Genomic DNA, 144179 nt, shown 5'->3' with positions numbered 1-144179 from the left:
TTAATATAACAAATATTCATTTAGAAGGACAATTAAAACAATGGATATAGGATATACGTAAATATATTGACCAGGGGAAAATTTTTCGTCAACATAGCTTGATAATATGGACCTCGGTTATTGGCCAGTTCGTTTATACAATAGGTGTGGAGGAGATGGGGTAAAGAGGGTGGATTGGAGTTATCGTTATTTTAGCCAACTTCAAGTTACACTTTATTAGAGTACAAGATAATATGGTGCAACATCCAAGTAATAATAAATCCATTAACGCACATATTCATTAAGAAGAACATTTTTAACAGGGAAGGCGATATGACATTTGAAGAATTCTTCTTCTTCTTTTACATCAAAAGATCTCCCAAACTGCTGAACCAAATCGGTCCTACTCTTAAGGAAGTATAAGTATAGGTTTTATTTTGCCGAGATAGGGGTAACTCTTCTGAAAAAAATACAAGTGGTGTAGGGGGGGGGGGGGGGACTTCTAGGTGCTAGAGTCGAAGGCACTAGTTAATATTCATATAGTAATTAAGTATCATTTAGTTTAAATATTATTATTATTATTATTATTTGATTCTTTATTTGTCTTTATCATTTACTTACAAAGATTACATTAAAAGTATAACAATATTAATTTACAATATTCAAGTTGGATAAAAATTGTTTATGTACACATATATAAAAGAATATCATTTCAAAATTACATTGGTTAAATAAAAAAGATTTTTACAATCTGTGACATTCCCTTCGTTCAGTCATATTTTAATTCCTCAGATTATAATGGATCACATTTAAGGCGTGATTGGCAGACTGAATAAAGAAAGGAGGGGCAGGGACAGTTTTATTAAGAGCAGAATGCTCTAACACTGTTAAGTACAAGGGTCGCCAGAGGATGAATTAAGGATAATTTTCGACTGGTCCCTTACCTTATTATTGCCCCTATAACTCAAGTCACAGATCCTGGGCAGGGACAGTTTTATTAAGAGCAGAATGCTCTAACATTGTTAGGTACAAGGGTCGCCAGAGGATGAATTAAGGATAATTTTCGACTGGTCCCTTACCTTGGTATTGCCCCTATAACTCAAGTCACAGATCCTGTGGTATTATTATTAAATATTATTGATTCTATTGTGTCATAACCTATGGTAGCTAGGGGTGAAGGAACTAGTTAATATTCATATAGTAATTAAGTATCATTTAGTTTAAATATTATTGATTCTATTGTGTCATAACCTATGGTAGCTAGGGGTGAAGGCACTAGTTAATATACATATAGTAATTAAGTATCATTTAGTTTAAATATTATTGATTCTATTGTGTCATAACCACAAGGACTGATTTAGAAGTCATTATTTTAAGACAAGGGGGCTGGGGACAAATTTTCAAAAAAATATTTTTATTTTACAGACCTTTACAGAACCTTACCAAAAATATATAAATATAGATTTAAGAAAAGAATATAATACTTTCTCTCAGAGTGCCTAACTTTCTAAATTTTCATTTTTTCCTGAAAATCATGTAGTTTAAGATGGAAAAAATATAAGAAATACCCCCCCCCCAAAAAAAACCAAAATATATATATATTTACTTCACCTAAGCTTGAAGGTCCTTGTTTTAAAGGGGATATTTTAAAAAACAATATAAAATCTTTGTAGGTTAAGTAGACCTTTTGAAAGAAAAAAACATACTTATGAATAACAGAATAAAAAAAGTAAAGCAATTAGTGAGATCTTAGGGGACAAGCATAATTGTAAACACCCAGCTATTTTAGGAAATCAGATTTAAAATAATGGTAAACCATGCTTGACTATCATCATTAACCTTTTAATTGCTTTTAAATCACATACACGAGTTAAAAATAACAATAATATTCAGCATATGCTTTAACTCTAAATGCGCGGGCTAATTTCTTTAGGATGTGGGGGTTGGTTCATTAAGCCCTTTCCCTCAAGCATGAGTATCTATCTCTATCTCAGTCAAGGCAATTTTGTTCTTTCTTCGACCATTAATATTGAAACCTTTGTCTGAAGGTACCTTTTCTACATATGAACTTTAAACGGCTTAGGACTAGTTGATTTAGTTTTAGTTTGACCGAGATCTCCACCCCCCCCCCCCTCACGTGCTTTAAGGGTTATTAAATACAAAAGGATTGATTCTCTTTGAAAATAGTCATTGAGTATGAACAGGCGGGAATAAGGTATAACCAACGACAAAGCCTAAATTGTGTCAAAATATTGTCATAAATGATCCACATGACGTCAAAAAAAAATGAGGGAGATGAGAGGAGAAGTGGGAAAGAAAACTCCTAAAAATAGATAAATAATTCCTCATTTTTATGACGTCACATGGATAATTTTTGACACAATTTTGACACAATTTGGGCTTTGTCATAACCAACAAGCGAAATAATTCTAAAATTAAAATTGTGTTGACCCCTAACTTGACCTATCGACCTATCGGCTACTGATAATCACGTATAGGTTTCGGTGACTTATTTTCCGAATTAATTTTGTTGTTGATGAACAGGCAATCCATGAAGATATATATTAGTTAAACAGAAAGGTTTTTACGTCAAAGACCCTAACCATTGAAAAGCTTTACTTTTAATTTTCAATGATGTTTTTGTTACTAAATAACACAAGTTTTTAAAGTAATAATTATTTGATGTAATTTTTTTCTCTACATTTTCTAAGTTTCTTTTCCCATACTTATATCGCAATTAAAATCTAGACTTTTCAGCAACAATGATAATTCGAATTGTCTGTCCATCTGTAGAAAACGTAATGGGGGACATGACAATTTCATAGCTGCAATTCAAGATAAATAGCTGAAAATTATTAAGATTAAAGTTATTCAGTATATAATTTACTTAGTCCACCTGTCTGTCGGTTAAACGTTATTTATAATCACACAGGAAGTTTTCGCGATTTTCTGTCAATAATCTTTCTTGCATCTTCTCCATCAATTTGATGATCACTGAACATCTGAGGTGGATTCTTAAAAAAAAATTTGCCCCACTAATCGCAAAATCCTCCAAAATCACATAAAAAATCTACAAAAATTAAATAAAATCCTGTGTTCATAACCCTTCTATGATTTTGTTTAATTTTTGTAGATTTTTTATGTGATTTTGGTGGATTTTTCACGAAAACAATCTTGCCCCACTAAGCGATTAGCGGGGCATATTTTTTTTTAAGAATCCACCTCTGCTCTTTATCTTTTTGTTTTCTCATGTATGATTTAAAATTTTTTTTATGCTTTGCTTCTCATGGATGTTGTCATCCATGTTTTCTGTCTCATTTGAAAAAAAACTATATTGAGTAATCCAATATTTTAGTTTTTCTGTCCTTTTGTCTGTCAGTCTGTAATGCAGATTCTCTCAATTTCTGTCTTTTGCTCTATCTCTCGTGCTCTCTCTTTTTCTTTCTCTGTCTGTTTCTAATTGCGGAAAATCTGAATAATAATAAGTTAAAGACGATAAATGGAAGGTATGTGTTTGTAGATTTAGATTATTTGAAGAATAGTTTGGATACTGCTAGTTTTAAGCCAACTAATGAGAGAACATAATTTTAAAAACAAAGTCTAGGGGCCAAGCCAATACTATTATATAATATAGCCAAAGAAATACTCTTCAATTAAAAGTTGAGTAAAAAAGTTTTATTAAAATATTTTTCTTATAAACTATAGTTTTTGTGCAAGTATTTTTATATTCGTTTTTCTAAGAAAATGTGTTTATCCTGTAAAACTTGGAAGAATTATATTAACATCATATACACTAGATCTTTTCATGAAAATACACTTTTTCGAATTTTAGTCTTCTGCTAACCTAAAAAGTTACTTTAGGAGCCTAGAAATACATGTACAAAATTTCAGCTCTCTATCTCTACTGGCGACCTAGCGCCAGGCATGTAAAATATCAACAGATAACGGTAGCACGGCGGTTTTAACAATATCTCAGCAATGTGCAGGTTTTAAGCTCTTCTGCATATTTCAATTTAAACACATAAGGACAAAGGTATATTATCCAAATAATCTTTTGTCAAAGTCTACTCTACACCTAGCGCCAGTCAGTTTTATAAAATCATGCATTTTATACCTGTGAAAATAGAAATCGCCAGCGCTAGGTGTAGAGTAGACTTTGACAAAAGATTTTTGGGATAATATATCTTTGGCCTTATGTGTTTAAATTGAAATATGCAGAACCCCTAAATTCATCTTCCAAGCCATTCTCTGAGCATTTTAATTTTTTTTATGAAATAACGGTATTTCAAAACTGCCCTTTGAAAAGGCCTAAAAAATATCTTTTTTTGTCACTTTTTTCACTGCTTATAGTTACAACTTATTAAGATATTATGTTCAGTTAAAAAAAATCGGCGCCTCCAGCACCAAAACCTGCAAAACCTGGCAGTTAAACTTCTGTGCCCCTACTTGCCCCCCTCTTCGGCCAACAGTAATTGTCTCAAGAAGTAAAAGAGATATCAACACACAGAAAGAAAACTTTTTAAATAAAACTGAACTAAGTAACTATTACAGATTTCATTTTGGGACTTTCCTTCTAGGGGCTTGTGGAGCAAAAGACCCCCCAAAAAACTAAGAATATGAGTTCTGAGCTTATTTTTAAAGATATCAACCTGATTTTTTTAAAGAAAACTTTGTAAATAAAACTGAACTCAGTAATCATTACACATTTCATTTTAGACTTTCCTTTGAGGGGCTTGTGGAGCAAAAGCCCCCCTAAAACTAAAAATATGAGTTCTGGACCTTTTTTTAAAGATATCAACCTAATTTTTTTTGAGAAAACTTTTTTCACATAACCAAACTCAACAACCTATACAGATTTCATTTTAGGACTTACCTTCCAGGAGCTAGTGGAGCAAAAGACCCCCCAAAACACAAAAAATATCAGTTCTGAGCTTATTTTTAAAGATATCAACTTGATTTTTTTAAAGAAAACTTTTAAAATAAAACTGAACTCATTAATGTTTACACATTTCATTTTGGGACTTTGCTTTGAGGGGCTAGTGGAGCAAAAGACCCCCAAAACTAAAAATATGAGTTCTGAGCTTAATTTTAAAAATATTAACCTGATTTTTTTGTTGAAAACTTTGTTAACATAACCAACCTCAGTAACATTTGCAAATTTCATTTTGGGACTTTCCTTCCAGGGGCTAGTGGGTCAAAAAAAAAAACACAATAAAAATATGAGTTCTGAGCATATTTTTAGAGATATTGAGCTGATTTTTTAATGAAAACGTTTTGAACATAACTGAACTCAGTAACCATTACAGATTTAATTTTGGGACTTTCCTTCTAGGAGCAGGTGGGACAAAAGACCCCCAAAACAATAAAAATATGAGTTCTGAGCTTATTTTAAGAGATTTTTTAAAGATATCAACCTGATTTTTTTGTTGAAAACTTTGTTAACATAACCAACCTCAGTAACATTTATAGATTTCATTTTGGGACTTTCCTTCTAGGGGCTAGTGGGTCAAAAAAAACCATCACAATAAAAATTTTGATGGTTTGAATTTTGAATGAAAACTGAAAAAATCAGGTTGATATTTTTAAATATAAGCTCAGAACTCATATTTTTGTGTCTTGGAGGGTCTTTTGCTCCACAAGCCCCTCAAAGGAAAGTCCAAAATGAAATGTGTAATGATTACTTAGTTCAGTTTTATTTACAAAGTTTTCTTTAAAAATATCATGTTGATATCTTTCAAAAAAAAGCTCAGAACTCATATTTTTGTGTTTTGGGGGGTCTTTAGCTACACTAGCCCCTAGAAGGAAAGTCCCAAAATGAAATCTGTAAAGGTTACTGAGTTTGGTTGTGTGAAAAAAGCTTTCTTAAAAAAAATTAGGTTGGTATTTTTAAAGATAAGTCCAGAACTCATATTTTTAGTTTTTGGGGGTCTTATGCCGAACTAGGCACTAGAAGGAAAGTCCTAAAATGAAATCTGTAAACATTACTGATTTTGGTTATGTTAAAAAAGTTTTCTTTAACAAAATCAGGTTGATATCTTTAAAAATAAGCTCAGAACTCATATTTTTTGTGTTTTGGGGGTCTTTTGCTCCAAAAGCCCCTCAAAGGAAAGTCCCAAAATGAAATGTATAAACATTACTGAGTTCAGTTTTATTTAAAAAGTTTTCTTTAAAAAAATCAGGTTGATATCTTTAAAAATAAGCTCAGAACTCATATTTTTTGTGTTTTTGGGGGTCTTTTGCTCCACTAGCACCTGGAAGGAAAGTCCCTAAATAAAATCTGTATAGGTTGCTGAGTTTGGTTATGTAAAAAAAGTTTTCTCAAAAAAAATTAGGTTGATATCTTTAAAAATAAGTCCAGAACTCATATTTTTAGTTTTTGGGGGTCTTTTGCCAAACAAGCCCCTAGAAGGAAAGTCCCAAAATGAAATCTGTAAATGTTACTGAGTTCCATTATGTTAACAAAGTTTTCAAAAATAATCAGGTTGATATCTTTAAAAATAAGCTCAGAACTCATATTTTTAGTGTTTTGGGGGGTCTTTTGCTCCACAAGCCCCTAGAAGGAAAGTCCCAAAATGAAATCTGTAATGGTTACTTAGTTCAGTTATAATTATAAAGTTTTCTTTCTGTGTGATATCTCTTTTACTTCTTGAGATAACTACTGTTGGCCGAAGAGGGGGGCAAGTAGGGGCACAGAAGTTTAACTGCCAGTTTTTGCAGGTTTTGGTGCTGGAGGCGCCGATTTTTTTTAACTGAACATAATATCTTAATAAGTTGTAACTATAAGCAGTGAAAAAAGTGACAAAAAAAGATATTTTTTAGGCCTTTTCAAAGGGCAGTTTTGAAATACCGTTATTTCATAAAAAAAATTAAAATGCTCAGAGAATGGCTTGAAAGATGAATTTAGGTGTTCTGCATATTTCAATTTAAACACATAAGGCCAAAGATATAATATCCCAAAAATCTTTTGTCAAAGTCTACTCTACACCTAGCGCTGGCGATTTCTATTTTCACAGGTATAAAATACATGATTTTATAAAACTGACTGGCGCTAGGTGTAGAGTAGACTTTGACAAAAGATTTTTTGGATAATATACCTTTTTCCTTATGTGTTTAGATTGAAATATGCAGAAGAGCTTAAAACCTGCACATTGCTGAGATATTGTTAAAACCGCCGTGCTACCGTTATCTGTTGATATTTTACATGCCTGGCGCTAGGTCGCCAGTAGAGATAAAGAGCTGAAATTTTGTACATGTATTTCTAGGCTCCTAAAGTAACTTTTTAGGTTAGCAGAAGACTAAAATTCGAAAAAGTGTATTTTCATGAAAAGATCTAATATACACTGCATTAATTCGATTATATTATTATGAAAATCTTATTTTGATTCAGTTTACCGAACAGTTGTGTCAAAATTATGCCTAACGATAAGCTATATTATTATGATTTTTAACATATCTTATTTTGTAAAGTGGTAAGGTTTAATGTTTGTAGCTTAAGATTTCGAAAACCACTGAACCCCTTGAGTTCTATATTTTAGGAAATATCTCACATAGGTGCCAAGGTGATTTTAAGCTATTTTTCTATATTTAAGTCTTGGATTGGTTTTATGCTATTTTTCACTTATTATCGTTACATTCGGAAATGCAGAGCCTTTAGATTAGACTCTGGTATACATATATTATTAAAACGCAATTCTGATAATGATATTGTTGATACTATAACATGTCACAGGATATTTTTTACAGAGTTCTTACTTAATTGAACTTAAATTGAATGTATAATGCACTTTCTACAAATTGGATGTAAAATATACGGGGATATTATGACAGGGGAAAAATTGTCGCCAATTTAGATTGCTAACATGAAAATCATTTATTGGTCAGTTAGTTCTTCCAGTAGGAGGGACTGGTTTGTGGTAAAAGGGATGGATGGGGGGATCGTTAATTTAGCTAGCTACAAGTTCTACTTTATTGGAGTATATGATAATCTAGTGTAAGATCCAAGAAAAATTAAATCCATTTAGAAAGCTTATGTAAAAATTTGGAAATGTTAGTCTTTGTTTGATAAATGGATGTAGAATATACGTGAATATTATGACAGGGGAAAAATTATCCTCAATTTAGGTTGTTAACATGGAAATTATTTATAAGTCAGTTAGTTCTTCCAGTAGAAGGGAAGGGTTTGTGGTAAAGGGGATGTATGGGGGGATCATTATTTTAGCCAGCTACAAGTTTCACTTCATCACAGTTCATGATATTCTAGTGTAAGCTCCAAGTAATAATAAATCCATTTAGAAAGCTTATGTAAAAATTAAGAAAATGTTTTACTTTGTTAGATTAAAACTTTATGATGTTTTTTTTTCCAGGTTCCTACTCCTATACCTGACCGTGACTCAGGACCAGCATCCCTGGGAAGCCAAGCTTCATATTGGTCCACCAGCAGCAGACCTCAAACCAGTTTAGGCAGGAATCTGGGGATAAGACAATGAGTTTAATGTATCACTTTTGTTGTCTTGGCTATTTTAGAGTAAATATACAGCAACTTTTACTATTTTCAACTTTTAGCGATGTACAAGTGCCCTTATCTGCTAATTACACCAGAAGACCAAACTCTCTAAAGCAATCAACAATCATTTTTCCAATAAAATTTCCCATTGTGTTATCTTTGTCTATATGTGAGTTTAGGATATAACCAGGTACCAGACATGTCACCCTCCGGACCGCGTAGCCTTTCCAACTATCACCAGCCGCTAGCTCCTCTTAGCATTGGCACAGGTAAAATTATTTTAAAACTTCCTTTTCTGTAAGTCCATGGGTCATGTTATAAAAGACATAGAATAATTTTAATAAAGTTTTTGTGATAAAAAAAACATTGATTCACTTTTTCCGTTTGTCAATCCTTATTTTTTTGGACTTTACTACTTAATACTTATGGATGTTGTCATCCTTATTTAGTTATTTATTTCCTAATTTAAAAAAATCAAATTGTTACAATTTTAGGAAGATCAAATTTTTCAATACGACCATCAAGATTTTCGCCTGGACGCAGTGGTCACAACCACATGCCCTCTCTGTCCCCACCAGGATGTATCAGCTTGTCTCCTTCCAGATCTTCCAACTGCACGAGCCTGTCTCCAGGGCGAGGGGCTTGTGTTACTCCTAGTACCCATCACCACGTGTTTCCCTTCACCTCACTTAGCAGCTTGCCTCCAATTATTCCTCATTCATCAAATAGTATTCATCATCCAAGATTTTCTGTTCATCAGTCAAAGTCAGCTGTTCACCAGTCAAAGTCAGCTGTTCATCAACAAAAATCAGCTGTTTTTAACAAGAAATCAGTGGGCCAAGACAAAATTAGTTCAGGAATGGTTACTTACTGGTAAAACTTATGTAAGGGAAGATGGGTGTAGATCCACAACTATATATTTTTGTAAATTTTTTTTCATAGGGGTGGGGGATGGAGGCAATTTAAAAAAAATTTCTGAAGTGATTTCTTTCTGGATGGTGCAGGTTCCTTCTCCCAAATATATAGATAGATAATAAACTATAAACAATACAGCAACCATAACTTTATCAGGTCCTCAGAGCTTGATATCCATTGGAGATGGGAAGGGGGGAAGTGCCGGGCCATTCAGCTTGATGTCTATAGGGGAAGGGAGGAGTGGAGGGGCTGGCCCGTACAGCCTGATGTCTATTGGAGAGGGGGGTAGAGGAGGAGATGGTGCATATAGTCTGATGAGTGTGGGGCCGTGCAGTTTGACCGCTGCTACAGCCACCAGGAGAGCTTACAATGCTTATGATAAGGTAAATCCAAAAAAATATTTATTTTGATAAAGGTCCATTCATTTTTATAATATAATTTAAATGTGAATAAAGCATAAATTGCAACCTTTGGGGCTTTTACATTTCACGGTCAGCCATTGCCTTAAAAATAGGCTGGCAGTAAACAAGCACTTTAGGGTTACTAAACAAAATACCTTCATTTTAATTTCCCACTTAAATAATAAAGTTGTATGTTTAAGACCACCATATAGGTAATTTAGAGAGAAGGGGAGATTAAGTGAATGCTTAAGACATGCAGTAAAATAAAAACACAATAGATAATGAACATCTAGATGGTCAATCCTTCACCATAATCCGCCAAGCTTAGAAAGGGATTCCTTGCAGACGAACCCCTTGTTTATTTATAGTTATATATATTCTAATATATTTACAAGTGAAGATATATTTCCCTAAAAGCTAGCTTTATCTTTAAAAAAATCAACTATGCAATTTTTATATATATGGAGTATGGACGGAATATTCCTTTCCTGTTTTCCCATTGTCTGATTCAAAGAAATTGTATTTAGATATTTTATATTTATATACATTCTACATTCATGATACATGTGTAGAAATGCATCTATAAAAGCAAAAATCTATCAAATTATCAAAATAAAATATTTTTTCAATCAAAATTACCGAAGGTTAAATAGTTGCTAATGAAAAATGATTTATTAACCAAACAAATTAGATAAAAAAATTCACTGATACACTATAATGATGACAAATTGCCAAAAATTTTTCGCAACAGAGACAAATCTAAAAGGACATTACAAATTTAATTGATTAAATGATTATCAATGCTTTGTTTTTAAAAATTATTTATACTTCTCACATGAACTTTTTGAATGCACCCCATGTTTTGTTTATTTAACGTTAAAGGTTTGAAACTTCACCGGTGTCCTGGATAGGAAACAGGTTTTTTTTGACATACGTCTCACAAGACCTATGTAGTCATGACCGGGAGACAATGATGGTTCAGTACATGACTTTCGTTAAATCACAGCTGATCATTTTTGTGGCTTTTTTTGAAAATTACTTTTATACCCAAATTTTCATAGTTTTTCGTTCAAAAATCACAATTTTCTCACATTTGCAGATTAGTTAACTTAAATAAACACAAACAAGTTCTTTGTCCTAAGCAGATCAATACTACCCTTCCTAAAAGCTACCAGTAGTAAAGGGACCTAGGAAGGTGTTGAACAGGAAGACCAAAATGTAGGATTAGCAAAGCAAAAATAAAGGGCAGTTTGTCTATCAAGTGGTGTTAAATTTGGAATCACAGACCCACCTGACTTTCAATCAGCAGAGTAGGCGAAAACCATGGTGAATTTCTGAGTAATAGAGAATGAGAGGATATGAGCTCTTAGCTGAAATAACTAAGGCAAGGGAGTCTTAAAGACCATGTAGCTAGATGCATGGCAGTCTTGGCTTTCATTCATGGAAAGATCTCTCATGACAGTAGTTGGTTCATAGGAAACCAAAGGAAGTAAAAAGTAAGAATACTTGAAAGTTTATTCTGAATCTTGAAGTTATCCCTTAATATGGCAAAAGTCAAGCCACAAGTTCAATAGCAAACAAGTGCCATAAAGAAAGAGTCAAAAGTGTGTGAAATTGTTGATTAACAAAAAAGGTCAGAATTCTAAACTGACTTCCATCAAGATTTATAGGCTGGGTGAAACATGTCAGCCGGCTAGGATAGAGGTCTGGCTATACCAGGGTGGAGAGAGGTACCCTGTTTAGTGGAAAGTATTATGATACATACTTGTTAAAGTTGAAGGACAGGGACGGTAACTATAACATCTTTAAACAAGAAGTTTAACATGTGGATTTATAGGAGATAATGTTTTAGTGAAAGAAATTTGAGGGCAATAACTTTATGTTGTGTAGTCAAAGGCAAAGTCAGATAGATTGAATCATGTTAAAGCCAGGTGAAAGCCTATGGAGGCTAGAAGCAGTTCTGATGTGCAAATTTATTGTTGAACATTAATTCAAAATAATTAACTCTTACTCAATTTCTAGACTACAAATCTTCAGTACAGCTGTTACTTATTATACTTTTCATGCATAAATTTACGCTAACTAAGCAGCAAATGTGAGAAAATTGAGATTTTTTGGGGAAAAACTATGAAATTTTGGATAAAAAAGTAATTTTCAAAAAAATCCACAAAAATGATCAGCTGTGATTTAACGAAAGTCATGTACTAAACCGTCATTGTCTCCCGGTCATGACTACATAGGTCTTGTGAGACGTATGTCAAAAAAAACCTGTTTTCTATCCAGGACACCGGTGACTTAGCAAATATCTTCAATAAAAAAACACTTTTCAAAATTTACCTTATGCGTTGCATACAAAACTTTGGAGATTTGAAAAAAAATTTTTTTTGACTGATACAAGCTTGCAGTATCTAATCTTTTCTAACAATATGTTAAAAGTAAAGGAGGAGTATTTTTGAGGGGTTATACAATAAATATTACTTATTTTAAATTCTAAACTTATTAGAACAAAAATAAAAAATTAACACAAAACATTTTTTAAAATTACAACAGAAAGTTATTACTCTTTTGTTCTGGTCTGTAGGGATATTATCTCTGCAAAAAAAACTATTTTGTATCTAACTCTATCCCAAGTAAAAAAAAACCTAATTAATTTTCAGAACAAAAATCCTTAGACTTTGACTGGTGTAACTTATGAAACTAATGCTTGGGAAATTTAAAATACTTCACGAGTGTTCGTATAAACCTAGAAAATAATAAAAGAGTAAAAAATTTATGTAATAATTACATAAAATTTTACACTTTTTGGGAGCATCAATTATCCACCCAAAAATTTGTTGTCGTTTTAACCATTTTTAAATCATCATTCAGTTTACAGCCATATGACTAATTACTGATTTATTTATTTTTGTTATTTTGATTAGACACTCGAAGGATGATATACCAAGGAGACACTAAATCAAAATTTAGATTAAATATTATTACATCTCATAATTTAGATTAACCCTTCTTATCTAAATTTTATTTATTGTTTTTAGTATTTTAAATTTATTATCAGGTCATTTATTTTTTTTATAAGCTTTTTAAAATTAAGACATATAGTTTTTTACTTTTCCCCTAATGTTAGAACTCTAATATGCTGGTCCACAAATAATTTTAAGTCAAAGTCCACTCCCTCCCTAATAAGCCCTACATCAAACTTTCTGTCAGCTACATTTAGGGGTAAACATGATTTTCTAGGTTGTTATTTAAGATAGAAGTCTGAAATTTTCTTTTGTAGATTTTCTGACCAATATGTACATCTACTTTTTAAATCAAGTTGTCCGTAAGTCTATCAGTACTGCTGATATAAAAAATAGACTGCTATAAATTTGTGTGAAAATTCATATGACCACAGTCATAGACGTCCAAGGGGGGGTAATTGGGTGATTACCCCCCCCCCCCATTTAAAATTTACCCCCTCCAAAAATAAAAAATCTCTAACAAAAAAAATTTTGGCGTTCTTCGTGCGCATTTTTAATACTAAATATCTAATACAATTTAAATTACCCCCCCAAAAAAAAATTTTACCCCAGGGGTAAATTTTGGGGTAAATTTTCTGCCAACAGATTTCATGGGGGGTAATTACCCCCCAAGCAAATTTTACCCCCTGGGTAAAAATTTTTGGGAGGGGGGTAAAAAAAAATAACTTCAATTCTCTTACCAATGTGTAGACTTTCCAACCAATAATGTAATCGATTTGTTTCTACGCTGTGTTAACGTTGGTCCAATTAAGAAATTGGTCATCTAGGCTTGCTACATTTATTGTTTTTGGCAATGCTCATAAGCAGATAACACATTTCCTAGTATATTTATTAAGAATTTTGTGTCATTAATTTGCAACCTAACTAATACTCTATATTAATTTATGGTAAAATGAAACTCCATGTGATGATATATTTTGCAACAAATTAATATGTTTTACATTGCAAATTTGTTAGGTGTCTTTTCACTTTCGCACATCATTATATAACACAAAGACATAATAGCAAATAAATTAGAGGTAGTGATATATGATAAACTTACGGCTATGCACCTAGTATCTGGTGGCTCTGTATTCAAAGAGGCAAAAACATTGCTTAACACCAAAGTATATATTAAAAATATAAAATCCCAAAACCATCACAGGACCTATGTAAAACTTACCTAAAAATATAACTCAATCTGATCACTAGTTATTGAGGTCCTAGGCTAAAGACAAAAAAAAACCTTACTACTTTATAGGATACTAGCGGCTACGCCCCTAGAAGCCTCTAGGGGCACTTAAGGTAGGGGGGGGAAAAGTCGACCCCATTTTAAACTTGTGTTCAAAAGAGTAAAAAAATATTTTTGGGGGAGGAGGGGGGGGGGGGTGAATACACCCTCCCCAAAAATAATTTAAAACCTTCCCAGGACCTATAAGAAGCTTCACTGTAAAGGAGAACAATATCGAATCAGCGCGGCGGTTAGCGAGATCCTTCGGGACAGACAAAAAACACTTACTACTTTATAGGATATGATGATAAGGGGAAAGAGCAATTTTTGCTATTGGAACAATATGCGGTTCTGATGATTTTTGTAATGTGATACATCTGTGGAATTTAATGTACACCTATTAATTCATTTTACATTGCATATTTTCAATAGGGTTAAGCTAAAGTAAATTAGTGAAAAAAGAACTCAGGTTAAGTCAAAATTATAGTAAAAAGCTTCAGTAGATGATCAATTCCTTATCAATGAATCAAAAGGAACATACTGAAGGATCAATTCGATTACATTATTGGTTAGAACGATTACAAAAAAATTTGTATGAAAGGACAATACTAAATTCATTTCATCAAAAATAGTTTATCGCTTACAAAATGGGATTGAATTATATGAGACTAAATATAAAAAAATATTCATATATTTGGAATTTCTTGTCAGGTTATAAAGATTATTGTGTCTGATTCACCATCTAGTGTTATAAATCTATTCAATTATGTTTATTCATAAAGCGAGATTAAATTAAAGTTACGGCAACGACCATTTTACAATATTCTAGTAAAATCACATTCTAAAAAATATACAAAAAAAACTTACTTTGATATATCAGGAACTGTCAAAGGTTGTGCAGTCAATGGGTTGGTTTACTGTGAAATTATTTACCTATCCTTTTATTTCACAATTTTTACTTAATATTCCAAGGAGATTGTTAATGTTTATAGTTCATTAAATAACAGAGTTTAACATTTTGTAATCACAACATTTTTGTGGCGAACCTACTCTATAAGTTCTTTGTAATATTTTTTCTGTGTGTTGGTTTGTTGGATAAATACTAATAGTTTATTAAATTAGAGTGTTCAACAGTTTAAAGTAATTTTAGAAGTTTACTCTGCAACTTCTGTAGGATTGTTCAATGATGAACCTAAGTTGGCCCTCAAGGCCCTCAAGGTTCCAGCGAGAACCACCCCCTCCCCTTTTAAATCTGTTATCTGTAGCAGAACTCCTGTGGGGAAGGTAGCCCCAACCCCACATGGCCTATACCTGCTGTGCCCTTATCCTTCGGGACTACCCTGTACCTAACATAAACTCACCTAGCCTAAGGCAACAAATAACACCAGAAAAAAAAACTATTTCCTCCTACTTTTTTTTTATTTAGAAACAATTGATCCGCATGTAATAATTTCAGCATGAGAAAGAGAAGGAGAAGGGAAGACGGATGAAATCAGCGGAATCTCCGCCAAACAACAACCACCGCCAACTGCATAACAACCGCCAGCCGTCCACCAACACCAGATCAAGTTCCGCAAACAACAACAGCGATTTTAACAGCGGCGGAAGTGGGACTAATTCAGCGACGGGAACAGGGAACAGTGGCAGCAGCGGCGGTAATAGTAGCGGCGGAAAACGGGATCGGCGGATAATGTATGATTCTACCGGACCAAATGATTCCAGATATTATGTTGGTAAGTATACTTTTTACCTCAATTTAAAACTGGTTTATTTCTCTACTCTATATTTACCTAACAATTACTTAAGCTAACCTGAAATTTTTTTTGACAAAATGTAATGCTTTTCCTTACTAGTGTATTTGAATACATATAGTTTTTGGTATATAAAAAGTTGCTATTTCGATTGTTTTTTTTCTACAGAAAAATATATTTATGAATGTTTAATTTAGACACAAATGACTTCAAAAGCTTGGACGAGAACCTATTAACCAAAATTCCAGAACAACAATCAATCAATCATCACCACCATCACCAACAATCAATCAATCACTATGGTCAGCTGTTCTCCACAGACAAAGACAAGTTTAGCGGATTTATTGAAGATTCCATAGACAAAGAAAAATATGGAGGAGGGATGAATGATAAAAAGGAGGTAAAATAAATTTCTGATTTAAACATCAAACAAGGATAACTACATCCATGAAATTAAATTTCAACGCGTACGAAAAAATGGCTAAACTGATAATCTATTTCACGTAAATCTGTCAAAAAATAATACTAGAAATCACGATATCATTATCTTTAATGATAATTTTTTTTATCTATTTATATTTTGCCTCTTAAAATATTGTTTGGAGCGCAGCAACTATACAATACTTATTTTAGTGTGAGGACAGTGAAAGTTCAGGATTTGGGACGCGTAGCTCCCCCTCATCTGCCAGAGGGTCTAAATGTTCTGAAGATTCAGCTGAACAAGAATTTCATGTAAGATTTTTTATGATATTTTCCTCCCGCTTTAAGTCTATCTATCTATCTATGCTAGAAACGCTCGTTTCTTTAAAAAAATTGTTGTGTTTAATATTTATAACTAAACCTACTTAAAACACTTCAAAGATTACAATTTGTAATATCTCTTTACCTCTATTTGTCTGTATTTGATAATTTTAAGCCAAGAGGTTTGTTGTTGAAGTTTCAAAATCTAGCAAAGATAAAATAACCAAAACCTTATTGAGTTGTTTTTGAAACTCTTAATGTCAATATTTTTAAATATTTATCCAATATACTGAAGTAACTGGACGTCTCCTTATATGAATGTATGTCTAAAATCTTACATAACTATGTAGATTGATTATTTTAGATGCTGTGAGTATTGGTTTAAAAAATATGACGTAACAAAAAAAATTAGCCAATGAGAGTCCACTACGCATGCCGCCATTGGTCAATAACGGCCTCTCATTGGCTAATTTTTTTTGTTACGTCATATTTTTTAAACCAATACTCACAGCATCATTATTTTATAATTTTTAATTTTAGGGAAGCTTTCTATATATTGATAATTTAATTTTGTTCAGATAATTCCAACTCTAACAACATGTATAAAATGCGGGACGCTGCAACAAGTTCACAAAATGCCGCAAGACAATACGACGCAATCAATCAATAACAATAACAACAAGGCCAAGACCAAGCTAAAACGGAGTTCAAAATTACGCCGCGAGATGTCACCAGTATATAGATCTATGCACAATATCAATTACCAGTCGGAAATAAGAATTGATAGGTAACATAACACTTTTTAATAATGAATTTGTCCTTATTTTTGAATTAATAAAATCAAGAACAATTATTTCCTATTAAGGGCAGCTATAAAAAGCTAAAACTATTTACACAAATGAAGAAAAGTAATTTCTGTCACAGTAGTAAATACCTTGGGAGATAATCTGTGTGGATAACATAGATACATTTAAAGTACTCAGTAAGAAGAATTTAGCCCATATATCTTTAATAACGACCAAGAAAACCATGTGTCCCCTGTTGGACAAAGTGAGCTATTCTATAGAGTAGCTTCCTCACTGATAACATATAACATAGCTTGTTAATCTTTGATTAATGTTGTCACTAATAACAAAAACCAGACTTTAATTAAATTTGATTATTTTTGTTATTATTATGTTCATAAGTGGTATAGTGGTTAAAATCATACTTATAAAATTAAATTTAGTTTGTACACTGTGTGTTGTTCTTTTAAAAACAGACAGCCGCAATTTTTTGATTATTCTCCATGTCTTTCCTTCTTTGGGGAGGGGGGGGGGAGTCATTTTCTTGGCTGCTTTGTAAGATAGATATCTGATTTTTCGTGTCATGAGATATCTTTTCAAAAAGCACCCAGTGTACAAGTTATATTGTCTGTCGGTCAATCGGTCATGCAACAAAAGACTTGGGAATAATTGTTTAATGAAGGTTTCGTGATTTTATATCATTCACCTATCTTCTATTTCTTCGCCTTCTCACTCTTTCTTATTTCTTCGCTGCTTATTGGTGTTGTCACCCTTGTTTTTGTTCAGATCTGATGGAAGCTCCTGTTCTCCAGATATTCCAGATCCAGATTATGATACAGAGGTAAGAATTTTATGTTCGCTTCACTCCAGTAGCCTTTCTTAAAGGATAAGACAATGAACGATAAAGTGAAAAAAATATGATAATCAAAATTACCCTGTCTGTTTATTGAAATAGCGGCTACGACTCTAGAGGCCTTTGGTTGCTCTTGAAGGGTGGAGAAAGTCAACCTCTATTGTCAATTTTAGTTCACAAGAGAAAAAGTATAAAAATGGTTATAAACCTTCTAAAGGAGAAGTTTCACTATGAAGGAGAACCATAAAAGATCAGCCGTTAACGTGATCATTTAGTACACACAGACATATAGACATCCTGTTACTTTTATAAAAGGATTATCGGGTTAAAGGTTTTGCCACTGATAACTTGTAACCAACCAATAAATGTTTATAAATTTATCGTCAATTGTCTTAACCCTTAAAATCCCTGTTGTCTGGACTGGACACAACAATAATGATTTCCTGTCATTTATCTTCATTTTAATTTCTTCTTCAAAACTTAAACTTTTCGGGTGTGCATTCATGTCCGCAAAATTATTGAATCTGTTTTCCGCACACTCGTAAAATTACATAATACCATTGGATAGAGGATATACGTTCATATATTGACAGGGGAAAATTTGTCGTCAATTTAGCTTGCTATTTTATGGACCTCATTTATTGGTCTGTTCGTTCATCCTGTATGATGGGAGAGGATGAGGTAAAGGGGTTGGATGAGGGGCATCGATATATTAGCCAGCTGCGAACATCTGTTTATTGAGTACATGAAAATCTGGTGCAACATCCAAGTAATGATTAGAATAGCAAATAATGGGAAGACTTGTAATGGGATTGGTTAGAGTGAAATCAAAGGGAGATAGTTCATATTGTGCAGTTTTAATAATATGCAGATCTGAAGATTTTCTATTTTTGCAAAAGTGTATGCACATACAAATCTGAAAAGTTTTCAGGCGTCATCATAAAACGACGAAATTAAGTACAAAATAATATTCAATGTCTCGACATAATATTTCTATGTCAATTATTTATGTCAGTATTTATTAGGTGACCATATATGACATATTATTGACATGACATTACATATTATGACATTTTGGTTTCGACTTTACGGCATTGAATACGAGTGGCCTTAGCTGACATTTTATTGACATACCGTTTTATAATGCCAATGATGGTGTCGACTATTAGTGTTAAATAAAAGTAGTCATAACTTTTCCAATGGCAATATTAGTGTCGACTATATGTCATTGAATACGAGTGGTTAAGGCGGACAAATTTTCGACATAGCCCTTTTTTAATGACGTCATGATTACAGTCTTATGTTGCTATAATCTATTTTTTTAGCATTTGCAATATTGAATGCACATTATAATGTGTTCATTTTAAACTTCACAAAAGACAAAAATGTTATCATAAAAATGTAGAAAATTCTTAGACTATTTAGCTAATATTCTTATCTATGTATACATTTCTAATGATTAGAGACATAAGAAAAGAAGTGTCCAAATAAAATAAAAAGTTTAGATCATTTAAACGCCATTGTTATGATTTCTTTTAATTATCCAATGGGGGGGAGGGGTGATTTTACCCCCTAAATTTTTTTAAAAGCTTGGACGTCCTTGCCTATATAATATAAAGATTACCCCCCCCCAAAAAAAAAAAAAAAAAAAATTTAATTTAAATCCCACCCCCCCACCCCCCCAACTGAAATGTTTGGACGCCCTTGGTTCAGTCGCAGCCTTTTTTAATTTTTAGCCGCCGCCGTTAATTATTCATATATTTGCTGCCGACGCAAGCTATTCTTAGAATATTATGCAATTTTTAAGATAATACTAAACACAAAAAGTTATTTTTTGCCTAGGCACGGTTGATTTTTTATTAAATGAATAAGTTAGGGTACAATGTTTGGCACTTTCAATATAAGTAAATGATAATAACAAAGCCACAGAATACGATAATACCTTCAGAAAAATCGATGAAAATAGTTTTCATACTAAATTTTGTTTTTTTTATATTTTTTTCTAAAATGTCATGACAGAAGATGTAAAATGTCGTCTTAGTTTTTTGAAAGGATTAATCTTCTCTGAAATCTAAATTATCAAAATATTTTTTTTGGTAAATGATTATACGATATATGTCAAACATTTTATCAAAAAGAAATATTTAAAATTGTGAGGTAGAAACCTGAATAATTTTTCTTGTGGAAATAGCTTTCTGCAAATGTTGATAAACATATGTCTGCTAGCATTAAGATGTTTGTACTGCCAATACACGTTGGGTTTTATTTAAATAATTTTTTTAAAATGTTCTTTTTTTTACCTCGTATACTAATAACGAAAATCTGATTCACTTATAGTCGGAAATTCATTATGAAACAGGGGACACAAAATTTTTGAGCCCTGATCGAATAAGAGCTGAGATAATAGGGGGGCAGGCGCCCGACTGATAAGTGTTAAATAGAAGTTGATTGAATATTGGTTGGAAAAGGTGATCATTAACCACCCCCACCCCCCCCCCCCCCACCCCCCCAATCGACTAAGACTCGCCTACGGCCCGATCTTTTAGGATTGCTTTGTAATTCACATTTTTGAAAGTCTTTCAACAGTATACACAGCAAATTCTCTCTTTTTTAACTAACTTTCCGAACAATATACCTAAAGCATTTGAATTAACAAAGGATATGCTAATATTTTTACCATTCAAGTTTATTTAATATTCTAATAAATAGCGCAACCCTCCAAGTTATGGCTACTTTTCATGAACATATGATCTAAAGAATAAGCTCTGACGCAATGTCATGTAAGGATATTATAATATTCATTAAAAAAATTGTTATTTTTGCATATATGTTACATTTTACAGTGTTTTGTGGCTCAAAAGAAAGACAATTAAAATTTATTTCATATTATATAGTTTAAATTGCATAAGATAACCTAGAAATAGTAAAAAAGTCCCTTTCTTTTTTTGTCGTAAAACAGAAATTAACAAAGATTTTTATTAAAAAACACCTTAGTGTAAAAATTAAAAATTCTAAATATGGTCACAAAAAGATTCAATTAGTTTATTAAATGTTTCATTTTCAGCAAATGACGATTAATCTCTATTACAAAGAATAAAGTGTAAAAAGATATTCTCGTTTTAATTTTAAGCAACTTAAAATGCATTTTAATACCTTTTAATGATTTATTTTTTAAAACATCATTTTATAAAATGTTATTGATTTTTAAAGTTTTATATTAGAATGTTTTTAAATTTTGTTAACATTTTGTTTTAAATGTAGAAAATTGGTAATTCTAAACATTCAAAAAATGATTTTATTAAATTTTCATCACTTAAATTGCATGTTTGATGAAATTTTCAACTGATAATACAAGAAAAATCGTTTAAGTTTTATTATATTTTACTTTGAAATGTTAAAAAATATAATTATTGTCAAAAATGTGGAAGTTATACTTTCCTCAAAAAAAGACCTAAAACATGCAAATTAACACGTGTAATGAGATTTTTTTTCTTTCAGGTTTAATTTTAAGTAATTATTGATATTTTTTGTAAAAAGGATTTTATATAAAAAGTTTTAAAACTCGAGTTATGTAGTGGTTCTAAAAAAGGTTGCGAATTTATGCAATTTTCTTGCAAAAAAAATTTTCTAGGATTTTAAAAATAGCATAGGGTGTTATTAGACGTACTTACAGATACAATTGCTAAGTCATTTTGGCCAAACACTAAAATAAAGTTTTGACATCTGAGGGACCATACGTGTAGGGGAAGAGATATATAATATTGACATAGGTTTATATTTTCATTTTGAATATTTATACAGTTTGTATTTAATTTACTTTGTACATGTTATTTTGGCTGATAAAATGAACAAATAATAACGAAAAAAGAAAAATAATACCTCGTATTATGCTATTCAAGAGGGAGTTGACATTGGACTGTAAATTGTACTGGTTCCCATTTATTTATTAGTTAGAAATCTTTCTCGAACCAATTTATAAGGAAAAAGTCTATTTTATCATTTCGAAATATATTTCAAGTATAAAATACTTATTATCAATCGCATTTCTTAGTCAAGTGAATCAAGCAAATTTAACTTGGTCAGTTTAGACAATTATTTACCAACACGTTCTCTTATTCATTAAATTCAATAACGATTTTATTAAATCTGAATTAACTAGCAGCATATCAACTAATAGTTTTAATCTATAGAAATTATTAGTTTATTTTCATTGTCTTATTCCTTAAAATCCATTATGATATAGGATATTTTCATCCTTGTTTATCCCACATGTTGAACAAATGTTGAAAATAAATCTTGCCATCCGTTTTATTGATAGCAAGTGAAAATAAAATTTAGAACACTTTCATTTCCCTTTCTTTGTCAAAAATAAATATTGGCACTTTCCCTCAAAGTGATTTGCGACAACAGAACCCCTCCCCTTCCTTATTTACATTTATAAGGAAAAAATATGTACAAAAGTAATTGAATGTGTGTCTATATATATTCGCTAGTTAAAATTGCAAATAAAATCACTCTCAGTAGAAGTTTTTATTTTAAAAAAAGGAATACACTTCTCTCCTAAATAAAATTAAATTTTAAGCCCCTCTACCTAACTCTGAAAGACTTAAAAAGTAATGAACATAAATGCCTTTATGGTTCTCATAATTCCATCAAAATTTCCTTCTTGTGTTGATAAAATAAAAGCGTAGTCTGTAACATCATTTTTACACATATTCATTTGTAACATTTTTGGCTAAATGTATATTCGTATGAAGCATTAGTTGTATTAGAGTAATTTTTGGACAGATATGAACGAAATTTTAGTCTAGCCTACGGCTACTAGATATTATTGCATATACGTCATTATTCGTTTTTCTATTTGATTTATTGAACTTTGCTTTTATGGATGTTAACATCCTTGTTAAATTGAAATTCAATGCAAAATTTCTATTATTTTTTTTTACTATTATGATTGTATTTAAGTTTGTGAAATTTTCTTGATGTCGTAACTTTATGGTATAATATCATTTTATTGTTCACAGACATGGTAGACTTAATGACGGCTCAGAACAGTTTTTTTGCCTATGTAACTAAAAGTAACAAGATGTCTATCTGTCTGTCTGTCTGTAGCGAGGAATCTCGCTAACCGCTGAACTGATATTGTTCTCCTTTGCAGTAAAGATTCAGGGAAGGTTTAAAACTATTTTAGGGTATTGCCATCCTCCAAAGAGAAATCACTCCAAGATATAATTAGTAATTACCCCTCCTCCTCAAATGCCACTAAAGTACCATAGGGTGGGGGTTAAGGGGTGTTTATCACGTCAAACTTTGAAACCACTCTTCCACCCAACTGACAAAAAGCTTGGAAGTTCCTGAAGGGAAGCAAGTTGCTCTGTTTTTTTTCTTGGAAATGCTTTTTTATTAGAATTGTATCTTGTTCCTGAGAGTGACCGGAAATGGAGGCGCCGAAACTAAATATTAAAAAAACAAAGACATTAAAAATCTGCAATTTTCCATTAACTTAGCTTCTCTAGAATTATGGTTGATCGTTTTATTAAAATGGTGCTGTATTTTATGCATTAAATAGAAAAAAATGTAAGAGAATTTTAATTTTAAGTACAAAAAAACAGACAAAAAGTAATAAATACGCCAGACATGGTTTGTAATGATAATTTTTCTTTATTATTATTGTGATTTTTATTGTTCTTGTTAAAGTTCTAATTTCCTTTAGACTTTTTTTTCGTGAAAATGTCATAAGAATTATTAGGTTAGCTATTTAGATTATTTTAAAAGCAATACACATTATTATCAGCAAAGCATTTTTAAATGAATGTCTACATGGATATTATGAGAAATATTGTCGTCAATTCAGGTTGCTAACATTGATCTCGCTTATTGGTCAGTTCGTTCATCCAGTAGGAGGGGAAGGGATGGTATAAAGGGGGTGGAGGGGTTTATCGTTAATTTAGCCTGCTACAAGTTTCACTTTATTAAAGAACATAAAAATCTGGCGTCAGATTCAAGTAATGAATATCGATTCATTTATATAATCAATTAAAAAATTTATGTCAGATTTATAAAGATTTTTCATAATAGTTTCAATTTGAAAAGCGCTGATTCTCGTCAATATTCGTTTGTCTAACTGTCTGATTTGTTGAGCTTCGCATTATAGATGTTGTCATCCTTGTTTTTAAAGGGATTATAAATGTATATACCTGGTGGTTATTTCAGCAATGTTAGAATCTATCTATGGATTTTAAGTCCTTCCATGAAGATTCCTATAACAATGAAGTGATAATTTAAAACTTGATATTTGAAATGGTGATTCATAGAAAAAAATATGCATAATGTTATAACAATGCATTTCAAGTCTTAAATGTTACCGTTTTCGATATACATATTTCTAATTTTCTATGTAAAATTATGTCTGATTTATTAAGCTTTACTTTAATAAATGTTTTCATCCTTGTTTACAGACGTATTTTGCATTCATACTTAAAGAATTCAATTGATTAAAAAAAGATTAACATTTAAAGTTAAATAAACACATGAATTAAAATCAAAAGATTAATTTTTTATTAAATTTATTCATAACGATAAAATGAATATATGTACGTAGTTTTCCAAGGTTGACAACATCCATAATTGCGAAGCTTAATATATATAAAACAACTGGACAAATGATCATCTAAAATTCAAAGTAGTTTGATGTCAGTCCGTCTGTCTGTCCGTCCCTTAAGATTTCGGTAACCACTGAACCGATCGGATTCTACTCTTCAGGGAATATACCTACTGGTCCTGTGGTTGTATTAGACTATTTTCTTCTATTCACCCCAACCCCCCCAAAAACAAAAAAATTAAAAAAAAGAATTTTAACGAATTTTATAAATTGTGCGAATTCGCAATTTATTCGCGAAATATTGGACTGCAAAATACACTGTTACCAACAGTTTTACAACCAAGTTATCTCATTCGTTGGCCCAAAAACTTTGGGCATTTTTATTGAATCTTGATTGATTGGTCCCAGATTTTTAGTGTCCAAACTTTTCAACAAAAATGCTCAATGTTGTAAATTATCATTGGTTACGTATATCTTTTATCGTCCATTGTCTTATCCCTTAAGATCCCTGGATAAAGTAATAGAGTTACTACGCCAATTAGTAAAATTCAAGGTTTGAAATCGATATGACGATTCTACGATCCAAGAAAGCTGTCCATTACAGAATGACAGATGAACACAACCTCATTGAATAAAAACTTCGCTTTTCATAAAAAGATATTTTTGCTTATGAAACAGTTTAGTAGAAATCAAATAAATCAAATAAAATCAATAAAAAATAATTTTAAATTTAAGAGATTTTTAAAAAAATTTTTCATAAAAAATTGTATAGCTCTTAATATAACTTTGAGAGATCAGAAGTAATATAATTATGTTATCATACGTTTAAAGTAACCGCTATTATGAAATGCAAAAATGTGATTTTTAATGTTATTTGCAACCAGAAAAAAGTAGCAGAATTTTTGCATGTATTAGACAGTAACTTGACTGTGCTGCCAAGGATTATTAGATGCATAGCTAAACTATCACTAGGGTTTAAAGAAGCTCTGATACGTCTGTCTAACATCTAAGTAATTAAGGACTATATTTACATACTATCGGCTTCGCACCTACCCTCTAATTGGAGCTGCAACCACTAATTTGAAACTTATTTAAAAAAAAAAATTGAGGGGCATTTTTTTGGGTTGGGGGTGTACCATCCCTCAAGAAAATAGCCAAAAACCACCACTGGACTAGTAGGTATATTCCCTGAAGAGTAAAATCCAATCGGTTCTGTGTTTACCGAGATCTTAAGGGACAAACGGACGGACGGATAGATGGACATACATCATTCTACTTTGTATTATAGATTTACTATGTAATCCTTATGATGTGTATGTGTGTACCGAAGGATCTTTCTAACCGCTGCTGAACCGATATGGTTCCACTTTACAGTGCTGTATAGCTTCATGAAAGTTCTGGAATAGTTATTTCTCGTATCGTATTATAAACGGCTTTCCGCGGATATAGAATGTACAATTATAAGATTAAAACTAGTTTTTTTAGCCCCGAGGTGCCGGAGGCACCGGCTAAAAAACTGGTTTTAATCTTATGATTGTACATTTCTATATTCGTAGAAAACTGGATATAATACGATGCTAGACATAGTTTTTTCGTATTTATGAGAACCGGTTCCTGTCCACCGGATTCGAATGAATACGAGAAAGGTTTTTAACTATTTTGAAGAAGGGTATCTTATTCTTAGACAGTTAATATGTACCTGTGTTTTGGTTAGATGCTTTTGCTACGAAACTTATTATTCTTGTTGTCTTTAGTCCCCCAGTGTAAATGAATTGCATAATGCTTATTGCTTATATGTATCTAAAATACAACATAGGCCATATGTTGTGGCCTAAGTGTGCATTCACTTCACTATGTAGACCCTCCACTTAAAAAAGTGCGAACATTTTTTTGGATGAAGAAATTCTTTTTTAGGAGTGATTTTTTCTCTTGGGAGGTTGGATATACATTCCCTTAAAATAGTCTAAAACTTATCTCTACTTGGCAACAGATAGACACAGACAAAGACACACACAAACATGTCCAGACAATGCAACATCCCATTACTTTTATAACAGGATTAAAAAGTTGCGAAAATAAATGTACAACTTGTCTATAAGAAACATGCACATTGGAATAATTATTTTTCGCTCCGTGTTATAGACAGCTTTCCGCGGAAAATAAAACGATAAAATATATGATTAATTCCGGTTTTGTTAGCCCCGAATGGCCAAAGTCCAGAGCCAACAAAACTGATGTTAATATTATGAGTTTTTTCATTTTACTATTCGTAGAAAATTGTCCATAATACGCAACGATAACAAGTTAGAGACGTAATAATTTTTTTCTGCCTGTTCCCTATCTATACCTTTTATGAAGCTAGCACAGAACCAAAAAGCACAGAAACAAATTTATAAATAAAACAAAGATAACAGCAATCATAACATATTAAGATGTCAGACAAACGAACAGTCACAAACTATAGAGTAACAAGGCATTTGATATTCAACAAATTTGTTTAAAAATAAAACGCGGCAATATATAAGAAAATAGTTATAACTATAGATTTATTATGAATTATCTAACCTTATGTTAACTTAATTTTGCCATGGTTCACATATTTTATGGAAGTTTCCTTGTTAAGTTGACTTAACCACTCTCCATAATGCATTGGTGTCATAACAAATTTTCAACATAGAACTATTTTTCACTGTGGGGTAAAATAATTTGAAAATAGGATTGAGACTAGGAACGAAAATATTTGTAAAATATTATACAGTGCCTGTCATAAAAATATTGATTTCCATGGTTAAAAAGACAAATGCGTCCTTTTAAGAAACAGTTTTACCCCAACTTTGAGGCAATTTTTGCGACATAAATGTAACTGTTTCTTTTAAAAAAATTGATTTTTTTCCTTATCGGCAAATGATTACAACATGTTATCTATAATACAATGTTGAATGATGTGTCTGTCCGTCTGTCCCTTAAGATATCGGTAACCACTGAACCGATTGGATTCTAATCTTCAGGGAATATATATACTGGTCCTGTGTTGGTTAAAAGATATTTTCTTCACCTTCCCCTTCTATTAAATAAAAAAATCAATTTGAAATTAGTGGTGGCAGCACCAGAGGTACTTTTTTTTTAAAACCTACCTCCTTGGGCTAAGCCCCTTTAGGCTAGGGGCGAAAATAAACACACAATTAATTATAACATAATAATATTGAATTTTCGTCCAATTTCGGGTTTTCTTAAAGATAAACCATCACTTTTTGAAGTGAGATGGGGGCGAGGGGGGGGGGAAGGGTGGTGGTAATAATGAAGCGCATGGGGTATTGAAATCTTCTTTCATTAATTGTAAACTTTTAAATCGATTTTTTGCAATGCAAACAATAATACAGGGTGATACAAAATTAACAAGAAAATAGGATAATATTTTTTGTATAAAAAGCCATATAGTATTTACTTCTTCCACCCATTAATACTTTTCTGTCATTTGGCCCTTGGGGCTTAGAAACAATGGCCTCCAAAAAGTTTGTCTGTGGGTCAGACTTTGGGGTTTTCCAGGAATGTCTCCTTAAGTCCTTTAACTCGTGATTTATTAGTAATACAGATACTGCGCCCCTAGCATCTAGAGGCTCTATATTGGGAGGGCACAAAAATAGCCTAAAATCATACCCAGACTTATTTAAAAAAAATAAATAGCCTATAACCCTCTCAGAGCCTATAAGAGGCTTCATTGTAAAGAAAAACCATATCTGTTCAGCGGTTAGCGAGATCCTTCGCTACAGACAAAAAAAGCTTATTACTTTATATTATAGGGTGGTCAGTCCGTCCGTCCATGCGTTCATCTGTCCGTATGTACGTCTATTTGAGTAGATTAATCCATAACCCATGTTTTTTCTCCAAAAATTTAAAAAAGGGGGTAGGTAGGTTTACCAAATCCATTTTTGCAAGAATTATTTTGTGTTATGCTAAAAAAGTAACGTTCTTTTAAAATAAACTCAAATCTTGATAATTATCATCAACTTGTTATTTTTAAACCACCCTTTGAAAATCATCTGCTATGGAAAATATATTTTGCAATTACTTAATGTGTTCTTAAGAAAAATATGAAAAATTAAAAAACTTTTCAATAAAGAAAAATTTGGCAAATTTTAAGAAATAATTTAACATCAGAAAACTAACACTAAACTAAAACATTGTAGTATATTAAAAACTGTGCATGGTTATTTGTCGTAATTGATAAATTTGCGACCGGTGCTCAACACTTAGCACTTCTGCTCGTCGTCAGATAGGTGATAAGTTCGAATCACGGCGTCATAACTAAAGACGTTATAAATGCTGCTATGTCAGGCACGTGATATAAATAGTTAGTTAGGGGGAATGCTTTGGCCCAAATTGGCACAACTCATTACCATGCACAGTTAAAACTTCTAAGACAAATGTCATGCAATCGTTTATTTATAATACAAAGTAGAACGATGTCTGTCCGTCTGTCTGTCCGTCTGTCCGTCTGTCCGTCTGTCTGTCCGCCTGAAGCTTAAGATCTCGGTAACCGCTGAACCGAATGGGCTCTACTCTTCAGGGAATATACATACTGGTCCTGTGGTGGTTTTAAGATATTTTCTTGGGGGGTGGGACACCCCCAACCCCCCCCAAAACAAAAAAATCCCCCCCCAATTTTTTTTTTTTTTTTTTTTTTTTTTAGGAGATTTCCTTGGTTTTTTTTTTTTACGAATTTCACCTTAATTTTTTTTGATAACCTCTTGGGGCAAAGCCCCTAGAGGCTAGGGGCGAAGCCGCTAGTTGTCTATAAGGCAAATGGACGCTTTACACCGCAATTTAGATGGAGTATGTTCAAGTTGCGTGGAAAGGTCAAGAACTTAAATCGACACCAAGCTCACTAGAGGTCATTGTGATTAATACCTCAGAGGACGTTTGAAAATATCCCTCCTATTGCAAACATCCAATTCTTTGAATGCACCTCTTTTGTCTATAAGTTCTAGCTTTGTATTGTAATGAATTGTGCCTGTTTTCTACCATGGCATTCTTCCTAATTTTGCTATTTTTTGTTAAGAAAATAAATGAAATCTTTTATAAAATATATTTTTGAATATGACATTATTTATGCCCTCAAATCACTTTGAAACCAGTTGATAACTAATTTTTTTTTATTTCAGTCACTGAAGCTTGACACTGGATCCCAAGAAAAACTATTTCAAATATCTGCATATTCTCAACAGGAATAGTAACAATATGATTCATAATCTGATTAGGAATAATTATCATAAAAAACGAAAATGATACTCCTTATTTGTTGTTTTATTTATTTTTATCCTTGGACAACTGTTTCTATAACCGTTCAATGAACTTAAATGGCACCTACGTGAGACCTAACCCTGCGGGGGACTATCCTGTACCCAATATAACTTAACCCAACCTGTCCTAAAAAAACCTTTGCTCGAGTAGGTACTTTGAGGGAAACCGCCAAAGCGTCACTGTTAAACAATACCTAACAAAGTAACACATAAAACACGTAATTTATACTTTTTAATTTTTGTATCTTTTGATATGCAAAGTTACTAAAGTTTTTTTCTGCATAAAGATAACTCAATTAAGATTAATTCATGTTTAATTTTGTTTTAACTTTCAAAGTACATCAATTTTGTAATAATTTTGGCTGTTTCACTCCAAGTGCCTAGTCGAGTTACCCCCCCCCCCCCCTCCTACTTAATCAAAATGTTACTTACTGCTGCTTGGTCAGAATATCCACTATTCCTCCCCCTGGGACTCCATCACCCCCAGCCAAAACTCTCCACAAGAATCTGTTGATCATTTCCAACATAGTTCTAACAGAAACAGGTACATTTTTTCTCTTCAAATTTTTAGTAACATAGATACCAAGGACGTCGGGGCTTTTTGGATGAGAAGTATTAAACTTTCTCCATTTGTAAAAACCAGGGCTTTGAACATTTTTTTGGTGCATATGGAAAACTTGTTATTTGGTTTAGGGGGGGGGGGAGGGTGATTCTAATATATTTTTTTTCTAATTTTGAGGGTACCAACGGCACCCCAGTGTTCGTTTGGGGGTTAATTATCTCTCTCCCTCCATTGGATACCATAAACAACTACTCTATAGCTTGGATATGTCCTTACATCCGTCCGTCCGAGTAACTTCCCGTTTATATACATGTGTTAGCTGTGTTTGAATGTTATGTATATTTATTGCTGTACTCTAAAAAATAATACAAATTATATTTAATTTCTATGTTATATTTTTTCAGAGGAAGAGTGAAGGGAATGACCAAGAGTATTTGGCAAAATACAGAAAACAGCCCTGGCAATAATGGCAACAACAAGGGTGGCAAGACCAAGTTCGAGCCCTGCCCAATAGATGATGACTTGATACCGACCAAATCACTGAAAGAAGCTATCAAGACAAGGCCCTCGGTTTCAGAGTTTGTTAAAGTAAGTTTTAGTAGAGTAGCTATTCTATTTTTAGTTGCTGTTTGTAATCTTCACATCCTGTTACATAAAGCAATAAGTAATAAGATAAAGTTGTCAGATAATGCTAGTCCAAATTACTTTTCAGGGAAGCCTATTAAATGTCCTGGGGTTACTTTGGATATTATCATATTTTCCTAATCTTCCATATTTTAACCAAGAGGCTAGAGGAGAAGCAACTACTACACACAGCTATCCTCAACAGTTTAGCGGATTTATAAACAACACGCTCCAAGCGGTCAATGGATCCTAAAAATAGACATACTTGCTGAATCATACCTGGTTTTACCTAAATTATACCTGCTCCTTCTTCGGGTCTATAGGCTTTTAAAGATTTTCACTTAAAATACCATATTATTTGACTTAAAAATAGCGTTCGACAAGACATCCTGTAGCTGTTTATAAGTTTTATTACAAAAAAGGAGTCATTTGTATTTAATATATTGATAAAATTGTTAACAGCTTTTTCTTCTACCATTATTTACAGTGTTTGTTTTTATACAAAATTACCATTCAAATATCAGAATGTTAATTCATACATTCACAAAACTTACTACTTAACATTATAAGATTAATAATTGGTCAACCTGATCCTCTAGGGAAGGCGGGGGAGGAGGAAAATAGCCTAACATAACTAAAAAAAATTTATTGTGCTTTCTTGAAAAGTACAACCTAACAACTTTTCAGATCTTAAGCTTTATAAAAAAAACTGGCTAATGTGAAGGAAACAAAGTTGCGGTTTTCGTTATATTTTCACATTAGCTTTTATCCTATTTCTAGCTCCTGCTAGTGCTCTAACCCCGCGGGGCCAATTGCCTAACCTTGCGGGGCAATCGCCTAACCTAACCTAATATAACCTTTCAAAAGCTACTGTTAAAATACGACGAAACCTGCAACTTCGTTTCCTTCGCATGACCCAAAACAACTTACTACTTTATAAAGTAGGATTGGTGACATTATGACTACAGTTTTAAGCTGAAATAGATATCAAAACAAAATATGAAATGTAATTAGTAAATCACAGGGCAGTAAGAAAAAATATTTTTAGAAAATGATCTAGTGTGCGTTTAAATCTCCAGCTAGTCAAGAATAGCGGTTCCTAAAAAATAATTATATTGCCTAAGATTACAGTATGATATACTAACATGAATTCAGGATCAAATTTTTTTATTGGCACAGATGTAAAATGTATTTTATACTTATTATATTTTTTAAAGTTTTAAGTTTTTTTTTGTTTGTAGCTAGCTTAAGATTTCAATAACTAATGAATTGATTGAATTCTCGAAATAATGGAAAATTTAAATCGGTCTCAGAATGGTTTTAGGCTATTTTTCTGCCTTTTCCTTCCATTTTGAATACAAATCCCTTGGATGTTAAAGGGCAACCATATGTTTATTTATAGTAATAAAAGACATGTAACAATTTATGGAAAACAAAAGTAGCAGCATGTTTATCACACGGTGATTTTTATTTTTTGAGGAATAAAAGTAGTGCTTAGTTTAACCCACTATCCTCTGTTCGCGCGTTTTTTGTGCTGTGAACTGCCATCTAATACATATTTAATATTATTTCATAAATCTAAAGACTGTTGACCTGCTGTTTATATACTTACTGATAACTGCATCAAATATTTTTGGTATATAACGCCCAACACCAATGATAAAAATAGAACATTAAATTATGCATTACTTTTTATCATATCAAAAGATAAAAATGATAATTGTGAAACTTGACAAGAAATTTATCTTTAGCATACCGATTTTCAATAGTATGCTATAATTAATAGCAAAGAAATTTACAATCATCTAAAAGATTAACTGTATTTTTATTTTGAGGAAAAGTTATAGGCTAGAGTACTAACCTATATAATTGAAGTTTTACTCCAGGCATAATATAAGAAAATGGATGGTAGAAATATGATCAGCTTATTTGACTTCAAATTAAGTTAGCAGAGTATACTTAACATAAATACATCTATGTGTTTTAAGTTTTTAATAGCGAAAATATTACCTAATTGGGGTGGGTTTATCCTTTGATTTCAAAATCCGCGCGCTTGTCATGGGAGCTCTACCGCCCACTGTTGGATATTCATTTAAGTAACATTCAATAGACAACCAACACTTTGTCTGAGAAGGGAAAGGGGACATTGGGCTGTGGCAAAAGTTTTATAATAGTGTTTTCTTATTTGTTGGCTTACAACTTTGGAGACTTTTATTAAGTTTTGATTGATTGGTATTTAAGTTGAGTTTCCAAGCTTTTCAACCACTAAGTGCAAGCTAAATAAGGGGTAAATTTGTGTATCATCATTGGGGATTTACATCACATTATAAGTCATTGTCTTATCTCTTTAGATCCCTGTCTCCCTACTCTAACTATTAATGCCGCACACCTAATATAGTAACAGTAGGAACTATTTTTAACTTCTTTATTTGTACCGCGAACCTATCACATCCCCAACGAAGAGCGGCTGCGCTACATGACGAGCCATAGTTGCGGATTAGTAGCAGAACTACTTTATAATTCATCTTGTCTGTCAGTCCATAACAATATGGTAAAATTTAATTTTAACCAATACTATTTCAGATAGATAAGTCATTTTTTGTGAAGATATCCCTTAACAAAAAGTAACAGCATACAACTTACTTTGTCTGTCAGTCTGTTGGTCATGCTACATTTTTTATATTGATATTTAAGGGTTTCTCAGTTTTCTTATATATTATCCTATCATTCTTTTCTTTATTTCTATTCCTCTATTTCCTATTTATTATGACAACTTAACTGATCATTTACTTTATAATTTACTTTGTCCCACCATTATATTTACGTTTTTCTTGAGGTTAACCTTGTTAAACCTTATATTAGATAAAATTACTTTAGTCTTAATACTATACCTCTATCATTAACTTAGTTTTTACTTATCCTCTCAACACTTTTCTTATTTTCTCGTCAACTCTTTCTCATGGTTTTAATTTCATGAAATATGGATAGTAACGGCAGAGGGATCCATTAACAATTATATCGGTTAGATTTAAATCTAATAAAAGACATCTTGATGGCCTTAAAAGAAAATAATAACATCTTTTTTGTATTAAAACTAATAAACAGCGACAGGATGTCTTGTCGAACGCTATTTTTAAGTCAAATAATAGGGCAATTTAAGTGAAAATCTTTAAAACCCCATAGTCCCGAAGAAGGAGCAGGTATAATTTAAGTAAAACCAGATATGATTCAGCAAGTATGTCTATTTTTAAGATCCATTGACCGCTTGGAGCGTGTTGTTTATAAATCCGCTAAACTGTTGAGGATAGCTGTGTACATAACACAGCTTTAATTTTATTATTTGTTAAAATGAAAAAAAATTGAAATAAAATGAAAATGTGAAATTCATGTCTATTTTAAATATTGTGCTATACATTACTTACATCATCTTATGCTTAGTTATTTGCTTTTAAGCAAATATATATATTTTAACAAATATCTCGTCAGCCGTTTTGAGAGATCTTGATTACAAAAAGTAATTATGAATCTTTTCATTTTCAATATGTTCAGGAGATTACCCGAGCTAGCGAACAAGACAGAGAAAGAGAAAAGGAAAGAAATAAAAGCTGGTAAGTCAACAGATTTATTATTACTTGGATCTTACACCAGATTATCATGTACTCTAATGAAGAGAAACGTGTAGCTGGCTAAAATAACGATCCTCCATTCTCTCCCTTTACCCCATCCCCTTCTCTCCTACTGAATGAACGAACTGACCAATTAGTAATGTCCATGTTAGCAACCTGAATTAACGACATTTTTCCCCTGTCCACGTATATTCTATCTCCATTGGTAATATATTTTGGGGATAATAAGGGATAAGACAATCGACAATGAAGGATAAAAAACAAATTTACCAATTCTTAAGATTAATATATTGGTCAAAAAGTATAGACACTTGTAGTTTATACTAACTAATCAAGAATTATTAAAAGTACCAAAAGGGTTTAAGTATATGTTTGAAAGAACCTGTATTTAAACTCTTAAAGGCCTCTAGGTGTGTAGCTGCTAGTTATTTTCTAATGGGATAGATGTGCGGATTTTGAGACACACCTAGTTTAATAACCAATCAATTTGTTTAAATGATATTTGTTTATATTGGTTCACCATATTGGTATACATTTAGTAACGATGCTTCTCTTTTAAAAGTGCTAAAAGTCTGTTTTTCTGTAATTCTTATTTTCTTTTGTTAAAAAGTCCGTCTTTTTAACCCCTTAACTTTCTATTTTTATATTTTCTGAGTATCTAATATACAACTTACTTGGATCTACGTTTGTCCATCCGGCTTCTTTGTGCTTCTACTTTAGATGTTGTCATCCTTGTCACTTTTTCGTAAGGTTAGAATAGTTTTTCTCGTATTCATTCGAATCCGGTGGATAGGAACCGGTTCTCATCCATACGAAAAAACTATATCTAGCATCGTATTATATCCAGCTTTCTACGAATATAAAAATGTACAATCAAAAGATTAAAACCAGTTTTTTTAGTCGGTGCCTTTGGCACCTCGGGGCTAAAAAAAATAGTTTTAATCTTTTAATTGTACATTCTATATCCGCGGAAAGCCGTTTATAATACGATGCGAGAAATAACTATTATAGCATCGTATTATAGACAACCTACCGCTAATAGTAGAATGAAAATCATAAGATTAAAACTAATGTTCCCCGAAAAGTCGAATGTCTGGTTAACAAACCTGGTATTAATTTTATGATTTTTATTTTAATATTAGTGAAAAATTGTCTGTAATTCGATGGCATACATGATTTTTTAGTAAGGCTGAGAACCAGTTTTATTAACTAAAACTATTAACTTCTTGTATTTATTTTTAGGGAAAGAGAAGAAGAACCTATGAATGAAACAGATAAAGATAGACAATTCTACAAAGAAATATTAGAGGCAAGTTAGATTAATAGACATATGAATATAGATAAATTATTAGATGAACGGAAAGTGGGATAGAAAAATGTGCATTTGAAAATAGATAGATTTATAGATTAGTGGATAGAGGGGTGATAGATTAATAGTTAGGTGGATAAAGGGATTGATAAATGAAATTATGAAATTTAGAGTTCAATCAAATAAATTTGATACACTAACAAATGAATAGATAAAGAGATGGATAAGAAAGTCAGACAAAAAAATTACACCTAAAATAAATATTGATAGACATTGACATAGTGATGGATTAATTAGAACACAAATGAATTAAGATACATGTTAATAGAAAACCAATTTCTAAGCGGACAGACAGACTAGGGTAATATTTTATAAGCTGCGCTTTTGGATAAAAAATCATTCTTTTTAAATTCAGGCCGTCTCCCTGAATTGTCCGTCCTCCCTGCCGACTGCCAAGGGCCGGATGGTCGGTTACAACGATGAAAACGCGAATGAGGCCATCAAAAACGGCACGCCAACCCACCAGGCCTTTGATAGGGAACAGAAGCCGTTCCATTTCAGCAGGTAAATCCTCTTTAGGGTGATCTCACCGCAGGTGAAAATACTCTATAATTTCTTTTACTACAATGTTCGTCCGTCTTTCTGTCAGTACATTAGTAACGCTATTGGGGAAAATGTGATTTTCTCGGCTGCATATATTAATAGACTGTACATTTTTATGTGTGAAGATGACCTGACCAAAGATCATCCAGATATTATTATTTTATTTTTAATAAATCAGGGCTTGGCAGACGCTTGCCATTCGCGCATAAGCTTCAAATTTTATTAAAGTTGCTAAAAAATAGTATATGATTCGAATTATGAAAGACGCTGAGACATACGACTGTTTTTTTAAAAGTTATAAAAGCGATTTACTTCACTAGATCCGACTTGTAAAACTTCTTACAAATATTATTTAGAGCAAAGCTTTTCTATAGTTATGGTCAGTCAGTCAGTCAGTTTGAACCAAACAGCTCAAATTGTTACACATGCATATTAATATCGTAATTTTATTATCGTCTGATTATTTCTTTGACGATTTGAAACAATTTAATAAGCAAATTATCTGTATGAACAAGAATTAAATAAAGTGATTTTATTTTACCCTCCTCTATTTAATCAATTTGATAGCAGATTTACATATAATATTGTCAGACCTTAAAATCACTATGCATATGTAAGCATTTGTGGATGTTGTCATCCTTGTTTTCAAATCGCAAAGAAACTTGCAAAAGTTGATTATTTTTTTTGCTAATGATAATTTTATAACTTTGTTAAATAAAACAAGGACGATCAAGTTCTTCTGGTCTTAAACTATAAACTGATTGTCAGCTTGTTATTGCTGCGCTACTAATAAATAAGATTGTAATTGATTTGTAAATAAGTAGAGACACATAAAAGCATTGATGGACAAACGGATAAAGTGAGCATTAGAATTAGATGTTCTGTGATCATAAATGGGATAGAGAGAACCCAGTAAAAGTGTCGTACTTATTATGACGTAAAAAAAATAATTAGTCAATGAGAGGCCACTAAAAATTTTACCATTGGTCAATAATGGCCTTTCATTGGCTAATATTTTTTACGTCATAATCAGTCCGACATTATTACTGGGTTTGACAGAGAAAATGAAATAGAAAGAATCTAGTGTAAAAAAAACCTTAATAAAAATATATTATATCTATTGTATCATGACCGATAGACCTAAGGACAAAGTGAGTTGTATACTTGATAAATGAGAAGTTAACAAAAAAATCAATAGTCCATCTTTTGTAGCAGCCGATAATATTTCATTGGAGAGGAGGAGGGGGGGGGGGGACGATTTCTCTGGGAAGGTTTGTGGTACCCTTACCTAAAATATTTAGATATACATTTTTCCAGGACCTATGACGGTTCATCAGTTAACGATATCAACCGGTACAAACAGACATTCTGTTACTTTTATGTAAGGATAGACGAACCGTCTTCCAAGACTTGATAGCCAGCTTTGCTGATTAAAGATTGTACACAGACGAGAAATATTTTCAAGGGCTTTCCTTTGTTTTAAGAATTAAACAATTATGAAAAAATATTTTAGGAGGAAATTAATTCTAAGAGCAACTTGAAAATTTGTATGTCATGTAACCATATTTTGATAATGACATAAGGACTTATAGATACTTGAGGGGGAAGGGAGTGGCGCATTTTTGATAACCGTCAAGAAAAAAAAAGCCATAAACCTTAGTGTGCTTAGTATCCTTAAAGACATAAACCTAATGTACAAAAGACCTATCATTTTTGTGTCGGTGATCTACCTCAGGTTAGGTTGGGTACAGGGTAGCCACCCAGTTTTAAGGCACCGCATTTATATGCCTTAAAGGGTTAGTTCAGTACCCCCACGGGTGTTAGGCATATCTTAGGTCTTTTTCCCCATTAGGTCTTTTGTCAATTAGGTCATTTGTCCATTATGTCTTTGTCATTTATGTCTTTTGTCCTAACACCCCAACCATAGATTATCAACTTGCTCGTATATTTGAGGAATGGAAATATAATATGTGGATATATTGACAGGGAAATTTTTTTTGTATATTTAGGTTGATCATATGGACCTAAGTTTATTGGTCAGATCGTTCATCCAGTAGGAGGGGAGGGGGTTGGGTAAAGAGGGTGAATGGGAAGCATCGTTTTTAAGCCAGCTGCGAGTATCACTTTAATACAGTACAGAAAAATATGGTGCAACATCCACGTAATAAAGTATCGATTATTTTAGGTTAAAAATAAGTGAAGAGAATGAGTCTATAACAACAAGTCTAGACAACTATACTTTTTCTCCAACTTCCCCTTGGTCCCAGGCTGTACCATCCAGGTAAGATCTATCTATCTATCTATCTATCTATCTATCTATCTATCTATCTATCTATCTATCTATCTATCTATCTATCTATCTATCTATCTATCTATCTATCTATCTATCTATCTATCTATCTATCTATCTATCTATCTATCTATCTATCTATCTATCTATCTATCTATCTATCTATCTATCTATCTATCTATCTATCTATCTATCTATCTATCTATCTATCTATCTATCTATCTATCTATCTATCTATCTATCTATCTATCTATCTATCTATCTATCTATCTATCTATCTATCTATCTATCTATCTATCTATCTATCTATCTATATATCTATCTATCTATCTATCTATCTATCTATCTATATATCTATCTATCTATCTACATATCTATCTATCTTTCTATCTATCTATCTATCTATCCAGGTATAACAGATATGGATACCCTGTGTTTCCAGAAAGAGAGTTTGGAATTCCATCTTTATCAGGTACTATATATGTACATATTTTTAGTAGCACGGCAATTCTATAACTAATGTATGTCCGCCTGTCCGTTTTTCATAAGCAATTACTAATGTATTTTCTTTACTAAAATATTTTTATTGGTCGTTCTTAAGCATAGTTTTAGTATTATAGCATTAGAAAAAGAACTATTTTGCCTTATATTAAACAAATAATCTAAAATTGCAACAAATTGTATTGTTCTTCTTATTATATTGTTATGTTTTTAGGCCCTGTTTCATTTTCTGGTTTTTCAGCCGGAACTCAAGGAATGTTTAGTTTTTAACATTTAATTTGGTAATTGCTGCGCTCCTAGCTTTTACATAAAAAATTTTATTATGATTTAGAATTTGGTTTTCTATGTATGTATAATAGATGAACTCTAAACATAAAATAGAGTGAGACAAACGAGCAGATAAATAGATAGACAGACAGAGAAATATACATACAGTTACATAAACAGACAGATAGATATACAATTAAATAGGTAGACAGTCCCATATATAGATGTACTTAATTATTGATTATATAATAGGTTAACTCACAGGTTATGAATTTTACATATTTATTGGACATTACAAATTGTTTCGTGCATGTTTGCACTCTTCAGATGTCAATGTAAAACTAAAGTTTAAAATAAATTTAAATTTAAAGGATTTCTACAAATATTTTAGAAGATTTTTTGAACATAATATTTTTTAAATTGATTATAGATAGACATACTAATGGATAGGTAGACAGACAGACAGATACTCAGACATATAGACAGACAGACAGATACTCAGACAGATAGACAGATATACAGACAGATAGTCAGACAGATAGACAGATAATACTCAGACAGATATACAGACAGATAGTCAGAAAGATAGATAGATATACAGACAGATAGTCAGAAAGATAGATAGATATACAGACAGATACTAAGACAAATGGTTATATGCATAGATAAATAAGGACAGACAGATAGATATATAGACAAATAGATTGACATATAGATCGATTGTTAGACAAATACGACAAATAGATGGACAGACAGACAATAAGAAAAATAGCTGGACAGAGAGATAAAAAGTTAAGATATTGTTAAAAAACAATAAATTAATTAAGATAATTACAGTATAAAATAGCCATAAATTTTATTTAAGATTCAATGAAAAATAAAGAAACCCTCTTTAGAACAAAAACATTTTATTGTTTATAATTGTTTTAAAGAAGTGTGCTTTAACTTCCGCACATGTATTTCATAATTAAATATTTATAATCGCATATTATTGCATTATCATTTGCTTTATTTTGATTGTTATTGTATTGATTTAGTTTCTACTACGCCCCTTGAGGCCTCTTGGGGCAACCATGGAGTGTGAGGAGGGGGGTTACATTACAGCCGACTTTTGAAATTAGTTTTTAAATGAAAAAGTTAAACAACGTTAGTAGTTTAATTTTCATCTAGGGTAGATTTCTCCTGGGAGGGGGGTTGTACCTTCTCCCAATAGAGTTATAGACCTTCACAGGACATATGAGTAGCTACCTTGTAAAGAAAACCAGTATCTGTTCAGCTGTTACCGAGATCCATCGGTTAAAAAAGTCAGACAGACTCATAGACGTCCTGTTAATTTATATAAAGATTGTGTCTTTTTGCGCATATTATCCGATGAGGATCAAATGAAGGAAATGAAGTCATTCGTAAAAAGGACAAAAATTCCCTTCCTTGGGTGAAAAAGGAGAGTGATTTTTGTCCATATTTTTCTTATCTGAGAAAAAGGAAGATGATTTATGTCCTTTTTGGAAGGGAATTTCTGTCCTTTTTAGGAATGACTTCATTTCCTTCAAATGATCCGATGATTCTGGTATGATAATATACAGAAGTTAATGCACATCATTTTAAAAGTAAATTTAAATAAATAGCTGGCTAGTCATCAAATAATTAAAGGATACTCTTAATCTTACATTAATTTAAAAAAATGCCTATAATACAAAGTAGGAGGACTATATCTCATTGTCCGTTTGTCTTGGTAACTGCTGAACCGTTAGGACTCTACTCTTCAGTGAATATAGTTACTGGTACTGTGATGGTTTAAAGATATTTATTTGGGGTTTGGGGGGAAGGGCCAATGAGGATTAAAAATATATCAATTTTTGTCTCTTTCTTCCTCTCTTTTAACCTCGTTCACTCTCTCTTTCTCTCTCTCTCTAAATCCTGTATTTTACTTGAGTTAATAAAAACCCCATCTATTATTGGATGTAATCGTCTTTATTTGTTTCATCAAATATAAATGTATGAGTTTCTATTTGACTTGTAATGCTAATTATAAAATCCACACAATAAGGTTTAGTTCTTTGGTTAATTTTATATTTTAGTATCGTAGCTACTCTGCAGGTTTAGTTCTTTAGTTAATTTTATATTTTAGTATCATAGCTACTTTGCAGGTTTAGTTCTTCAGTTAATTTTATATTTTAGTATCATAGCTACTCTGCAGGTTTAGATCTTTGGTTAATTTTATATTTTAGTATCATAGCTACTTTGCAGGTTTAGTTCTTCAGTTAATTTTATATTTTAGTATCATAGCTACTTTGCAGGTTTAGTTCTTTAGTTAATTTTATATTTTAGTATCATAGCTACTCTGCAGGTTTAGATCTTTGGTTAATTTTATATTTTAGTATCATAGCTACTTTGCAGGTTTAGTTCTTCAGTTAATTTTATATTTTAGTATCATAGCTACTTTGCAGGTTTAGATCTTTGGTTAATTTTATATTTTAGTATCATAGCTACTTTGCAGGTTTAGTTCTTCAGTTAATTTTATATTTTAGTATCATAGCTACTCTGCAGGTTTAGATCTTTGGTTAATTTATGATTTTCTAACAAAGCTACTCTAGGGATCTTAAGGGATAAGACAATGGACAATAAATTGATATAACTACCCAAATTCACAGCGCAGTGTCATTTCTTATTTAATAGGTTTTCATATAAAATAAAAAAAAAGAGTATCTCTTCGACTACATTTTTTTAATTTTTAATATTTTTTTGGGTATTTTTTTCATCTTTCATTGTACGGGCATTAAAGACTTACTTACAATCCTAATGAAGTAGCTTCGCCTCTTAAAATAACAATTATTATGGAACTCGCCAACTAAGATAAATTACTTTATTACATTTAATCCTTGATAAGTGTTTTATTGTTTGCTGGCGGCTTTGCCCCTCTAACATCTAGGGGATCTGTATTTAAAGTGATGAGAAAAGACAAAACCTTTACATAAGACTAGAGTCAAAGTGTCATTATCAGATAAAGGCAGCATGTACGTCGCGGGAAAAAAGGGCGTTTTAATTCATGTGGAAAGTACGTCAGAATAACGAATTTTATAACACTTAGTCGATTTCCTCTTTTGGGCAAGTCTGTTATCCAAGACACTGTAACACCAGGTCCAACAACCAATGGTAACTAATGGGAGCAACCAAATGTCCTAACAACCGGGTCAACTTTGATTGCACGTTTTTTGTCTTAAGGTCCTAACTGTACATAAGTAGTTAAAGAGTTGTACCTATAATTTAATGTTTATTCTTGTCATATTAATTATTTTTATTAAGAGTGAATACTAATTTTGGACCAATTTACTAACGTCAATACAAGTTCACTTTAATTATTTAAAAATTCATTAAAGAAAAGAAAATTATTTTTAGATAAATATCTTTAATTAGTTCTTGTCCACACTTGCTAAATTCATATACTGCGTTCGATGTTTTGAAAGCAAAACTTTTCTTCATATTGATAAATTTGTCTGTATGTTGCAAAGATCTCAAGGGACGGTTTCTCTGAAAGTGTCTAGTTGAACACAGAACCCCCTTTTTAAATAAATGAAAATTAAGAAAGGGGGGGTGTTATTCTTTTATTTTATTTATTAATTACTTTAGGTCGGGTTAAATTTGGTACCAAGTAGGGTTGGGCCGGATCCCGGATATCCGGTATCTCCGGCCGGTTATTAAAAATTGCCGGATATCCAACAAATTACCAGATAAGCGGATATCCGTTATCCGGATAGTTTCAATATATGGTATCCAATCAGATATTGAAAATTGCTGGCGGCTTAACCCTAGTACCAAGTAGCCACTCATGGTTGAGGTCTCCAGCAGGGGTAAGACATATGAAATGCCTTTCCCCTCCAACCATTTTCAATATATTTTAATATATGTGGGGGGGGGGGGGTTGTTCAGCGCAGCGCAGGCACCGATTTGTGAATGTGTGTTGACTAGATGGGAATTTAATTCACAGAATGTGACATAACCCAGGAATCATAGGGGATAAGACAATAATATTTTGATGTAAAAACATCTTATATGTAGAGTTTATAATATTTAAATTGATAGAATGTCAGCAAATAAAATAATTATTAAAAACTAAACAAAAAATATTACCAGACACAGAATTGAATTCTTCAGTATTGGGGCCCTGCTCTTTGCTCAACCAAAGGTAAAAAAGAAAAATCGGCTATAGTCCCTTTCGTGGCAACGGCTTTTAAGGGGGAATTCTTCGTTTTTCACAGTAGCTTTTCTCCTATTTCTAGCCCCTGTAGTACATTCACCTAACCCAATATAACCTAACCTAAACTAAAATAATCATCAAAAGCCATATTTAAAATACGACGAATCGCCCCTTATGGGGCGTTGCCACGAAAGGGACTATACCCGAAAAATCTTGAATTGACCCCCTGATGTAACTGCATTTGTTCTAAGATTCGTAAGCTTACACTCCAAAATCCTTTTTCACATGGTTGTTTTTGATTTTCGAAAAATGCACAACAATTTCAGATGTTTAAGTTATTGCTTTTTCCATGCTTTGTGAGAAAGCACAATCGCATAAGTTTTTTTATTCTGTAAAATTAGTTATCATTGAAGAATTTAGTCATCAGGTGTAGACATCTATTCTAATGGCAACGAAGGACATTATTTTCAATTTTTTTTTATAACAGACGGATTTTTATGATCTTTTAGCTTTTTAGAAATCTATTTACTCAAATGATTTATACAGTGGTTTGTCAATTTTGCACACTGATTTTTTGAATATTGCACTTCTCTAGAATGGATTTTTAAATATATTTAGCAATTTATTCATAATTCCTGCCCCAATTAAGTAAATCTTCTTTTAAGAAAACCAAAGAAGAAAAGAGGAGGCGTTTTTTGGAAGAAGTTTTTCTAAAAATACATGTTTCATTTTTAAAAAGAATTTAAGTTTTATGTGGGTGTGTTTTCACTTCTGCATATTTATCTCATTCACCAGTGTTTTAAATTCTCAATTAAACAAATAGCATATATAAATAAAAAGGGTTGTTTGATGATGCAAACGGATCAATGTTTGTGCTGTTGTACTGAAATGCGTTTCTGATTTATGTTGTGATATATATGCAGAAGTGATCGCACACCGCTTTTGTGATACATATTATTATAACCAAAGATTTTTATTGCGACCTTATATAAAAGATATTAGTAGTTGTTTGAAAACCAAAATTATATTTAAATACTTATAATTAAAACGAAATGTTAAATTAATTGTTTTATTTGTAAACTTTGTACTTAATTATTTTTCTTTTAAAAACTACGTTTTGTTCAGCAAATTTAACTTTCTTTAGAATTTGAAATTTGAATTTATACTTGTACGCAAAGTTCTGTAGAATTAAATAGCTAAAAATAGCAATTTCAAACTTATTTCATAAAGTTAATTGTTAAGTTTCAACGTCTATTGTCTTATCCTCTCTTATAAATTGTAAAAACTGTCATCAAATATGAAACTTTTATCTTAATTTTAATTAATAATTAAATTGTTTATAGCGCGGATCAAGAGCGTCCAAGCTTTTTTTATTTGGGGGGTGGGTTTAATCTTTATATCAGATAGGCAAGGACGTCCAAGCTTTTACATTTTTTTTGAGGGGGGGGGGGGGGCTGAGTTCAAAATTAAATTTTTTTGTGGTGGTGGGGGGAGGATAATCACCCATTTACCCCCCCCTCCATTGGACGTCTTTAACGCGAATAAATACCAGATTTATAAAATATAAGATATTTCGAGAAGCTAACTCTATGTCCTTACGAACAACACCAAAAATTAATCTAGTCCTTTTTTTTCGTATATATCATCTAGTATGACGTTTGTATGGACTATTGTTTACTTGTGGGGCTTTAAAGATTCATTAAAATTGAATTATTTATAGATTTTTGTAGTTATGTAAAAGGAACGAGATGTAATAAATATTATGTTAATTACTCCCCCCGTACATTTATGCTTATTATTAATCTATGGTCCTTAAATAGGTAAAACTCAAGTAAACCCAGGTCCAAACAAACGCCACACTAATATATCACATATATGCATTTGTATTATATTTGTACATATATGAAATATATATTATTTTAATAAATTATTGTTGTGTATATATTAGCGCAGCTACTCTATATATAGAACATGTCCGTGCGTCACTACTTAACTTTATCATGGTAAGAATAGAAGAGGTATGTCAAATGTAAAGCAAATACACAGCAAGATACTGAGTGCTCCAAATAAAGGGCAAAGACTCCACGGAGCATGGTATAGGGCAGTTCATTTAAAGACCAGGGGGTTCTATGCACCAAAATGTAGGGTGCGCCAAATAAAGAGCAAGAAACAGGGACATTTCACTGCACTTACCCAAAAATATAAAAATACCTTATTTTTATGGATATTAATGATACTTGATTGGGTTATACAAAGAAACAAAGTCTAACTTTTTCCACATTAATGAATCTTGAGTGTCATTTTGATTATTATAATTATAAATTATAGTCCTTTGTCCTATCATTTACTACCCTGCGCTTCTCATGTAAATAGTCGTCCTTGTTTGTTGTTGTTGTAAATTATTGACCATGAAAAATAAAAATACATTAAATCTTTTTGCGGTTTTATTTACTGGATTTATTACTATTTATCTTGTTGCACGGGGATATGACAACTAAAGAACATCGTTTTGCCCTTTTCTTCATTTAGAACAATTTTTCTATTTACAGAATGGCTTTGAAATCGATTAACATCCAATTCCACTGAATAGGAAATAGTTATTAGCTGTACTGGAAAATCATGTATCGTGTCGTATTATAGATTTAAAAATAAAAATTATAAAATGAATACCAATTTAGGCCCCTCAGGGATAACAAAATTGAAATTATTCTTGATTTTTTATATTACTATCCGCGGAAGGCTGTTCACATTATTTTAGCACGGATGAATAGTTTAAGGCAAAATAGTTTTCTGGTGGCTACAATATCTAGTTTTTCTTTAATGTTATATAGCTCGATCAAAATACTTAAGAAGCTAGTATAAATCCCATCAACAACTCCAACGAAGTCGTTCAGGTAAGGGTACTGGAACCCACCTGAAATACATTACGAAAAGAACATTTTTAAATACCCCCCCTCTTCGAGTTAAAATAGTGTAAACACCACTTGGTAAACCCTTAGATTTAATAATATGTTCTGAGAAAATGTTTTTAATGAATGGCTAATTATTTTGTGCTTTTACTAAACAACTAAAAATTATAAATTAAAGTAAAAAGCCATAAATAAATATATATTATTATATGTATAAACAGTATGTACAGGAACAAGAATGACAACATTACTAAAAGCGAAGCTCAACAAATGAGACAATCTCTAAAGCCTAGTTCACAAAAGACAAAGGTTGACCTCTGGAAATTTTAGGTCGACCTAAAGAAGCTTTAGGTTGACCGATTTTATAAAGGCATTGGTTAGGTTGACATACAAATTAAATCGGTCGACATCTAAAAGTTGTTTGTGAACTGGGCATAAATATAGATAACCTTCAGTCCTAACAATTAAAACCCTGGTACCAACTCCATGACTACTTAGGTCCAAATATTAAGAAACTATGGACAAACACACCTAACGAAGTTGTGACCGACAGAAATACAACCATGTACATGAGTCAATTGGTACACCCCCTTTCGAGTACTTAGGAAGGTTGAGGTCGTCTCAATTTGATCATTCGAAGGTTCGGAATGGTTAGGCAGGAGTTAGGTAAAGGGAAAATTTTCCCATTATTTTCCTATTTATTTTTAAAACAGGGATGGAAAGGGGGGAGGGTTTTACTGTGCTCGCAAGACATTTTGAGGAAAAAAGTGGTCACAACTTCCCCTAATGTTGTCTATAAATCAACAAAATATGATGCTGTGAGTATTGGTGCAAAAAATATGACGTAACAAAAAAAAATTAGCCAATGAGAGGCCACTATAAATTTTACCATTGGTCAATAACGGCCTCTCATTGGCTAATTTTTTTTGTTACGTCATATTTTTTGCACCAATACTCACAGCATCCAAAATATGCAAAAGAAAGCAAAATTTTATTGGTTGAATTGTAGAAAGTAATTTTAATTAAACGTTTGTTTCTTGTATTCATTCATAATCTTTTTAGTAACGAGGCTACTATATGATTTACTTTATTTGTATAATGTACGTTCGTCAGTCAGTAATGCTGTAGGATAAAAGTGATTTCTTTGGCTTCTGTTTAAGATAGACTGCTAATTATTCAACCCCTTTCTAACTGATGGATGTTGTCATCCTTGTTTTATTAAGTTCCATAGTTTTTAACCACTGTGAATTTAGAACATTTTTTTTGCTTTTCTAACGTTACCACGATTATGTTACAAAACTATGACAGTATGGCTTTAGAACCAGACATAAGTCCATATGGACATATACAATTAACTGTTTTGTTTTATTAGCAACGAAGCTAATATATGAATTAATTATCCATGTGTATGCCTATGTCTGTATGTAACGTTATATTCTCGGCTTCTATTAAATATAGACGACTGAAATTTTGTCTGTAAAGATTGCCTATAACAATTAATGAGCATCAAGTATATGATTCAATTCGTTCGTTCAAGCTTGACATACATCTAAATATATTTTTATATATAGGTTTAGTATTATGAGCAAAAAATGGCCTTCCGATGCTGGGCCGTGCCATGTTTCAAAGGGCGATTACAGAATTCAAAAATCAAATAAACAGATTGGAAACATAAAAATAGATTGATGTTATAATAGATGAATTGAATGGATAGATTTTTATGCATGATTGAATTGAATCAACAGAAAAAATATGCAACTGTCCTTGTATTCGCCTCCAGTGATGAAATGGATGGGACAATGGATGGTAAAATTATTTTATTTTTTAAGTGTTATCTATAAAATTCTTTGATTTGTAAATGTTCAATTTGAGGGTATTACGGGTTGTAAATTGATGAAACTGTCAGTGTCCCTTCATTTCCTTATTTATAATACATTAAGTCTCAATAATCTGGGACAAAAAAACCCTTCAATTTTTTTTATCAAGATTACACCGGAGGTTTATTTTGGTACATTAAATTTTTCTATCCTGTCGGAAACGTGTCAGGTTTGAGTCTGGCTTGGACAACACTGCTTCATACTAGATACACTAAAAATAAAATGTTTTCTATTGCCCTGATCGTGAGGGTAGAGACAATGGCAAAGTATATACCTCTATGCAGTTGAGAGCGGTGGAGGTTTCAACACTCACCTGCTTTAACCTGCCTACATCTTAATGATTTCATGGTAAACCACCTCTGACTTTAAGTCAGCTATCATCTCTTGTATCAAAAATAGTCGAAATTGCATTTGATGTCAACACAATGCCTTGACGACTAACAGGATTATATTCCAAGCTTCTGGTAGCTATTGTTTTTATGTCAAAAGGTAGTAATTTATTCTTATTGAGTTGTCACTTGTCCTACAATGTAGCTACAAAGCAACGAAAATGTAATAAATACAGCTTTAGACCTACAGAGAGCTTCCCAAACAAGTAGAGTTTATTCTGTATAATCTTTTAGTAGCATTAAAAAATAGGAAGAAAATTTCACAACAACAACGCAAAAACATAGGTTAGGTTACAATAGATCACCGCAAGTATATACCCCGCATCGTTAGGGACCCGCAGGGATTAAGGCATTAAAAAATATCTACTCGCTTAATTTTGATTATTTTCAAAACTAAACAAAGGTGGTCTCACTAATCGACAGGCACTTTTTAGGAATTAGAACGAAACATAAATTTCTGTGCAAAAAACCACACACACAAAAACAAAGTTTTATGTGTAAAAATGTGCAAAAAAGAGACAGCTAGGAATTCTGACATGTGTCAATCTTATCTGGATAAATAATGGCTTTTTAGTAGCAAAGCTACTCTATAATGTATGTCTTTTCGTCTGTATGTCTATCTGATACATTTTTGGAAAAAAAATTAGATAAACGGCTGATTCTTCTTTGTTAAGATTTCTTATAGCTTCAGCATTCAAAATATAATTTAATTGGTCTGTCGTGTTGGTCATGCTACATAATACTCATGCATTTAATTCTTTTCTTCCTCTCCTTTTGTATGACTACTGAACATCGCTCCATAACTCAGTATGTCCGTTTGTCCACCCATATTCCTTCGGTACTGGATATTATGGATGTTTTAATCCTTGTTAGTTGTTATTGTTAAAAAGTAGCTTTACAGACTACTTAGATATATTTGTATATAGGTAAATCTGTCTATAGACTGACAAATAATTATAATACAGGGAGTAGGGGACAAGTGGTTGTTTATTACACTAGTCTCAAAAGTTTTATAATAATGTTTTCTTATTCATAGACTTAACAACTTTGAAACATTTATTGTATTCCGATTGGTTGGTTCATAAAATTAAGTGTCCAAACGTTTCAACCATTAATTGTAATTTACAGAAGGGGTAATTTTTGTCATTGGGGACATACATCAATTCATCGGCCATTGTCTTATCCCTTTAGATCCCTGCAAATGATACGCTGATAAATTGGGAAGAGAAGTGTCTTTATTGGACAGACAGACAATTAAACTATAAAGCTTGCTTGTTAAGTTGCTTCGCTGCTAAAAACAATAAAAGATACTGTACAAAAAAATGTAAGGATCTACTGCAGTTCACGGTAAAATATTGCTGGTAACGAATATTTCCAAAAATCTATGAATTTTAAAGGCTGCTAGCTGCCAAACGGCTGAATGTACAGATCTTACCCACACACCATTTTAAAGGGCGAATATAGGTTTGATATGATATGAGCTTATTTTAAGAGTGCAATTATATAGATTATAAATAACTTAAAGACATTGACATATTTAACTGTATAAGTCCGTTTCTAGCCTAAAACCGAACTGATTGGTTGATATAAATACGTCATTTCGCGTAACTAGTTTGGTTCCCTAAGAAATCCTAACACCCCTGCATCACACAAGGCTGCGTCGGAAGGTTGTATTATAAAGCTTTTGTTCAATCATAGTCATAATGAAGACGAAAGGATTTGAAAAAAAGGATGCTGCAACTTTTACTTTTGATCAAATAAATTTTTCATAACATAATTTTGTAAAAGTACATTGAAAAAGGGAGGGCTGAAAACTAATTTCAAAAAAATATTTCAAAATTGAAATATTATTTTTGTTTGCTAAAAGTTGCATCATGTTTGTGTTTGTTACGCAGGCTCCACAGGGTAAATATATTTTACATATTATATATTTTTATATAAATATATTGTATTCATCATGAATCAATCTAAAATCTTAGTAGAGAAAATAAATTAAAAACTTAATATTTATCTTTATGATGCACTATAAAGCAAAATTTTTGACGCTATTTAAAATTTGAATAAAATAGTATATAATTAAAGAAAATAAACATTTAAATTATCATTCCATTGCAAAAAACGCGATCTTTGGTTTGTTTAAATGTCCATTTATTTAGCATTTTTCAAGAATGTCAAGCGTGGGAAAATTTTACGAATGTGGGAACCATTTATTTTGATTTAAATGGTACATATGATTTTCATTTAAATTCATTTTTTGGACCCGTGAGAAAATTTTTTTAACGTGAGAACCATTTAATTTTCATTGAATTTCATTTTTTGGAAGTGTGGGAAAAAACGGGAGAAAAAATATGTTTTAGTATAAAGAAATGTTCTATCAATTTCAAACCTTTTTCATTCGATAGATCATACTGACTTTGGAAAAAATTCAATTTTCAATTTTTGAAATTCAATCTGTGTAAAAAGATATTCAAGTTTTAATTTTTTGTTTTGAAAATATTATTTTACATGTATTGACGCCATCTTGGATTATGATAATTTTTTTTTGTTAGAAGATTTTTTTTCTAAAATATTTTAAAAAAATTAACTTTTTACAATAAAAAAATCTTTGAACTTAAATTGACGTTGACCAATAATTCAAAGATTTTTTCTCTTTGATTTGGAAGATTTTTTATGTTTTTTATTTTTAATGTCAAATAAAAACACAACAGTGAAAAAAATTAAAATTAAATGAAAAAAACGTTTTATGATTTTATTCAAGAAATTGTTTGCTAACATCACCTTTTTGTTGCAATAGAATGTTATTTAAGCAAACAAAATTTAGCATAAATGGATATTTAAATCCCTCGGTATTAAATGATGAGCTAACGCTTGATCATTTAATACCTTGGGATTTAAATATCCATTTATGCTAAATTTTGTTTGCTTAAATAACTCATTTAAGATGCATGCCAATGAAATAATCAATTAAACTTAAGAAAACTAGTCAAAAAAAGTCTTGTAAAGGGCTAAAATAAATGATTTTGTAGGCCATCTGATTGACACACAGAAAACTGTCCCGAATTTGTATTAATTTTGAGGAACAAGACTCCAGTTACGTCATATTTTTCTTTCCCGAAAAAGGGAAGGGGGAAAGAAAAAAAAGGGAAGGGGGGAAGAAAAAAGAGATGGGAGAAAAGGGGGTTTTCCCCATCTCTTTTGAAGAGATTTTCTTCCCCCCTTCCCTTTTTCGGGAAAGAAAAATATGACGTCACTGGAGTCTTGTTCCTCAAAATTAATACAAATTCGGGACAGTTTTCTGTGTGTCCATCTGATTTATTATATGTTGAAGTAAACACGAAAATTGCAAAATCTACTTAAGGATTTTTTTGAATTTTTAAATTTGGCATAGATATTCTAAAACTATGTAATGGCACCTTTGATATAAGCTCATATCATATCAAACCTATATTCGCCCTTTAAGCGGCACAAAAAGGCCTACAAATAATTTGGAATAGCCAAGATCAAATGATGCACAGGGAAAGCTTCACTAAAGAAAAAACGCGTAAAATGGGTCTTTTTCGCGCATTTCTCTGCAATGCGAGATAATTATGCATTATTGATTTATGTCTATTCCCGATTATTTGTAGGCCTTCTTATACCGCTTATAACAGTGTGCGGCCATGATCTGTACGTTCAGCCGTTTGGCAGCTAGCAGCCTTTAAAATCCATAGATTTTTGGAAATATTCGTTACAAGCAATATTTTACCGTGAACTGCAGTAGATCCAAATGTAATTATTAAAACAATGTTGGCTTTCAAGAAACAATTTATATCTTTTTTATTAGTAGCAAAGCTACTTTATAACAAGAGTTTGTCTTTCCTTCGTTCCTTATTTTTATTTTCTTCAGAGGAAATTTTATTTGCAAGTTTTGGTGATATTATTTGTTCAAATGCATGCTTTTATATATTATGCTATTAACTGAATTAATTTTTTTCTAGCAACTTGCATCACCGCTTAATTTTTTTCATGGGAGAGGTCTGATTAAATCAAGAATGATGAAAAACTCCTCTCTCCCTTGTCATACAGTCTGATGCTCTCATCCAATATAACTTCCCTGAAAATTGTGGTACGATCGGTCTAGTCGTTTTAAACATCTTACTGGACGTGTCGTACAGATGGATGGACATTATCTTATATTTTTTATATTGGATAATACATAAGATGAAATTATGTTAACCTTTCATAATTTCGTTACTGATGAACATAATTTTACTTGATGATAATTTTAGCTGAGGTTAAATTATTTAATTGTTTATTTTGTTATCTAGTTGAAAACTTCGACGCATTAGCAAAGATCTAGAAAAGGTTTTGACGGTCAAGATTTAGCGAACTTATTATAGAGAAGATTTACATATAACTCCTAGTATGGTTTTAGGCTAATTTTTACCTAAATTTCAGTCTTGTGAAGTATTTTTCAACCTTCTCCTTCTATGAATTTAGACCTTCATAGTTATAACATTCCCAAGATCAGATCTATGAGAAGCTTTACAGAAAAGGAGCCTCATCGTTTCAGCGGTTAGCGAGATCCTTCGGTACAGACAGACAAATACCCTGTTACTTTTAAATAAGGAAAAACATGTTGAAATTTTGTCAATTTTTTACTCAATTGCAAAATATAAAGTGAAAGAAACAATAATCTAATTTTCCCAGAATGAAAAGCACTAAATTTAGATTGGCAAGTTGTCATAAACAGATAGATAGATTTAGGATTAGGTAGATAGATTGTTTTCCGCAGGATTAGAACCGGTTATGAGCCCTACTGAAATTTCTGTATCGTATCGTATTATAGATAATTTTCCACAAATAATAAAATAACAATCATATAAGTATTCCCAGTGCCAATAAAATTGAAATTGAAGATATTTCATTTTACTATCTGCGGAAAACTATCTATAAGCGCTCTATAAGTGACCGTTTCTCTCTATCCGCATAACCATTAACTGTTTTGTTGGCTCATAAGGGCCTAAGGCCTAGATCTTCAAATCAAGGTTTAATCCTTAACAAATTTAATTTCTTCTATTTTGCGATACACGATTTCTTAATACTGCACTGAACCGGTTCTAATCCTGCGGAAATGAATCGGATTAGGAGCCATACTGGAAAATAAATTACTGTACATATAACGATGACTTTTATATCTATCTTTTATTATTTATTTACTTACATAAGTTCTATGGGATAAAAAATGAAATATAATTGTCATATTGCATTCGTGAGGTAGGGGTTCGCAATCCGCAGTAGAATTTTGATTTCTCTATTATATAATTTTTACCCCTCTGATTTTTTTGGGGGTATTGAAAATGTAAATAATCACTTTATATTTTACTAGCGGCTACGCCCCTAGAGGCCTCTAGGAGCACTTGAGGAGGAGAGAGTCGAATTTGATAATTCAATTTCTTATTTTAGATTTTAAAAGAAAGAGTTAAAAAAAAATTACGTTTGACGTTTATTTTTCGTTGAACTCTCTTTCTAAAATTGGAAAATTTTAAAAAATCTAATTTCTCTAGGGAGGGTGGTGGTATCCTCCCCCAAAATAGTTATAAACCTTCCCGGGACATATGAGAATCTACCCTGTTAAGGAGAACCCAATCGGACCAGCGGTTAGCGAGATCCTTCGGTACACACAGACAGACAGACACACAGACAGACAAACATCCTGTTACTTTAGTATAAGGATTTTAACTATGGCGGGTGCCAGAGGATTTGGGGATTTTTTGTCCCCCCTTGGACGTTCTTATGGGTACATGAATCTTAGGGAAAAAAGGCTGACCTTTAAATCTAGGAAAGCTTAGTTTTAGTCCAGGACAGGTTTTAGGCTGTTACAGGTTTTTCATTTTTACCAATGCTTCGACAGGCTATCCCTGCATTGAAAATTTATATAAAATGATTTAGTAGAATTAAAACCTGGTTTTTCCCATCAGCGAGAGACACAAAAATTTCGCAAAAATGATTCGTGACCATTTTTTACGCGTTTCTACATATATTTCTTCTTCCTATATATTACGTTTTTGTCAGGAATCAAGGAATAAGTAAAAGTATGTACAATCATGAAATGCTTGTTTGACTGTTGAGTATGTTGATTATGAAAGGTGGTGGACATGGATTCACCGCCCTACCCCGTGACAATGAAATATCATCACTTTTGTTATCTTTATTGAACCCCCCTTGATTTTGGTTTAAGGAGGGCAAAGAAATCATAATGGGGGTGAAAAAATTCGTGCTCGCTTCGCACAAACCTTGGCTAAACTTTATCTATGCCAATATTACAATATGCTTTAGAGATTTCTCTAATTATAACAAGGGCTAGTTTTAACTTAGCTTGTTATTGCTACTCTTTCTAATCCTTGTATAAAAGATACTTTATGTCTCTGTCTAAATCGAAGGATCCCGCTAACCAATGAATTAACCGATATGGTTCTCCTTTATAATGTAGGTTCTGAGAAGGTCTATAATAAAAATTTTTAATGGGAGGGATGGCGGGTGACTCAAATTTCCCTCCCTCCTTTCCTACAAGTGTCTTTAGAAGCCCCTACGATCGTAGTTGCGTGTAATGGTAATAAGGTACCTATTCTTTTATCTCTGCAGTTTTTAGTGAAAGAAAATGAAAGTGAAATATAAAATTAATTGAAATTAAGAGCGAGATACAAGAGTGAAAGAAAAAGAGAGAGAGAGAGAGAGAGAGAGAGAGAGAGAGAGAGAGAGAGAGAGAGAGAGAGAGAAATTAAAATTAAAATGAAAAAAGAACAAAAATATTTATTACTCAATATTAAATCATAAATGAAAAATAAAAATGTAGAAAATTTGAAACAATAAAATGATTACAATATACTTAAAAAATTATTTAAATTGTTTTCCAGTATGGCTTTGAAACCGATTTATATCCGCTGGATTAGAATCAGATCTCTGCCATACTAAAAATAAAATAAATAAATTTTCCAGCTAAATTGGAATAAAGATGATAAAATTAAAACCAGTTTTGTAAGCACGTTTTTTTGATCCCTCGGGGCTAATAAAACTAGCTTTAATTTAACAATTTTGATATCTACGGAAAGCTGTCTGTACCTTATAAGATTCGATAGATATTTATTTTAGTAACAAGTTATGTAAAAACGATAGAAAATGTTTCTAAAGAGTTTGGAACCTTTCATGGATTAATTTTAGCCCGTGGCTTATTTATAAAAAAAAGCTTGACATGTGATAATAAATAAGTGCTTTGGTGAAATGTTTGCTTTGAACCATTTTTACAGGATTGTTATTGTTCATGGAATTAGGAATAGTTACTTATCGCATAGTATTATAGAAAGCTTTTAGTAGGTATTTCGGGGCTAACAAAACTATTAATAATCTTGTGATTTTAATTTTAATATTTTTAGAAAATTGTCTGTTATACGATGCTATACACGATTTTTCTGTGTGGCTAAGAACCGGTTCTAATCTAGTGAATATAAACCGGTTTCGAAGTCATACTAGAAATCCTTTTAATCCAGAAAATAAACAGAAAGTATTTTGTATAAAATCTGCAACGGAGACTATATATACCCCCACAGAACCAGTAGATATATTCCCTGAAGAGTAGAATCCGATCACTCCAGTGGTTACCGAGATATTAAGGGACAGATGGACGGACAGACAGGTGGACAGACAGACGGACAGACATCATTCTACTTTGTATTATAGATATTTTAATCCTATTACTATTCTTCAATATTTTTAGTTCATTTCCTAATTCGTTTATTTTTGGCTGCATTTAATTAATCATTATAAAAAGGACAAAAATGAAAACCCCCCTCTAGAGAAAATTTCATTAAATACTGTGCCTTTGTTTATTTACTTTTTGTGTTGACTTTCAGGGATCTTAAGGGATAAGACAATGAAAGAAAAACAATAATACCCCTTACAATGCTACCCAACCAATGTAGATGCACCCCACCCAAAGATATTTAGCCAACAAAACTTTGGGGACAAGGGTAAAATTACAGTCCAATGTCCCCTCCCTCCCTGGTTGACTTGTGAAAAGTAGATTTTTTATATATTTTGATTAATCTACATTTCATTAAGTATCAAACAAGGTTTAAAAAAACGTCCTTCTGTTCAGAAAAACCTTAATACTAAGTTTTCTGTCATTAGAATTTAATCAAAATAACAAACAAAAGATTTTTACTTGTCTTGGCCCATAAACAGGCGCAGCTAGTACAAATGTCGTGCAATCAAAGGGTTGGTTGTCTGTTGGATGTTGCCTAACTTAATATCCTTGGGTGTTAGAGTATCGCATCCCATTACAAGCGGATGATGCTCTGGATTATCTATATGATCACTTGAAAATTGAAGGAGAATCCCGCCCTTAAGAGGTAAGGTAGACTAGCCTAAAACAATCTCGAAAATTTAATTCAAATAGAAAATACACTAAAACTAGCCCGGGAGCTATATGAAGCTTCCATAAAATGGAGAACTCCACCGTTTCAGTGGTTTTAGAGATATTAACGTACAATATTAACTATACAACTTTATATGATTTATCAAAAACTGCTCGCGGCAATTTATAATGAACATAGATTATTATATGCTTAAAATATAATTATTTCTAACTTAGTAACATATTTAATGATATGAAAAAGAACTTACACATGGCTTTTTTCTTTAAAATAAGTAAAAACCCATGAGAAATAATAGTTATTTATAGCAATGTATTACAGACAGGTTTCCGCGTATGGTAAAAGGAAAAATTGTAAGATTAATTCTAAACAGAATTAGTATCAATTTATGAATTTAGTTTTATCATTCGTGGAAAATTATGTGTTATACAATACAATACATATTTTTTCATTTTTGCTCTAAAACGGTTCTAATCCAGCGAATATCACTCGGTTTCGAAGCCACACTAGAAAAAATACTGACTTTCAATTGAATCAAAATTTAATAAAATCAGCTTAAAGAAAAACCTGTTAAAGCACAACAAAATAATATACTCCCCAATTTTGATGCAAAAATTAAACATATGTAAAAGTTTTGATAATGTTCCTGTTCAAGCCAACGAATGGAAGAACGTGTTTATAAACTTTGGTTGTCAGTTAATTTACAGTTGATTATTCCGTCTCTCCCTGAAAATTTGTATGATTAGTTGCGTGATTTTTTTCTAGAGCTTAAAAAAATAGATTAATAGCAAAATATTTTTTTTTGTGACAACTGAGTATCTATTTTGTAACTCCCTTTGACCTTTTTTCATCCTTATGGATGTTGTCATCCTTATTTTTATTATGGAGCAAATATAATGTTTTGTTGAATTGAATGTACAAAAGGAAATCAGGGAGGAGGGGAGGGAGGGGAGACATTATGCTGTTTATTACACTAGTCCCCAACGTTTAAGAATAACTTTTTCTTAATCGTTGGCTCATCAACTTTAGGGACTTTATTCAATTTTGATTCAATTTAGTTCATTAAGTTGAGTGCTCAAACATTTCTTCCACTAATTGTAATCTAAATTTGTAAATCATTATTGGGGATTTACATCAAGTTATTGCCAATTGTTTTATCCCTTTAGATCCCTGCAAAGAAATCCATCTTTATTATTAAAGTGACAACCATTTCATTAAAGTTCCCACATGGGGTTTCTGTAAACAGTAGAACAATTTATAATAGCCCAAATTGATTACAAGAATTTGATGTAAAATGATCAAAATGGACTTTCTGGCGTTTTTAAGCGTTCCACATACAAAGTTTGAAATCGATCCGACAATTTTAACATGTTTTCAAGATGAAAGCTTCCGTTACGAAGGACGTCCAAGATTCTTTTCTTGTAGGTGGAGGGGGGGGATAAACAAATTTGTTGGGGGTGTAATTAAGGGTGGATGGGGGTTAAATGGAGTGCGAATATACCCCACCGAAAGTTGAATTTTTGGGGAGTAGTAATTCAACCTACCCACCCCCCAACACCCTAAACACGGGACGTTTTTTATGGTGCGATTGCAAACTTAGGTCTCCCATTAATAAAGTTTTATTTGATTATAAGAAATTAGTCGGAATGAATGGACACTTTTTAGTAATTTAAAATCTCCCTTTGAAGTAAAATTAAAACCAAAGACAAGCCTTCCAAAAAACTGAATCCATAGCAAATTGTATTTTTTTTAAGGGTTATCCATCCTTGGAAAATATATTGAAACCAATAAGTGTTCGTTAGAATCTTCCTCAAAAGGATCTTTTTAAGGAAGTCTTACAGTACATAAAACTGATACAAAAGAACACCTTAGCTTCTCTAATAAAGTATTTTCTTTCCTATACAAATCTAGAAAAAGTTTTTTTCTCTCTTAAACTCTGATTCAAACTGAATCCGTACATCCTATGTATTGCTTCAAAAGCCTTAAAAGCAAAAATCCTTTATTTAAAAAAAGTGAATAAAATTTTTGAAAAAAAAAATATTTTAAAAAGATTTCTTATAACTTTATTATCAAGGTTTAAGTTAAATATTTTGAAAGATATAAAAATTATGTAATAATTTTGGAAGTGAAGGCAATCTATAGGTCTAAGTTGTCGGTCTGTCTATCATTTCGGCTGTATAGCTTTTGTAATTCACTCACTGTGTAGTTTTTCCTTTTTTTTTATATCAAAACTAGATTTTTATATATCCTAGTATAAAAGTAAGTATAAGGATGTCCATCTGTGTGTCTGTCTGTCTTCGTGTCTGCACCGAAGGATCTTGATAAACGCTGAACAGATATGGTTCTCCTTTACATTGAAGCTATGAAATATTTTGTGGAATGGTATCACCACGTCATCCTAAGAGAAATCAACCTTATAACTACAACTCAAGTGCCTATAGAGGCCTTTAGGGGCTTAGCCGCTAATGTTTATCATATAGGGCAGAGAGAGAGAGAGAGATGACAAACATTCAGTAACCGTCACTTCTAGAGTAGCTTTGCTAATAAAAAATACAATAAAACATGTATTATCTTTATATTCTAAATTGCTTAAAGCGGTGAAATTATTCCTTACAAACTAGAGCTTAGACAAAACAGTAGAAATTACCAAAATTTCAAAATTGAAAATAATCTGGGTTTTTGTAGTCTGATTTAGATTCATATATGTTTTGTCCTTGTGAAGCTTTTAAAAAATAATAGCTTATTACATGTAGAACCATTATAAAGCTTACTTAAATAGCGCAATTTAGATCTTTCAGATACCTTACAATTGGAGCTATAATTTGTAATGCATGCAAACAATAAGTCAACAAAGACCATGCAGTCGTCGACATAGACTATTGCTATTGTATGTCAATACAAACCTTCCCATTGCATAATCAAATTCAACCAATAGAAATAACTATGAGGATAAATTTGTTTATTATCATTGGGGATGTTTTATCCCTTAATATCACTAATTGTAAGTCACTTAAGTTCTTGTTTATTTGTAAAAACATAAATTTTTACCTAAATAATGAATAAAATTTTCTTGTTTATGTGCATGAACATAAATTTTGACCTAAATAATGAATAAAATTGCAAACAAACACTAGTCTAGTGTATACATTCGCATGGGAAAGGGCTGAAACAAAGATCCATAAGTAGCGAAGCTTATAAAATAAAACAAAGAAATTTCCAATTCAAGACAAAGGGACATTTAAAAATATTTACAACAATATCTTGTCAACCAAATTCAACCATCAATACTTTATAAATCTCACACTAGTCCCAAGAGGAAATTAAAAAAAAATTAAGTACCTCTGGAGATACCACCACTAATTTTAAATAATTTAAATAAACTGGGGGGGGGATTTTTTTCATCTTTTTTTTTTTTTGGGGGGGGGTGGGGGTGGGAGTGTCCCACCCCTCAAGAAAATAACCTAAAACCACCACAGGACCAGTAGGTATTTTCTCTGAAGAGTAGAATCCGATCGGTTCAGTAGTTACCGAGATTTTAAGAGACGGACGGAAGGACAGACATCAACCTACTTTATATTATAAATAACAATAGATCCAACAAAATCCAAAGGTTTATAAAGGCTAGCTTATTCTTAGGACCCCCATATATCTATCTATCCAAGGACTGATAAGAAGCTTCTATGTCAAACTGATCGGTCAAGCAGTTACACACACAGACACTTTGCCACTGTTAGTAAGGAATTAATATCAATTTAAGCTGCGTCTTTAACTTATCTAGAGATTTCATAAAAATTGGTTTAGGGAAGGTTCAAATCTGGTCTATAATACATTATCTGCTACTTAAAGATGCTCTTCTCCTTATTTATGCAATTTTACTGTTGAATGAAACTTAAATATTTATTATAATTAAAACCTTCAATAAATTGTCGTCTTTTATCTCGGATAATTATAATAACACTATTTGTAAAACAAAATGAAAAGTCGTCTTTGATATCAGAACAAAGAAAACTAACTTTTTGTGTCCAAGTTATTAGCGGGTTCGTCCCCCATCCCCCTCTTACTTTAAGCCTTGGTACTCAGAGTAATCAGATATCCTCTAAAGCAGAACCAATTGGGTTCAGCGATTTAGGGATTGAAGAACAAATTGGCATGCACAGGCAAAATCTGTTTTAGGCAGAAGAACATAGAATTTCAAATAATCACCAAAAAAATACTTAAAAACGTACATAGTGCTTCCCTAAAATCGAAAACACAACCCCTATATGGTTAGCGAGGTCTCGCCGAAAAAATCCTTACTTATGTAATTGGATAGATTTCAAATTTTGTGCTAATTTTTTTTATCTTTATCGATCCTTAATTGTAAAAAGCTGTATGTTTTAGATATCTCATTCAAACAAACATATAATTATTATACCAGGCGTGTAATATGTAAAAGTGTTATGTAGAATTTTAAATATTAAAAAATCTACTATGAGCGAAGCTACTCCTAAATGTATCCGTGTACGAATATCAAACGCTCGATATGTTTTCTCTTATTAAATCTTAATCAAACATATCTTATTATATAAACTCTGTAGCTTAAAATTTCTCCTATTTGGAGAAGCTTTACATAGGTCTAAGCAGTGGTGTAGGCTATTGTATTTTTCCGCATTTGTTTGATTTCTGTATAGTTCACTAGCGGCTTCGCCCCTAGCCTCTAGAAGTACTTTAAAAAGTTAAGTATTTCTGGTGCTGGCATTTATTTTGAAGTAACTGCCTAAAAACAATTTTTTTTTTGGGGGGGGGGGGGGTTTGGGGTGTCCCACCCCTCAAGAAAATACCTTAAAACCACCTCAGGACCAATAGGTATATACCCTGAAGAGTAAAATCCGATCGGTTCAATGGTTACCGAGATCTTAAGGGACAGACAGACGGACGGACGGACGGACGGACGGACTGACAGACATCATTCTACTTTGTATTATATATATATTCTGTACTTTGGGACGTAATAGTCTTTGTTAGAAAACACAATACATATAGATCGTCTAGATCCCTAATTTTAGGCCAATAGGAAACAGTTATCTATATATTATTACTTGGATGTTGCACCAGATTTTTAAGTATTCTAATAAAGCGATAGTCGCAGCTGGCTAAAAAACGATACCCCCTTGCTCTATCCCCTCCTCCATTCTAGACGAACTGATCAATAGATGAGGTCCATGTTAGCAACCTTAATTTCCTTGTCAATATATCCACGTATATTCTATATCATTATCTATTAAAACAGTGCAGTGTAGTAAAAATCCAATATAAATTATTGGTTAAAAAAACACTTCTTTATTTCAATCAAGCAAATAATAAGTCATCAAGAAATAGTTGACTTAAAGCTAGATTTTAAGAAATTACACCGTTAAAAAAATTCGTTGCTCCTATCATTGGATAAGTCAAATGTGATTAAATATAAACAAATCTTCGTGAAGTAGAAGTTCCTTTTTATAAATTGGACGAATTATTGTGTCTGATTAACCATCTAGAGTAATATTTCTATTGAAAACACCAAATATGTTTTCAACATAAGAGGGGCACATGCCCCTACCAAGCTAAGTGCCTCCAATAGATATTTTAATTGTGGAGAAAAAATCAGATATACAGTGGATGGCGAATCTAATGGAAAAAATTACAAACTTTTCTGCCATTCATGACTTATTTAAATTAAATACTAGGGGTTGCGTCTCTTATATCTAGAGGAGTTGTATACGAAGAGATATAGGGTGCTGAGATGGCCTGAGACCATCACAAGAACTATGTGAAGCTTATCTAAAATGGAGAACTCTGTCAGTTCAATAGTTATAAAAGTCTTAAGCTAGAGACAAAAAACAGTATTACGTTATTATATAATAAGAAAAATATAGTGATTTCAACGCAAGAATAGGAAGGTGAAAAAGGTCATAAATAAATATGAGATAAATTTAAAGCTTGTATGAACATGCGCGTCCCGTAAGATCTCTTAAACGGCTGAACGGCCATTGCAAATTTTCATAGACGTTTTTCCTTTTTCTTGGAGTTTGGTTGCCGATAACATTAAAAGCAATAAACTGTACAATTAAACCAAAAAATAATGAAATTTTTTTCTCCAATGGAAATCCTTTCTATTCCTGGGGAAGATATTCTGGATGTTTTAGAGGTGATGTTTGGGTCAATGTATTGTTACAAACGAAGCTAAATATTCTAAAAACACATTTTTACACTGAGCACTAGAAAGATTAGCATTAATATCATTGGATGCTTTCATTGGAGGATTTTTTTCTCTCAATGTATTTCTTTTCAAAGATTTTTTACTATCAATGTTTTTGAAAACATTGAAAAAATACATTGTAAACCTAAACGTTATGGGAATCGTTAAAACTTTCTAGTGAGTGTAAATATTAAAATCTCGAAGTATTGAAAAATACATTGAGAACCTAATTTTCAGAGGAATTACTAAAACTTACTAGTGCTTGAAAAAATGTTAGTTTGGCCATGATTGGCACACGATAGACATAACGATCTTAAAATGTTATTATTTCTGATCCATTGTCATATCCCTGGTTTTATTGTGTAGTACGCAGGGAGGGAAAGGGACAATGGCCTATTAATTGTACTGGTACCCAAAGTTTTATAAATATGTTCTCAGATTGGTCGGTTTAAAATTTGTGGTACTTTTATTATTAAATCTTGATTGATTGGCTCAAACTTATAGAAGTAACCAAACTTTTCAACAAATAATTTGTATCTACAAGAGGGGTAATAATGTTCCTTATCATTGGGACGTATGTACATCAATTTATCGTACATTGTCTTATCCCTTAAGACCCCTGGTGGTACGTCTTTGTCTTCTAATTTAGAAGCGCAGCTAATCGTTAACAAAGAGCATTCTTTAAAGTTTAAACACATTTTATGGACAGTTTTAATGATGTTTAATGGTTTTCTCGTATTCATTCGAATCCGGTGGATAGGAACCGGTTCTCATCCAAACGAAAAAACTATGTCTAGCATCGTATTATATCCAGCTTTCTACGAATATAAAAATGTACAATCATAAGATTAAAACCAGTTTTTTTAGACCGTGCCTTCGGCACCTCAGGGCTAAAAAACTGGTTTTAATCTTATAATTGTATATTCTATATCCGCGGAAAGCAGTTTATAATACCATGAAAGAAATAACTATTAGCGCAAGCACATAGAAGACTACGCAAACTAATTTATTTTAATATATAAATAACAAGATATGTGTGTGTGTGTGTTTGTCTTTTACATTGCAGCTTCTTATAGGTCCAGGGAAGTGTACAAACACCCTCCCCAGGGAAACGAATCATTTCCAGAAAAAGAATTGAAAGGGAAGGGTCGACTTACTCACCGCACATTTTCACTCCATTGTCCCTAGAGGCCTCTAGCTAGCTAGCTAGCCAGTATCTCAACAACTAAAGATGTATCAAAAGACAATCTAAAAATTTGAAAAAAACTTAAATCCCAATTTATCACACAATTTAATCTTCATTTTATGCCACTCTATGTACCTATTAGCTCTATTGAACTAGAAACACCTGATGTATATTATAAAAGGCCCTTAGATCAGGTGCTATTCAATTTACCACAGCAAAATTTTTGGGAAAAAAGACTAAGTCTGACTTTTCAATCCAATCACCCCAATTTTAAAAAAAGATGTAGAATTTTTTGTTAGTATCGTATTATAGACAGATTTGTTAGCCTAAAGGAGTCGAATCCACACGGGCCTGAGAACCGGTTCTAATCCAGTGGATATAAATATATCTTGAATCCATTCTGGAAACAAACAAAGTGACGTAAGATAAGACTAGGTAAGTACCCCCAAAGTTTTTTTTTGTTTAAAAAGAATCTTCCGTGAACTCAGATCCTTAAAATGGTGAGACGATCATTCTACCCGTTTATGAGAACTTGATTGACATACATACATAGAATAAGGAGGAATAGAAGTGAAAACCCTAAAAATTTCTGGGAAATTAGAAGAAATCTTTGACTTGCGCAGTAATGACAATAATGCTAAAGTAAACAAGGATGACAACATCCATAAAAGCGAAGCTCTGAAACGGTAGGACAAACGGACATTAACACTTGTATAATGTCAGAACTGAATAATCAGAATGCGAATGTATAAGAGTCAAAACAAAATTGTAAGTAAATTTGTTGAAAAACTGCTTGATACAGGATAATGATTATGGACATACTTACATTTTTAGGACTTGATTATAGAGTTGCTTTGCTTATAATATTGTACTTTGTTGTCCCAGGAATCAGTATACCAAAAATCAGACCAATCGGATAATTAGGTCACATACAAATTTGTTGTTAAAAATGTAAAAAAAAATCAACATGTTTAAAATGGACGTACGGACATTCTGGTAATGATTATAGAGTTGCTACGCTTTCTAACTCGTACCTAACTATTGCTGGAATCACCATGCAAAATTTGAAATCGATAGGACAATTCTAACATGCCTAAATTAACGGAAAAAGCTATTTAAAAAAGTAAAAAAAGCAACATGTTTAAAATGGACGTACGGACATTTTGGTAGTGATTATAGAGTTGCTACTCTTTCTAAATCGTACCTAACTACTAAAGGAATCACCATGCAAAATTTGAAATCGATAGGACAATTCTAACATGTCTAAATTAATGAAAAAAGCTATCCGTGACGGACGGACGTACGGACGGACGGACGGACGGACGGACGGACGGACCGACCCTAATTATAGAAAAGCTTCGCTTTTAAAAACACAATGACTAGTTGGACAAAATTAGAAAACTTCAATTTGTATCAAAATCTAATATATATTGTTAAAAATTTATTTGATCTTCATAATTTTAAAAATATGTAGTGTAACACGTTCGACTATAGATCAATCTAGAAACATTCCCTATATTCAAAGGGTATTACTTTACCCATAAACATAAGTATCTGATTAAGGCTAACACCTCTGATACACACCTCTTATTGAAGTGAAGACAGCAATAATTGCTTGATTGTTTTAGACAAAGATGAAAAATCACTAAACACCATGTTGTTTTGATTTGGTAAGTATGATTGACCACATTTGTAATTTTCAAGGGTCAGCTAATTGGGTACAACCCCTTCCTCCCCCCTCCCCCTCTACCACAAGTATGTATGGATGTAGTTGCTATCATGTATAAATCAGCTGTTTAAAAACATACATAAGAGCACAACCTAGTTTTTTATAATATAAATACCGAGACCAATATTTTTGTAAATTTTCTTACATGATTAAATTTTTTAAGGCTTAAAATGCACATCAAATTCATTTTTAATCTATTGTGAATAAGGAAGAGAAAGGTGGAAGCTTGGCTACAAGGCTTTTAGTAAATTATTGCAAAAGGAATTTATTTTGAATATTTTTTCAGAATAATTACTGAAATCATGTTATTTACTAACAGCCTTATAGCCGTTTTGGTCTTTCAAATGGTCCAATTTTACTTCAGGCTAGCCAGGCAGAATCTTCTACCTGGATTCTATTCTATACTTTATCTTCTTTGCATACATATATACACATATCCTGCTAGTAACATATAGAATAACAAAAATAAAAAAGTTTTAATTTTAAATTAGTGGAAAACAAAGAAATAGAAAGTAAAAGAGATAAGAGAGATAACAAAAAAAATGATAAGATAAGAAGTAGAAAATAGGATTATAAAACAAAAGATAGTTTAAGGACCAGAAAAGAACAAGGTTAAATATGTTCAAAAGTAGCCCCAACAAATCAATTTTTGTTAATATATTACCAAAACTGGATTTTTTGTGTTGGTTTGTCGGGCGGACTTTCAGACAATTCTTAATTATAGAGAACCTTATTACTTAAAACTAATCACGGAGAATAAAATTTATGAGGGGGTTGTATAGTGTTATCGGTATACTACTTTTCTATTGGTGAGTTAATTAGTGAGGAAAGAGGATATTTATTGAGATGCTTCGCACCCAAACACTGGTCGTTTTGTAGCTTAGAGACGAAAAAGTGCGCGGAAATTTATGATGATGGGAGGGGGGGGGGGGGAGAATGAAGGGTGGTGGGGATATATAGCAGGTGGCATATACAAGTCTTTAATAATTTTAGGCCATCTTTTAGACGGACGGACATGGATTGATTTTGAGAATTTTTTTTTCTTTAAAATTATAATTATCCTATTTAAACAAAGTCACCAAGAAAACATGAGATCTTAAAGGATAAGAAAATGGACGGTGTTTTGTTGATAAACTAAATTTCCCCTTCTGTAGAAAATTTGTAGAAAAGCTTAGAGACTGCTGGTTTGATTGAAAAAAATCTAAATTAAACAAAACAAGTACTCAAAGTTTTTAACCAACAAATTAGAGTATGTTATGAAAATTTTGGGTACCAGAATAGTTTACAGTCCAATGTCTCCTCCCTCCCTGAATAAACAAGGTGTTTTACTTCTATATTTATCAGATAAACAGGTATATAATAATGTACGATTAATCAATCTTCCTCCAAATTTAGTGATATCATAATATGAGAAGGAAGGGTGGGAGATACAAGTGTGTAGATTTTCAACAAAATCTATGAAGTTTTTTTTCAACACATATGTCCCTTCTCATAAATATTAGATGGAAAACCGTCAAAAATTTTAATTTATCTTTGATGCCCTCTAAGTATAACAGAAAACATTTTGTTTAAATAATAAAAAAATAAAAAATCGTTATTATTTTATATTTATACTCTTGATTATTCATTAAAGTTTACCACAAAATTAAATCCACAAAAGCTTTAAGGAAAAACAAACGTGGCTTAATGACCATTATTCACTTTTTCCAAGGATCAGTTGGGATAAGACAATCAATAAGTTGGGACTTTTTGATCTAACCAAACAAGATTTTTAAATAGTACCCAAAGTATTAAAACAACAAATGAGAAATCTTAAGGTACAATTATTATTTACAATCCTATTTCCCCTTAATCGCTGGCTTTTTATGATTTATGTAGGCCTAATCAATTGACCAGTTCTTGTTCTCTTATCAGTTGGCTTAAAAACATTCGTTTCCTTTATAAATCTCGATATGTTGGTAAAACATAGCAAACTTAGCAGAGGCCTTCCTTTACAACAATTAATTTTATCTTCCATTGACTTATTACTTAGATTCCATTCCTGAATGTTACAGAGCGAAACAGAAGGTAAATTATAGAGTGGCTTTGTTAACAATAAAAAACTAATTTTTTTACATATACATTTTATTTCACAATATACTACAAAATACTTTGGTATAATAATAATTTTGACATAATTAATATCATTTGGATTTTTAGTAGCACAGCAACACTATGATTAGGATGTGTCCGTTTGTCTGTCAGTCTATCAATGTTAAGCGAAAATCACCATTTCTAAACTCTTAATATTTTGTTCAATTAAAAAATTTAAACTTTTGGCCTTCTGTATAATACTTCACTATTCTTGTTTTGCTGCTCTACTCATGAACATAATTGTCCTGATTACTATGAAATTTACTTTATCATTGGAAAAATTAGCTGCCAAACTTTTTAAAAAGAATTATAGTTTAAAGTTTACCAAACTAAAAATATATTTAAGTTGAGAATAAAAAGATTATTCAATTAATGTCTTTACTATTTTTTAAAAATCATAAAATTTAACTGTTAATATTTTTTTTGATTGTTTTATTGAACTAGTTTTATTAGCATTGCTATAATTTTTCTTGCATAGATTTGATATAAAATAAGAATGGTGTTAAAATATCAGGGAAGTGGGGGTACATTGGTCTGTTTATTACACTAGTTCCTGAAATTAAATAACGTTTACTTATTCTTTAGCTCAACAATATTAGGGACTATTATATAATTTTTATTGGTTGGTTCATTAAGTTGAGTGTCCAAAAGTTTCAACCACTAATTCTACAGAAGGGGTAATTGTGTGTATCATAATTGGGTATGTACATCAATTTAAGTGTCATTTTCTTATTTAATTAGATCACTAAAAAATATAAAAATTCTATTGCTGAAAAAGCTTTATAAATTGACAAATGCTACGCCATTAAAAATACGCAAAATCAATTTAAAATTTCAATTACATCTGAGAAAAAGTTACACCATCAAAACAATTTTTTGCATCGAGTAAAAATCACAAAAATTATCTGAATTCATCTATTTTACTATGAATGTTGAATTATTTGGTGGTTTGAGTTTACTTTTCTGTCTCCTAATTAGTTAGTATGCTTTATTGATAACAATTACAGCATAATTTTGTTCAATAATAATTGATAAAACATGGAAAAACAAAGGGATCCTAAGGAATAAGCCAACTAAAGATAATAATTTACAGTCTATGCCCCCTCCCTCTATGAAATATCCATCCTTGGTCATTTTTAAGGACAAATGGCATTGTTTAAAAAGTGTTTATTAGTGCACACTGCACTAGCATTCACTTCCGCATATGGATCACATTATCAAATAATCCTCGTAACTGCATATTATTACAACAGCACAAATTACCTCTCCCCCCCCCTACACTTTACAATCTCTCTTATTTAATTGCGAATATGATAAAAAGGATGCAGAAGTGGTTACCCAAAATCAAGATTTGCCAGGGACAAGGGAAGTGAAGTGATTAGCAAAGGGTTTGTAATAATCTGCAACCAGAAAAGGAGGGGACAATTTAGACAAACCCCAAACTGTCCTAGTTTTGAGCAAGACGATTCCAGTTACGTCATATACGTTTCGGGAAAGAAAAAGGGAAGGGGGGAAGAAAATCTCTTCAAAAGAGATAGGAGAAAAGGGAAGAGATTTTCTTCCCCCCTTCCCTTTTTATATGACGTCAAAAGGATCGTCTTGCTCAAAACTGGGACAGTTTGGGGTTTGTCGACATTTTACTTTAAATTTGACTGGTACCAAAAGGTATAAAACCTTTGATGGCTTAAAAACTTTGGTTAATTAACTTTTGATTAGTTGGTAACGATTTAGTAGTGTCCAAACTATTCAACAAATAGTTGTTATACACAGAAAGGAATGTTTTTTATCATGATTGGATCAGCGTATATCAATTTAGCGTTCACTGTCTTTTTCATTACATAAGATGCCTGCTTAAAAATATTGTTGGAGAGATTTAATCTATACAATTTTCCTGTCCCTGTATTCTTTGGTAGCCAGGAAAGAAGGATCAGTTTATCTGTCATTGTCCTATCCCAGTATAGCTAGTTGCTATGCAGGTGTTTTTTTTAACTTGTGATGTGCTTTCATTTCCCCTAAATATAATATCAGCAAAGTTTTTAATTTTCGCAAAAAGATACAATAAAAAATATACTAGAGGAGCTTTTTTTTGGAGAGTGAAGCAATATGTAGCAAGTAAATTGTGCTATGAAAATAATACGGGAATTGCAAATATTTTAAAATATGATATGTGCGGAAGTGAAAGGACACCAGGTTTAACTTGTCAAGATGCATTTTAAATTAATATCAATCATGGTTATCAAATCATAAAAAAATTTATAAAGCTAATTTTTAACTGACTGTTTTATTTTGAATAAATCTCTATCCATTATTTTTAAGTGTAATAAGATCTCTAAAACGACTGGTTCGTTATAAGAACAAGTTTAAGGAAAGACAAAGTTACAAAAGAATTGAATCTCTGAAATAAGAAAGCATTCTCATTAAATAAAATATGCCAGGACAAAATTGTATGACTTGACAACCATTTTTTTTGCCTTGAAAACCAGAATATTATGCATTTTTAGTAAAAGGAATAATCTAAAAGCTGGATGAAGTATTAAAGTTATAAAAATAAAATAACACAGCAATATCTTAACTAAAATTTGAAAAGAAACGACCAAAGTTTCATATATTAATTTATTGTTTTAAGCTTTTCAATGACAGAATTTTGTTTTATTTATTAAAGTCAATCCAATGAAATTTTAATTTGCTGGATTGATCGGGGATAAGATAGACGATAAACTGATGTAACCCTCAAATTATGATAAACAAAATTAACATTTATGTAGAGTAAACTCTTTGGTGGAAAAGTTAGGACACTTCAGTGTGTACAACCCAAATAACAATTAATGAGGTACCCAAATTTAGCCAACCAATACATAACTTCGGGTCCTTTACAGTCCAATGTCTCCTCCCTCCTTGAGGGTTGATGTTTTAATCTATTGGGAAAAAATTACACTCTATCCATATTTATTAGAGAAATTAATATAAATCTAAATCTTATCTGTAAGGATAAGTAGTAAAAAGGATTATAAGGACCTAAAAATATAAACTTTTATCTACCAGATTTTTTTCTATTGCTATAGCTGCCTCATTTTAGAGAAAAAATTGTTTAGCAATACTATTACAGAAAGCTTTTAAGATGTACTATTTAAGAGGTAGTTTTTTTTTATATTATCCTGAGCTTACATATAAAAATCTAATTTTAAGTTTTATAAAAGTATAGGTATTAATATCAAAATTATCACATGATGTCTTTAAAGAATATCAAAATGCCCATTTTTATTGCATTATAGAAAAACTTAATTGAAAATCTTACTGGATATAAAAATACAAAAGTTATTTCAGCTAACTATTTTAAAAAAGAGTTTTACAAATTATCTTTAAAGTTAAATAAAAATGTTATATTACTATACAATTGCATATAAAAAAGGATGGCAACATACACAAAAGCGAAGTTTAAACAAAATATATGTAGATTGGAAACAATCTTAATCTTAAAGAATTTTTCAGAAGTCTGTATTGTTCCTTCTCGTAATAGGAATGACCTTATCAAATACCATGATAATCTAATGATTCTAAATTATAAAAATTTGTTACATTCAAGGTTTAAAATCAAAAGGTTGATTCTAACATGCTTAAATTAAAGATGTTAGGACGAACAGTCAAACTTATTATGTAGAAAAGCTTTGCTTTACAAAAAAATGTAATTTGGCTTCAGACTTGAAATGTACTAAACAAACTTGTTTATTTCTTTTTCTGGATTTTTTTTTGGCAAAATTGAATTGAACCAATTTTTCTTTTGATCTTTCTAGAGAAGGATTGGCTATACACTACATAGTGTTATCTTGTATTTAAGTAGCCCAGCTACTCGTCAATTTTTCACTAACTTCTATCATCTAAATAAGATCAATTTAGACTAGAAGTGTTCAACTTTGAGGCCATTTAAAAAGTTTCAAAATCTTAAGTATTTGCCGTTTTTTAAGACTAGATGTATCCTTTTTTGTCTAAAAATGTACTTTTTTCACATAAAACTCACAATACTTTTTGATTGGCACAACCTTTGTCTTTAAAAATGATTTACTGAGCGTGTGGAACATAAATGACAAAAAGCTCTTTAAAAAACTGGAAGAATAATTTAATCTTTGATTTTGTAATTCAAAGAAAAATATCAGTTAGAGGCATTTTTTGATTAATTTTTTCAGCCGCCAAACAACTATTTATTCAGCTGCTATTTTGAAGCTGCTAAATAACTATGGGGTCACTGACAACAATATCGGGCACTGCGCCCATCTTAATCGCCACATGGTACGGCGGCGGTGAGTCGTAGGGCGGTGGCGGGGTTTCGCCCTTTCTGTGCGCCGCCATCCTGGCGAGCACGCCCGCCATTCCAGGTACTCCAAGTCCGGTTCCGCGGCTACGCCCGCGCGTCTCTCTGAAAAAAATGATAGTGTCAAATGAAAAATCGATAATAATTGAAAGAATTAAGGGCGGTTTCCCTTAAAGTATCTATTGAGCACATAGCCCCATATTCCTCTTATTTTGAACTGATGTTAAAAAGGTTTAGGTAGGTATTATAAGTTATATTAGGTACATAATTGCCCCATAGGGTTAGGTCACCTCAGGTTTTGGCCCGGCCTTCAAGCGGATTTGTATTGGCACTTTTAGGGAAAACACCGATATAGAGGTCCAAAAAAAAACCATTTTGATAGAAACCAGAAAAGGAGTTTCCTGTTCTAGTGTATCAAAATGAATGAATATTCAATTTTGACAGCGTTAAAATTTTCAAATTATCAGCTAATCTTATAAAGCTTTTGGAAAGTTAACCACATATCGTTTTTTCACATCAGTTTTAAGGATTCGCTGTTTTTTAATATTTAAAATATCAAGTTTCTTTTTATATGATATTTTGATCTTTTTATATCAAAATGTAAATATAGGGTAAAAAAAATAAAAGATGTACATTCACTTCCGCATATATTGCATTATATTCTTTTATATAAAGTAAAAAGCTTTTTTTCTGTAGCGAAGTATCTCGCTTACCGCTAAACCGATATAGTTCTTCTTTACAATGGAGCATCTTACAGGTACAGCAAAGATTTTTAAACTATTTTAGGGGAGGGTAACACCCACACTAATTGCCCCTAGAGGCTTCAAGGGGGCGTAGCCGCTAGTTATCAAATATTTAAACATCCCCACTTATTTTTTTTTGTTTCCTATTGGTCATTTTTAGTAGCGTAGTATAAATCACTTTGTCTGTCCGCCCTACCGTCAGTCCGCAAAACTATGATTTTCTCATCTCCTGTTTAGGATAGATTGCTGATTTTTTTGCAAACAGCATCCAGAATAAAACTTATCTATTTCGTCGGTCTGTCGTTGCTAATAAAGACAAATTCCACAGATTATGACGTCATACGATAGAATAGCCAATGAGAGGACAGTTTACACTGTAATTGTTCAATGGTAAAATTTATGCTGTCCTCTCATTGGTTATTTTATCGTATGACGTCATAATCTGTTGAGGGATCATCTTCATCATCTTCTGAAACACTATATGCAGAAGTGAAAGCACACCATCTATTCATTCGCCTCACCTGCAGCTGTCTATTATATAAATAGTATTTGGTGACACAGGCCTCCCAGCAATATTGGTCCCTCCAGCCGCTGCCGCCGTCCGGCCAGGTTGCCGCCGCTCAAAACAGCCATCTTCTTCGCCGCCGACAAAGTCTAGACATTGACAGACTGTCGACCTGTTGCGACAATACACCAGTGACAGTAACAGATAAGCTCTAAAAATAAAAAAAATAGTTATTTATCGCATCGTATTATAGACAGCTTTCATTCATATATTCGTTGATAGAAAGTAATTTGAGTAATCCGTGACACTAAGGTACAAGAAAAATTTATGTTCATTTTTATTGATTTTAAACAAAATTACCACTTCTTTGGTTTGAAATTATTGCTTTAAAAGTTTGGACGCTGCTACTTTTAACCAACCAATCAGATTTTATACCCAAAGTTTTTTGGTAATCAAATAATGTAATTATAAAGTTTGGGTACACTAAAGTGCACAGGGTTTGTCGGGGGAATGTAAACCAACAAGGGGTGAAAAAAAAACCTAGTAATAGTGTCTAACGTTTTATCTTTGTGACGTAACAAAAATCCATCTCTTTTTTAGGGGTTTCCTTTCCCACCTCCCCTCTTATCCTTCGATTTTTGTTACGTCACAAAGATAAAAAGTTAGACACTATTACTAGGTTCGTGAAAAAGGAGAAGGTAAGCCCTCATAATTTAAATTTTAAAAGAGGTGTTGACAACAAAATGACCACCATAATCACGCTTATGTTTGGGTACCAGTATAATCTACAGTTTAATGTCCCCTCTCTTCCAACTAAATAATACATTCATGTTTTTATATAAATTTATAATGTAAGAAGCTTGGGAATAAAAGGAAAAATCGATTTGAAAAACCGACAGTATCCCTCATTTAGCTATAGTTAACCATCCATTCGACCCCCCCCCCCCCACAAAAAATGTTAATCAGGGGTAGGGGAAATGCCTTCCAATATGTTCAAGCTACCAAAGATGAACGTGGAATTAAACAAAAACCATTTGATAGGGCTAGGACTGTAGGGATAAGACAATATAAAAATCTTACCCTATTAGCTATATTTACCATTCTGGCTTTGCTAGCACGCAATTATAACTTTCACTGTAATCTATCTTTTTAGAGAGTAAAGAAGGGGGTGGGTTGGTAAGCGATTGGTCCAGTATCAATTAGGAGATTTTTTCATTAAAACTTTGTTTGTGGGATTAAGTTACAACAAAATAATCACGGATTAAGTTAAGGACGTAGTGTGCATTTTAGAAGGAGGAGAGGGGGGGGGGGCATTGGAGAAAATCCTTTTTATTGAAGTGGTTGGATATTTTCTGCGTGTAACGAAGGATCTTGCTAACCCCTAGGTAAGGTTTATAACTACTTTGGCGGAGGGGAACTCTTTATAGCTTGAATATTTTTAGAGCAGTATTTTTTTAAAAAATAAATTCAGTTTTATACGTGCTTATTGTGATGTCGTTTTATAACAGGCAACCCTGTAAAACCTAGAAGCTTTCTATTAGTATTTTCAAAGGTTAATATTGATTTAATGGGATTAGTTATAGTCCTACAGCATGATATATGTATTAAAGTTAATATGACACAAGCATTTTTACCAGAATCAAACGATACAACGCTATCCAAATAATGATATGATTTTATAAAATGCGACATAATACAAGTACCATAGCTCAACAGGGAAAGGAGCGGAGGTGTTGAATTACATCCAACTATCATCATTATGTCGACATAATACCAGCACCATAGCTCAACAGGGAAAGGAGCGGAGGTGTTCAATTACATCCTACTACCATCATTATGTCGACATAATACCAGAACCAAAGCTCAACAGGGAAAGGAGCGGAGGTGTTGAATTACATCCTACTCACGCTTCGTTTTTAGTAGCGAAGCTACTCTATAATTCACTTTGTCCGTCCGTCAGTCCGTCCGTCAGTCCGTCAGTCCGTCAGTCCGTCCGTCAGTCCGTAACGCTATGGGGGAAATGGGATTTACTCAGCCCCTATAAAAGATAGAAAGGTGAAATTTTTTGACAACATTCCCATCATTAAGGAGCACAATTATCTATAAAACACCAATGGCGGTCGGACGGCTTTTTAGCAGGTTTTAGGCTATTTTTTTATTTTCCACATTTTTCCTCATATCTTTGGTGTTTATGGTCCGATTTTCAAAATTTTTTCAGTTATAGATATCAAAATTAAATTTTCCGTCGTTTAGAGACCCAACAATGACGGTCAGACTGCCTTTTTGCAGGTTTTTGGCTATTTTTATATTTTTTACATTTTCCCCCGTATCTTTGGTGTTTATGGTCCGATTTTCAAACTTTTTTCAGGTAAAGATATCAAAATTAAATTTCCCATCGTTTGAAGAAAACAACAATGACGGTCAGACTGCCTTTTTGCAGGTTTATAGCTATTTTTATATTTTTTACATTTTCCCCCATATCTTTGGTGTTTATGGACCGATTTTCAAAATTTTTTCAGTTAAAGATATAAAAATTAAATTTCCGGTCAATTGAAGAAATCAACAATGACGGTCAGACTGCCTTTTTGCAGGTTTTTGGCTATTTTTATATTTTTTACATTTTCCCCCATATCTTTGGTGTTTATTAATCGATTTTCAAAAATTTTTCAGTTAAAGATATCAAAATTAAATTTCCCGTCGTTTGAAAAAAACAACAATGACCGTCAGTCCCATTCACGAAATTTTGTGCTTCGCTACTTATGGATGTTGTCATCCTTGTTTATTAAATGAATAAGTTGGGGTACAATGTTTGGCACTTTCGATATAAGTAAATGATAATAAAAAACCCATAGAATGCGATAATAACTTCAGAAAAATCGAAAAAAATGGTTTTCATACTTAATTAACGTTTTTAAGTTTTTCTTCAAAAAGTTTAGATAAGATGCCTTTAAAAGTCGTCTATGATTTTGTCAGGGATAAAAATGTAACTTTAAAATAAGAATTACAGCATATTTTTTCAATTAGTACAACATAAAATTTTGAACATTTTATTGATCAGTATATTTTTTAAAATGTGAAGTAGAAACCTGAATATTTTATCATGAAAATTGTGTTATGATTTGATTGTCTGCTAGATTACAAGAAAAAAGATACTGACAGTACTTGTTGGTTCTTTTAATAAAATTAGGTAGATTACTTTCAGAACCCCTCTTTTTGCAACGTTATTTCAATAGAACAGAGCCGTAGTCTTAGTGTTCTCAATATCTAGACAGCCAACCATTGTTTTAGAATTGTTCAATTTTTTTAACTTCTGATAAAAACAGAATTAATGGTATTTTTGTAAATATTATACCTCCAAGAAATGGCTATACTTCACAATCATATGTTGTGTGATATTTAAGAGGAATTATTTTGATATAATGTCATTAAAATATTCGTTGAAAAAAGTGCTATTCTAGCTTATACTTCACATTTTAATGTGTATGATAATTCAAATAAAAGATAATGAAGATTTATATTATATTTAATTGTTAAAATTATAAAGAAAAACCTGGAAACAGTAAAAAACTGACTTTATTTTATTGACGTAGGGAAAATTTTGTCAAATATTTGAATAAAAAAACAATATAAAACAAAATAAATTATTTTTAATATAGTCACAAAAAGGCTTAATGAGTTTAGGAAATATTTCATTCACTAATCATGTCATTTAAACTCTATTTCACAGAATACAGTGTAAAAAGATGTTCTCGTTTTAATTTTAAGTAATTTCAAATGCATTTTAATACCTTTTAATGATTTATTTTTTGAAACATCTTTTTATAAAATGTTATTGATTTTTTAAGTTATATGTTAGAATGTTTTTAAATTTTGTTAACATTTTGTTTTAAATGTAGAAAATTGGTAATTCTAAACATTCAAAAAATGATTTTATTAAATTTTCATCACTTAAATTGCATGTTTGATGAAATTTTCAACTGATAATTCAAGAAAAATCGTTTAAGTTTTATTATATTTTACTTTGAATTGTTAAAAAAATATATTATTGTCAAAAAAGGAGAAGTTATGTTTTCCTCAAAAAAAGACCTAAAACATGAAAATTAACACGTGTAATGAGAATTTTTTTCTTTCAGGTTTAATTTTAAGTAATTATTGATATTTTTTGTAAAAAGGATTTTATGTAAAAAGTTTTAAAACTCGAGTTATGTAGTGGTTCTAAAAAAGGTTGCGAATTTATGCAATTTTCTTGCAAAAAAAATTTTCTAGGATTTTAAAAATAGCAAAGGGTGTTATTAGACGTACTTACAGATACAATTGCTAAGTCATTTTGGCCAAACACTAAAATAAAGTTTTGACCTCTGAGGGTCCAACCGTGTACTATCATCATTATGTCGACATGATACCAGCACCATAGTTCAACAGGGAATGGAGCGGAGGTGTTGAATTACATCCTACTATCGATCCAATGATAAACTAGAAAACAATCTTATTGATTTTTTTAATAATAGCGAAGCTTTACTACAATTTGGTGTGTTCTATACGTCAAACGTCCACAACAGAATTTCTCATCGTAATTAGACATGTAAGAATCGATTGTAAATTTTAAACTTTAAAAAGTGATTTCTATGACAATAAGGTAATTACTACAAAAAAAAACAGAACATTCATTTTTTTGCATTTTCCACGCCTAATTTTCTAAAATAGATATTCCTATTTCATGATTTATAAATGGTGAATCTTGAAACGATCAGGCATTATTTTATAAGCAAGTGTAGTATCATAAGCGTTTTTCTTGATTCGCTGTTATGAAATATGTCATCCTTGTTTTACTAAGTACTTATTTTCTTTTTCTATAGAGAGGGATTTTAATGAATCATTCCCACATATTTACATTTTTTTATCTACGTATATAAAAGGAAGGTTTACATACGTTTTGCTGTTTTCAACAAAACCAATAGAAATATTTAAAAACAAGGTTGACGGCATCTATGTAAGCAAATCATCAAATCAGAAGGAAGGACAAACGAACAAAAAATAGACAATCTCTGCCAAATATCAAAAATTTGTAAATTTTAGGAAAGTCTTAACATTTCTAAAGCATAGTTTTGCCTAGAATTACTTGACGTAATCTACTTTCTAACATTTCATTTAAGAATTTTTTCTTATTAATAAATTCAACTATTTTATTCATAAAATATTATTTTAAAAGCAAAACTTTTTCAAACTCCAGACTATAATGCTATTTGAAATCTGCCTTAGTTTAATTTTAAAAATAATCTTATTATAAAAGGGATTGAGCAATTTTCTGTCAGTTTGTTTGTCCCTTATGATCTCAATAACGGCTGAAAAGGTTTACGAGATAATTATCCCTACAGTTGGTTTTACTACTCCCTTGTTCCAGGGATCTTAAGGGGTAAGCCAATGGAGATAAATTACCTCTTTTGTACATCATTGGTTGATAAGTTTGAACACATGTGGTTTGGAATCAACCAATTAAATTTAAAGGAACCCAAAAGAACCCAAAAGGAACCAACGAATAAGATATTGTGATTCCTTTAGGTACTAGTGTAGTTTACTACCCTCCTTTTAAATCAACTCTCAGCCGTTCAAGAGTTTTTAATAAAACCCTAGACAAACTCCAACACCCTGCCACTTTAAATTGATAATACGTATTTCTTAACATTTAAACTCAAGATAAATTAGCATGACGATATCTTGTTTTTAATTTTCGCAAGGTTTTTAAAACTAATTTGTGGAGAAAAAATAAGTACAAGCCTGTTTATATTATATAAATCGAAGCTTCTCTATTATTATTTATTTTTTGTGTGTAAGACCAATTGAATAATCAAGGGACGGTCTCTCCCAGGAGATCACCCTTCCTAAAATAATGTTAAAGCCTCCCTGGACCTATGAGAAGCTTTTCTATAAAGGAGAACCAAAACAGTTTTGCAGTTAGCGAGATTCTTTGCCATACACCGACAGACAGATATAAATATACAGAGATAGAAAGGTTTCTGTTATTTTCTGTGAAGGTGTTATGGATTTAAAAGATTATAAATAGTAAAACTTGGCTGTCAAAACTATTAAAACAACACGAATGCAGCTTCGCTACAAGACTACAAAACTATTCTTGTTAAATTTAAGAGTTGATTTTTTCTTGGTAGTTGCATAATACTTAATAATACTTCAGTGTGTATTCACTTCCAACAGTAACAGCATATTTGTCTGTTTATTTTGCTAACTAATGAATGTTTCTTTTTACAGTGGAGCTTCTTATATGTTCATGGAAAGTTTATAACTATTTGGGAAATGGCAACTCCACCCTCCCAAAAGAAATCGTTCTACAACCACCCTCCATTTTTTGTTACTTTTTATTCAAACTAATTTTAAAATTTATGTGTTGACTTCTCGCCCACCCATTCTATCAAGTTCCCCTATAAGATATCCATAATACAAAGTAGTATGTGTTTATTAAAGCAATAAGCAAAATGCTGTATGTGCTACTGTAATAATATGCGATTCTGATGTTTCAATATATGATACATGTGCAGAATTGATTGCACGTTCAATAATACTTCAACTTAAAACAGTTAATACTAGTTTAATCTAAAGAAATATCATAATATTAGCAGCGCAGCTACCCTAGTTGATTGATGGGTTAAAACCATTAGTATCCAAACTTATGAATTCATATTAGATGGCAAAAATTATCTCAAAATTATTTAATCTAAAAAATGTTAATATAATATCCAGAACGAACGGGGTACCTCCATTATCTATAGGTTCTGCATTTGCAGTGTTATAGAGAGAGCAGAAAATAGCCTATACCCATCTAAATACCTAACAAATAAATAGCCTAAAACTATTTTGAGAACTATTGTAAGCTTTCCTAAAATGGAGTTAGGAATTGGTTCAGTGGCTCGCAAGATCATCTTAATAGACATAACAATATCCTTAAATACTTGGATTAATTTGTAGTTACTGCTCTACTTTTGGATAAAATTAATCTTGTTATATATCTATTATTTCAGCCTTTTATGGGTTCAAAATGTAATAAATATTTTTTTAAAGATATGTTCATAAATATGTACTATTACTTCGTTCTTAGTCTTTTAATATTTCTTAATTGTATATTATCATCTAATTAATATAGAAAATTTTCAGCATGACTTAAAAAGTTTGCATAAGAATGGTTTTAGATGAACATTAGGTAGGTTCTATCAGCAATTAATACGTTCCACAGGGTTAAAAAACCCTACCCGGTAAGGGCCCTTATAAAAATTACAATAATAGAATCCAGGTAATTTAATTGGACAATGGAAAACAAATTAGCCTTCGAAATTCTTTCATTGGTAGCTCTTTAAATGTCCATTGCTCTGAATGCAATTATCTCTTTTTTTATGACAACTGAACATCTGTTTTAAAACTCAATTGTCCATTCCATGATTTTTTATGATTCGCTAGTGCTACTTATGTATTTTGACATCCTTGCTTTATTATTGATCTAAAATTTCTTATATATTGGCAAAAACCCTCTGGGCGTCAACCTGATTTTTCATTATTATTGTAAATCAAACAAAAACCCTTCCTCCTTACAAGTGTTCAGAAAATGTTACCAAAATTATTCATTTTGTTGAAATAACAATCATTTCGAGTGTGGATTCGAAACCGATTAATATCCGCTGGATTTAAACCGGTTCTTAGTCATATTGAAAAATCATAGTAACATCGTATTACAGACAATTTTCCACGAGTAGTAGCCCCTTGAAGCTAACAAGCTGGTTTTAATGTCATAACTTTTCATTTTAATATCCGCGGAAAGCTGTTTATGATTCGATGCGATAAATAACTATTGTATCCCATTTAAACGATTCATTTTTGGTTGTTTTACATTCACACACCCCTAATATAATTGGTAAAAATTGAAACGCAATTTTTACGTTATCGCGCGGTCGTATATTTCAGCGACGCGACACGGTTTCCATTTGGTAAAATCGTTTGTCTGCGAGTTTTGAGGCCAAAATTACATTTTAGAAGATAGCAGCTTTATGTTAGGGTCTCCTTATTCGTTTAACTGAAATTTTAAGGTTAGATTACAAACATTGCTTTAAAATAAGACGATTTATTTTATTATTTTACTATTTTTCCTCTTGTTTTCTCTATTAAGTTACTCTTTACTGCTTTACTTATTGAAAGAATTGTACTTGTTTTTTATATTAAGAATATGGTTGAAAAATACATAATAATGATTTTTTTTAAAATTAGGCAACCATTGTTTTAAAACAAAGACTTTTGAGTTACTATGCGCTCTAGGATTCAAAATATTCATTGAGATAAAGATTTAGGGAAAAATAATAGTACATGAGATCAATGGCGTGCAGAGGGTTTTGCCAAGGGCATGTGTAGAAATCTTGAGTGGGTGAAAAAAGGGAGGTTTAAAGGAGTAGTTACCACTCATTTTGCACGCTTATACTTTTTTAGACTTCTCTATATGCTTTCTGTTTAAAGTACATCTTTTAGTGATATTTATTTTATTACAAGAAATTATGGTATTAATTACTTTTAAAAATCCTATAATCAACAGGGAAAATACAGATTTCATTTTCAATAATTGCAGGAACATAACCAAGGTAATGATTAGCTGCGCTACTAGAAACCTCTAGAAACGTCTATTTCTCACACATGACAAAGAAGAGCTGTGTAAGATATGACGATAGGTTATAAAGTAGCTGCGCTACTAAAAACATCTAGAAACTTCCTTTATTGACATATCATAGAATAAATCATAGAATTGAAGTTAACTGCACGAACATACCCAAGTTAAAGAGAAGCTGCGCTACTAGAAATCTCTAGAAATGTCCATTACTGATACAGAAAAAGTATGGCAGTGTAAATTATGACGTTACAGAATCGCACGAACATTACCAAGTTATAGAGTAGCTGCGCTACTAGAAACCTCTAGAAACCACCTATTTTTATACTGACACAGAACAAAGGCAAGTGTAAATTATAAGACGTTTAAGCAAAACAGCGCAGCCTACAGATTAGCGAATTAATTAAATATTTTCTAATACACAAACTTGTCTTCATTTTGATTAATTAATCATTGCTTTGACTATATCATTTTACTATTTTATAACCTTTAAAAATTTGCAGGACAGATGGAACATCTTTTTTTGCTTATTTTAATAAAAAAAATCTTGTTTGTAGATGTTAACTGTGCATCCATTTCCGCATTCAAGTCATCAAAACCGCATATTAATACAACAGCTATAAATATTCTTTGATTCCCTTTTTTTATTAGATACTCCCTCATATTCATTAGTAATTGTGTCTTTTTTGCGAATATAAACAGTATATGGGGATGTGATGATATGCGGGATTGAATGCACACCTGTAGATTAATTATATTTACTGTCAAATTATCATTAACAAACACATACAAAGAACATTCTTTTTAGCAACTAAGCTTATATATAATTCATATTGTCTCTCCGTCTGTCTGTCGGTCATGTTTCAAAAGACATTAAACTTTGTGATATTTTTTGCATATTATATCTTATTCTTTGTTATGACAACTCAACATCTATTACCACCTTGTACATTTGTCAATTCAATGATTTTTTGCTTCGCTACTTGTGGATTTTTTTATCATTGTTTAAAGGTGATTTTAAAATGCTAAATGTGTTTAACTACGTCTTTCTGTTCTTCTGAATCATTTTGTGACACTATTTAATTCTACCTTTTTACAGCTCACTAAAATCCAAATTAGATGTGTTAGAATAGTAGATATAGAATTTGTGGATATATTGACTATTGGAAAGTTTGTCGACTATTTAGGTTGCTAATATGGACCACCTTTATTGGTCAGTACGTTCATCCAGTAGGAGGAGATAGGATGGGGTAAAGGGGGTATCGTTATTTTAGTCAACTGCGAGCATTTTTTTTATCATAGTACAGGGAAATCTGGTGCAACATCCAAGTAATGATATATCAATTGTTAGAATATTGACCTATGGATTTTTAAGAGAGTGATAATAACAATAAAAAAGAATCATCCTATCTATTAAAACTTTGTTGATTGATTGAGGATTATGAATACTGTTAATTGGCTAATTTAAAAAAAATTGTTACAGATGAGTTGATTAACAAATTAATTTTCCATTGATTTTTATATTAATAAATAATTAATTTTTCTAACGAAATAAGAATATCAATTATTAACATAACTAGAGTTGGGCTCGATATAATTATCTCGCTATTGGCTAGGTTTATTCAATGTTTTATTTACTTTCTTTTGGTTATCTAAATTCTGACTGTTAACCCTATTCTTCCATTATCTTCTCCCTGACGATTTCTTTCTTTAAACTATTTTAGGATCTTAATATTTTTTATTTCAAATTATCGTTATGAAAGGGTTAAAATGTTTACTTAACTGTTAAATTTTAGTTCAATATCTGACCACATTATGTACGTATCGCTAGTATCAAATTATTTTAAAACTAAGTTTTCTTTTATTTACTATATAATAAATTTAAATTTTCTGTTTTATGGATAGAAATTTAATACTTCAATATAATTTAAATAGCAACATGAAATAAAAAAAATGAATTTATTCTTCATACAGTAAAATAATGGGTCTTATCGTTCTGGTCAATGAGAGTTTATTACGGATTATTGGAGCACTATGAGTTTTTAACTATATCGCTTGGAAAACTTGAACTCATATATAGACATTTATTTCCTATATAGATCTGTCATGAATCTTGATGCAATAAAGCAGGCTGTTTTGTAAATGTTAAAAATTAGAAGATTTCAATAAAAAAAGTTCCCGCAAATATAAGTATTAAATAAAAAGTAAATAAAAAGGAAGGTTATTAGAATTAGAAAGTAAAAAGATTCAGAAAGGGAATGTAAAATAAAAACAAATCAATGATTAATTAATTAATCAGTTGATCCTATGATAAATGTGTATAAGTATAGATGTATTATCCATACAACTATCTGCCCCAAGTGGTGGAGACCCTTGTTATCTGCTAGCAAATTGTTTATGTTCTTTTATAGGGACTCATTTATTGTTTCCGACGCCATTTGCTGATTTCAGAGACCCAATATAAAATCGGGACAGGGTCTTTACCCGGCCCTGTGGGGAGAGGTACATTACATATAGCTTATGTCCCCATCGTCCAATAAAAATGGCCTCTGGACAACCCCCCCTCCCCCTAATAATTTTAGTAACTTTATCTTTTTACAACTAAAATTGGAGGCAGGGACATACAAAAAAAATTTATTTCTAATTTTACCCCTCCCTTTCTCTCAAATAAAAAAGCTTGGACGTCCTTGTCTCTATGCATGATATAAAGATTACCCCATACCAAAATAAACTTTGGGGTCCCATAGGAACCCTCAAAATTTTAAAATGATATTAAAAATAATTACCTATAAGGAATATAAATAGTGATAAGAATGCCAAAAAATCCTCTTGCTGCTATTATTTCACTACTTATATTACATGCCGTTATAGACGTACAGACAGACATATTGTAATCATAAAATATATTAAAATTACCTATAAAGAATATAAATAGTGATAAGAATGCCAATAGTTCCTCCTGCTGCTATTACAAACGTCAGGTCAATTCTGAAAAAAAAGATGACAGTTAAAATTAAATTGAACTTCTAGATCATAATGTCTTTTTTGCAGATATCTTATTGGATAAGACAATGGACAATATATTAATATACATCCCCAATGATGACTAAAAACTTATCTGTTGTAGATTGAAATAATTTTTTGAAAAATTTGGATACTATAAGTTTGGAAATAACTAATCAAAATTAAATAAGTACCAAAAGTTTTAGACCAATGAATAAGATCACTGTGGGCTAGAATTGAATCAAGACAAAAGTAAGTGCCGAGCCCTGGGACCTATGTAGGGTGAAAATAGACATAAAACCATGATGATTCCAGGTAAAACCAAAATATTTCAGCGGGGGCTTTTTGAGAAAATTAGATTTGAAAATTTCAAGTTCAATTTTCACCACCTAGGAGTTGCCGCATAATCATGACAAGAAAAGCAAATATTATTTATTTTAAATTTTGAACAACTTTGCTTTTATAAAGTTCTTCATAAAACCACTCCTGAAGGGAGTTAATAAATGGCCATTTTTATCACTTGCTTTGCAAAGGTCACGAAAATTCAGCCTAAAATAAATCATATATATAGAGGTTTTAAGAAGGACTTCATAAAAGCAAAGTTGTTCATTATTTAAAATAGATAATATTTGCTTTTCTTGTCATTATTATGCGGCAACTCCTAGGAGTGAAAATTGAACTTGAAATTTTTAAATCTAATTTTCTCAAAAAGCCCCCCGCTGAAATATTTTGGTTTTACCTGGAATCATCATAGTTTTATGTCTATTTTCACCATACATAGGTCCCAGGGCTCGGCACTTACTTTTGTCTTGATTCAATTCTAGCCCACAGTGAGATAGGTGGTTATAATATTTGGTACCATAGTAATTTGCAGTACAACACCCTTCCTTTCCTGAAATTCTGAAGCTCTAAGGATCGAAGGGTTTATGCATATTGTATGTCTTTGGCTGTTTAAAGGAAAGTAAAATGTAACTTTTGCTGTAATATATGGGGGCAATTTGACCTCTAGAAAACAGCCTAATACTTTTTTAAAGACTTTAAACAAAGCCATGTACTAAATCTGACACTTTGTACTTAATTTTTTATTTTTAAATATGAAGAAAATCAATTAAAATAAAAATATAAAGAAACTGTTTTGAATAGCATTGTGCTAGTACAAAGAATTTTTTTTTGTGAAAATATGATAATAGTGTGTTAATATCAGGGAGGACGGGGACAGAAAGGATATTTTAATTTTTGGTTATCATCATTGAGAATGTACAGTGTCTTTTCCCTTAAGATCCCTGGTTACTATTCAAATATTAGCTATTTAAATTAACGAATATGCTTGTTATCATATTTTAAACCTTTTATTTAGTAGAATATATTTTGATAAAGATAAGTCATTCTGTATGCAAAGCTAATCTAATTTATGAACGCTGAATTAAGTTTCCTCACATAATTATAATTAACAAATTAACCTCTTATGGAATTAGAACCTTTGGTTAAAAAGTTTAGACAACCCAACAAAATTAAACCGCCCCATTTCCCTAAAAAAGCAAGCAAAAAGTAGAACGTATTTATTAACTTTTAAGTTTAGTATGATTTACAGTCTGCCTGCCTCTCTTCCTTAAAAGACATTTGACCTTCCCTAATTTTTTTATGTTTATACAAAAACTACTAATGGATATATTTGTTCTTGTTTTAATTGGTTATATTGTTTGTAAAGGGTACAAAAATAAGTGTTTATTGTACCTAAATTATAATACGAAAAAAGGATTTGGGGATAGGACAATGGAAGAAATATTAATCTTCCCCCTAAATAATATATCTCCTATGGTTGATGAAAATATAGATCAATATAAAATTATTGTATAATTTTTTATTCTCAAACCTTTTACCCAAACTACTTTAATCTTTACTTTTAGAAAGAAGATTTATTTATTATCCATTATCCAGTCACTCACATTTATTTTTCATTTGGCAGGTAATGTCTTTAAAACCAACCTGGGTGGGAAAGCATGTCTGTTACAATTATCCCCCGTCTCTCCTGGTGTACCTCCGGGAGTGCCACCACCAGCCTCTCCACGGAGCCCCCTGGAGCCCCCGTGGTGTCCTGGTGAGGCACCCAGGCTTCCTGGATCCAGGCTGATACTTGTGTAGTTCCAGAAAGGTATCTCGTCATCGTCGCCTGAACACATATAAACAAGGATGACAACATTTATAAGTAGCAAAGTATAAAAAAATATTAATGGACAAACAAGTTATAGAAGTAATGTTCTGTTGTCATAAATGGCATTTTTTGATATACTGTACTATGTTGGAAAAAGAATAATTGCTACTTTCACTGATACCAATTACCTAACCTAACCTGAACTTCAGTTATAAGCAAACAATCCTCATACCCTTATCTTTTATTCATGAGAATAGGGGGGAAGTATGAGTGCTCAACAGGATACTTTGTGTGAAACTGATAATTATAGATTACTATAGTTTAACTATGGCCACCTGATCCACCTTGTCCATTTTTCCGTGCTTGTAATATCCTCGGGGGTCTACGGTGCCCTACCCCTGCAGAGATACACAACACCCAATGTAACCTAACCTAACCAACAGTTATACCTGCGAGTTTGACAATGGCCACTTGGTCCAACTTGTCCATTTTTCCGTGCTTGTAATATCCTCGGGGGTCTACGGTGCCCTACCCCTGCAAAGATACACAACACCCAATGTAACCTAACCTAATTAACAGTAATACCTGCAAGTTTGACAATGGCCACTTGGTCTACCTGGTCCATTGTTCCGTGGTTGTAATGTCCTCGGGGGTCTACAGTGCCCTAACCCTGCAGAGATACGCAATTTAACCTAACCCAACCAACAGAAATACCTGCTAGTTTGACAATGGCCACCTGATCCACCTGGTCCATTTCCGTGCTTGTAATATCCTCGGGGGTCTACAGTGCCACCTGAAGAGATACGCAATACCCAATATAACCTAACCTAACCAACATTAATACCTGCAAGTTTGACAATGGCCACCTGATCCACCTGGTCCATTGTTCCGTGCTTGTAATATCCTCGGGGGTCATCAAAGTTAGGCATCACATACCTACCAAATATAAGAATAGTTAAAGAATAATTTATTCACATATCTATAAAACAAAGTAGAACGATGTAAGTCTGTCTGTTTGTACCAAAGGATCTCGCTAACCCCTGAACCGATCGGGTTCTCCTTAACAGGGTGGCAAGGAAAGGTTTGTAACTATTTTGAGAAGGTTACCACCAACCTCCCGAGAGAAATCAAAACTAGAAAAAAGGTGTCTAGGGGCGAAGCCGCTAGTTTTAATTAAAGTATCAACTTTTCCAGCATGGCTATGAAACCGATTAATAACCGCTGGATTAGAACCGGAATAACAGCCATACTGTAAAATCATGTATAGCATCGTGTTTTCCAAATTTTACACAAAATTTCCCTTGGGGATAAAAAAAACTTGTGTTAATTTAAAAATTTTCATTTTAATATCCGCGGAAAGCTGTCTATAATACGATGCGATAAATACCTATTCGATTTTTAGTTAAAATATAGTTTTGTATAAAATCCCTTTTCAAACAATAATGAAATTTCTTTAAAAATCCAAAAAAGGCGTTTATATTAACGTTACTTCAAATGCTCAGATATCTTTGTTTTCTATATTTGTAAAATTCAAAGAATTTTCACCAATAAAAGAATTATGATGCTTAAATTTCTTGAAATTCAGATACAGCTGTGCTTTTATTGACAAAGGAAGGTCATACCCAAAAAATAAGTAGAATGCGTAATAATTCGATAATGAAAAAACATTGATTAACAGGAGTAACAGGATGTCTCTCTGTGTGTCGGTGCCGCTAACCGCTGAACCGATGTGGTCCTCCTTTACAATGTATCTTCTTAAAGGATAAAGGAGGGTTTATAACTCTTTCAGGGGAGGGCACCATTGCATTGTTCAATGAAAAGAAATTGCACATAGTCCTATTTTAAAATAGTATTATTCTCTAGCTTTCGATAACACCTAATCCAATTAAGTTTATGCTAGTGAATCTTTGAATTTATGATAGAAATTGGTTTTAGGCTATTATTATGCCATTCCATGTCCCTTTGACTACTGCTCCTAGCTGCTAGCATATGATACAAGTGAAGAGTAAGAGAGAATAAGTGAAAATTTACGCGCTACCAAATAAAAAAGTTTAATCTATAGATGAACAATCATACGTCTTCACTGTTAGTGTAGCTTTGATACAAAAAAATCATTTTTTATGAATGTTGGATTATGGCTGCCGAGCCATGCAATTTTGTAAATTGTATTCATAATTTTCCAAAATGACAAAAATTTTAGCAAGCTGTAAATTTGTAAATCTAAATTTTTACATTTGTTGACTTTAATTTTTGTTCAAAGTAGTTTTAATCGAATAGTGAAATAATCATCATTCTACTATATAAATTAATGAGGTTTTTAGTTTGTTTTCCGTTTAGATCACGTCAATCCCCTAATCAAATGAATTATAAATTTTAGGGAAGCTTTACATAGTTCATGTACTGGTTTTATACTGCTTTATTTATAAACTAGTTGCCTTGCCCCTAGCCTCTAGGGGAAGGCGAGAGAGTTCTGGAAAACAGCTTAACACCCCCCAGATATTTATAAAGCTTCCCTAAAAAATGACCAATTCAGACTAGCAGTTTCTAAGATCTTAAGCTTCAGACAAAAAAAAACATACTACTTTATATTATTAGAATAGCGGCTACGCCCCTAGAGGCCTCTAGTGGCACTTTAAATGTATTTTTTATATTTAAAATATGTCTATGTTGCGTTTGACGTTTATGTTTGCGTAACTGCGTTGAACTCTCTTTCTAAAATCGAGAACGTAAAAAAATTTCAATTTTTTTTATTTCCCTTGGGAGGGTGGTGGTACCCTCCCTCAAAATACTTAAAAACCTTCCCGGGACCTTTGAGAATCTACCCTGTTAAGGAGAATCCGATCGGTTCAGCGGTTAGCGAGATCCTTCGGTACAGACACACAGACAAACATCCTATTACTTTAGTATAAGCATTATTATGTCCTTATTTATTTTTAGACTATTTATTGCTCACTCTTTCCCCCTTCGATTATACAAAAGCCCCATTGTTGTTCAGTTGTCAAAATTAATAATTGAGTTTTTCCTTATGTAGGTATGTTCTGTAAGATATCGTAAACAGCTAAACAAATTAGTCATTAGTATTGGTTAAAGACATGTATAAGAATTAGAAAGATTAATTCCGATTTACTTGTTTTACTACTTTTATATTTTAAATTTGAAAATTTGACGTTGAGTTTTGTAAAATCAACGGTTGGTTTAAGAGAAAAGTTAATATTTGGTTATTCAAAATTGGTTGATGTAACGAGGATTACAAAATGCAGAATTTTCATTAATTATTATTTTAAAAGAACATATGTGCATATGCTGTCTTATTTTAGTTAATAAACAAAGGAAATTATTTTGCATTATTGTAAAGATTTATCCTGATATAAAAGTAAGAGGATCTCGGTGTTTTTATACCAAAGGATCGCGCTAACTGCTTAACCGATATGGTTCTCCTTTACAATGTAGCTATTGAGAGGTCCTGTAAAGGTTTATTTTTTTAGGGCAACCCAAAAAACATTTTAGCAGTGGATCTAACTTTTTCTTTTTGAAACCAATGCAACCCCCTACCATCTCAAATGTCTCTAGGGGCATAGCCGCTTGTTTTAAATAAAGGGTTCAACTGCAGTTTACGGTAAAATATTCCTGGTAACGAATATTTACAAAATACTATGAATTTTAAAGGGTGCTAGCTGCCAAACGGCTGAACGTACATATCATGCCCGCACACTGTTTTAAGCGGCATAAGAAGGCCTACAAATAATCTGGAATAGCCATAAATCAATAATGCATAATTATCTCGCAGTGGAGAGAAATGCGCAAAAAGACCTATTTAACGCGTTTATCTTCAGTGAAGCTTTTCCTGCGCATCATTGGATCTTGGTTATTCCAGATTATTTGTAGGCCTTCTTATACCGCTTAAAATGGTGTGCGGGTATGATCTGTACGTTCAGCCGTTTGGCAGCTAGCAGCCTCTAAAATTCATAGATTTTTGTAAATATTCGTTACCAGGAATATTTTACCGTGAACTGCAGTTGATCCAAATAAAGAATAATAAAAGAAAGAAATGTTTAAAATACTACAATTACATGATCTAATGAATTTGTTATAAAATTATTTAGTTGATTCACTTCTACACTAAAAATAATTTCGATGTTATTGATACGATTTTATAATGATATATCAAAGCAATAAACTATATTGTGTAATTTATAATTATAAATAGGGAAGAAAAGAACTATGGAAATCACTTTTCTCATTGGTAGCTGTAAAAGTTTGGGTATTTTTAAATGTCTTGATTGGTTGCTTTAAACTAGCAGTTTTTAAACTTTTAACTAAAAACCTAATCTACAGGAAAGGTAATTTTGTTAATTATAATTGGGGATGTATATCAATTTATCATTCATTGTCCTATACCTTAAGATTCCTAAAATGACAAACAAATCTAATTTTACACTAATTATACACAATTGGTCATTTAGAAGTTGGTTTATAGATGAAATTAATTAAAACTATACTAGTTGTTTCGCCCCTAGCGTTTAGGAAAGGGCGAATGGGGTCTTTAAAATAAACCTAAAAAGATGCGTGCACATGATTTAACCAAGGGTTCATCATCACCCCTCTCACGCACGCCCCTGGATCTAAAGTGGGAAGCTTCGATTGTCTGAGTTCGATGTACGATTATGATCGGTGCAGTTATTATTGTGTGCTTCACAGGGTGTTCAATTCATTCAGCAAATATTTTATATTATTTTATAATTATTCATTATCTGAAGCGAAAAATCTCCAAAATTGCTGGTCAGAATCAGTTGATAAATGTCTTGGGGTAGTTTTAGCAAATACTTATAAAATATAGAAAATCGTGCCCCAAAAGATCTTTAAAAAGGCTGAACCGATCGTTACACATTTGTCATGAAAGTTTGGTAATGGTTTTGGGCGGTTTTAGGAAGTAACGAATTGCCTTTTAAAACGTTCAAAAACTACACAACATAGTTTTTATTTTACACACACTGTAGTGAAAATTATAGAATATTTTTATACCTTCTTATTTTTAATTTCCTGTTTATGAAACGATTTTATTTGCATAATTGAGGTAACACCCTTTAAGAACTAAGTTTTAAATACAGGAAACAAAGTCACGGCTTTAAATACTGACAAAAAGTTATGAAGTTTTAAAAAAAGATTCCTTGTGATTGAATTTTCTCCTCTCAAAGATTTCTAAGGCAAGAGGGTTTTAGCAGTACTGAAAAATCCTGTATAGAATCGTATTACAGACAATATTACACGGATATTTTTAAAAAAAAATTATAAAATTAGCCTATGGGCGAACAAAACTGGTTTTAATCTTATTTTTTTCATTGTAATATCCGCGGAAAGCTGTCTATAATACAATTGGCAGATAACTATTCTTTAATTGTCCTTATTTAACGTAATGTAAGTTTATTAATATTAGATGTAAAATTTTTACTGTTTTTAAAAATTCCATAATAATCTTAAATATTTCCATAGTGATTGAGGAGGTGATAGATTGATATAAATTTCATTTCACAATAAAGAAAAGTGATAAAAGGGAGATGATAAGGGACAGCACAATAAATGATAAAATTTATGTACATCCCCATTAATTCGAAACACAATTACCCCTTCTTCAGATTATAATGATTGAAAAATTTGAACCAACCGAATAATATTTAATAAAAGTAACCATTAGACGAGAGAAAAAATCTATAAAAGTTTGGGTACCAACCAGTACCAATGTTTGCTCCCTCCCTGCTAAAAGGAGAAAATATAGAGATATATTAGGGGGGGGGGGGGGGGATATTTTGGGAAGGAGTGAAGGGTGATAATTTGAAATCCTCTTCCGTTAAAAATTAGAGCTCCAATTAAACAGCAATAAGAAAGAACGTCAAATAGAAATGAAGCTTTAAAAAATATTCGAAAAAAATAGGTGAAACAATTGAGTCCAGCTAATAATCATTCATGAATATTAAGATGTTAAGGGTGAATAAGATTTACTATGTATGCCTCATCGCTAATTAAATAATTTGGGTATAGTCCTTTCCATGACATCGCTCCATATGGGGCGATGATTTTAATTGATCGCCTCTTATGACAAGGGGCGATGTATTGGCTCCTTGAAAGGAGCGATTTAATAGCCCCTTATAACAAGAGGCGATGTTATGACTCCTTGAAAGGAGCGATTTGATAGCCCCTTGCCCTAAGAGGCGATTAAATGATCCTTTATCGCTCCTTTATCGCCCCTTCTAAAGAGGAGATGATATGTCCTCTTATCCCAAGGGGCTATTTAATTAAATATCGCCTCTTCATGGCCCCTTCACTATTATATATATCTTAGTCCCTTGATGGCCCCTACATCGCTCCTACATCGCCCCTTCATCGCTCCTCCATCGCTCCTTCTCCAAATTTATATTACATTGTACTTTGATGGCCCCTACATCGCCCCTCCATCGCTCCTACATCACCCCTTCATCGCTCCTTCTTCAAATTTATATTACATTGTACTTTGATGGCCCCTACATCGCCCCTCCATCGCTCCTACATCGCCCCTTCATCGCTCCTTCTTCAAATTTATATTACATTGTACTGTGATGGCCCCTACATCGCTCCTACATCGCTCCTTCATCGCTCCTACATCGCCCCTTCATCGCTCCTTCTCCAAATTTATATTACATTGCAACTTGATGGCCCCTACATCGCTCCTACATCGCTCCTCCATCGCCCCTTCATCGCTCCTTCTCCAAATTTATATAACATTGCAACTTGATGGCCCCTACATCGCTCCTCCATCGCCCCTTCATCGCTCCTCCATCGCCCCTACATCGCTCCTTCATCGCTCCTTCCACAAATTTATATTACATTGTACTTTGATGGCCCCTACATCGCTCCTCCATCGCTCCTCCATCGCCCCATCGCCCCTTAATAGCCCCTTACCTTAATTTATATAAAAAAGCCCCTACATAGCCTCTCCATCGCCCCTTAATAGCTCCTTACCTTAATTTTTATAACATAGCCCCTACATAGCCTCTCCATCGCCCCTTAATAGCCCCTTATCTTAATTTATATAACAAAGCCCCTACATAGCCTCTCCATCGCCCCTAATAGCCCCTTACCTTTATTTATATAACAAAGCTCCTACATAGCCTCTCCATTGCCCCTTAATAGTCCCTTACCTTAATTTATATAACATAGCTCCTACATAGCCTCTCCATCGCCCCTTAAAAGCCCATTACCTTAATTTATATAACATAGCCCCTACATAGCCTCTCCATCGCCCCTTACCTTAATTTATATAACATAGCCCCTACATAGCCTCTCCACCGCCCCTTAATAGCTCCTTACCTTAATTTATATAACATAGCCCCTACATAGCCTCTCAATCGCCCCTTAATAGCCTCTTACCTTAATTTATATAATCCTTACCTTAATATATATAACATAGCCCCTACATAGCCTCTCCATCGCCCCTAAATAGCCCCTTACCCTAATTTATATAACATAGCCCCTACATAGCCTCTCCATCGCCCCTTAATAGCCCCTTACCTTAATTTATATAACATAGCCTCTACATAGCCTCTCCATCGCCCCTTAATAGCCCCTTACCTTAATTTATATAACATAGCCCTACATAGCCTCTCCATCGCCCCTTAATAGCCCCTTACCTTAATTTATATAGCATAGCCCCTACATAGCCTCTCCATCGCCCCTTAATAGCCTCTTACCTTAATTTATATAATCCTTACCTTAATATATATAACATAGCCCTTACATAGCCTCTCCATCGCCCCTAAATAGCCCCTTACCCTAATTTATATAACATAGCCCCTACATAGCCTCTCCATCGCCCCTTAATAGCTCCTTACCTTAATTTATATAGCATAGCCCCTACATAGCCTCTCCATCGCCCCTTAATAGCCCCTTACCTTAATTTATATAACATAGCCCTACATAGCCTCTCCATCGCCCCTTAATAGCCCCTTACCTTAATTTATATAGCATAGCCCCTACATAGCCTCTCCATCGCCCCTTAATAGCCTCTTACCTTAATTTATATAATCCTTACCTTAATATATATAACATAGCCCCTACATAGCCTCTCCATCGCCCCTAAATAGCCCCTTACCCTAATTTATATAACATAGCCCCTACATAGCCTCTCCATCGCCCCTTAATAGCCCCTTACCTTAATTTATATAACATAGCCTCTACATAGCCTCTCCATCGCCCCTTAATAGCCCCTTACCTTAATTTATATAACATAGCCCTACATAGCCTCTCCATCGCCCCTTAATAGCCCCTTACCTTAATTTATATAGCATAGCCCCTACATAGCCTCTCCATCGCCCCTTAATAGTCTCTTACCTTAATTTATATAATCCTTACCTTAATATATATAACATAGCCCCTACATAGCCTCTCCATCGCCCCTGAATAGCCCCTTACCCTAATTTATATAACATAGCCCCTACATAGCCTCTCCATCGCCCCTTAATAGCTCCTTACCTTAATTTATATAACATAGCCCCTACATAGCCTCTCCATCGCCCCTTAATAGCCCCTTACCTTAATTTATATAACATAGCCTCTACATAGCCTCTCCATCGCCCCTTAATAGCCCCTTACCTTAATTTATATAACATAGCCCTACATAGCCTCTCCATCGCCCCTTAATAGCCCCTTACCTTAATTTATATAGCATAGCCCCTACATAGCCTCTCCATCGCCCCTTAATAGCCTCTTACCTTAATTTATATAATCCTTACCTTAATATATAACAAAGCCCCTACATAGCCTCTCCATCGCCCCTAATAGCCCCTTACCTTTATTTATATAACAAAGCTCCTACATAGCCTCTCCATTGCCCCTTAATAGTCCCTTACCTTAATTTATATAACATAGCTCCTACATAGCCTCTCCATCGCCCCTTAAAAGCCCATTACCTTAATTTATATAACATAGCCCCTACATAGCCTCTCCATCGCCCCTTACCTTAATTTATATAACATAGCCCCTACATAGCCTCTCCATCGCCCCTTAATAGCTCCTTACCTTAATTTATATAACATAGCCCCTACATAGCCTCTCCATCGCCCCTTAATAGCCCCTTACCTTAATTTATATAACATAGCCTCTACATAGCCTCTCCATCGCCCCTTAATAGCCCCTTACCTTAATTTATATAACATAGCCCTACATAGCCTCTCCATCGCCCCTTAATAGCCCCTTACCTTAATTTATATAGCATAGCCCCTACATAGCCTCTCCATCGCCCCTTAATAGCCTCTTACCTTAATTTATATAATCCTTACCTTAATATATATAACATAGCCCCTACATAGCCTCTCCATCGCCCCTAAATAGCCCCTTACCCTAATTTATATAACATAGCCCCTACATAGCCTCTCCATCGCCCCTTAATAGCTCCTTACCTTAATTTATATAGCATAGCCCCTACATAGCCTCTCCATCGCCCCTTAATAGCCCCTTACCTTAATTTATATAACATAGCCCTACATAGCCTCTCCATCGCCCCTTAATAGCCCCTTACCTTAATTTATATAGCATAGCCCCTACATAGCCTCTCCATCGCCCCTTAATAGCCTCTTACCTTAATTTATATAATCCTTACCTTAATATATATAACATAGCCCCTACATAGCCTCTCCATCGCCCCTAAATAGCCCCTTACCCTAATTTATATAACATAGCCCCTACATAGCCTCTCCATCGCCCCTTAATAGCCCCTTACCTTAATTTATATAACATAGCCTCTACATAGCCTCTCCATCGCCCCTTAATAGCCCCTTACCTTAATTTATATAACATAGCCCTACATAGCCTCTCCATCGCCCCTTAATAGCCCCTTACCTTAATTTATATAGCATAGCCCCTACATAGCCTCTCCATCGCCCCTTAATAGCCTCTTACCTTAATTTATATAATCCTTACCTTAATATATATAACATAGCCCCTACATAGCCTCTCCATCGCCCCTGAATAGCCCCTTACCCTAATTTATATAACATAGCCCCTACATAGCCTCTCCATCGCCCCTTAATAGCTCCTTACCTTAATTTATATAACATAGCCCCTACATAGCCTCTCCATCGCCCCTTAATAGCCCCTTACCTTAATTTATATAACATAGCCTCTACATAGCCTCTCCATCGCCCCTTAATAGCCCCTTACCTTAATTTATATAACATAGCCCTACATAGCCTCTCCATCGCCCCTTAATAGCCCCTTACCTTAATTTATATAGCATAGCCCCTACATAGCCTCTCCATCGCCCCTTAATAGCCTCTTACCTTAATTTATATAATCCTTACCTTAATATATAACAAAGCCCCTACATAGCCTCTCCATCGCCCCTAATAGCCCCTTACCTTTATTTATATAACAAAGCTCCTACATAGCCTCTCCATTGCCCCTTAATAGTCCCTTACCTTAATTTATATAACATAGCTCCTACATAGCCTCTCCATCTCCCCTTAAAAGCCCATTACCTTAATTTATATAACATAGCCCCTACATAGCCTCTCCATCGCCCCTTACCTTAATTTATATAACATAGCCCCTACATAGCCTCTCCATCGCCCCTTAATAGCTCCTTACCTTAATTTATATAACATAGCCCCTACATAGCCTCTCCATCGCCCCTTAATAGCCCCTTACCTTAATTTATATAACATAGCCTCTACATAGCCTCTCCATCGCCCCTTAATAGCCCCTTACCTTAATTTATATAACATAGCCCTACATAGCCTCTCCATCGCCCCTTAATAGCCCCTTACCTTAATTTATATAGCATAGCCCCTACATAGCCTCTCCATCGCCCCTTAATAGCCTCTTACCTTAATTTATATAATCCTTACCTTAATATATATAACATAGCCCCTACATAGCCTCTCCATCGCCCCTAAATAGCCCCTTACCCTAATTTATATAACATAGCCCCTACATAGCCTCTCCATCGCCCCTTAATAGCTCCTTACCTTAATTTATATAGCATAGCCCCTACATAGCCTCTCCATCGCCCCTTAATAGCCCCTTACCTTAATTTATATAACATAGCCCTACATAGCCTCTCCATCGCCCCTTAATAGCCCCTTACCTTAATTTATATAGCATAGCCCCTACATAGCCTCTCCATCGCCCCTTAATAGCCTCTTACCTTAATTTATATAATCCTTACCTTAATATATATAACATAGCCCCTACATAGCCTCTCCATCGCCCCTAAATAGCCCCTTACCCTAATTTATATAACATAGCCCCTACATAGCCTCTCCATCGCCCCTTAATAGCCCCTTACCTTAATTTATATAACATAGCCTCTACATAGCCTCTCCATCGCCCCTTAATAGCCCCTTACCTTAATTTATATAACATAGCCCTACATAGCCTCTCCATCGCCCCTTAATAGCCCCTTACCTTAATTTATATAGCATAGCCCCTACATAGCCTCTCCATCGCCCCTTAATAGCCTCTTACCTTAATTTATATAATCCTTACCTTAATATATATAACATAGCCCCTACATAGCCTCTCCATCGCCCCTGAATAGCCCCTTACCCTAATTTATATAACATAGCCCCTACATAGCCTCTCCATCGCCCCTTAATAGCCCCTTACCTTAATTTATATAACATAGCCCCTACATAGCCTCTCCATCGCCCCTTAATAGCCCCTTACCTTAATTTATATAACATAGCCTCTACATAGCCTCTCCATCGCCCCTTAATAGCCCCTTACCTTAATTTATATAACATAGCCCTACATAGCCTCTCCATCGCCCCTTAATAGCCCCTTACCTTAATTTATATAGCATAGCCCCTACATAGCCTCTCCATCGCCCCTTAATAGCCTCTTACCTTAATTTATATAATCCTTACCTTAATATATAACAAAGCCCCTACATAGCCTCTCCATCGCCCCTAATAGCCCCTTACCTTTATTTATATAACAAAGCTCCTACATAGCCTCTCCATTGCCCCTTAATAGTCCCTTACCTTAATTTATATAACATAGCTCCTACATAGCCTCTCCATCTCCCCTTAAAAGCCCATTACCTTAATTTATATAACATAGCCCCTACATAGCCTCTCCATCGCCCCTTACCTTAATTTATATAACATAGCCCCTACATAGCCTCTCCATCGCCCCTTAATAGCTCCTTACCTTAATTTATATAACATAGCCCCTACATAGCCTCTCCATCGCCCCTTAATAGCCCCTTACCTTAATTTATATAACATAGCCTCTACATAGCCTCTCCATCGCCCCTTAATAGCCCCTTACCTTAATTTATATAACATAGCCCTACATAGCCTCTCCATCGCCCCTTAATAGCCCCTTACCTTAATTTATATAGCATAGCCCCTACATAGCCTCTCCATCGCCCCTTAATAGCCTCTTACCTTAATTTATATAATCCTTACCTTAATATATATAACATAGCCCCTACATAGCCTCTCCATCGCCCCTAAATAGCCCCTTACCCTAATTTATATAACATAGCCCCTACATAGCCTCTCCATCGCCCCTTAATAGCTCCTTACCTTAATTTATATAGCATAGCCCCTACATAGCCTCTCCATCGCCCCTTAATAGCCCCTTACCTTAATTTATATAACATAGCCCTACATAGCCTCTCCATCGCCCCTTAATAGCCCCTTACCTTAATTTATATAGCATAGCCCCTACATAGCCTCTCCATCGCCCCTTAATAGCCTCTTACCTTAATTTATATAATCCTTACCTTAATATATATAACATAGCCCCTACATAGCCTCTCCATCGCCCCTAAATAGCCCCTTACCCTAATTTATATAACATAGCCCCTACATAGCCTCTCCATCGCCCCTTAATAGCCCCTTACCTTAATTTATATAACATAGCCTCTACATAGCCTCTCCATCGCCCCTTAATAGCCCCTTACCTTAATTTATATAACATAGCCCTACATAGCCTCTCCATCGCCCCTTAATAGCCCCTTACCTTAATTTATATAGCATAGCCCCTACATAGCCTCTCCATCGCCCCTTAATAGCCTCTTACCTTAATTTATATAATCCTTACCTTAATATATATAACATAGCCCCTACATAGCCTCTCCATCGCCCCTGAATAGCCCCTTACCCTAATTTATATAACATAGCCCCTACATAGCCTCTCCATCGCCCCTTAATAGCTCCTTACCTTAATTTATATAACATAGCCCCTACATAGCCTCTCCATCGCCCCTTAATAGCCCCTTACCTTAATTTATATAACATAGCCTCTACATAGCCTCTCCATCGCCCCTTAATAGCCCCTTACCTTAATTTATATAACATAGCCCTACATAGCCTCTCCATCGCCCCTTAATAGCCCCTTACCTTAATTTATATAGCATAGCCCCTACATAGCCTCTCCATCGCCCCTTAATAGCCTCTTACCTTAATTTATATAATCCTTACCATAATATATTTAACATAGCCCCTACAGAGCCTCTGTATCGCCCCTAAATAGCCCCTTACCCTAATTTATATAACATAGCCCCTACATAGCCTCTCCATCGCCCCTTAATAGCCTCTTACCTTAATTTATATAACATAGGCCCTACAAAGCATCTCCATCGCCCCTTAATAGCCCCTTACCTTAATTATATAACATAGCCCCTACATAGCCTCTCCATCGCCCCTTAATAGCCTCTTACCTTAATTTATATAACATAGCCCCTTCATAGCCTCTTCATCGCCCCTTACCTTAATTTATATAACATAAGCCCTTTATGGCTCCTGTACAGCCTCTGTAATTGTATTGCCCCTTCATTATAGAAGGTAGGGCATTAAGGTAAGGAAGGAATGTGACCCTCTACAGTTTTAAATTTAAGTTTTAAAAGGATGACAAGGATGACAACATTTATAAAAGCAAAGCTCTGAAACGGTAGAAAAAAGTTTAAAGGAAGCCTGCAAGAAATACCACGCTTTAACTGCTGAAAGACTGCCACAAGTAGACCAAATACCCCAAATTTGAAGCCTTCAGCTTCTATAACAAAAAAGTTCTAGGCATTTTAAAATGACATTTTATGTACAATGGAAATTTTGAAAGAATTGCAATGCTCATGTTGAAAACTTTAAAATTAAACTACGTGGCCTAGAAACAAAATTATAAGCTTATTTTTGTCATAAATTTAGGTTTCCAGTAACTAATTATATTTTTACAATAAAAATACCCATTTTTATAGTCAAAATCATTAAAAAAAAATAAGTTTTACTTGCGTTGTACCGAATGTACTGTAGCCAATCAGAAGGCTGAATCAGCTTAACAACCAATCACAGCTAAGCTTGTATTAGTTTACCCCTTTGTTTCCGCTATGATTTTCGTTTAAAAATGCAATTTAAATCGATTTTTTTTCATAGATTTTGACTATGAAATGTGGTGTTTTTATTGTAAAAATGTAATCAGTTACAGGCAATCTAAGTTTCTGACAAAGATAAGGTTATAATTTTATGTCTAGGCAACGTAATTTAATATTGTTTTTTCTTTTATGAGCATTGGAAATCTTTCAAAAAATCCATTGTACATAAAATGCTATTTTGAAATGCCTAGAACTTTTTTGTTATTGAAGCTGAAGGCTTATAATTTGGGGTATTGGGTCTTCTTGTGGCAGTCTTTTAGCAGTTAAAGCGTGTTATTTCTTGCAGGCGTCCTTTAATGAACATTAATAATGTAGAGTGTCAGAACTGAATAGTCAGAACATAAATTTAAAATTCGAAACAAAATTGTAAGTAAATTTATTGAGAAATTGCTTACATGCAGGAAAATGCTTAAGGACGTACTCACATTTTTTGGACTTGATTATAGATATGATTCGCTTATAACATTCTATTTTGTTGTCCTAGGAATCAGTATCCCAGAAATCAGATTAATCGGATAATTTTGATACATAAAAATTTGTTGTAAGTTAATAATTAGTATGCTTAAAATGGACGTATGGATATTCTGATAATGATTATAGACTTTCTAAATCGTACCTTTCTACTACAGGAATCACATGCCTAAATTAACGAAAATAGCTAACCGTTACGGACGTACGGACTGATCCTTAATATAGAAAAGCTTTGCTTTTAAAAAGTTAAAAAGATTTTTTGAGGGGATGGGGTAATATTTTTCTTGGGGTGAATTTTCTGGGAGGGTGGAGATACCCTCCCTCGAAATAATTATAAACCCTCTATGAACTTAAAAGAAGCTTCACTGTAAAGGAGAACCATATAGGTTCAGCGGTTAGCTTTTCTACAGACAAAAAAAAGATTACTACTTTATATAATAGGTTATGAAAAAGGAAAAAAAAGCAAGATAACAAGGATAACAACATTCACAAAAGCAAAGCTCTAAAATCAGGAGGTCAAACATAAATTTTGTTAAAATTAGCGTAAATCTATAATACAAAGTAGAATGATGTCTGTCCATCCGTCTGTCTGTCTGTCCGTCTGTCTGTCCGTCTGTCTGTCCGTCTGTCAGTCCCTTAAGATCTCGGTAACCACTGGACCGATTATATTCTACTATTCAGGGAATATACCTACTGGTCCTGTGGTGGTTTTAGGCTATTTTCTTGGGGGGTGGGATACCCCCAACCCCCCCAAAAACAAAAAAATCCCCCCCCATTTTTTTTTTGCTGAAGATTTTCTTGGTCCTATTACGAATTTCGCCAAAAAAAAATTTTATCGCCTCTTGGGGCAAAGCCCCTGAGGCTAGGGGCGAATCTGCTAGTATAGAATATAGTAAAAGGGCATAATTTTATTTTTAGTATTTGATTATAATACTAAACCTTGTTGTCCTAAGAAACATTACTCCAAAACCCAGATGAATGGGACAATGATATTATACAAAAAAATGGACGTACATACTTTCTAGTAATGAATATAGTATTGTACCCAACTGTTATAGAAATCATTCTGCAAAGTTTGAAATCGATAGGATATTTATAACATGTCTAAATTAAAGAAAATGTCGTCTAACCGAATGGACGTACGGACAAACCAATCCTTACTATAGAAAAGTTTCGCATTTAAAAAGGAAAATTATAATGAAAATATAATGAATTAATAAAATAAATATAAATAATATAATAACATAATGAAATAAAGAAAAAAAATAAACTAAGAGAATGAAATTTTTTAGTTAAATAGAATATTGAATAAGGATCATATAATGGACAAACAGACAAAGTAAGTTATAGAGCAGACTTTAAGAGAATATGCTATTACTCAAAGATTATCACGAAACCTAAGTCTTTTGAAGCATAATTGAGAGACAGACAAAATAATTTATAGACTGGATATACATATGTCATGGGAATATTCACTAAAAATCTCAACAGTCTATCTTTAACAATAGCAGAGAAAACCACATGCTTAACTTAATGAGAAGAGCAATGACGAAAGGACTAGCCCTAATTGTAGAAAAGTCTCTCTTTTAACAAAAAAAGTATTTTTTTTGGTCTGAAGCTTAAAAATTTCATAAACTGACTAAATTCTCCATTTAAGGGAAGCTTCACATAGGTCATGGGATGGTTTTTTGCTTTTTCATTTTCAGATTTAAGCCCCTAATTGGTTTAGGCTATTTTTCTGCCTCCTTACATTAAAAAGAGCGCAGCTGCAAGTGAATAAGAAAAGAGAAATATAAAAGAAGAATACATATTATCCTATTATATAAAGTAGTAAAACATAAACAAACGTTGGAGTGGACAAACCTAGGAATGGGACAATCGTCGGAGTGGACATTGCTTATGTAAAACGCAGGAGTGTCTTTTATTTTATTTATAAGATAAAAATCTTTCAAAACAAAAAAAAATCTTGAATATCTTTTCTCACAGACTGAAATTTTAAAATCAGTCTAACAGTTTTCCAAAGTAGGTAAGTTCTATCGAAAGGCAAAGGTTTGAAACAGATAGAACATTTCATTAAACTAAAACATATTTTTTTCTCACATTGTTTACAACTGTCAAATATGTTTTTTTATATGCCTAACCCCTGCAGGGGGCTTATTTGTATATTTATATCTTAACCTAACCTAACCTGTGTAGAAATAACTAAACAAATGTTGTTGAAACCTAATTTTTAAGATATTATAGACACTTCTGCGTTTTACTTATATAATGTCCACTCCGACATTTGTCCGAAATATCCTGTGTTTGTCCACGTTAGTAAGACTTTCTGTTCTGAAACTTAAGATCTCAATAACTACTAAACAGATTGGGCTTTCTATTTCAGGTAAGCTTAATATTTGTCTTGTAATGGCTTTAGGCTATTTTATTTTAAGTCGAGGGATGGTTTTAGGCTATTCTATTTTAAGTCCTGGGAAGGCTTTAGGCTTTTATTCATTCCCCTTTGAATACAGAGCCAATAGATGCTGGGGGCGTAGCCGCTAGTCGATATACAAAGTTTTTTTTTGTCTGTAGCAAAGGATCTCGTTTGCTGCTAAACCGATATGATGTATGTCTGTCTGTCTATACCGTAGGATCTTGCTAACCGCTGAGTACTGAGATGATTTTAAGATAGTTTATTTTTTTTCCTTATAATAAAATAACAGGATATTTGTCCATAAAAAGCGAAGCAATATCTTAATTTTTGTTGTTGGAACTGTTATTCAGTTGATTATACCAAGGATCTAAAGGAATAAGACAATGGCCGATAAATTTTTATCCATCCCTAATAACGATACAGAAAATTGCAACACTACAACCAAAATATGACAAAAGTCCCCAAAGTTTTGAGCCAACGAATAAGAAAACTTCATTATAAAACTTTGGAGACTATTGTAAAAATTGCCTTATGTTTCCTTTATCCCTGAGATTATACAGACTATCCTTAAACTAATATTTACATTAAAGTAACAGGATGTTTATCAGTATCAACTGAACCGATATGCTTCTCCTTTACATTGAAGCTTATTTTACTCGCAGGAAAAGTTTTCATTTTGGGGAGGGGACTAACACTTTCAGCCCCCGGAAGGTATCACTTCCCTTAAATTCTTAACCTTCCCCCTCCCCCCCTCTCCACCACATCTATTCATTAAAGTACTCCTAGGGTCATCTATGGGATTAGCCGTTAGTGACTTAAAAATAATTCAAGTGCAATGATATATTTACCAAATTAATACGATAATTTTGTATACATTTTTTATGAAAAAAAATTATTTTGCCAAAGGCAGCCAAAAAATAAGCAGCAAATATTTCAAAAATGCTCTGATAATCAGAGATCTACAGGGATAAGACGATTGTCGATAAAATGATATATATACATATATACAGTGTGTTTTTTTATGAGAACTTTTTTGAAAGCAATTTTACCTTACTTATAGTTATTAGAATTTAATGATTAATGGCTTATTCTCTTCTTTTTTATAACCTTTAATAGAAAAGCAAAAAATATTTCAGTTTTTATTCAAAAAGTACAGTAAATTAAAAAATTTAAAACTTAGGTGTCAACATCTAAAAATGGTTTTAGTGCATTTTTCTTATAATCTACCTTTGCAAGAATGGCTGCAAAACGCTTCAAAGTTGAGATATTGAGCTAAAAATTTATATAGATACTACTTGTGACATGTACTAGAACATTTTGAAATTTGAAGGCCATATCTCAACCAGGGAGGGAATACTGGCCCCCCAATGTACTCCCTCCATTCTTGGAAAGGGTAGAAGATTTGAGCATAAGAAAAATGCGCTAAAACCATTTCTCGTATTCATTTGAATCCGGTGGATAGGAACCGGTTCTCATCCATACGAAAAAACTATGTCTAGCATCGTATTATATCCAGCTTTCTACGAATATAGATATGTACAATCATAAGATTAAACCCAGTTTTTTTAGCCGGTGCCTTCTGCACCTCGGGGCTAAAAAAACTAGTTTTAATCTCATAATTGTACTTTCTATATCCGCGGAAAGCCGTTTATAATACGATGCGAGAAATAACTATTTTAGATGTTGACACCCATGTTTTGAAATTTTGAATTTACTGTACTTTTTAAATAAAAACTGAAATATTTTTTTGCTTTTCTGTTAATGGTTATAAAAAACGAAGAGAATAAGCCATTAATCATTAAATTCTGATAACTATAAGTAGGGTAAAATTGCTTTCAAAAATGCTCTCATAAAAAAAAACACTGTATATATATGTATGTTTATATATTAATTATTCCCATTGATGATTCACAAAATTACCCCTTCTTTAGTTTAGAATTAGTGGTTGAAACATTTAGACACTCAACTTAATGAACTAAACAATCACAAAACAATAAAAAGTCCCCAAGGTTGTTAATCTAACGAATAAGAAAACGGTATTATAAAACTTTGGAGACTAGACAGCACTCTTGGATAAGCCAACTTATAACACTTTGGGAACTATCCTAATCCTCCCTGGCGAAATGACAATGAGATTTTTTGGTAAATTTGTGGCAAACTTTATTCTTAATAAATTAGCACTTGGCAAAATTATACTGGAGAGATATTTCATTGAAGAATAAATTTTTTTTTTGCCCAAACTTTTCGTCAGCCAATAATAACAGATAAGTTAAACATTGTAAAAATAATATAGTAACTTAACTCGAGTTGTCAACGGCAGAAATTAGGTCCTGAGATGGTTTTAGGCCTGGAAAGGTTTATAACAATTTTATCTCTATTTCTTAAAATAAATTAACAGAATCTTTGTCTGTATGTATGAATGTCTGTCTGTACCGAAGGATCTTGCTAACCGCTGAACCAATATGGTTCTCCTTTACAGTGAAGATTCCTATAGGTCCTGAGATCGTTCTCCTTAATAGGGTAGCTTCTCATAGGTCCTGGGGAGGTTAATAACTATTTTATTTTAATCCTTATAATAAAGTAACAGGATCTTTGTCTGTATGTATGTCTGTCTGTACCTTGCTAACCACTAAACCGACATGGTTCTCCTTTACAGTGAAGCTTCCTATGGGTAATGAGATGGCTTTAGGCCATTTTATTTTTAATCCTTATAAAAAGTAACAGGATCATTGTCTGTATGTATCAAAGAAGATCGCTAACTGCAGAACCAATATGGTTCTCCTTTATAGGGTAGCTTCCAATAGATCCTGGGAAGGTGTATAACTGTTTTGAAGGAGGATATAAGGGGCTATTAAGGGGCGATGGAGAGGCTATGTAGAGGCTATGTTATATAAATTAAGGTAAGGAGCTATTAAGGGGCGATGGAGAGGCTATGTAGGGGCTATGTTATATAAATTAAGGTAAGGGGCGATGGAGAGGCTATGTAGGGGCTATGTTATATAAATTAGGGTAAGGGGCTATTTAGGGGCGATGGAGAGGCTATGTAGGGGCTATGTTATATATATTAAGGTAAGGATTATATAAATTAAGGTAAGAGGCTATTAAGGGGCGATGGAGAGGCTATGTAGGGGCTATGCTATATAAATTAAGGTAAGGGGCTATTAAGGGGCGATGGAGAGGCTATGTAGGGCTATGTTATATAAATTAAGGTAAGGGGCTATTAAGGGGCGATGGAGAGGCTATGTAGGGGCTATGCTATATAAATTAAGGTAAGGAGCTATTAAGGGGCGATGGAGAGGCTATGTAGGGGCTATGTTATATAAATTAGGGTAAGGGGCTATTTAGGGGCGATGGAGAGGCTATGTAGGGGCTATGTTATATATATTAAGGTAAGGATTATATAAATTAAGGTAAGAGGCTATTAAGGGGCGATGGAGAGGCTATGTAGGGGCTATGCTATATAAATTAAGGTAAGGGGCTATTAAGGGGCGATGGAGAGGCTATGTAGGGCTATGTTATATAAATTAAGGTAAGGGGCTATTAAGGGGCGATGGAGAGGCTATGTAGAGGCTATGTTATATAAATTAAGGTAAGGGGCTATTAAGGGGCGATGGAGAGGCTATGTAGGGGCTATGTTATATAAATTAAGGTAAGGAGCTATTAAGGGGCGATGGAGAGGCTATGTAGGGGCTATGTTATATAAATTAAGGTAAGGGGCGATGGAGAGGCTATGTAGGGGCTATGTTATATAAATTAAGGTAATGGGCTTTTAAGGGGCGATGGAGAGGCTATGTAGGAGCTATGTTATATAAATTAAGGTAAGGGACTATTAAGGGGCAATGGAGAGGCTATGTAGGAGCTTTGTTATATAAATAAAGGTAAGGGGCTATTAGGGGCGATGGAGAGGCTATGTAGGGGCTTTGTTATATATTAAGGTAAGGATTATATAAATTAAGGTAAGAGGCTATTAAGGGGCGATGGAGAGGCTATGTAGGGGCTATGCTATATAAATTAAGGTAAGGGGCTATTAAGGGGCGATGGAGAGGCTATGTAGGGCTATGTTATATAAATTAAGGTAAGGGGCTATTAAGGGGCGATGGAGAGGCTATGTAGAGGCTATGTTATATAAATTAAGGTAAGGGGCTATTAAGGGGCGATGGAGAGGCTATGTAGGGGCTATGTTATATAAATTAAGGTAAGGAGCTATTAAGGGGCGATGGAGAGGCTATGTAGGGGCTATGTTATATAAATTAAGGTAAGGGGCGATGGAGAGGCTATGTAGGGGCTATGTTATATAAATTAAGGTAATGGGCTTTTAAGGGGCGATGGAGAGGCTATGTAGGAGCTATGTTATATAAATTAAGGTAAGGGACTATTAAGGGGCAATGGAGAGGCTATGTAGGAGCTTTGTTATATAAATAAAGGTAAGGGGCTATTAGGGGCGATGGAGAGGCTATGTAGGGGCTTTGTTATATATTAAGGTAAGGATTATATAAATTAAGGTAAGAGGCTATTAAGGGGCGATGGAGAGGCTATGTAGGGGCTATGCTATATAAATTAAGGTAAGGGGCTATTAAGGGGCGATGGAGAGGCTATGTAGGGCTATGTTATATAAATTAAGGTAAGGGGCTATTAAGGGGCGATGGAGAGGCTATGTAGAGGCTATGTTATATAAATTAAGGTAAGGGGCTATTAAGGGGCGATGGAGAGGCTATGTAGGGGCTATGTTATATAAATTAAAGTAAGGAGCTATTAAGGGGCGATGGAGAGGCTATGTAGGGGCTATGTTATATAAATTAGGGTAAGGGGCTATTCAGGGGCGATGGAGAGGCTATGTAGGGGCTATGTTATATATATTAAGGTAAGGATTATATAAATTAAGGTAAGAGGCTATTAAGGGGCGATGGAGAGGCTATGTAGGGGCTATGCTATATAAATTAAGGTAAGGGGCTATTAAGGGGCGATGGAGAGGCTATGTAGGGCTATGTTATATAAATTAAGGTAAGGGGCTATTAAGGGGCGATGGAGAGGCTATGTAGAGGCTATGTTATATAAATTAAGGTAAGGGGCTATTAAGGGGCGATGGAGAGGCTATGTAGGGGCTATGTTATATAAATTAGGGTAAGGGGCTATTTAGGGGCGATGGAGAGGCTATGTAGGGGCTATGTTATATATATTAAGGTAAGGATTATATAAATTAAGGTAAGAGGCTATTAAGGGGCGATGGAGAGGCTATGTAGGGGCTATGCTATATAAATTAAGGTAAGGGGCTATTAAGGGGCGATGGAGAGGCTATGTAGGGCTATGTTATATAAATTAAGGTAAGGGGCTATTAAGGGGCGATGGAGAGGCTATGTAGGGGCTATGCTATATAAATTAAGGTAAGGAGCTATTAAGGGGCGATGGAGAGGCTATGTAGGGGCTATGTTATATAAATTAGGGTAAGGGGCTATTTAGGGGCGATGGAGAGGCTATGTAGGGGCTATGTTATATATATTAAGGTAAGGATTATATAAATTAAGGTAAGAGGCTATTAAGGGGCGATGGAGAGGCTATGTAGGGGCTATGCTATATAAATTAAGGTAAGGGGCTATTAAGGGGCGATGGAGAGGCTATGTAGGGCTATGTTATATAAATTAAGGTAAGGGGCTATTAAGGGGCGATGGAGAGGCTATGTAGAGGCTATGTTATATAAATTAAGGTAAGGGGCTATTAAGGGGCGATGGAGAGGCTATGTAGGGGCTATGTTATATAAATTAGGGTAAGGGGCTATTTAGGGGCGATGGAGAGGCTATGTAGGGGCTATGTTATATATATTAAGGTAAGGATTATATAAATTAAGGTAAGAGGCTATTAAGGGGCGATGGAGAGGCTATGTAGGGGCTATGCTATATAAATTAAGGTAAGGGGCTATTAAGGGGCGATGGAGAGGCTATGTAGGGCTATGTTATATAAATTAAGGTAAGGGGCTATTAAGGGGCGATGGAGAGGCTATGTAGGGGCTATGCTATATAAATTAAGGTAAGGAGCTATTAAGGGGCGATGGAGAGGCTATGTAGGGGCTATGTTATATAAATTAGGGTAAGGGGCTATTTAGGGGCGATGGAGAGGCTATGTAGGGGCTATGTTATATATATTAAGGTAAGGATTATATAAATTAAGGTAAGAGGCTATTAAGGGGCGATGGAGAGGCTATGTAGGGGCTATGCTATATAAATTAAGGTAAGGGGCTATTAAGAGGCGATGGAGAGGCTATGTAGGGCTATGTTATATAAATTAAGGTAAGGGGCTATTAAGGGGCGATGGAGAGGCTATAAAGGGGCTATTTTATATAAATTAAGGTAAAGGACTATTAAGGGGCGATGGAGAGGCTATGTAGGGGCTATGTTATATAAATTAAGGTAAGGGGCTATTAAGGGGCGATGGAGAGGCTATTTAGGGGCTATGTTATATAAAATCGGGTAAGGGGCTATTAAGGGGCGATGGGGAGGCTATGTAGGAGCTATGTTATATAATTAAGGTAAGGGGATATTAAGGGGCGATGGAGAGGCTATGTAGGGGCTATGTTACATAATTAAGGTAAGAGGCTATTATGGGGCGATGGAGAGGCTATGTAGGAGCTTTGTTATATAGATTAAGGTAAGGGGCTATTAAGGGGCGATGGAGAGGCTTTGTAGGGGCTATGTTATATAGATTAGGGTAAGGGGCTATTAAGGGGCGATGGAGAGGCTATATAGGGGCTATGTTATATAAATTAAGGTAAGAGGCTATTAAGGGGCGATTGAGAGGCTATGTAGGGGCTATGTTACATAATTAAGGTAAGGGGCTATTAAGGGGCGATGGAGAGGCTATATAGGAGCTTTGTTATATAAATTTAGGTAAGGGGCTATTAAGGGGCGATGGAGAGGCTATGTAGGGGCAATGTTATATAATTAAATTAAGTGGCTATTAAGGGGCGATAGAGAGGCCATATAGGAGCTTTGTTATATAAATTAAGGTAAGGGGCTATTAAGGGGCGATGGAGGAGCGATGTAGGGGCCATCAAGTTGCAATGTAATATAAATTTGGAGAAGGAGCGATGAAGGGGCGATGTAGGAGCGATGAAGGAGCGATGGAGGAGCGATGGAGGAGCTATGTAGGAGCGATGTAGGGGCCATCAAGTTGCAATGTAATATAAATTTGGAGAAGGAGCGATGAAGGGGCGATGTAGGAGCAATGAAGGAGCGATGTAGGAGCGATGTAGGGGCCATCACAGTACAATTTAATATAAATTTGGAGAAGGAGCGATGAAGGAGCGATGTAGGAGCGATGGAGGGGCGATGTAGGGGCCATCAAAGTACAATGTAATATAAATTTGGAGAAGGAGCGATGAAGGGGCGATGTAGGAGCGATGAAGGAGCGATGTAGGAGCGATGTAGGAGTGATGTAGGAGCGATGTAGGGGCCATCACAGTACAATTTAATATAAATTTGGAGAAGGAGCGATGTAGGAGCGATGGAGGGGCGATGTAGGAGCGATGGAGGGGCGATGTAGGAGCCATCAAAGTACAATGTAATATAAATTTGGAGAAGGAGCGATGAAGGAGCAATGGAGGGGCGATGTAGGAGCGATGGAGGGGCAATGGAGGGGCGATGTAGGGGCCATCAAAGTACAATGTAATATAAATTTGGAGAAGGAGCGATGAAGGGGCGATGTAGGAGCGATGAAGGAGCGATGTAGGAGCGATGTAGGGGCCATCACAGTACAATTTAATATAAATTTGGAGAAGGAGCGATGTAGGAGCGATGGAGGGGCGATGTAGGAGCGATGAAGGAGCGATGTAGCAGCGATGTAGGGGCCATCAAGTTGCAATGTAATATAAATTTGGAGAAGGAGCGATGAAGGGGCGATGTAGGAGCGATGAAGGAGCGATGTAGGAGCGATGTAGGGGCCATCACAGTACAATTTAATATAAATTTGGAGAAGGAGCGATGTAGGAGCGATGTAGGGGCCATCACAGTACAATTTAATATAAATTTGGAGAAGGAGCGATGAAGGAGCGATGTAGGAGCGATGAAGGGGCGATGTAGGAGCGATGTAGGGGCCATCAAAGTACAATGTAATATAAATTTGGAGAAGGGGCGATGGAGGAGCGATGTAGGGGCCATCAAGTGGGTTGTTATATAAATTAAGGTAAGGGACTACGGAGGGGCGATGGAGAGGCTATGAAGGAGCCATCATGGGGCTATAGCATAGCCTCTTATCATAAGAGGCGATATGAACGCCCCTTTAAAGGAGCTATTAAGAGGCCATGAAGGAGCTATAGCATAGCCTCTTATCATAAGAGGCGATATGAACGCTCCTTAAAAGGGGCTATCACATCGCTCCATATGATAAGAGGCTATGCTATAGCTCCTTGAAGGAGCTATAGAAAATCATCGCCCCATATGGAGCGATGTCATGGAAAGGACTATACCCAATAATTTTGTTACATCACATGAATACTAAGAATTTTTTCTTTGTGACCATTTCAATAGATAAAACCAGGGATACCATTTTTTAATATTTCCGCTTTTATACAGACATAACATAGATTAGAATTATTGGTTGAAAAATTAGAACACTACTAGTTTGGAACCAATTTTGTACCCAAAGTTTTTGAGCCAACAAATACGAGAACGTTGGGCGGGAGGATGTATCCCCTGTTATAAATCTAAACTGGATCTGTAAGAAGCTTCACTGTAAAGGGGAACCATAACGGTTGAGCTGTTAGCAAGATCCTTCGGTACATACAGACGGACGGACAAACAGACTCACAGACATACTGTTACTTTTACATAAAGATTACTTTAATATTTTTAGGAATCTTCACCAGAAAAGTAAAATTTCAACAATTGTCGTTTAATTTGATGAATGAAAGGAAATAAAGTACAAACATTACTATAAATGACTTTTTAAACCTGTTATTAAAAAACGATTATGTCCAAAATTGTCGAAGCTTTTAATAGTTATTTCTCGCATCGTATTATAAACAGCTTTCCGCGGATATGGCACGGGCTAAAAAAACTGGTTTTAATCTTATGATTGTACATTTTTATATTCGTAGAAAGCTGGATATAATACGATGCTAGATATAGTTTTTTCGTATGGATGAGAACCGGTTACTATCCACCGGATTCGAATGAATACGAGAAACATGTTTATGATAATACGTTAGAAAAAAATATCAGTGTAAAAGTTTTGACATTGTTAAATTTTGTAGCATTCAATCAAGAATTATTTAAAAAGTCCCTAAAGTCATTAAGCCCATGAATAAGAGAACTTAAGTAACAACTTTTATGTCTTTGTGTATTGGTAAACAACGTATACTATGATCGTTCAAAGAAATATACAGACAGACCGAAATAAAAACTTGCAAAGTAGCTTTGCTACTAGAATTTTGATTTTTGTTAGGAAATTAAGAAAAATAAATGAATAGGTATACGCAAATCTAATTTTAGAAATAATATTTTCGTACAATTTGAAAAAGCTCATAGAATAAATTATTTAGAATTTCGAGATATTTGTTTCATTAAAAATAACTTGCTAGGTACTATATATTAATATCTAGCATCTTTAGAGGACAAGGAGGGAGTGGGCAGAAAAAATAGCCTAAAACCAGACGCTTAAAAATTAACAATTAATGGCAATGAAATTCTAGTGGTTTGTTTAACTTCTATTTGATTTTTCTCTGTTCTTTAATGTATTTCATTCTGAAAGTTCTTTGAATTAAAAGTGTAAACCCAAAGTTTGAAAAAAGGGATAGGTAAATGAGTGTTTTAATTAGAATTACATATTTTAATGGTCCCCTTATATATTATTTTGATAATCCCCTTTATTTTGAAAAAAAAATAACTCAGGGGGGGGGGGTGGTTGGGTTAGTTTTTCGTGAATTAGTGGTTTAACTCAAGTTAGGTTTTATTGGTATGGGGTAGTCTCACAGGGTTATGGCACCGCAGGGCAAGCAGGGGCTAGGCACAGGAATGGAAAATAACCCCCCCCCCCCTTCCAAATTTTTAATTTAATTTAATTTTACAGGGAACGTTCAAAAAAATATTCCTAATTCAAAACTAGCAGCATTCTTTTTAAAAACTAATTTATAAATTCCCGTTTGCATATATTACCCAGTTTTAAAACAGCATAAAATCTAAATATAGCTCTATACACTCAATTTAACAAGGATCAAAAAGTTCACTAAAGTCAAGCAGAATTTACGACTTTAATGAGAGCAAAATATGACTATAGAGTAGTTTCTGTGTAAACTTTTAAACTTTTTTGTTGAAGGATGAGTGTAAAGATGTTACAAATATAAGATACGAGTTGTATCCATAATATGTTAATATGGTCCCTCTGACGATTTTCAGTAAGCTAAACTTATTGTTATACTAACAATTTAGTTTATGGAATAGATTCGCTTTTTAAACAAGGATTATAATTCCATAAAAGCGAAGCTCAACAATATAGACTCTCTGGCAATAATATGTATGGTTCCTTCACTTTCAAAGTTATTCCTTTGTTACAGAAATCATCTTGCAAAGATAGGTCAATATAGAAAATTGATTTAATTAAGAGGTATATCTTAGGGCCCTAATTGCAGATATGCTCTGCTTTAACGAAATGAATAGAATATATAAATAGAACTACGCAAATGATGATTAATCAAACAAATTCAAACAAGATTTATAGAAAGTTCAGCTACTTTGTATTTTCAGAAGCGAAGCTACTCTATAACAATTCGTGCCTGTCTGTGTTTAATTTATAGATTTAAAAGGCTTCGCTTCTATTGGATGTACTAATCCGTGTTCTTCACATTGACTGACTGTCTGTCCATTTTTTAATTTAGTTCAAATATAAGTAGAGGAATTAACAATTTTTCCGTTTCTTAACATCAATCAATAGTAAAAGTAATTTTTTAAAAAGTTTCTACCAGGGATGAATGAAGGACCCCTGCAGGGCTGAACCCGCTATTTTCTCAGAGGCGAATGTTATTCCTAACCACTGGACCATATCTAAGATACGATGTTTGAGGATTATATTCCAAGATTTGTACTACTCTCTTTAGTTTATATATCTCTATGGTACACTTTTATAGCAATTTAGGAAGTAATGAATAACAAAAAAATAGACACGTTACAACAATATAATTGGATGGCTTTAATACGTTTGATACTTTTATAAATTCTTGATTGGTTTATTCAAACTAACAGAAATTTTTCTCCAATCATTTTAATTTTGTTTGTCGTAATTTAAATTCATCGCCCTTATCCCTTAAGATCCCTATAAAATACATAAGAAGTGCAGTAATTACTACAAAAAAATAAGAATTATTTTTAAAGAAAAAAGTCTGTACAAATCTTGTAAAAAAGACTTTGAAACATTTCTTTAGTAAAAGTACTATTACAAAGATCACACATATGTACCTCAGAATTTATTGATAGTTAAAAACAAGTAAAAGAGTTTCCATATGAATTAATCTTAAGATAACAAGCTTCAAAAGTTTTATAATTTGAGGAAAAGACTTAAATTGAGGAATGGGGGACGAGTTTTGGAGATTTTCTCAAAGTGACTATCAAGAACTGAAAACCCCGATTATTGTTAATTAATTTGAAAATAATTTGCTTAGTTTTTCCCCATGTGGAACATAACCCTGTGGGGCTTATACCAGCGATTATGGGCTACCAAGTACCCAATATACCCTAACCTTACCTGACCTGAAGTTATAAACAAACAAACTAAAAACTAACCCCTCTTATTTTCAACTTAAAAATAAGGGAGTGGGGGGGGGGGGGTATATAAGATCTCGCAGGACAACAGCAATCTTAATCTCAGAGTAGTTTGGCTATGAGAAAAGAAATAAGATAAGTTAATAAATTTTATTTTGTAACTATAATTCATTGGGAACACAGAACTATTTTTTGTAAAAATATATTAATATTTTTCTTTTAATAAAAATATTTGATGCTTTGCCACAAAAGTTGCCACTGGCCACCTACCCTTACCCCTATAAAAAATATAAAATATAAGGGGGGGGGGGGTCCCTATTCTTTATTCTACGAAGTTATATTGTGTAATACTAGGTATAAAAAAAATAATTTTTAATTTTGTTTTCAAAGTAAGCGGAGTTAGATGCTCAAGTAGGCACTTTGAGAGAAATCCTCTAATATTTTAATCGAAAAATTGTATTCTTTTCTTTGATAGTAACAATAAGTAAAAATAGTCATGATATTATCTTTAGATAAGTTATCCTTCTCCAATAATTTGTAAGTTATTGTCATTTTTGTAATTTCTCTAAATGGCCTGACAGTGGGGTGTCGTAGGAATGAGAACCTTAAGTTTAATAACTATTTAAATTGGCAAAACCCTGTGCATGCCACTGGTAGTTTGTACGTTTCTACATTTTCTTTTAAAATCTACCTTTTGATGTTATTGAAATTGCTACTCTATGATCCTTAGCGTTTGTTTGTCCATTTGTCTGATGTGCTTTTATAAATGTTGTCATCCTTGTATTTTTTCTTCACGTGAAGATTATTGAACTTATACTTTTTTCCTAATTGAGATGGGAAAGCAGAAATAAATCGATCATTTGATTTCCTTTATCGTTGACAGTTATAATAAAAAGCACGTACTACAACGAGTCATTTGAGAATTGTTATTTCTCGTATTCATTCGAATCCGATGGATAGGAACCGGTTCTCATCCATACGAAAAACTATGTCTAGCATCTTATTATATACAGCTTTCTACGAATATAAAAATGTACAATCATAAGATTAAAACCAGTTTTTAGCCCGTGCCTTCGGCACCTCGGGGCTAAAAAAAAAACTGGTTTTAATCTTATAATTGTACATTCTATATCCGCGGAAAGCGGTTTATAATACGATGAAAGAAATAACTATTATCGCATCATATCAGGACAGTTTCCCGCGGATGATAAATTTATTATCTATCTTTATTTTATTTTTCGTAGAAATTAATCTATAAAACGATACAACACATGAGTTTTCAGTTCGGTTTATAACTGGTTCTAAACTATGCATGTTTATAGATATTGCTCACGAAAACGTAAGTAAAAATATATTATCCTTATACTAAAGTAACAGGATGTTTGTGTGTCTGTGTACCGAAGGATCTCGCTAACTGCTGAACCGATCGGGTTCTCCTTAACAGGGTAGATTTTCATGGGTCCCGAGAAGGTTTATAACTATTTTGGGGGAGGGTATCACCACCCTCCCAAGAGAAATGACAAAAAATCGAAATTTTTAAAAATTTATGGGAGACTTCAACGTCAAGTAAAGAGGTATCTTAAGTAAAAAATTATCGTAAAGACTTTAACAAACAAAAACATTTTAAGTGCCACTAGAGGCCTCTAGGGGCGTAGCCGCTAGTTCTTTAAATTTTATTAAGAATAAATTTATCAGCTCCGACAGTTGCTAATCCTATTTTATGGTCTAAATCTTTTTGGTAAATACCAAAAATTATTCTCGGAGTTTTATTGACAATATCTGTAAAATTAATGCACATACATCTGACAATTTGTAAGAATAAAGGCATGTGTTACTTTTACAATTGTATGTTGGTTAGGCTGTCACAAAAATTAATTTTTTATTTCAATTAGACTTTCTCAATCTACATAAGTTTTGCTAGAGAAAAGATAACAATTTAAACTTTTTTTTCACGAAAAAGAATTTTTAATTTAATTATTTCGAAAGATAAGCTTTCATCTCATTCTATTTAGTCACAAGCGACTGCGACCTCAACGTCTATAAATCTTTTTTCTAAGGGGAAGGGTATAGAGAAATAGCCTAAATCCACCACCAGACTTATGTGAAACTTCCCTAAGACAGGTATCCTAATAGGTTCAGTGGTTAGCAAGTACTAAACGAAAAATAAAAATAAATTATATAATAGGATTATGAAATGAAAAAAGAAAATCTTTGAGACAGGCTAATATGTATGAGTGCATTAAATGCGTTTTAGCGCCATTTTTTGGGACAAGTTTTCAGATTTGTAATGTGCAATAGAACTTAGAAGTATTTTTTTTCATATATAAAATGTCATATTAAGCAACTAATATGAGCTATAACACAAAATCAGATTTTTTAATTTGTTTCTTCAAATGAGGCCTTTAAAGAGATCTTACTGGGCATACAAAAAGACAGACAACATTTCGGTAAATGATACCTTAATTTATTTATTAGAATAATTGTGAATGCTCCTTTGAAAACTGCGTTTTTAAGCGCCCTATTTGAAGCACGGAACTCAACAAAGCCTTTTATCTAAAGGATTAGGCGCACATACGCACACATACACACGTCACTCACACACACAAACACACACACACACACACATACACACATTTCTTTGTGTATGTCAATATATCCGAATGTCCAAGGATTTTTTACATCAAGTTGCAAGTGTAAAAAGATAATTAATTTCTGCTGGATTAACCCCTCTTCTTGGCCATACTTTAAAAATCATGTATCGTAATATAAAACTTCCCATAAAAAAATGAAATGTAAGTTGTAGGATTAATCCCTATTTTGTTGGCCCGGACCTTCGATAATTTCGACGAAGCCCAATCTGCACCACTTTTGATTCCTGTGACGTCATAAAAATGAAAAATACTCCATCTCTTTTTTAGGGGTTTTCTTTCCCACTTCTCCTCTCATCTCCCTCATTTTTATGACGTCACAGGAATCAAAAGTATTATAAAAGTTGTGTATATGGGCTTCGTCATATTTTCAATAGCCGAATGTAAACCATAAACCAAAATGTAATATTGTAAGTAAAAGAAATTTCATAATTTCTAAACTTTTTGTATAATATGAATATTTAAGCCTTTTCTCGATGTGCCAACACTACCCAAGATTTCTAAAGCCATGCTAAGACCATAGGGACATCCCAATGAGCAAGATATGGCTGATTCCCATGCAGATAAAGAATAATTTTAAATGGGGAGTATCTATGAATTGGGGCTAAAAATGTAATGAAGTCCATGTTAGGCTGCTTTTTAATTAATTTTAAACATGTTACAACCATACTATTCCGGATTCTATTTATTCAATAAAAACAAATAATTTATTATTGTAAATGTTTGTTTTTTTATAGATTTTTTATCCTTTTAAATTGTGATTTTTTGTTGTTTTATGGGAACAAAATATGAAAATATCCTTTTTTACTCGGATTTCACACATATAATACTATTATATGCTACCATATCTATATGTACAAATAACCCATTTATTTTTAGTAGCAAGGCTACTCTAAAATTGGATAGTTGGTTGGTGTGTCGGTCGGTGAGTACTTTAACACAATGGACCTCAGTGTATAACCTTGCTATTTTTTAAAATTTTTTACAGCGTTCTTTTTTGTAACTTTAACTATTGATTTAAAAACCTATATCTAACATTTTAGTTAATTCTAATATTGACTTTTTAACTCTAGTCAAAAACAATGTCTTTTATTCAAGATTAAATTTTATAAGATAGCGAAAATTATTATCATATTATACAATAAATGTATAAGTATTTTTCGTCTGCTAGCAAATTGCTTTCTACCCATTTTAGCGACTTGGCTATGTTAATATTTCTGAAGCTATTGGCTGATATGCAAAATAGAAATTCAGCTCGTTCTCCCTTTATTCTTTTACTTATTTCTTTTATTTTACTTTGTATAAATTTATGCTTGTTAGCTTAAAATAAAAAGTATTGTTGGATTATAGCTTTAATATGAGAGTATAAACATATAAAACATATACCCAGCAAAAAAACGTATTTATTTAACATTATTTATGCTATTTGCCGTCTCATTTGTTGAGGGGCAATATACTATGTCTATTCATGGATTTTAAGCGATAAGACAAAATAGGAAAAATTTATATGCATCCCCATTTACCCTTTACAAAATTACCCTTTACATAAATTTAGGTCATTTATTGAAAAGTTTTACACTTCTATCCAACAATCAAAATCTATAAAATGTACCAACTTTTTGAGCCTACGAATAAGGTCGATATAAACTTTGGGTACTAGTGTAATTTACAATCCAATGTCCCTTTCTCCCAAATAATTCATTACTGTGTGTGTGTAGCCATAGTTTATTAGTGTTTGGACCTAAGTAGTCATGGAGTAGGACGAGACACTTTTGTATGCTAGCACCAGGGCCAGCTCAAGGTCCACGCTCAAGTACTAGTACTTGAACTGCTGTCTCAAGGGATCTACTCTTTTTTACTCACCCTCTACGAGTATTGCAGGTGTCCCAAATTAAGTCACCGTAATGAATGACGCTCTCCACAGAGGAGCTTGGGTAAGGGTTGTACTGATATTATGTACTTGACTATTAAGTATCCAAACTACCCAATTATTACCCTTCTTACACAACCAAGGGGAAGTTGCGTGAATAAAATGCGACTGAGAAATTCGAGTTGCCACAAGGGGACTTGAACTCGAATTCTCACAACATTAACTCAGTGCGTTACCACTGAGCTACGACGTATTTCATAAAAAATCATTTTCATGAACAACGATTTTTGATTGGCCGATATGTTAAAAGTAAACTAAAACAGCTTTCCATTTATGGATATTTTCATCATTGATATTTTGAATATGGTACATTTTTCCAAGGAGGGAGGTAACATTTTGTTCCTAAAGTTATAATTGGTTTTCCAATTTGAGTGTCCAAACGTTAAACCACTTGTAATCTAGAGAAATGGTAATTTTGTGAGTCTTCTTTGGTGATGTACATCTATTTAACGGGCATTGTCTTATCCCTTTAAATCCCTGACATATTTCACATTAAAAATTCCTACTAAATTTTGTAATAGATATTTTGTTATTTTTACTGCTTTACATATATTGACATAATTATACAAGCTTCGTTCATTCATAGATACAAGTATTCTAAAAACCATAAAAGCAGATATTCCATAAGAATGGATATAGAATATACGTGGATAAATTGACAGGGGAAAATTTGTCGTCAATTTAGCTTGCTAACATATAACTCATTAATTGGTCAGTTCGTTCATCCAGTAGGAGAAAAGGGGATGAAGTAAAGGGGGTGGATGGGAGGTATCGTTATTTTAGCCAGCTGCATCACCTAGTTAGTCGGTCGGACGTTTGTTAGATATGTTGATCTGTCATTCAGTCTAGGATCTGTACGTTTCTATTACAAAATATTCGTCTGCTACAAATTCCTTGTTACGTTTGGCGGATTATTGTGGCTGACAGTCCATCTAGGTTAATACACCTATTGGTGTAAGTAAGACTCCTATTATTGAAATGTATGGGTCCATAATGAAATAAAAGCGCTTAGAATTCCTATTTTACTTCAATTTATATTATTTACATGTCGACATAAATTTAACGAAACATTATAGAATGTATGTATGTATGTTCTATCATTTCTGCAAATTTTTGTAACGTTTATAATAAAGAAGCTCGAATTGTCTAAACCTTGCCCGATGATTCTCTAATACTTAGGTATAATGCGTAAAACGTAGGAACTCTATAATAAATACTAGCGGCTACGCCCTTAGAGGCCTCTAGTGGCCTTTAAATGTTTTTTTTTTATTTTAAATATCTAATTTGAGAAATAACTTGTCTATGTTATCATTAATTGTTAAATTCATGCGTCTACGCAGCCCGACTATGTAGGGCGACTATGCTAGCGACACTATGCGGCGGAAATATTTAATATTTTTTATTTTATTGTGATTTCTCTTGGGAGGGTGGTGGTACCCTTCCCCAAAATAGTTAAAAACCTTCCCGGGACATATGAGAATCTACCCTGTTAAGGAGAACCCAATCGGTTCAGCGGTTAGCGAGATCCTTCGGTACAGACACACAGATACACACACAGACATCCTGTTACTTTAGTATAAGGATTACAAAATCTGTAAACATTGAATTCATTGAATTTGTTCTATGAACTAAATTGTAAAAATGGCAAATCCTAGCATATACTTATACAGGTTGTTTGTGTGTTTGTACCGAAGGATCTCGCTAAACGCTGAACCGATCGGGTTCTCCTTAACAGGGTAGATTCTCATATGTCCCGGGAAGGTTTATAACTATTTTGGGGGAGGGTACCACCACCCTCCCTAGAGAAATAAATTTTTTTTTTAAATTTCTCGATTTTAGAAAGAGAGTTCAACGAAAAATAAACGTTAAACGCAAAATAGCAATTTTTACAAAAAAAAACATTTGTAGTGCCACTAGAGGCCTCTAGGGGCGTAGCCGCTAGTTAGAAATAACGTAATAGGTAAAAAAATAAGGCATCTTGAATTTTAGACAATTTTTAGATCTAAATGTTTGTTTGTCCGACTGTCTGATATGTTGGAGCTTCGCTTTTATGTACGTTGTATTCTATATCCCATTCACTTCCCTGAATCAAGCTCGCATAACCCAAATATTGTGTTCAAATTTATAGCCAATTAAAATCCTTTTTCGGGTGCCACCATTCAGCTGCCTCATTTATACCAGGGAGGAAGTACCTGGTACCTGAAGTTTTAATAAACACATTTTTCATGTTTTAAAAATATTGGATACTTTTATTAAATTTTAATTGGTTGAATTTAAGCTAGTAGTGCCCAAACTTTTTAACCAATTATTTTAATCTACAGAAGGGGTAATCATCATTATATCAATTTATTGTACATCGTCTTATCCCTTAAAATCCCTGGCTTTTTACACCATTGCCTAATGCACCATGAAAGATATGCAAGTAATCTATACCAGGAAGTGTGCATTCACTTCCGTATATGTATCAATTTATCCAATCCACATAATCGCATATTATTACAACAGCAGAAACTGCTTATTCCCAGAGAGAGAGGGGAAAATGGCTGTTTATTACACTAGTCCCCAAAGATAAAAAATAAACATTTCCTTATTTATTGGCCCATCAACTTTGGGTACTTTTAAAACTATTATATTATATGTCTGACATAGGATTTTGTTCTATGAATTGCTTTGTTATATTAAAATAAATATCTTAAATTGATGGATTCGATTGATGGTCTAGAATGAAAATGACTTAAAAAGATAATCAAAATAAGGATATCTTGTAGAAAAAATGGTTCTCATTGCGTGACAGTAAAATGCAATGAAAGCATTTTCGAGAATATAACATAACTATTCTTAAATTTACTTTTTTGTCGGTCAGTCTAAAATGGTTAAATGGTTAATTTTATAAAATGTCAAAGTTTATCTAAATGCAAAAAAAAACCATTTATAGAAGTGAAGCTACTCTATAAGAACCTTCATTTTTATGTCTGAAACGCTCACATAAACAAATGTGTTCTTGAAAACAGTCACTAACCGCTGAACCAATGCGGGGGTTCTTCATAGTAAAACAGTAAACAGTTTTATTGGAGAGATGGAAAAAAGACCCCCGCTCAAAATATTTTACTTTCTTATTCTTTTAAAAACTAAAATCAAAAGCGAGGTCGACTTCTTTCCCACACCATTTCTCAAGTGTTTCTGGGGTATCTAGGGGCGTAGCCGCTTGCAGTAAAAAAAAGATATTGACTATGTACAATGTTCTCCTTGTTTGGCTCCTTAAAGTCCAAAACCCAAATATTAAAAGTCATGAATTTTATAATTTTCTTTATTTCTAAAACTTTTATTTTTTTTATTTTTCCTTTTATTGCTTACTTTTGCACACGTAAAAAATAAAGTAAATTTTCTAAACTTAGACGGTTGATAACAATGACAGCACGGCTTTGTTATCAGACGAATAAAAAGTTTTTTTTTAGTGGAGGGGGTTTGGTAATCTTTTTTTTTCTTGAGGTGAATCAGTCTCGGCCCACAATATGGCCTAGAACCTGCTAAGAACCAATATGGAGCTTTCCTAAAAATTGTAAACCTAACAGTAAAGTCTTTTAATTCGAATATAAATTTTCCAGCTTTCTATTATTGCCTTTTATCCTTTTAGTATATGAAAAAGTAAAAGGAAGGAACAAGCTTATTTTCTGTTTAATTTATGGTATGCATTCACTTCCGCACATGTTTCACAATAAAAATCGTCAGCACAATAGCACAAACTTTTCTTTTCAACTTTCATACTCAATCTGGTAAATACCCCTTCTAATTCATTGCTTAAAATATCTTGAGAGATAAGACAATGAACGATAAATTACCTCTTTAGTAGCTCAGAAATATTGTTTGAAAAGTAGGGGTACTGCTGTTGAAAACTTACCTATCAAGAATTAATATGAGTAACCACAATAAAAATCTGCATGGGTTTCAGTGTAATATTTAGTCCATTATCCCCTCCCTTCTTGGTCTTTTTTTAGGATATAAAACACTTTTATGCGGATGTGATAATATGAGGAAGTGAAAACACACCTTAATTTATATATCTATAATTAGAGGGATACAGAGATAGACATTGAATGAAAAATTATTCTTCCGCTCAAATCAATAATGAATTGAAGTATAAAGTATAAAAGGGAGTTCAATTTTGTTTGGGCAGGGTTTCGAAGATTTGTTGATAAAAGTATAAAAATATTTTTTTGTGAGGGGACAACTACCTCCCCCTATGGAAAATGTGTAGAGAGAGGGGGGGGGGGGGTGAGGAAGAGTAATGGTTAATCTTCTATTTACTTATCCAGCCACCACCCATTTATATTAAATAAATATTACAGGTATATTGGCAAAATATAAAAATATATTCAACTTCGAAAAATAAAGCATCAACCATGTGGGGCTTTGATAAACTTTTTTAAACAACATTATTAATACATTTATAAATACTATTGTTCTACTAACTATCTAAGCATTAGCCGATATAAACCGTTTTTAATAACTGGATTTTGGCTGTGAGATATTTTGAATGAATCTTTATCTGTATCTAAAACAACTGGACGTTTACTTCAGGGGTGCAAGGATAACAAAATAAAGGATAAAAAACTAGTAATTTTCACATATATAAACGGATGCGCTCCTAGCATATAGAAGTTTTGTATTTGACGGGGTAGGGAGATGACAAAACTATAGCCTAAAACATGAAACAAAATAGACTGAAACCATAATGGGACCTAGGAGTCCCTAAAATGAATGACATAATTAGGTTTAGTATCTTTTATCTTAAAGCTAAAAACTACATATCTTTTTTATGAGTCGTGGAAAGATTTGTCAATATTACGTTGTTTTATTCCTGTAGTTCTTGGCTTCTATAACCAATTTGAGGAAGAATTAATTTATTTTCCATTGTCATATCCCTATGTTCCTGGACCTTAACCCACTGAAGCATGACTATACGACGAGGAAATTTTTTACAATTTTTATTTTTCATGTTTCTAATGGCGTTACTTCTTTATAATTAACTAGTTGCTTCGACCCTAGCCTCTAGAGGAGGTCAGGAAATAGCCTAAAACCACCTCAAGACATTTAAAAGCGTCTCTAAAAAGTAAATTCTATACGGTACAGTTTTTTCCGAGATCTTTAGCTTGAGACACAAATATCTTACTACTTTTGATTATAATTCTTTTTTGAAATCATGATTTTTAAATTTATTGATGTAATCTACAGAATGGATATTTTCATTTATCGCAATAAGGGGGCATACATCCATTTATAGTCTATTGTCTTATCCCTATAGATAGTGGATTCTACATTTTATTTCAGACAATGATAGATTGATAGAAATTGAGAATTTGTTCTAATTGACTCAACTTATGGATATTGTTATACTTATTTAACTTGGTTTCTACATTTTATTTCAGACAATGATAGAATGATAGAAATTGATAATTTATTCTAATTGTACTACTCAACTTATGGATATTGTTATACTTGTCTGCATGAATTATTGAATTGTACTTTGGAAAATCAAGAAATAGTGATTTGAAGACAATAACTATTAAACGAAAAGACAAGGATTGCTTGGATCTTAAGGAAGCACTCTCAAAATTTCGTACAATTGTTATATCACTAAAATAACGTTATTTCGATAATATAAACGTCATTTCCTCTTTTTTTTTTTAACCCCATTGATACTGCATCTCTTAATCAAACTATTTTAGAGATTTAAAGTAACTAACATACAGACAAACATTCGCCTTCTTTATTAATATTTATTGTATATATCCTATTATAAAAAGTAGTAAGGGGTATTTGTCCAATGCTTAAGATCTCAGTAACTACTGAACCAACTGGATTCTCTATTTTAAGTAAGTCTTGTGGTGGTGTTAGGCTATTTTATTTTCAGATGAAAGTCTTGGGATGTTCTTAAGCTATTTTTCTATTATCTCACTGCACTGTCCTTTCGAATACAGAGCCCCTAAGTGCAAGGGGCGTATCCATTATTTTTTTCTATGTAGAAATAGATATTTAATATCCTTAATAAAAACTTACCTATTAGAATTTTTTACAAATAAAATTTTTTAAGATAACTTTTTCAAAATGATCACTTAATAATCACTCTATTGTATTTTTCATATATTCTAACATAAATTTTCTAAAATAAAAGCTATGCTACACAAAAAAAAATTCACATAATCTAACGTCCTTTCCTGACCATAGCTATCACAAAACTGAAGGAAAGAAAGAAAGAAATGAGAAACTAAAGAGGGGATTTCCTTCGCCCTTCCATATTAGGGAATAACACCTCAATAACTGACTATTGGACTGTAAAGTTCTGTGTTTTAGTGAGTTTAGGAACCGGTACAAGGAAGGAAAAGCCCTGAGTGCGTTGAATTGGACTGCAGTGGATGTTCTATCTATCTATCTATGGCTATACCAAAATATTACGTCCTTGCGCGCTTATAAAACAACTAAATTCATAAATTAGCAAAAAATTATTAATTTCTACACAAAGATATTTATTAAAATAATTATTATTAATAATCAAGTATGTTTTGAAGACTAAAATCATTGGTTGAAAAGTTTGAACTCGGCTGTTAAAACCAACTAATTAAATTTAGTAGTAAAAGTATCCAAAGTTTTAGAGCCAACGAATGAGAGAGAGAATGTTTATAAAACTTTGGGTACCAGTATCATAAATAAATCAATTGTCCCTTCCTCTCTGACATTGGATCTTCAAAGTAAATATTTGAGATGCAATAGCATTATCTCTAGTTTTAGCATCTAGGGGCTTATCCCATAGGATAATTGAGTAATTATTTGTTTGTCCCGCAGTTCTAGAGATCTTATAATACATACATACCCACAAAAATAAGACTTTTTCAACTACTTATGTGCAGTATAATAAGTAAAAAACTTTTAGCTATCATTTTTAAAACCTTGCTGAATTTTAAGAACTTTTTTGATAAAATGTGTCGCCGTAGCCGCTGCTAGAAGCGATGATGAAAGCAATATGGTGTCCTTTCATTTCATAAAATTAGAAAAACAGTATATTTATTTACATTATATTTGAGGTTACTTGTACTAATGTTGAAGGGAATTGATGATTAAATTCTATTCTAAAATTGATATATATAAGAATTTTAAGAATACGAGAAAATGTCAAATTAAGTAGGTTATAAAATATGTAAATTTTACTCTCGGAAGTTTTATTAAAAATACTATAGATTCAATTTTCATACAACCCGCAAACATCATTTTGGAAGTACATACAATCAAATTTAGTTATAGAATAGATAATCAATTGTTAAAAAGATTTTAAAAAACTAAACTAAAAAAGGGCAATATCTTTTATACAAAAATGGTTTAAAATGTACATTTTGCGTTAAAATATCCTACTATTAAATATGCTCATAACATCAAATTATGAATATTTTTAAAGTTGTAAATTAAAATAGTTTTTATGTTTAACATTAATTTAGAAACGTCATTAATTTTGTTATTTGGACCGTACTCAACCACTTGGGGGAAATTTTTACACACTGCACCCGCCAGGGGATGATGGTGGGGGTGGGGGATCTTTTTTTAAGCAGGGATTCTTTACTGGGAGGGGGGGGGGGGGAGTTACAGGGAGGTCTAGGTTAATGACGTTTAATTAAACCACATCCCTCAAATGTTTACCAGCTACCAAATTCAAAATTTGATGGAGAATTTATCATCCATTGTCTTATCCCTTCACTCGTGGGGTTTTTTAAAGGGGTCTTTGGGGAAATTAAAGTGGTTCACTGTGGATAAGGGGAAGGTTGTTTGTGTAGGGTGGTTCTAGGGGAATTTTTGGGAATAGTCCCTTTTGTAACATCGCCCCCTAAGGGGCGATTCGTCGTATTTTTAAAATGGCTTTTTATAGGTTATTGGCCCCGAAGGGTTAGAGCCCCCCGCATAGGCTAGAAAAAGGAGAAAAGCTACAATAAAAAATACGAAGAATCGCCCCATAAGGTGCGATGTTACGAAAGGGACTATACCCGATTCTTTTAAAGATGCGAAGCAACTCTATAACTGTTTTATTCTTCACTTCTGATTACACAATCCTTACTTATTAAATAAATTACTTTTAGAGACTTACCCAACCCATGCTTCAAAACAACATCTAAACCAATGAAAACTAATACCTTTTTAAAAATGAAGTTTTAAGTAAGAGCTATTATGATTCATAAACTTTTTTTAGACTTAAAAATTAGTAATCTGCCTATTTACTTATGACACTCAGGTTTCAGGTTCGTTTGTCCTACCGAATGATTATAGAGCTTAGTAATTATAGTTGTTGTCATCCTTGTTTTATTAGTATTTATAAATACGTACTTCAAAACTAAAACTCATTGAAAATGCAATTTAAACAAAAGCCATGTAAGTTCTTGATGCATTTTTTTGGGGCATTATATTTTGAATATTGTGTATATTCATTGAAAACAATGTGTATAACAACTCTAATAAACATAAAATTGTCACTTAATTACAATAGGATAAATAAGCTCCACCAGAAGACATTAATACAACAAACCATTTTCCAAAACTCTTTTTCTTTAGACAAGAACCACGGTACAAAGAAATGTTTTTACTCTTAATGTCTTTTATTTTTAAATTTTGAGTTAACAATAGCTTTAAACCTTCTGGAAACTTATTGCTTCAAGCGTAGACACCTACAGACATCCTATCACTTAATATGTTATAGAAATATTGCGTAAACGAGTTTTGTATTTTTAACACACCTTAATTGATCGTACTTTTTTTACTTGTTGACTAAACCAATTCAAATTAGGACGAATTAACACATACACACAATTGTTTCATTGTCGCTAAAAGACACTATTGGAAACCAGAGGTAGATTCTTAAAAAAACTTTTGCCTCATAAAAATTCTTTGCCTCACTAAAATTAGTTAGGCTCGCTAAAAATTTAAAGGGGATAATTTTGCCTCATTATATTAGTGAGGCAGTGAGCCAAAAAAGTTTTTGTAAGAATTCACCCTATGAAGGAAGTGGACATTGGGCTGTTTATTGACACACAGAAAACTGTCCCGAATTTATATTAATTTTGAGGAACAAGACTCCAGTTACGTCATATTTTTCTTTCCCGAAAAAGGGAAGGGGGAAAGAAAAAAAGGGAAGGGGGGAAGAAAAAAGAGATGGGAAAAAAGGGGGTTTTCCCCATCTCTTTTGAAGAGATTTTCTTCCCCCCTTCCCTTTTTCGGGAAAGAAAAATATGACGTCACTGGAGCCTTGTTCCTCAAAATTAATACAAATTAGGGACAGTTTTATGTGTGTCCTGTTTATTACACTAGTCAACAATGCTTTATTATAACGTTTATTAATTCGTTGGCTTAACAACTTTGGGGGACTTTTAATCAATTTTGATTTGTTTGTTCATAAAGTTGAGTGTCAAAACAATTCAACCAATAATTCTAATCTGCAGAAGGAGTAATTTTTTGTATCGTCATTGGAAATGTACATAAATTTATCGGCCTTTGTCTTATCCCTTTAGATCCCTGATATGAAACAAGGATGAAGTAGCGAAGCACCAAAAAAATCTCGGATGGACAAACGGACAAGGTGAGTCAGGAGCGTCCAAGCTTTTTTTTTTGGAGGGGGGGTAATTCGTTTTTGGGGGGGTATTTACCCCCCCAAAATTGTTTAGGGGGGATAAATACCCCCTACTAAATGGTTGGAGGTGCCTACGGCACCACCGGGGTAGGGGTAAATTTTAAATGGGGGGGTAAATTGAAAAATTTGTTGGTGCCTACGGCACCCTCCAATTCGTTTATGGGGAGGGGGGGGATAATCCCCACTTCCCCCCCCCCCTGGACGTCTATGAAGAGAGTTATAGAACAGATATTCAGTTTCCCTAAATAAGAAAAGATGGCACAAATGACAGACCGACGGACCAAGTAATTTGTATTCTGGATACTCTTAAAGTAAAAATAATAGCCGATGCGATAATAGTTATTTCTCGCATCGTATTATAAACGGCTTTCGCGGATATAGAATGTACACTTATAAGAATAAAACTAGTTTTTTTTAGCCCCGAGGTGCTGAAGGCACCGGCTAAAAAAACTGCTTTTAATCTTATAATTGTACATTTTTATATTCGTAGAGAGCTGGATATAATACGATGCTAGACAAAGTTTTTTCGTATGGATGAGAACCGGTTCCTATCCACCGGATTTGAATGAATACGAGAAAAATATTCTTATAACGTAACAGACTGACTGACGTGTGTGCTGTTGTATTAATATGCGTTTATTGTAATCTGACAATGTGATACATGTGCGGAAGTGAATGTACACCGACAAATTTATAGGATTACACATTTTAGATGTATCTTTACAAAAACGAGGAATAAAGAAATCCATATCAGGACAGCTTAACAAATATAGAATAGTTATTAATCGCATTGTATTATAGACAGCTATCCGCGGATAGAAAAATGAAAAATTATAGGATTATACCCAGTTTTGTTGGCCCTGAGAGGTCAAAGACTAAAGCAAACAAAGCAGATATTAATTTTATGATTTTAAATTAGTTTCCTAGAAAATTGTCAATAATACGAAACAATACATGATTTCTCAGTACGGCCCAGAACCGGTTCTTATCCTGCGGTTCGAAGCCATACTGGAAAGTACATTATTAACCCTAGAAAACCCCTTCCTTCATCTTTTTCAGGGGAGGGGGAGAGGTTTTACCTATACGAAACAACATATAATTAAATCTAAAATAATCAACAGTAATATTTTTTCTTCTCAAAAAGTTTGTTTATAGTTCCAATTTCATTTGATTACCAAAAGATATAGCAAAATTCAAATAGATTTCTAGCCCTGATTAAACTTACATATTCTTAACTTTATTAGATGTCAGACAGACGTACAAGAACCAAGTTTTGAAATTTTTTTATTTTACTTTTGACAAATGCAACATATTTAAAATTAAAATGTGTGTATTTATTATTTACTGTTTTATCATAGTACGCTATTGCATCATAAGATGTTTAAAATGAAAACCATCAATTTCCTATTTCTGCTATTATACAACCCCCCCCCCTTACAATAATTTTTAGTGCTATTATACAATATGACCCTCAAAAAAGTATTTTTTAGCATCTGCAGCCCTTATTTCTCAATGAATTATTAAAAAATGTACATGTCCTTGTTCTCTATATATTTCCACATATGTAAATATAAAAATATTTTTTTTACCTCCATTAACACCGGAGATTTTTAGAGCTAAAGTTTTGAAAAAGTGACTGAGGAAAAAGTAACTTTAACATGAAACGACTTTCTTTAGCAAAATTAAGGTAGAAGTCCTTTTATTTTTGTTACTAGCAGAAACTTTATACAAAAATGAAATAAAAATTTAGGCTTTGAGTAAAAAGCATTTTTTTAAAACATATTAATTGAGTCTTTTTAGTTTAATGATATTTTGAAAAACTTACTTATTAGGCAAATTTGTTTTAGATTAAAAAACAAAATAAATCTTTATGAATATAGCAGGAAAATTGTTTTTGTTTCATAATCCTAACTTTAATAACAAAAAAGTTATAAAGAAAATAAAATTAGAACATAATGATTTTTTAGTCTAAAAAACTTAATTAACCCCCTATTAAATGATTGAGATGTCAGAAAAGGGGGCGGAGCAACTGTCATAATTAATCCTTTTCATAAATAAGGGTAAATAAATAACCTAAAATTTGCAAATAATCAATTTATTCAGTAGTATTTTTTGCCATATAAAATGGATATTTTTTGGTGGAAAAAAAAGGAAATAATTAGTTAACTTGTTTTTCTTTTTGTATTATAACTCAGTTGCCAGAAAAACATAATATAACCATCCAAAAACAAAAAAAAAATTCTTTTTCTCAGTCACTTTTTCAAAACTTTAGCTCTAAAAATCTCCGGAGTTAATGGAGTTAAAATTAAAATTTTTATATCTACTTATGTGGAATTCTATAGAGAACAAGGACATATACATTTTTTAATAATTCATTGAGAAATAAGGGCTGCAGATGCTAAAAAATACTTTTTCGAGGGTCATACTGTACTTTAAAAATATCATTATCAGAAAAGAGTAGATACTAGCGTATACAGCAAGGAACTCTAGGGGGAGGGGAAGGATGGGATAAGGAATGCCCCCCCCCCTAACAACGAATTTTGCACAGATTTTCTTCTTTACAATGAAGCATTAAAGCTTTTTAAAGGTTTCAGGAAGAAAACAACTATGCGTGGGTAAATTGTATCTAGAAACTCCAACCCTTTCAGAAATCAATATTAACATCTAAATAATTACTAAAATGGTAACGTTTTTATGTTGTACTTTGTGAATGTAACGTTGTTGACTTTCTATATTTAAAAAAAAATTACATAGGGGAGGGGGGTAATTAACCCATTTAAAGTGGATGAAATTTTGCTTATGAAACCTTGCACCTTGGAAACATTAAGATCCTATACTAGATAACAACTAGAATAAGAACATCCATAGTTAAGGAGCTCAGATAGTTATTTTTAAAAAGTAGAGTAGAAACGCTTTATTTATTTGTTAAAAATCCTCAGTTGTGCCTAATCTTCATGCGAAACGCCATTTTTAAAACCAAATAATCAGGATGAAGGGGGTATAAATTATTCTGGACCCAAAATAATACATTGTTTTGATGGTTTGATTGATAGTTTTGGGGTCTTTCTGTTTAAAAAATTGGAGATATGCAATAAATAGTGGAACATTGTCTTATCCCTTAAGATTCCTGATTAAGATGACACGAGCATGTAATTTTATGTCACTATATTTGTGGGAGGGGGTGGGAATACGAGATAAAATATTTTCAAAGGCAATTGCCTTTTAGAAAAGTATCCCAAATAGTTGAAAAACCATTATTTCTTTTACAGCAGTTTAAGTTTTTAACAGCTTAGCAAAGAAAGTAAAGTTAAATGTATTTTTGTTGTCTGCTATTCAAGAGGTCAATGATAAATGGCAAAAGAAGGTTCCAGATTGTACATCTGTTAACAGTTAGGGAGTTGAATCCATTTTTATAGAAGCAGAAATATAATCTATGATTATGGTTTGGACCCTCTAAAACTGTAATCTACCCTTCCACTTTCCCCTCTCTTGGTGAAGATATCTTCAACGCCGATACGAATTTTGAAATATAAGATTCCACTTTAGTCTCTCTTGTTGAAGATATCTTCACCAAGAGAGGCAAAAGTGGAATCTTAAATTTCAAAAATCGTATCGGCGTTGAAGATATCTTCACCAAGAGAGGGGAAAGTGGAATCTTACATTTCAAAAATCGTATCGGCGTTGAAGATATCTTCACCAAGAGAAGGGAAAGTAGAATCTTACATTTAAAAAATCGTATCGGCGTTGAAGATATCTTCACCAAGAGAGGGGAAAGTGGAATCTTACATTTCAAAAATCGTATCGGTGTTGAAGATATCTTCACCAAGAGAGGGGAAAGTGGAAGGGTAGATTACAGTTTAAGAGGGTCCAAACCATAATCATAGATTATATTTCTGCTTCTATAAAAATGGATTCAACTCCCTAACTGGTTAAGGAAGTTAAATTAAAAAGTAAAGAAGAACCCATTCGGTCCAGCGGCTACACACACACACACAGACAGACACACCTATTTTATACAAGGATACTAATTAAGGAAAAACTGGCCTAAAGAGTGTACATAATGAGTAGACAATAAAATAAGATTCAAGATAATTCTAGGGTTGCTAACAAACTAGTGCCAAACTAAACCACGCATTGGGGGCGTGATTTAAATGTGTAGTATACTCCTTTTGTTAAACTTAAATTAGGGTTTCTTATATAATTGCAACGTAGTTATAAGACTTTGGGTAGCAATAAAATGAGACGTTGGGTACACCTCTAACTGAAACGATTTTTGATTAGTCAACGGATCTAAATTTGTCTCGGACAGGATATAATTAAAAGCCTAAATCGGACAAGGAATAGCCGAAAACGATATTTTTATACTTAAAATTTAAAATATAGAGCTAAATGAGTGACTGCGTCTTTCTCTTTTTATCGACAGACGCACTTGGATATGTTATTTTCATAATGAATGATATGTATTTCCGATTTTAACGTCAGCTCATGTTTAAATTTGGTGAGCTATATTATTAAGTAGCGTTGTTAAGATTGGATGGAAGAATTTTGTAATGAAAGCAAAAGTGGGGAAGGAGGATAAGGGATGGGGTAAACAAGTTATCAAAAAACCCAAATTTCTTGCCAGTGGAACAAATTCCACCAATTCTAGACTCAGCTAGCTTAATATTCTTATAAAGCAAGGCCTTTCTACATTTAAGGTGTGACTGTGTACGTCCGTTGTTAGAATGATCCTATGGATTTAAAATCATGCATGAAGATTCATGTAAATATCTCGAGGTCGGGATAGACCACTGGGTCTTTTTTGTGTATCTCTGAAATAAATTTCCTAATGAAGTGCATGATAACGCGGCAATATCCTACATACAATTAACCCTTTGATTGCACGATCTTTAGCTATTAGTCCTAAGCACATTTAGTACATGGCAATAAGTTGAACCTGTTCTGGGCCAAGGCATTTTTTTGCCCTAAATATTGATGTCATGCACCTGACTTAAAAGAAATAGGAACAATTTTAATATCTTTAGTTGTGACGCGGTGTTGTGCCGAAATTTGAGCCTAGCATCGAACCGACTTCGAGCAGATGTGATTTCTCCTCCTTGCCATCTTAAAGATTTTACAATAAATGTACTTTTTAAATGGTTGCAAATTTTAGCTAAAACTTTTATGATTGTTTAATATCATTTTTATATGTTATTGTCGAACAAGGATGACAACATCTATAAGAGGGAAAGCTGATAAATTTTTTTAAGTAAGAAAAGAAAAGAGCATATAAAACAAGTCGTAGAGTAACACTCACTGTCCATATGAAACTTAGGACCTTGGACAAAGTAGCTTCGGACAAAGTAGCTTTGGACAAAGTAGCTTCAGGACAAAGTAGCTTCAGGACAAAGTAGCTTCAGGACATTTACTTAAGAAAAGTAGCTTCCTAAGAAAAATAATCTCCAATATGGGCGCAGCGCTCGGCCCCCTAACCTATAACCTAACCTAACCTATGTTAGCCGAAGAACATTTATTTAAAAAAATATCATAAAAAAATACATAGGTGGTTTAGAATTTCGTGGATTTTGCAAAAAGTGGTTGATAGATTTTTACAATTTTTAATATTGTTTTTACAATTTTCAATAATGTTTTTAAAATTTTTTGGTTAGGTTAGGTTACGTTATAGGCTAGGGGGCTGAGCGCCCGCGGCTAGGTAAGCCAGAGGGCCGAGCGCTGCGGCTATGACCTTTATTAACAGTGGAGACTATTTTCCTTAGGAGGCTACTTTGTCCTAAAGCTTAGAATAGTATATCCACTTTCTATCATTTTACCTGCTGAGGAAAAAACATTAAACAGTCACATTAGACTATAAAAGTTGGAAAGATTTTTAATCAATATAATAGATTTGAAATCTGCATAAAATTTTAAGGTTTTTTTTTATAAAATTCGTTTTTTATATAATTCTTTATTTAAAGGCGCAAATACGATTTAAGTTAATAAATTTCGACCAATAGGATAGCTGGATTGGAAACTACCTACGCTCTAATTGGTTGAATGATGTACGTCACTTAAGCTTCTCCAATCAGAGCGCAGATAGTTTTCAATCCACCAATCACAGATCTCAAAATTATTTAACTTAATTTGTATTTGCGCCTTTAAATAAAGAATTATATAAAAAACTAATTTTATAAAAAATCCTTAAAATTTTATGCAGATTTCAAATCTATTATATTGATTAAAAATTAAAAAAAACTTTTATAGTCTAAGTCACATATTCCCGAATCCCTCCTACCGTTATCTAAAAAAAAAAAACAAGGGGGGTCGTTGTTTTGTTACTCTAATCCATTTGGGGACGCTTACCCAATGGGGCCTATTCTTACAGTGCCCTGATTCATCAAAAAACTACCCCTTCCCCCTTTTTCAATTGATTTGAAAATAAGGAGGTTGTCCTGTACTCTTTAAAAGAAACCACAAAGATTAATACAGACAGGTACAAACACTTACAGAGTAGATTCACATATAAAAATTGTGATTAAAATTTGAAAGGCAGTAAACATATTTAGGTTTATTTACATAAAATTATAATTAAGACAGTTCGTGATCAAAAATAAGAAGCTTTTTATAGTGTCTATACTGGTATCATTGCTCAATTAAAAAGTATACTTGCCTGCCATTGGTAATTTAGTCTGTGTATTATTGGCCTATCATTGGTCATTTGTATTGTATGACGTAATTTTTTTTATAGGCACTATAAGGAGCTTACAAAATAAATAACAATCAACATCAACCCTTTTTTTACATTATGACCAATAAATCACTATTAGAATATTTTACATAAAGTCTTTGATAATCACCTGTTACACCTTGACATTCAATCAAAGTTCAAATTCTCTGGCGTGTCTTCAATATCATCCACATTTTCATAGGCATGATAAGCAATAAATGTCCTCATATTAGGTGAAGTTAGTTCTGCAAATCCAATTATAGCTCCAAGTAGCCCAAATGATGTAAAATAAGAAAAGAAAAGACCAGATCTTTTTGGCAATTCAAATTTTTCATTTTTTGTACCAAACAGATATATCCGATATGTATTAGTGATGGATATTGATAAAGTAATGGCGAAAACTATAATCATACCAATGGAAAAACAAAAAAGAGTTATTGCGGAATTTCTACGAATTTGCAATATCTTCTTGTTAGTAACTTTTCCATCTTTATTTTTATGTATTAGAATTATCGGATTAATAAAACCACTAACATCATGTGTAACTTCTACAATAATGTTTTTGAAACTTTCCAAGTTAAAACAACAGTAAGACGGTTTGTCTACAATCATTACAATTGTAATAGTTATCACATTAAAAATAAATGTTGAAAGATAAACACAAGAGAACAAAATAAATCTTTCTATAGAAATTTTATCATCGTAGTATAATTTTTCTTTATCTATCAAATAAAAAATAAGACATATTACACTATACAGATTGACTACAATTAAAGCAGAATAATGTAAAATGTTACAAAAAGCATGCTTTATAACTTTTAAAGGAGAAATTTGTTTGTTTTGATATAATTGGAATAAATTAAAACTTGCAAACCCATAAAGAATGCTAATAATTGAAATACAAATACTAAATATGTCTGTATAGATGTTGGTAAAAATACTTATCCACTCATTAAAACCGTCATTAAGTATTTTGAATAGTTGCAGGTGTAGTTGGAACAGACTTTCCCCTGTGATTTCTTCAACCTATAATCATTTCCAAATTAATATAATTTAATCGACTTATATATTACTCTACAGGAGAAGGTTTTTTTTATTTTTTTTTCAAATAGAAATGTTTTTTTGGTAAGGGACGATTTTTGTCAGAAAGGAGGTGTCCCAACCCCCAGAAAATAACTTAAAACCACCAAAGGACTAGTAGTTATATTTCCTGTAAAGCACAGTCAAATGGGGTTAGCGGTTACTGAGAAATTCAGCTTTAGACACGAAGGTTGATATCCTACTACATTCCATCTTAGCTGTCATGAATCTGCCTTTTCGTGGTTATTTACATTTTAGGACTTTAGGGTTGAACATGATAAATTACATATACCTAATACCTGACCTTAAAGCTAAAAGTCAAAGTAATCCAGCCGTCTAGTGTAACAAAATATCAATACTAGCTACAAGAACATCTTTTCTCTGTTCCTATCAAAGGTAAGAATTTTTCAACCCATAATGATATTTTTTACCTTAAAATGCCAAAGCTGAGCTTTCAGATGTGTATCTTCAGGATTTCTCAAACTCTTTAGCGCATAGTAGGGAACTAGAATCTGGCACAGCAGGCACTTGCCATATTCTTTGAGTATCCACCTGGTGGTAGGATTCCTAGCAGTTTTGATCAGGCTGAACAAGATGGGTAGGAACAGTACAAGCACTTATTAAAAGCTTTATGATATCAACTGCTATATATATTACAAAGTAGAATGATGTCTGTCCGTCAGAGAATGTAGCTATTGGTCCTACGGTGCAGTGGTTTTAATCTTGAAGCAAGGCACACCCACAAGCCACCCAAGAATCCAATACACCCAATTTTGTTCTTGTTTTTAAAGCAAAAACAAATAAGGGGGATGGTAAAACCCCTATTACACCTTGGGGTGATGCTGGATGAAAAGATATGCTTTACCAAAAAAACTATGATGGAACTTTTTGTAATAGTTAAATTTTGGTACTTGTATGCGTTGTATAGTTTTCACAAATAGGTACTAAGTAAAAATATAAAGTTTATGTGATGTTAAAGTTGTCTAAACAAGGATGACAACATCCATAAAAGCGAAGCTCTGAAAGGGTAGGACAAACGGACATTAACACTTGTATAATGTCAGAACTGAATAATCAGAATGCGAATGTATAAGAGTCAAAGCAAAATTGTAAGTAAATTTGTTGAAAAACTGCTTGATACAGGATAATGATTATGGACAAACTTACATTTTTAGGACTTGATTATAGAGTTGCTTCGCTTATAATGTTGTACTTTGTTGTCCCAGGAATCAGTATACCAAAAATCAGACCAATCGGATAATTAGGTCACATACAAATTTGTTGTTAAAATGTAAAAAAATCAACATGTTTAAAATGGACGTACGGACATTCTGGTAATGATTATAAAGTTGCTACGCTTTCTAACTCGTACCTAACTGTTACAGGAATCACCATGCAAAATTTGAAATCGATAGGACAATTCTAACATGCCTAAATTAACGAAAAAAACTATTTAAAAAGTAAAAAAAATCAACATGTTTAAAATGGACGCACGGACATTTTGGTAGTGATTATAGAGTTGCTACGCTTTCTAAATCGTACCTACACTGTTAAAAATAATTTTTTTTTTTAGCATCAGATAATACTATATATTCTTCACATTAATGTATAGTATCAATCCGTACGTTATAGGAAAAAAACCTTATTACAATACAAGGAAGATTCCAATACTGTATTGAGCAATACTTAGTGTTCTATGGAGTAACATGTAGTACTAAATAATGTATTTGTCTGTATAGTATTATCCAATACGCTCTTTGGAATAATATTCAATACGGTAGAAGTAAGTTTTTAATACTCCCCTTTGCAATTTTTGATATCCTCTATCATAATTTTTGATACTCTGTAGAGTATGAAACTGTTTTACTTTGGATGAAAGATCAGTTTATATTATATGATTATTATATGTACATATACATTTTGTTATATCAACAAACATACCAAGCAGAGCAATAAAACATTAATTTAAATGTAAATTTAGTAAAAAAAATGACTTTAAAGATGTTTAGGACTAAACATGATCCTTAAAAATAAAAACTATGGTCAGTCATAATTACAAAAATCAAAACTATAAATCTGAGCATAAATAGTAACATTTCATCTTTGTCTAAAGCGACCAAGCAGAAATACTTCCATGAGAGGTATGCACCAATGGTGTCTGTTTCAATTATTCTTTACAGTACGGATTCGTACCCTAGAACGTATGAATAGTTACTATTTTAATAAACCATTCTCTTGCGTATTGTCTGATACGCTACAGCGTATGAAATAGTACTAAATTAAAAAACATTTCTACAGCGTATTTTCCAGTACACTAGAGTCTATCAAATAGTACTATTTTAATAAACATTTCTGTACCGTATTTTCCAGTATTCTAGAGCGTATCAATCGATACTAAAAAAATGTATGGGTTCTGTATAGTAATAATTATTGTGTTATATAGTACTACATAGTGTTATATATTAATTATATAGTTGTAGCGTACTTACGGTTCCAATACTCTCCAGAGTATCAATTGATACTAAATAAAAAAATTATTTTTAACAGTGTAACTACTAAAGGAATCACCATGCAAAATTTGAAATCGATAGGACAATTCTAACATGTCTAAATTAACGAAAAAAGTTATCCGTTACGGACGGACGTACGGACGTTCGGACATACGGACGTACGGACGGACCGACCCTAATTATAGAAAAGCTTCGCTTTTAAAAAAGAGTATCAAATAAATACACGCATTAGAACAACAATTTAGTGGGGGGGGGGGGGTGGAGACTTCCCAACACGTCCTGGGGCGAAGCTCCTAGAGGCTGGGGCTAAAGCCACTAGTTATTTATAAAGTTGTATTATTACAATGAATGTAATAAGACCACAATCTTTAGAATATATTATTTTTGGGAGACCACATTTTTTTCTATGTCGCATTCATAATATCTTTGCCACCTTCCATAGATGTCTTTGTGGCCTTTGCATGATAAGCCACTAAAACTATATTATCTTGAATATATTCTTATCAAATAGTTATCATAATTCTACCTGAAATAAATCCATATCTTTCATGTCCATATAGAAAACTTCCAATCGAAAAATTGATATCTGTGATAACATCAATGATAGGAAGAATCACACCTACTATAAACTTAAATAAAAATCCACAAGATTTAGTAACCTTCTGCCACTTGTCATGTGTGATCTTCATTATTGTGAGTATAAATATTTCATAAAAGTTCATTTTACCAAGATCACTGTAAAATAAGCATATAAAAGCTGAGAGGTAGATCACAATACTGAAAAGAAAATCTGCAGACAAAATAATCCGGTTCTTTGTTGCTTGGCCTAGAGAAAGTGCCTTTATGTAATTACCTTTCACACGCTGTATCATTGACCATAACATTCTTTCTACACAATAGACATACTATATCTAGATTACGCTTCTGACCCGATCTTTCGTCAAATCTTAAAAGGAACATTATTAGCAGACAATAGTATTGTTTACTTTCAACTCAAGCTGAGGTGGATTCTTTAAAAAAATAACAAAAAAGTTCTAGGCATTTAAAAATTACATTTTATCTACAATGAAAATTTAAAAAAATTTCCATTGCTTATAAAATAAATTACAATATTAAATTACGTTGCCTAGACGCAAAATTATAACTTTATCTTAGTCAGAAACTTAGATTGCTGGTAACAGATTACTTTTTTTACAATAAAAAAAAACACTTTTCATAGTCAAAATCTCTAAAAAAAAAATTCAGTTTGATATGCGTTTGTAGGCATAATGAAACTAATTGAAGCATCAATCCGACTTTGAGCAGATGTGATTCATGTTATTCTTCTCTTTCATAAATGTTTCTATCTTAAAAAGAAGGTTTTTTTGTAGACCTCTTATTTTTAAAGTAATTTAAGTTTTGAAAAAAAATAATTAAGTCGGTTTTAAGGTACTAAAACGCAACAAAATAAAAGAAGAAAATGGCCAGTATGAACAAAAATAGTAAGATCTTTAATTTGACACCTTACTTTTAAAATTCTGTTGAGTAATTATTGAAAAAATCTATTTCTTTAACCTTGGTTTAATAAAAACTTTAAACCTAAATATTTTCTCAAACAGACATAAAAAATATGGGTTCATATATACCTTTAGAATCAGAAAAATATTACGAATCTATTCTAAGCAAAATTGAAAAAGTTTTATAAAACTATAATAAAAAAATAAGTTTATTTTAAGAATCATAATTTTCAGCTTTAAAGGGTTAACTTGAACAAAACCTGAACAAAACCTAAACAAATGTACATACACTGTAACAGATCTTTTTTAAACACAAAAAACAATAATGCATTTTTAACTGCATTGTTTTGAAGTTTATAAACAGACTGAAGCATGCTTTTTCATAATTTTTCATTCTTTACATGTTATGTAAGTATCACTATTTTTATTGTAGTATCTATTATATATATTGTTTGAACATTATCCTTTTTTTGGTCAATTCTATTGGTTAAGTTTTGAGGTGAAGCTTCCTGATTCGTCAATTTTAGAGATTTTTGATTGGCTAGTTTAATAGTTACAATAAGGTGTTGCCTGTAAAAATATAATATTTTAGGCCATTTTTATTTTTTTTAAGTTTTTACTTTTTTTTTAAATTTTGCTTAGAATGGATTCGTAATATTTTTCTGATTCTAAAGGTATATATGAACCCATGTTTTTTATGTCTGTTTGAGAAAATATTAAGGTTTACAGTTTTTATTAAACCGAGGTTAAAAAAATAGATTTTTTCAATAATTACTCAACAGAATTTTAAAAGTAAGGTGTCAAATTAAAGATCTTACTATTTTTGTTCATACTGGCCATTTTCTTCTTTTATTTTGTTGCGTTTTAGTACCT

General features: G+C 32.7%; 3 protein-coding genes and 1 long non-coding RNA gene across 6 annotated transcripts in view; 2 read left to right on the top strand and 2 right to left on the bottom strand.

Moving 5' to 3' along the window:
• The window catches only part of LOC145322985 (uncharacterized), a 34101-nt gene extending 24742 nt beyond the window's left edge, over nt 1–9359 (top strand). Inside the window, exons 3-5 of the mRNA XM_080165373.1 lie at nt 8343–8439; nt 8662–8751; nt 8977–9359. Of these exons, the coding sequence (XP_080021499.1) occupies nt 8343–8439; nt 8662–8751; nt 8977–9359 (570 nt within the window). The remainder of the gene's footprint in view (nt 1–8342; nt 8440–8661; nt 8752–8976) is intronic.
• Nucleotides 9360–9555: 196 nt separating this feature from the next.
• LOC145321965 (uncharacterized) lies at nt 9556–45963 on the top strand. Its single transcript, XM_080163680.1, has 17 exons — nt 9556–9780; nt 15485–15761; nt 15977–16179; nt 16413–16511; nt 17099–17307; nt 18092–18146; nt 29922–29984; nt 30506–30603; nt 31026–31209; nt 34795–34853; nt 36114–36180; nt 36596–36744; nt 38969–39064; nt 39484–39545; nt 39789–39827; nt 43973–44024; nt 44702–45963. The coding sequence occupies exons 1-17, from the start codon at nt 9616–9618 to the stop codon at nt 44748–44750; spliced, it is 1926 nt and encodes a 641-aa protein (XP_080019806.1). The 5' UTR covers nt 9556–9615; the 3' UTR covers nt 44751–45963.
• Nucleotides 45964–71998: 26035 nt separating this feature from the next.
• On the bottom strand, nt 71999–128095 carry LOC145321964 (uncharacterized). Of its 3 annotated transcripts, XM_080163677.1 has the most exons (6): nt 127914–128095; nt 89094–89185; nt 88084–88267; nt 86011–86082; nt 74458–74652; nt 71999–73298 (listed from the first exon to the last, which is right to left on the bottom strand). In XM_080163677.1, exons 2-6 carry the CDS (start codon nt 89176–89178, stop codon nt 73109–73111), a joined length of 726 nt encoding a protein of 241 aa, XP_080019803.1. In that variant the 5' UTR covers nt 89179–89185; nt 127914–128095; the 3' UTR covers nt 71999–73108. The 3 variants fall into 3 exon arrangements, with proteins under 3 accessions (XP_080019803.1, XP_080019804.1, XP_080019805.1); XM_080163678.1 differs by lacking the exons at nt 89094–89185; nt 127914–128095 and adding an exon at nt 88835–88898; XM_080163679.1 differs by lacking the exons at nt 89094–89185; nt 127914–128095 and adding an exon at nt 88699–88760.
• Nucleotides 128096–138046: 9951 nt separating this feature from the next.
• On the bottom strand, nt 138047–142589 carry LOC145323283 (uncharacterized). The gene is made up of 3 exons (XR_013880910.1): nt 142337–142589; nt 139732–139916; nt 138047–139246 (listed from the first exon to the last, which is right to left on the bottom strand). It is a non-coding gene; the product is annotated as an uncharacterized LOC145323283 (long non-coding RNA).
• Between the last annotated feature and the right edge of the window lie 1590 nt (nt 142590–144179).

This window comes from Acartia tonsa, chromosome 6 (assembly GCF_053477335.1).
Source record: "Acartia tonsa isolate MP-2025a chromosome 6, ASM5347733v1, whole genome shotgun sequence".
NCBI classification, from domain to species: domain Eukaryota; kingdom Metazoa; phylum Arthropoda; class Copepoda; order Calanoida; family Acartiidae; genus Acartia; species Acartia tonsa.
This window is presented reverse-complemented; position numbering and strand designations above follow the sequence as displayed.

Coding starts and splice junctions, on each gene's coding strand:
- LOC145321965 (XM_080163680.1), top strand. CDS start 9,616: ATGTCTATAGGGGAAGGGAGGAGTGGAGGGGCTGGCCCGTACAGCCTG. Junction 17,308..18,091: donor TCGGAAATAAGAATTGATAG/GTAACATAACAC, acceptor GTTTTTGTTCAG/ATCTGATGGAAGCTCCTGTT. Junction 36,745..38,968: donor AAGCCGTTCCATTTCAGCAG/GTAAATCCTCTT, acceptor CGATTATTTTAG/GTTAAAAATAAGTGAAGAGA.
- LOC145321964 (XM_080163677.1), bottom strand. CDS start 89,178: ATGCCTAACTTTGATGACCCCCGAGGATATTACAAGCACGGAACAATG. Junction 88,268..89,093: donor GGCCATTGTCAAACTTGCAG/GTATTAATGTTG, acceptor ATATGTGTTCAG/GCGACGATGACGAGATACCT. Junction 86,083..88,083: donor AGACATGCTTTCCCACCCAG/GTTGGTTTTAAA, acceptor CTTTTTTTTCAG/AATTGACCTGACGTTTGTAA.